Genomic DNA, 111,523 nt, shown 5'->3' with positions numbered 1-111,523 from the left:
CGAGGTCGGGTGTCACCCCCCCAGAGGTGTAGCGACCCTTACCGGGGACAAACTTTCGATTTGCACCCCCCACCCCCTCAAGTTTTTCTCTATATATTTTGCTATATTTTACCTTGGTGTCACCCCCCTAATTGGTGTCACCCGGTGCGATCCGCACCCCGCACCCCCCCCCCCTCGCTACGCCTCTGCCTATCATTACTATGTTGTTGTTTCTGGGAGCTGTGATACACAGTTATGCCTACAAGTTAGAGGTAGTCAATAACATACAACACATGAGCCAGACACGAGAACTTGTCTCACACCAGTTATTCCCACCCTAGACTAGAACTCATTTCCTCCGGCACTTATCCAACTTGAAATAGTTCTGGGTTTTGTTTGAATCATGTTATACATTATCTATTCTGTCTTTCAATCCAATTCCTTCTGGTGTAACGGCGAACGTTTTAATGATCTGACACATTTCAATATTTCAATCCAAGTCTATTTTTATGTATTGTTCTCTTAAGTTTAAATGTGGTGTTCAACTTTTTTATGTAACCATCAAAACACAGTTCTGAAACCATTATGGTTTTTTTCTTACAAATCTTTGTTTATAATTTCACTCGAGTGATAATTTATTTATAAGTTTCTCAATATTTTAATATGTGATATTAAGTATAGCAATGTTTTGTTTAAAGTTAAAAGCAATCAAGTATGAATTAAAAAAGACATTGATTAAATTGATTTGTAGGTGTTTTTTTTTTTACAAAGGGTTTTCTTCTTCGTTCTTAATTGTGAGTGTTGGAAGGGATCGAGCCTTATCTGCCAGAGGGTTTGAACTCGAGACTTTTTTCGAATTTATCAACCATGAGCTTTTGCCGACTCGACCACGCCTCCATCACAAAAGGATACGTGTCAACTGGTTATGCGCTATTGAGGCCATTGACTCCGATTTCAGTCTGCTTTTCTTTTTAGATTTGCTTCCATAGCCTTTGTCCAACCAAGAACAAACTACAAGGCAGCAGTTGTTTGATTGTGGAGTTGTCCCCAGCTAACGAGCCTCCTCTGCCCGAGCTTGCATATTTGAAGTTAGATATTTAAAATAAAATTGGAAGAGGGGGTGCTGGTTTTATCCCTATATCAACGCTAGATTAAATATTTGTTTTACTGTATAGAAGTGGGTTGAGTGCATGTAGTGGCGTCACCAGGTTAAATGCCCCCAGTGTGGTAACTGAGGGTGGTACTCCCTCCCCCCCCCACGCCATTCAAACCATGTTGCATTTACGATTGTTGTCGCGCCATCGATTGTGTTATTTTTGCTAGATAAAAACTTGTGACAGTAATTTATTAAATTTAATTTTGTGTCGCCCTCTTCATAAGATGCCACCCTGATCATCTAAGCCATTCCAAAGGTGACAGCTAGGCTATGATAGTACCACCCTGTTAAGATAATCTAAATCTAAGGGGACAGCTAGGCTATGATAGGATAATAGGCTATTTATAAAAAAAAAGCTGTAACAAGATAACTATTTTAAATATTTTTACTTTCAACAAGTATATTATATCATACTCTACTACATACGCTACATAACATTTACTCAACACATATCCAATAGCACACATACGGCCTAGATACACGCACACAATCACATACACTTTTAACTAAATGCATATATCCCCTCAGGCTTTCTTTTAGACAATGTCCAGAAAGGGGGGCGGGGTTGATTGTAAGAATTGTTACATTTAATTTTTTTTCTATTGCATCCGGGTTGGGGGTGAATTTGCCCCCCCCCCCTTTTTTTTCCACACCACCAGAGAAATCCCCGAAGGAAACACTCACCACAATTCATTGCTAGCACACACGTCCAAAGATACCCCCCACTCTGGTTATCTAACCGCCACACACCCACTACAACTAACAGCCAAACAAAACCACCACTTTCAAAACCAGAATGATATTTTTCGACACAATCAAATACAGCGCTCACACAAAGACTGTTCAATGTCGACGTCGGCGTTTTTCTCGTCGGCGAATTTCCTGGCCAGGGAGAGGAAAACTTGCTCGAGCGTCGTTTGGTGCATGGAGTAGTCGGAGATGAGAGAGGCGAACTTGGCTGCCTCGAGAACAGCGAACACGCTGTACAGCGCCACCTCGTCCGTTGGAAACCGGAAGTAAACATAGCCTTGGTGTTCGTCCACCAGCTACACAGAGAAAAGTGAAAGCCGGTTTGTTAAACTACCCGGAAAAAAAAATGAAATCCGAAGGTAAGATACGCGAAAAAAATGAATGAAACCATTTGTTCAACTACATGGAAATATATGGAACCCTTTGTTAAGGTAAAGGGAAAAACAACTAAAAACCCATTGATAAATTACACACAAATTGGAACCGTGCTCAAAATAGTCTTCAAACGGAAATAGAGTTAAGCACCACTTCCGGTTACCGGAAATCGTTCAAAAGCTGAAACAAAACTACAAATTTGATATAACACCTATGCATGAAGTTTCGTCAACATATCTGAAACAGTACTCAAGTTATCGTGTCCACAGATAAACAGACGAACACACAGACAGACACACAAACAATCAAACAACATTGCAAATACTTAGTTTTTTTTCGACTCAGGGAGATGTAAAGCGTCGATTTTTTTCACACAATCACATTACTTTCTCTACACTTCGTATAGAAAAAGTAACAAGTACAGAGTTTCTTCCAGAGAAAAAAGTCTGGAAGAAACACTGAACAAGTAGATCTGGACACCGTTTTTACCTCAATACCGGGTAAACGTTGCTCTAGGAACTCAACAACGGGCGGGACGGGACCGAAGCTGCCGTTGTCCAGCTTGGCGAGTTGAATGGTCAGGGAGTAGCTCTTGCCGAATTTATTCTTCAAGTCCTGTGAGCTGCCTATACACTGGAACTTTCCTTTGATCATGATGGCTAGACGTGTACACAGCGTGTCGCATTCTTCCATACTGCAACAACACAATGTTGATATAGGAAATAATAAATGTTCCACAGAGAGCTCAGTGTTGAAGTATTTAGTAGTTTTTTTAATGCCGGGTATTCATTAAAGCTGGATAGACTTAACAGTGGAAATAAATTAGGATGGAAACAAAATTCAAAGAATTTTAGAGTTCAAACTCAAACGTTGTTTTAAACTTGGTAAATTTAGATTGAAATTGTGAATAAAGCATTCTGCCCTTTTTTTGTGATTAAAGCATTCAGCACATTTTGTGAATAAAGCATACTGCACTCCAGCTATTGGTGAGAGAGGGGAGTACTGTAGTTCCTGGCCCTCACTGTTAGAGTGCTGTACTTTAGCACCTGCACCTGTAATAGAGATGCTTTTTAACACCTAAGCCTACCTGTTATAGTGCTCTAGAACCTGAACTTACCTGTAAGAGAGCTGCACTTTATCCCATAAATCTACCTATTATAGTGCTGTACTTTAGCACCTGCACCCATTTGTAAGAAAGCTGTAATTTAGCACCTGCACTTACCTGTAAGAGAGCTGTCATTTAGCACCTGCACCTACCTGTAAGAGAGATGTCATTTAGCACCTGCACCTACCTGTAAGAGAGATGTCATTTAGCACCTGCACCTACCTGTAAGAGAGATGTCATTTAGCACCTGCACCTACCTGTGAGTGGAGAGCAGCACCGTAGCACCAGCCGTCCTGACCTCAGACAGGATGTTCCACAAATGTCGCCTCGACTTGGGGTCCACACCACGTGACGGCTCGTCCAATAGGATCAGCTTGGGGTTCCCCACCAGAGCAACCGCCACACTGAGTTTGCGCTTGGTGCCGCCGCTGAAGAGAAACGTCCAAATAATCATTTAATAAATTAATTTATTGCTCCATACACGTTTTCTTGTTGTGTAGCAATAAGAATTTATTAACTGGTGTTTATATTTAGTAAAGTTCTCTTTCGAACCTGATGGCCCATGGGGCAATTAGAGTTCACCTGTTTCTGTGACGCCGGCTTATATAGAGGAAATATTAGTTAGTGTTGTCAGCACTATGCCCAGCCACCATTACTTTACTTAATGTGTGTTAGTACCCATCATAGCTGGCTGGACCCGGGGCGGTCTAAGGATGTGAACGAGGATTTGAACTCGAGACTTTCGCGTTAGAAGTCGTATTCTCTATCATTCCTCTACCGCCCCTGATGTTTATATTTAGTAATAAGTAATGAAACTGTTTGCTTTTTGTGACGGAATTTTGTGCCTATGAATCACGATGGTGGGGGGGGGGGTTGTCAGATAATGTGAAGACGCAATTTCGCATTTTAAAAAAGTAATATAAAAAACTCAATTCTAGCATTTGTATCGCGTTTTTGTGCTTTTTGAAATTGTTATAACAATTAATGTACATATTCAATGTAATTTTAGAAAGAAACACAAACTCCAATTTTGCGCGTGATACTTTCAGCTACCATCTATGAATATCAGAGAATGGGAAGTTAAAAATCGTCAAAAAATTTGACTTTGTTTATAAATGACCCCTAATACTTAATTGTGTTGGAGATCCCCTTCATTTTACAATTAAGAACGACGAAAAAGAAAGAGGGAAAAAAAAGAATAGAATGGGAAACTCAAATGTAGCCAATTACCCTTAAATTTACAGTAGTAAAAATCATAATGGCCAGCTTTAAGAATTAGTCCCCCAACCCTATTCCGGTAAACGGAAATGTAACTGTATCTCTAATTACCTGTAGACGCGGACCAGTTTGTCGGCGTACGGCTGCAGGAGAAACATGTCGATCAGGTGGTTGACATGGCCGGCCAGGTACTCGGTCCTGATCCCTCGGATACGTGAGAACATGGTCAAGGTCTCACGTGCGGTCAGCTCTTCAATCAGTGGGTCAGCTTGCGGACAGTAGCCAATGGTGTCTCGTAGCTGGGGAGTTATAGATTGGGTTTTGTCAAGGGTAATGTAGTCAGTAAATGTAATGTCCAGAGACAATAGCTATAAATGTAATGTCCAGAGACAGTAGCCAATGGTGTCTCGTAGCTGGCGAGTTATAGTTTGGGTTTCGTCAAGGGTAATGTAGCCAATAAAGTAATGTCCAAAGACATTAACCAAAAAGTGTTTTGTCCTTGGACAATAGTACGTTACTGTAATGTCTATGGTCAATAGCCGGTAAGCATGGTCAATAACAGGTAAAGTTAATGTCTATGAGCAGTCGCAGGTAAAGGTAATATCCATGAGCAGTACCAGGTAAAGATAATGTCTATAGACAATAGCCAATAAGTGTAATGTCCAGAGACAGTAGCTACTAAGGGTTGACTGATACGGCCAATGTCCAGAAACAATTGCAACCTAACTACTGTTGCAAGATGTGTACATCAAAGTACATATAGAACGGTATACAGGTACACAGTTTCTTTCAGGCATCTCTTCGCCCCACCCCCTCCCATCGAAAAACGTCTACTCCCCCCCCCTGAACTAAATAGAATGTATACTTTTACTAGTGCCCGCCCCTCTCCCTCTTCCCCCCCCCCCCCTCCAAAAAATTGTTTTGTCCCCCTCCCCGTCGTAAATTTTACCAGCGTACCATCCAGCCACCTCAAGGCATCGCAAGACTCACATTGTCGAAGTCGTTTCTCAGGTCGATGCCATTGTAGATGACGGTGCCGCCGGAGATGGGCACGTGACCGACGATCATCTCCATGGTAACGGTTTTCCCCGCGTCGTTGATGCCCAGCAGACCGAAGCACTCCCTCTGCGACACCCCGCAGCAGATGTGGTCGACCGCGATACGTTCGCCGAAACGTTTCGTCAGATTCATCAGTACAAGTGCGTCTGAGGAAGTCAAGCTTGTTTAGTGAAGGTTTTCGTAAAGTACTCAGGGTTTCTTTCAGACATTTGTTGACAGGGGTGGAGGGAGCACCTAAAAATGTCGGTACCGATAAAGATAGCAATGATCGCGGTATCGATAACAACGATAACGATAACAACGGTAGCGATAACGATAACAACGGTAACGATAACGATTACAATAACCATAACGATAACAACGATAACGATAACAACGATAACGATAACAACGATAAAGATAACAACGGTAACGATAACGAGGACACTTAAAATTTTCAGGGTTTGGGCCAATATTGGTTAGAGGCAATATATTAAGGACTGAAGGAGAAATGGGAAATAAGTAAATTCATACTTTTCCCTTTACGATGGCATACTAGTTGTTCAGTCGTATATCGAAGTATTAATTTCTGAGATGTATAGCTAGGTGATCATATCCAAAGCGTACACAGAGGTATTCGTTTTTCTGGCTTAGATGTGACCAAATCAAAAACGTTTAACGAGGTATTCGTTTCTGGGAGGGTAACGATCCTTGACGGTCATTTGGGCAGTTGAAGTAGAGTTCATCTGTTTCTGTGACCGATCTTATGAAAGGATAGTAAGGTCAGCACTATGCTCAGCCGTCTATACTCTCCATAACGAGTTGGGTACTATTCAGAGCTGGGTGGACTCAGGGACGTGCTATGATTCTAGCCAGGGCACCAAACTCCAGACCACTGGTTTAGCAGTCTAACACTCTACCATTCGACCACGCCATCCCACATTATCTTAAATTAACACCTGCATTTTGGATATTCACAGCTCCTATCAAAATAAGAACTTTACTGTATCAGTTTAAAGAATATTTATTAAATTCTACTGACTTGAACCCAGAAACGAACCCGAGACTCTCGGGTTAGCAGTCTAGCTCTCTGCCTCTAGGCCTCGTAGATGTGTCAATATCTAAAGCGTATAGCGAAGTTTGAGCATATAGCGAGGTGTGAGCGTATAGCGAGGTGTGAGCGTATAGCGAAGTGTGTGAGCGTATAGAGAAGTGTGAGCGTATAGCGAAGTGTGTGAGCGTATAGCGAAGTGTGAGCGTATAGCGAAGTGAGAGCGTATAGCGATGTGTGAGCGTATAGCGATGTGTGAGCGTATAGCGAAGGGTGAGCGTACAGCGAGGTGTGAGCGTATAGCGAAGTACGTGAGCGTATAGCGAAGTGTGAGCGTATAGCGAAAATGTGAGCGTATAGCGAAAATGTGAGCGTATAGCGAGGTGTGAGCGTATAGCGAAGTGTGAGCGTATAGCGAAAATGTGAGCGTATAGCGAGGTGTGAGCGTATAGCGAAGTGTGAGCGTATAGCGAAGTGTGAGCGTAGTCACCTGTCTTCTCCAGCCCCTCCGTGTTGATGCGCTTCTTCTCCATGGCAACATCCGGGCTCTCGTACTGTCGCCAGTCATAAGCGTTGCTGGACATCTCACAGTTACTGGGGGTGGAATAGAGGGGGGGGGGGTATGGTACAAAAAATATGTACATGGGTAAAACACAGGAGTCATTGAGACAATGACAGGGGCAAGAACTTGTTATGGGTCACTGGGCTTTTAAAAAATGCACAGACAGACAGACACACAACATAACATATATATATATATATATATATATATATATATATATATATATATATATATATATATATATATATATATATATATATATATATATATATATATATATATATATATATATATATATATATATATATATATATATAATATATATATATATATATATATATATATATATATATATATATATATATATATATATATATATATATATATATATATGTGTGTGTGTGTGTGTGTGTGTGTGTTGTGTTGTTGTGTGCGTGCGTGCGTGTGTGTGTATGTATGTGTGTGTATGTGTAGCTAGAATTAGTTATTAAAACATAAAGCTATCGCTAGCCTTTAAAACAAAAAGCTACAGTAGGCTACCAAAACATGATGCGATAGTTAGCTATTAAGCAGCGCCGGCGCCAGGTTATTTAGCGCCCGAGGCAAAGCGTACTAAAACGCCCCCTTCCACACAAATTAATTACTAAAACATACGTATAAGAAAACAATTAATTAAAAGTGACATATTAATAATTAATTCATCATCAATTACATACACGTTATAAGTAGACATCAAAATCAAATTTGACTTGCCTTCTTCGTCGAAAAAGTTTGTACTAATTCTTTCAATTCCAGTTTGCAAGCGTAATCACATTCTATTGAAATTGTTGCTAAGTCCTCCCCCCCCCCTCCACCTTAGAAACTTTAAAGTGCTCCCCCCCTCCCGGAAGAAATAAGTCTGGAAAAAAACATTTAAAAACCCTACAATTTTTGTGGTATTGGGCTCTCTACAGACCTCCCAAACTTGACTGTCTTTAGTTAAAATTGTAAAATGTCTAGATCTATATTGTGTGATTATGTAATGATTGTTTTTGTTTTGGAAAAATATAAGTTTACAAATGTTATAGGTTCCAGCCTATAATTGTTATATATGAATCCTTTAGGAGAGGGTGAAAAATGTGGACAAGACACTTGATTAATTAAATGATTAATATGTGACTAAGACGATTTTAGACGCATTTGTTGTATTTGTATGTCTACTAACATTAAGTATTGCAATATACAACGGCTGCTGATGTATTTGTTTTTCAACTTGATAATGCAAGAAAACCTTCCAAACTATTTTGTTTAGAACTTCTGCTCTATATAGTTTTTACAATAGCAAATAATAACTTAAAGTTATATTTATAAGTAAGCGATCAACCTAAGGTGCAAGAATTTGAAATTAATGTAAACTTAAGAAACGAATTATCTCCCATTTTAAAATCCAAACACCAAAATTTTATTCAAGGGAAATAACTGTCACAAGAGAAGCTAAATCAACCAAGTGTAACTAAGACATGCTTGAAAAAGACAATAAAACGTTCTAAATTTCATTACGTAATAATTATAACAAATCTTTTTAATACCTATGTAATTTTGTCAATAGAGTATATTTTACGAATTGACTACTTAACAGCAGATTTAGTTTGAAAGTCTAAACACGGTAGCTTTATTATAACATACTTCTAGTCAATTTTAATGACATTCATTAAATTGCGTTTAACTTTTATTCCAGTGCTGTAATATTTTGGATTATAACAAGTACATTATACCTTTTAATGTACATTTACACAAAAGAATTGTATCTTTGGAAAGTGTTGATCCTTTTTGTTGCATTTTGATATTTAAAAAAAACTTAAAATTATGTAAAATGTCAATGTATTTTTATTTGTGATAATAAAATTCTCTATAGAATCTTTTTCTTTTTAAAGCAGTGTTCTACTAAAAAGTAACCAATTTTAAATAGCAATAATTGTTTTCAACTTTGCAAAATTTCAGATCACTTGAATAAACACTTATTATTCTTTAAAAAAAAAAAAAAAAAAAAAAAAAAAAAAAAAAAAAAAAATAACAAGTACGTTATACCCCTACAACACCCTTTCAACTAGTCAACTTAAGTTGTTTCCCTACATAGAAAATGCTTCACTGTCCCATTGACCCTCTCTGAAAAATTTCCTTTCCTCTCCCCACCCAGACTTCTGACACTTTCATTTGACCTTCACCCCTTTTACTGTCATCCTTTGCAATTTTTTTTTATAATCAAATACATGACATCATGTAAATATTCATTATGTACATTTGCAAAACCTTTCGTTTTCATTTGGTGTTCAAAATTATGTTAAAAAATTTGATGTTGATGTACTTGTTTTAATTGCAAATAAAAGTATTTAAAAAAAAAAAAATAACAAATACATTATAGACGTTTTGTATAAGACATACAATTGTATTATATGTATATACTCTTATGCAAACCTACTCTTGCTTCCAACCCATGGGAAGGGAAAGCAGCAAGAGAGGAACAATATTAAACGCCAGTCGGCAAAAAAAATATATATATATATATATAAAATATGTTAAAAAATTTGATGTTGATGTACTTGTTTTAATTGCAAATAAAAGTATTTAAAAAAAAAAGTACAGTTGGATGAAACTCGTGATGAAAAGTGCATTAACTCAGGGGTCGGCAACCTGCGGCTCGCGAGCCGCATGCGGCTATTTTGATGTTAAGATGCGGCTCTTCGGCTCCATGCACACATTTTAATAACTTTTTTATTTTATTTTCAAAACTAAAAATATTGTTTTGCAACACTCGGTAATAAATTCTAAAATCATAAACATAAACATTAAACATTCGCTATTCTATTCAAATATTTAGGTACTCCCTATTTTCAATGTACTTCCTATTAAACTGTTCATCCCGAATTGAAACATTCAACTTCATGGTGGATATCACAAAGAAAATAAACGAGCTAAATGTAAAACTGTACGGAAAGGAAAACTCAGCCCATGCCTTGCCCGAAAAGTGGATTTATCTAAAAAATTACTTTTTTTTTGTTGAAGACACGGAGAGTGGTAAATTACTTGATTTCGAAAAATCTGAAAAACAAATCTAGAAACCAATGCAACTATTAGCATGAATTGCTTCAGCATTACAACAAACAAAACGAAGGATAGATTCACTGAGAGATTTGAGCAATTCAAAACAAATGCAAGTACTCTGACGTTCATAGTAGACTCTCTCAACACAAAAACAAATGAGATTAACTTTGAGCTATTTGGAATTGATGCTGGTTCGCTTCAAATGCAATTGCTGGATTCGAAAACGTATCATTTATAGAGCGAAAAATTCACAGAACTCACGAGCAAGTAAAAATAGTTGAAGGTCCAGTAAAACATGCACGTTACGTTGCACAACTGGACAGCTGTAAAAGAAAATCGCGAGTTGAGCTAAAATACTATAATATGTTTTGTGCGAAACATGTGTATTTTTTAAAAATATGAATAAATATTATTTCATATTTAAAACTATAATATATATATATATATATATATATATATATATATATATATATATATATATATATATATATATATATATATATATATATATATACCTAATCCTAAATATTGAAAAAAAATGTTAGTGGCTCTTTAAAAACTGATAAATTTTGTAAATTGCATCTTTTGGCTCTTCCGTCTCAAAAGGTTGCCGACCCCTGCATTAACTACATCAGACAGTTGAGTTCTGATAAAGTTGCTTGGAGCTTCAACAAATTACTTCAGACTCGTTTACTCAATGTTATGTATGATGCTAATTTGATCAATGATTCAGATTTTACCTTAGTTCTGCAGTACTTGGAGGGCTTAAAGGGAAAGGCCAGAGAAAAAACAGTTGAAGATGCACAAAAATTTTTTAATGATGACAAGCAAGATAATAAAGAAACATCATGTGACAAAGAGGACAGAGCAAAGCAAATTCTTCAGATTTTAAGTTGACAATAAATTCACCACCTTGTTAAAGATTTTAAATGTAAAAACTAAACTGGAAAAAAATGTACATTAAAAAACAATAGGTAGGAAAAGTGGTTCCAAAAGTGGTTCCACTTTGTGTTGCCAGAAAGCACATTTTTGAACCAAAATTGAATATTTTATAACATTTGTGAAATAAGTGCAAAGTCACTTCCGGTTTTACTAAGGCTAAAAATATTTAAACACAAAATTACTAATAATATAATAGTAATTTACAAAACATTTTTATTTTAATTTGGATTAGTATAGTCAGGGTGTTGTGGTGAAAGGGGATGTTATATTATTTAATATAAATAAACTACTAGGCTATTTTCCATTGTAATATTAAGTAAAGCGTAATTAATATCAACATTTAATATAGGCCTAATCAATCTAGATCGACCTCTAACTATGGGGTCATCTATTAACGATGTCACAACGATGCCAGACCTCCCCCTTTCCCAAAAAAGTAAACCTAAGCCAACCCCCCCCCCCCCGCTATTTTGTTTTTAAAGCAGCGATTTTCATAAAATATTTAGACCTATGGGCTTTTCCAACATTCAATGTAGGCCTATTGATGAATTATTTTATAACAATTTATAAAACAACTTTTAATAATGCAAATAAGGGCTTAAATTCAGTTTCTTAACGTGAGTGTTTGTTGAACATGGAAAAGTGTCATCTTACTTTCTGAACCCCCTCCCGCTTGACCAGAGGCGTAGCGACCCTTGCCGGCGCCAAACCTTTAGATTTGCACCCCCCTCAAGATTTCGATTTGCACCCCCCCCCCCCTCTCAAGATCTCAAGATTTCGATTTGCACCCCCCCCCCTCAAACTTACTATTCTACTATGTATATATGATACCACATACAATGGCTTACAAACAAATGTTTGATGTTAATTGTTTTAGTTGAAAATAAAGGTATTAAATAATAATTTTGGATAAATAAAATCAAATACGTGAACTGTTTAAGACATTGCCATAAATATTGATTAAATGTAAAAAATATAATTTGAAAAAAAAAGTTTACGGTTAGTTATAAATTCCAACCTATATAATATTATATATTAATACTTTAAGAGTGGTAATATAGATTCCTAAAAAACTAAAGATTTTTCAGTTAGAGAACGCTTACCTTTCTATGTAGTGTGTTCCGTCCTGAATTGAAATCATCTAACTTACGATAAACTCGACTACTCGATAGACTACCTCATTCACAACCTATATACCTAAACATAACTAGACTCGATGCTCCAGAACTAGGACACCAACACGTTTAACTTCACCAAGCTCTACAAGCGATACTCCCAATCAACAAAGATTTAACTGGACCTACTACTGCACGATAACAATCATCACACTCCGATACTACCGAGCTCCAGAACTACGATACCTCATCAGCTACATTCTCATTTCTCTATTACCAATCAGATTCCACTAGACCTACAACTACACAACAGCCAAATAAATAAACCGGGAGTGATCTCCCCTACTTTCTCGAATATTCTTATATAACTTGGAATATAGACATGATTTTTAATTACTTAAACTTTTAAACATAGAATAGAATCTCATAGAAAAAAGAATTGCGCACCAAGCGAACGCCAAAACAAAATGTGCATAATAGTGCGCAATATTATTAGTAATTTATAAATTTACATGCATTTTTTGAGAAATCGGAAATAGCGTAAATTAGTACTTCTGGTCAACGGAAATTACTCAAAATTTGACAGAAGGTAGAAATATTGATCTTTTACTTACATGTGAAATTTCATTTATCTATCTGAAATAGTACTCAAATTATAGCCTTTTAGGGGTCGGCGTGGTCGAGTCGGTAAAGCTCATGGTTGCTAAACCGAAAAGTCTCGAGTTCGGACCCTCTGGCAGATGAGGCTCGTTAGCTGGGGACAGCCACTCTTCTAGGAGTGACAACTCCAAAATTAAACAACTGCTGCCTTGTAGTTTGTTCTTGGTTGGACAAAGGCTATGGAAGCAAATCCAAAAAGAAAAGCAGGCTAAAATCGGAGTCAATGGCCTCAATGGCGCATAACCAGTTGACACGTAACGCTTAATTGTGTTGGAGGCGTGTTCGAGTCGGCAAAAAGCTCATGGTTGATAAATTCGAACAAAGTCTCGAGTTCAAACCCACTGGCAGATAAATCTCGATCCCCTTCAACACTAATAATTAAGAACGAAGAAGAAGAAGAAGATAGCCTTTTGAAAAATTCAAAGTAGAAAAAGTACCACTTCCGGTTATCGGAAATCGCTCAAAAGTTGATACGAATCTACGATTTTGATAAAATACTTATATATGAAATTTCATCAACCTAGCTGTAACGGTACTCAAGTTATCGTGTTTACACACAGACAGACAGACAGACACACACACACACACACACACACACAGACACACAGACATGCGGACAAGATTGCAAAATTATGTTTTTCCGTATCAGTGAGGTGTAAAACGTCGAGATTTGTAAAAATCTCGATTTTCATTTGAACGATTACAAGACTTTCTATATACTTCGTATATACGAGAAAGTAAAAATACAACACTTTAACACTTCGATACTTTATACCTACGAAGCCATATCAACAACAGCCTTTCGCCGTTACTCCCAAATCTAAACGATTCATCAAAACTTACCAAACAAGAAGAGCCAGACGTTTTCCCGAAAGACACTAGCCCAAATGCCGTTTGTCCGAAGGCCGATTTCCCGAACGAACACTTGCCCGAATGCGACAAATGCCCGAATGCCACTTGCCCGAAGGCTGTTTGCTCGAAAGATGTTAATATTAGAGAATAAATAATATTACCAAATAGACATTCTTAATCAATTGAAGTTTTTGATCATAAACACAATTCTATGCATAAAACCAAAGTTGTTTATATTTTTAAAATTCAGCTTTAATTAACTTTTTTAACCGAGAAATAGCTGTAAAAAATCGTTACTCTTTATTAAATGTAATGTGATGTTCGCGCGGTGACTTTATATTCTTTTGATGAATGTTTTGAACCCCTTGTTTAGCCGACGTGTTGCGGTGGCTATACAGCGCTTATGACATGGTGTGGGCGGCGCGGCGTCTGGCAACAATGAACTGAGGGGCGTTTGTTTGATTTATCTTGTTATGCTTAACTTGTGTGGTAACTATTTCACAACAGAACTAAGCGCGGTCTAGGCGGCGAATTTAAAAACTAAAGGTAGTCACATAATAAGGTTGATCTCCATTTAATTCACCTTGTTTAGACAAAGTTGAAGCGATTACTTAATAAACAAAGCAAAATTCATTTTAAAATCCTGAGATAAATGCATCGTTCATAGAAGGAAGAGAAAGTATGTTTCTACACTTTATATAGCAAATACACATTAATGAAAAAAGCCTGAGGGGTAATATAGAGCATTTTTATCTTTTTGAGTAAATATGTTTTGTTTATCAACAGTCCATTCGGGCATTTGTCGCATTCGGGCAAGTGTCCATTCGGGCATTTGTGCCATTCGGGCATTTGTCCCATTCAAGCATCTGTCGCATTCGGGCATTTGTCCCATACGGGCATTTGTCGCATTCGGGCAAGTGTCCATTCGGGAAATCGGCCTTCTGGCAAACGGCATTCGGGCATGTGTCCGTTCGGGCATTTGTCGCAATCGGTTAAGTGTCTATTCGGGCATTTGTCCCATTCGGGCAAGTGTCCATTCGGGCATTTGTCGCATTCGTGCAAGTGTCCATTCGGGCATTTGTCGCATTCGGGCAAGTGTCCATTCGGGCATTTGTCGCATTCGGGCAAGTGTCCATTCGGGCATTTGTCGCATTCGGGCAAGTGTCCATTCGGGCATTTGTCGCATTCGGGCAAGTGTCCATTCGGGCATTTGTCGCATTCGGGCAAGTGTTCATTCGGGAAATCGGCCTTCGGGCAAACGGCATTCGGGCAAGTGTCTTTCGGAATTTGTCGTAGACCCCCAAACAAGTACAATACTTTGAACACCCCGTCATTACAAAACTTTATACACCAGAACAGATTTCTAATTCAAAGTCAGAGAAAACGAGTCTTACAAGCCCTATTAAAAACCAAAATTGCACGTGTTTTTGGAACGCCTCGTCATGCGCTGGAGCGATCACTAAGTCAACATTAAAATTAGATAACCAATTAGATAACCGTTTGAAATGTTCGAAATGTAAATTACGGACTTATTTAATCGTTTTCTACATCAATTATGTGACACCAAAATAAAAAGGTAAACTGAGTGGTAAAAAGGGAGGTGGGGATGTATTTTCACCATCGCGAATAAATATAGCCCCTTATAGGCCTATTTTGTGGGTGGGGGACGCAAAATTGATAGTTCGTACTGGGCGCCGAAATAGATCGCTACTCCTTTGTATATTACCATCCATAGTTTATAAAAGATAATCAAAGTTTTTAATTATTAAGTACTTGTTTGTTAATAGAGATTAAACCTTTTTGCGCCCCCCAAGGGAGGGCGCCCTAGGCGACCGCCTAGTTCGCCTTATTGCTAGCGCCGGCCCTGCAATTAAGACAGCTACAGTTAAGAAACCATGAAGCTATCGTTACTTGTTAAAACATAAAGCTACTGTTAGCTATTAAGATATGAAGCTATAGTTAACTATTAAAACATAAAGCTATAGCTAGCTATTAAAACATCTATAGTTAGATATTATAAAATGAATATGATGGACTAACCAATTTTTAATTTTCTACGATCTAGAGATATTATATCCAAACACAGCACACAACAAAATAAAATTTAAAAAACTATACGCACTAGCTTAACAATCAGAGTTTCTTCCAGGCATCTCTTCCTCCCGAAAAATTCTACCGCCCCCCCCCCCCCCCCCCCCCCTCCGAACGAAATGAAATTTATATAATTTATATAGAAAATATATACTTTTAACAGTGTCCCCCCCCCCCCCCCCCCCCGAAGAAAGTCTATCGCCCAACCGAAAATTTCAAGTGCCCCCCCCCCCCCCCCGGAGAAAAAAGTCTGGAAGAAACACTGTTAACAGTGAAGAAGATAAAAAAAAATCCCCTACCACTTGCATAGGTTGAGGAGGCAGAGGATAAAAAAACAAGCGAACCCCTGTAAAACCATAGAGATGACAAACTCCCCAATGGCTGGTTGGTACAAGCTCATGTAGTCAGGGACAAAAGCGTTGCAGAAACCTTGGGAGTCATCACACTTTCCTGGTGAATTATGGACAACGGTGTAATATGGCAAGAAATACAGGACCAGACAGCTTATATTATGCACGATTGCACATTTTGTTTTAACGAATAGGTATACATTTTTACAATTTATAAAAGTCAAGAAGTATTTTTTGCATATAGTAATACGTAATGATGCTTTTAGACATGCGATCTGTTTCTTTGCTTGTATATATAGGCTAAGTATGTCTAGTCTTCTGTCCTCAATTTCAGACACTTCTTAGGGATTTGGGAGGCACTTAAATCTTTCGGGGGAGTAAGCAATATTTCCCAGGGGGTGGGCAGACACTGATAACAGTATATACTTTTCATATAAATTTCATTTGGTTCGGGGGGGGGGGGGGGACCCTGACAACGATGTTAGTGTACAGATGTTCAACTGTAACAATCAATGTGTCTACGGATTACTTAAGTTCACTTCTTCTCTCTTCTTCTTAATTATTAGTGTTGGAGGGGATCGAGATTAATCTGCCAGTGGGTTTGAACTCGAGACTTTGTTCGAATTTATCAACCATGAGCTTTTTGCCGACTCGACCACGCTTCCAACACAATTAAGCGTTACGTGTCAACTGGTTATGCGCCATTGAGGACATTGACTCCAATTTCAGCCTGCTTTTCTTTTTGAATTTGCTTCCAACCAAGAACAAACTACAAGGCAGCAGATGTTTGATTTTGGAGTTGTCTCTCCTAGAAGAGTGGCTGTCCCCAGCTAACGAGCCTCATCTGCCCAAGGGTTCGAACTCGAGACTTTTCGGTTTAGCAACCATGAGCTTTACCGACTCGACCACGCCAACCCCTGAAACTGGACAAATACAATGTTATTGTATAGATGCTCTACTGTAACAGTCTACGTATGTTCTACTGCAACAGTCTATGGATGTTCTACCGTAACAGTCTACGGATGTTCTACTATAACAGTCTACGGATGTTCTACTACAACACTCACGCGTGCAGCAAAACCTGGTGGCCGCGGTGCCGGCAGCACAGGTGACATCAAAACATGTCTGGGACAGCAGGAAGTTCTTGTACAAGGACAGCATGGACAGCATCAGGTGGTAGCCGGGGCACGGGACGACCCAGTCACCCCCCAGGTCCTCTTGGCTGTTGAAGCCGTTCATGCTCAGTACTTTGTAGATAACATACAAGCCTGGGATAGAATAGGGATTTACGTTCATGTTCAGTACTTTGTAGATAACAAAGAAGCCTGCGATAGAATAGGGATTTACATTCATGCTCAGTACTTTGTAGATAACATAGAAACCTGGGATGGAATAGGGATTTACGTTCATGCTCAGTACTTTGTAGATAACATAGAAACCTGGGATGGAATAGGGATTCACATTCATGCTCAGTAATTTGTTGATAACATAGAACCCTGCGGTGGGATAGGGATTTACGTTCATGCTCAGTACTTTGTAGATAACATAGAAGCCTGGGATGGAATAGGGATTTACGTTCATGCTCAGTACTTTGTATACAACATAGAAGCCTGGGATAGAAGAGGGAATCACATTCATGCTCAGTACTTGTAGATAACATAGAAGCCTGCGATGGAATAGGGATTCACACTCATGTACAGGACGGTGTAGATATAGAACCCTGAGATAAAATAGGTTTAAAAATGGCGAAGTAATGAAACCATTCATGCTCAGTACATTGTAGAGATAATTGAAACTGAGATAGACTGGCTTTACAATCATGCATAGGACCAGTGTTTCTTCCAGGCATCTACCGCCCCCCCCCCCCCGAACAAAATGGAATTTATTCTACCGCCTCCCCCCCCCCCCCGAACTTTATATAGAAAATATATACTTTTAACAGTGTCCGCCCCCTCCCCCTGAAATTTTAGTCCACCCCCCCCCCCCCAGAAAATTTCAAGTCCCCCCCCCCCCCAGTAGAAAAAAAATCTGGAAGAAACACTGCATATGACGGTGTACATAACATAGAACGTAGCACGCCCACCGCTAAATATATTGTCCGTAAAATGACTAATGCGAATGACTTCTTAAATTAAACGATACATTTTTATATCGCTCATGCGTGTCTTTATCTATGGGGTAAGTGAGATGGAATGCACCTGTTTCTGCGACCTCGGCATATAAAGTGGATAGTGTGGTCAGTACTATGCTCTGTCGCCTTTACTTTTCCTAACGCGAGTCAGGTACCCATAAGTGCTGGGTGGACTCAGGGACGCCGTACGGACTCTAGTCCGGGATCCAAACTCGCGATTTCCGGGTTAGCAGTATCACTTAAATTATAGGGCTTATCGATAAATGTTATACTCGATTCCTAGGCCAGGATCCGAACTCGGGACTTCAGCGTCATCAGTTCCATTTCACTTAAAGACGTATCGATACATGTTTTAACCGATTCCTACCTGGGAAAAAAACGAAGGCCATGACCAACAGCGAACCCGCAGTAGACTTGTTAAAGTAATTCTGCACGATGTAGATTGTGGGGAACAGGGCCCAACCAAAAGCCGCGAAAACCTGAGCCACAATTAGCAGGTGATCGTCTTCGGTGTAGACCTTCAGGCCATAGACCCACAGCAGCAGTAGCAGCAACAGCACGGAGGTCAGGTACAGCATGTAGTCCCACAGCAGGGTCGGTATCCAGTAGCTCAGGAAGTTTAAACCGAATAAAAACTGTAGTTTTCGTGAGCCGGACTAGAAAAAAAAATGTGGTGAATACACTTAAAAATGTTAAAGAGTTAATTAATCAGAGTTTCTTCCAGACATTGCCCCCCCCCTCTCCGCGAAAAACGTCTACCGACCCCCCCCCCCCCCCGACCGTAATGGAATTTATATAGAAAATATATACATTTAACAGCGTCCGATCCCCCGAAGTAAGTCTACCGCCCCCCTCCCCGAAAATTTCAAGTGCCCCCCCCCCCCCCCACACACACCGGAGAAAAAAGTCTGGAAGAAACACTGCAATTAATTGAACGTATGTGTGTTAAAACAAAATATCCACTGTCCTAAGTCTAACGCACAAATATGGGCATTAAAAGTTTTTTCGTTCAATAAACAATCGTGGTATTATCTTTTTAAAAATATTAATGAAGTTCATTGTTGTTTTTAAAATAATAGATTGTAGTTTATCCGGTTAATTTTTTTACTTTGGTTATGCTGATGTTAAACACACTCACACACATGTACACGTACGATACACGAACACGCACACATATATATTAATATATATATATATATATATATATATATATATATATATATATATCAATATATATATTAATATTTATATCAATATACATATATATATATATATATATATATATATATATATATATATATATATATATATATATATATATATATATATATATATATATAATACCTGGTTCTCGTGAATCGGGAAATAGACGAAGAGCCCCATGGTAAAAGAGTAGCCTAGGAGGATGAAGAGGTTGATGGCCAGTAGCTTGATGCCCTCATCGTTGAGAGACTTGTTGGCGTCCTGGGTGGTGATGGGCTGGTAGCCCGTCTGTAGGCTGAAGGTCTGGCCAAGGGAGTGCTGGACCAGCGTGTTCATGGCGTGGTTTACCTGTAGGACAGACACATTGGGGGTGATGTGGTGTATGTGTTGGTGTGTGCTTGTGTGTATCTATGAGCTCGTGTGTGTGTCAATGTGTTCGTGTTTGAGTGCGTGTGTGCGAGTGTGTGTGAGTTCGTGCGTGTGTGTGTGTCTGCTTGTGCTTATTTGTTTCTGCGTGCGCGTTATTGTGTGTGTGTGTTTGTGTGCGTGCGTGCGTGTACTTGTGTGTATCTAAGAGTGCGTGCTTGTTTGTGTTTGAATGGGTTTGGTTTTTTTACTACCCACCTTAATTAAGCAAGTAGTAAAGTACACTTTCGAACCTTGTGGTTTATAAGGTCAGGTGTAGTAGAGTTCACCTGTTTCGGTGACCCCGGCAATATGAAAGGGATAATATGGTCAGCACAATTTTTCCACCCACCTTTACTTTCCCTAACGCGAATCTGGTACCCCTTCGACAAACGGACGAGCCCGTGATCCGAACTCAAGACATTCGGGTTTGAATTCGAATGCTCTGTCATTCCATCACGCACTAAAGCTAAAATAAAACCCATTACATCGAAAATGTAAACATAACCCTATAATGTTGACCTATTACATTTAATATCGCAGACTCCTTGATAGTTCAACCACACACATAAAGTTATACTCTTGACGACAGGCTATACTTATACCCCAGAAAAGATAGTATAACAAAATCTTTCGAAACAAAATGCCCCCCGACAGTGCTTCTTTCAGACATTTTTTTCTCCCGGGGTGGGATGGGGCATTTGAAACTTACGGGGGGGGGGCGCACTTAAATTATTTCCAGGAGTACGGGATTGACGCTGGTTTAAGAACATATTTTCTATATAAAATATTTTTCTTCTATTTCTTTTGGGTGGAGAGCGGTAGACGTGCTACTGTGGGGCGGGGGGGGGGGGGGGTGGATAGCCTGAAAGAACACTGCTAGCACGACCTACAGAGATGGGGCTAGCGTGTGACGTCAGCGAGTTGTAAAGGGCCGTCAATCTAAATCCGTCCGTCGAGTTTTGCACCAGAAGCCCAATAACCACTTTACGATTGTAGAAGTAAAACCCCAGCTCCATCGCTTTCTTCAACATAAGCTCATCGAACTGTTTTTCCTGGGGTAGAATTTCAAAATTAATTTCTGTTGATTAAAATTTCAAAATTAATTAATGTTGAATAAAATTTTTAAATAAATTTCTGTTGATTAAAATTTCAAAATTAATTTTTTAAATTAAAATTTCAAAATTAATTTCTATTGATTAAAGTTTCAAAATTAATTTCTGTTGATTAAAATGTTAAAATTAATTTCTGTTGATTAAAATGTCAAAATAAATGTCTGTTTAATTAAAATTTCAAAATTAATTTCGGTTGATTTCTACCACCACACACATTTTGACGTTATCACAACAAAAAAGATGGTTACCTACGTTATTCGCCGCCAAAATCAGCTTTTCATGTTTGCCAGTGAGTTGCTTAAAGTAAACATCAACAAGGTCAGCATTCTGCTGGTTCAAGGTCAACGTCGACACGGGCACGACGGTCTCGCCGTAGATGGACAGGTCAAAGGTCAACGCCCCGCCGGAGGGTTTGGTGATCTCGGCGGTCATGGGGAAGGCGGCCAACAGCACAGGCAGGAAGAGCTGCAGGAACGTCAACTTTTTGGTGCGGCAGCTGTACAAGATCTTCTTGTACAGCACGGCCTTGACCCGCGACATGAACAGGCTGCTGCCGCTGCAGAGGTCAAAGGGCGGGAAGTCTAAAACGAGGCAAAGGTTGACTTTATTCGTTGACTTAGATAAAATTATGTTTTGTCAGTACATTTCGCAAAAAATTCTGTACCCCCCCCCCCCGATGTGAACTGCAGTTCTCTATCACCCCCTCCTCCCACCTTCCCCTTCCCACACACGTCCTGAGATGCTGATGCTATCAGTTTGACAATGTCGGAAAGAAGAGTTTCATTAAAATAATTTTTTTGCCAAAACGTATGTAAGTTTAATTTTCCTATTTCTACAACTTAAACGGTAAAAATTACATAAATCAAACAATTTTCACGAGAAATTATTTTTCTTCTGAAAACTGTTCTTCGCAGGAATTTTTAGCAATCTCACATGCTAAATAGAAATCTGCATTATGCTATTCAAAGTGCCGAATTTGCAATTACAAATTGAAGATTTATTGGGAAAAAATAAAATAATTCATCATGCAATCTATCTTTAAAAAATAAAAGAAATATAGAATAGTTTCATATTGTATGTTGAAAAAAAAACAAGTTTTTAAAAATAATTTTCGCGAAATTTTAGTGTATTTAATTTCTTGCAAAATAATTTTAATTTTATTCTTTACATTAATGGGTACGGTTCGAGTAAAACTGTAGTTTCGTATCAACTAACAATAGCAGTATTAAAAAATTTGGCCTGATTCTGCTGCCTGAGTACTTACGTTTATTGCCGTCTACGTCAACATCCTGGTCCACGTTCTCTCCCGTCTCCAACTCATGCGACTCCTCGGATCCGACGCTGAAGAAATAAAGTGATTTAATCAGGAGTGTGGACTAGTCAGGGGCGTCTGAGGGATGAATCTAGATGGGGGTTAGGGGGTGGAAAGGGGGGGGGGGGGCTACGGCATTGGATTTTAAATTTAATTTTTTTTTTGTTTTTTAAAGATCAGCACTATCCAACACATTTTCGGGGCTTCGGAAAGCGTTTTCACTCCAAAAAAAATATTTATTCAGAGGTTTGAAATGTAAGATAGATTACTGCTTCCCCCCTCCCCCTCCCCCCAACCCCCCTGGGTTCAACTTACTTAAGAAAAACTTCCTCCATCGTCGTGGCTGTGATGCCCAGCCCAGCATAGCCCAACTCCTGACGGTGCGTGTGTAGGAGCTGAAGCAGCTCAGGGAATTGTGATTTCTCCTCCTCGGGCAGAAGGTAGGACATCTCGTTCTGTAGGTCAGCCTGGAGTTGGGCGGTGCCCGTGTAGGACTTCATCAGCTCCTGTAGGGCCGGGGGGTTGAACGTGGGGGTCTTCACGACGATCAGGTGATACCCGGCCCCTGGGAGATATAAAGAAAGATAGTTTATAAATAGAGCCAAAAAGTTTTGAACTACTAATGAAAAACGGTGGTCTTTAAAAAATTTAGAAGGTTTAAAAAAAAAGCCTCTACTCTTAAGCTACGCTACTGGCACTGTATTTTTTTTACTTTGAGCTCATGTCAAAATTTCATAGAAAGATTTTTAAATTTAAAATATGAAAAAAGAAAAGAATTATTTTCTAAATCTTGGAATTAGTTGATCATGTACAATGATTCCTACCCAGATTTCTAAGCTAAACGGACACAGGGATAAATCTTATAAAGGGGATGATGGTCATCCTTCTACCATCCCAAACTGGGGTTGGTGGGTCATCTCCTAAGGATGGGTCATCATCCAGTAAGGATACAAATAATGGAACCAGACACTCGTCTCACTCCAGTAAAAAAAAAAGAAAGTTCCCTTTTCAAGTAGGGAGGTGAAGTAGAATCCACCTGTTTCAAGGAACTGGGCTTATGAAGGGAACATGTGGTCAGCACTATGCCCAGTCGCCTTTTTTACCCTAACAGATACGGTCTTCTGATTTGAACGCGGATTTGAACTCAAGAATTTCTCCGCCGCTAGGCCACGCCGTTCCTATAAAAAGTATATTTAATGTTTATTATATATTCTATGATGATCCCGACTGTTACAAAATGATCTCAATATAAATGTTTTTTCCTTAACCCCTGCTCCTGTCAACACCGACTATCCCCAACTTATTTAAACCTTTTAAGTAAGCAGTTTGACAACAACCACATTCATCTTTAACCTATTTATTTTATTTTTTTTTGTAAGAATTTACACAGTTAAAACCGTTATTTTTATACAAGTAATGCCAGTCGATATAATATACGTGTTAAACTTACCGTAAGTTTTCTTCAGGAACATCGGACTGCCGCAGCACTTGAAGCTGCCCTTAGCCATGATGGCGATACGGTCTCCTATGGCGTCGGCCTCCTCCATGTTCTGAGTGGAGAGCAGCACGGTCCGGCCGGTCTTGTAGGCTCTCAGGAGATCCCAGATCTGGCGCCGGGAGTGGGGGTCGATGCTGGTGGTGGGCTCGTCTAGAACGATGACCTGGACGAGAGGGAGGTCACGTGACGTAGTGACGTCACGTGACTTAGTAACGTCAAGCTACTTAGTGACGTCAGATGACTTAGTGACGTCAAGTTACTTAGTGACGTGAGATGACCACTGATGTAAGATACCATTATAAGATCACACACGCTAGAGTGACGTGAACTGACCGAGACCAAAGTGACTTAAATGACCAAGAGTGATGGTAAATGACCCACACATAAGTTACGTTAATCGGACGATAGTGACCTTAGATGACCACCATATCGTTGAACCATGAACCTGTAAATGACCAACTACTACAACACGAACCTGTAAATGACTAACTACTACAACATGAACCTGTAAATGACCAACTACTACAACACGAACCTGTAAATGACCAACTACAACACGAACCTGTAAATGACCAACTACTAAAACATTAAGCTGTAAATGACCAACTACAACACGAACCTGTAAATGACCAACTACTAAAACATTAAGCTGTAAATGACCAACTACTACAACACAAACCTGTAAATGACCAACTACAACACGAACCTGTAAATGACCAACTACAACACGAACCTGTAAATGACCAACTACTACAACACGAACCTGTAAATGACCAACTACAACATGAACCTGTAAATGACCAACTACTACAACACGAACCTGTAAATGAGCAACTACAACACGAACCTGTAAATGACCAACTACTACAACACGAACCTGTAAATGACCAACTACAACACGAACCTGTAAATGACCAACTACTAAAACATTAAGCTGTAAATGACCAACTACTACAACACAAACCTGTAAATGACCAACTACATAAATGACCAACTACATAAATGACCAACTACTACAACACGAACCTGTAAACGACCAACTACTACATCACAAACCTGTAAATGACCAACTACTACAACATGAACCTGTAAATGACCAACTACTACAACACGAACCTGTAAATGACCAACTACAACACGAACCTGTAAATGACCAACTACAACACGAACCTGTAAATGACCAACTGCTAAAACATTAAGCTGTAAATGACCAACTACAACAACACAAACCTGTAAATGAAAAACTACATAAATGACCAACTACATAAATGACCAACTACTACAATATGAGCCTGTAAATGACGAACTACTACAACACGAACCTGTAAATGACCAACTACTACATCACAAACCTGTAAATGACCAACTACTAAACCCGAACCTGTAAATGACCAACAACTACAACTTGAACCTGTAAAGGATCAACTACTGCTATACGAACAACGACCAACTACTACAACACGAACCTGTAAATGACCAACTACTACAACACGAACCTGTAAATGACCAACTACATAAATGACCAACAACTACAACACGAACCTGTAAATGACCAACTACATAAATGACCAACAACTACAATACGAACCTGTAAATGACCAACTATAACACGAACCTGTAAATGACCAACTACAACACGAACCTGTAAATGACCAACTATAACACGAACCTGTAAATGACCAACTACATAAATGACCAACAACTACAACACGAACCTGTAAATGACCTACTACAACACGAACCTCTGAACCACCAACTAGCGCTAGAGCTATGGACAACTTCCGTTTGTGCCCACTGGCCAATGTGCTGACCACCTTGTCCGACTTGTCATCGAGGCTTGCCTTTTTCATCAGTTCGTTCAGCTCCTGCTCCACGACATCGCCACCTTTCAACTGGTTTCAACCAGCAAAAAAACTACTCAAGTTATTTTAATATTTTTACGTTTAAAGGAGGGAGTAAAATAAGTATTGTAGGTAGAATTAATTTTTCTTTAAGATTTTTTGTGTGTGGGGGGATTTCAGTTTACATGCACGAGATTATATGTAATAAAAAAAACTTTAGAGAACTTCGATATTTTAAAAATTGTTTAATTTTAGGTAATGCTTCACTTACAGGCGAGTGGAACCAATTATAATCTTTATTTGATGCTGTCTATCACGAATGTTAAATTTAAAGCGATTTTAAAAATAGGTAACACAATAGCTTTGGAAAGAACAGAACAAATATGAAATGAAGAAGGAAGTGATATGCCATACAATACAGAAACCTTTCACAAGATGTTAGAAAACGAAGTTGACCCCAAAATACTTGGCGCAGAGAAATTGAGAAAATGCATACAAATAATTGGAAAGAAGTGGGGGAAAAAAATAACAGTACAGAAAGAATGGAAGAGTTCTGTGGGTGGCGTATGTTTCAGGGGGAGTTGAAAAATGTAAAAAAAAAAATTACAAGAAGAATGCTTTCATTTAACATTTCATAGGGCGAATGAAGAAAATGGGTACAGGACATTACCCCCCAGGGGCGTAGCGAGGGGGGGGGGGGCGGGGGGGGCGGATCGCACCGGGTGACACCATTTAGGGGGGTGACACCAAGGCAAAAAATAGCAAAATATGTAGAGAAAAACTTGAGTGGGGGGTGCAAATCGAAAGTTTGAGGGGGGGGGGGTGCAAATCGAAAGGTTGAGGGGGGGGGGTGCAAATCGAAAACTTGAAAGTTTGTTCCCGGGAAGGGTCGCAACGCCTCTGGGGGGTGACACCATTAAGTGCCGCACCGGGTGACACCCGACCTCGCTACGCCACTGCCCCCCCCCCTTCGTCAATCACCCCCGGACATTTCCCCTCCCCAGACATCCCCCAAGCAATTATCCCCCTGTTATTTACCCATTTTGTCAATTACCCCCCTTCGCCCATTCCGAGTTAGGGATAGGGTTAGGGTTTGATGTAGGTTTAAAGCTGGTGTTAGGATTGTTGTTGGGGTTAGGGTTAACTATAGATTTATGGTTAGGGTCAGGGTTCTTAAATATTGGTTGGGGGGGGGGGGGTAATTAACAGGGAGCGGGGTAATGTCTCCAGGGGGATAATGTCAGAGGGAAAGTCCGGTGATAGGTAAATGACGGGGGAAGGGGGGGGGGGTAATGTCTCCGGGGGGATAATGCCAGGAGGAAAGTACGGTGAGGGGTAAATGACGTGGGTAATGTCCTAGACCAGAATAAAACCCACGTTGGCGTAGAGATACATGTGTTCCCACACAGTGAGGTTGTCGAAGAGCACGTTGTGTTGCAGGCACACCCCCAGGAACTTGCGCACTCTGTAGACCTTGGTGCCGATGTCGTAACCCCTCAGGACAGCAGTACCTGAGCAGGGCCGGGTCACCCCTGGCGAGATATTAAACAGAACATTCCAGAATCTAAATCAACAGACAAACGCTAGCAACATCATTATTTACCTACTTAGCTTTCTTCTGATATACTAATTTTTGTATTCAAACCTATTTTTACAAGCTTTTACAAACTCACTGTCTTTGTCTGTCGTCATTCTGTTTAGATCGAAACGCCCGAGTGAAATTACTGGCACTTCTAACCAACAGATACGGTTCATAGTTGGTACGTGGGTCAAGACATGAAGACAATGCAACATGGCATTAAATTTGACTTAATTGGTTGCCTAATTAATTTTTTATGAATTAACTAAAACTTTGACCTTACCTGTTAAAATATTAAAGAGCGTTGTTTTGCCTGCACCATTGTGGCCCAATATAACTGTAATCTGATCCTCGTATATGTTTAAGGAAACGTTAGCCAGAACCTTATTTTCCCCATAGCTCTGTTGTTAGGAAAAAAACACACCTTTATATCAGGCAGTTTCAAAGGGAAAATGGATAAACGTACTAAATTCTTGATGTAAGCGCTAAACACAAACACTTGAACATCATATACACATGTTAGTTGAGTGAATGAATGAGTATTAACCACAAATAGTGTCATATATATATATATATATATATATATATATATATATATATATATATATATATATATATATATATATGAGCTTCATTAGCTTGGGAAGACAACTCATCTAGGAGGGAAAACGCCAAAATCAAACATCTGCTGCCATGCAGATTGTTATTGATGGTAGCAAATTGTTGCTATGGAGGCAAATCTAGAAAGAAAAGTTAGCTCAAGTCGGAATTAATGAGCCATATAGCGCTAAACATGTTGCCACGTAATACTTAATTGTGTTGGGAGGAAATCCCTACAATATTAAAATTAAGAACGAAGAAAAAGAAGATATACAAGAGTTTCAATTGATTGGTTCAAAGCCCTTAAAATATCGATAGAAATCATGGTCCCATTTATTTTCAATATGTATGTACAAATATGACTTAGTATTTATCCATACATATTTACAAAACATTATCCTAATGATCCCAATGATATTTACAAAACAGTATCCCAATGATCATCCAAAAACATGGTTTGAATCCTCAACATAACCTCCACACCGTGTCCTCACCTTATTTATATTATTGACTTGAATTCCCATCTGCAAGTTAGCTGGTTCAGCCTCAAATTTGGCATCAGTTTCCGGCGTGTTAGCCTCTCCATATGTTTTAGACTCCGACTTTGTCCACAACGAACTCTGAAACCAGATAACCTTTAACCTCTTAGCCACACGTGCTCGATAATTATACGTCATTATAGTGGGGGTGTGAAGAAGAGTGTGATTGTACAAAAAATGAGTGTTTTACTTAGTTACATCAAGTATTTGGTTGTTCGAAAAATCGTGCTTACCCAACTAAAATGTGTGCGTCAAATAAATGATTAATAGAATTGGATCTAACCAGCAGAGATTCTTAAAAACAAACGTCTTCAGATATTTTTCAAAACTTTCATAGTAAAACTATTTTTAAATATCATCTTTCTATTTAAAAAAAAACGTTAATACTTGTTTTAATCATCAAAGAAAATAAGCCTTTATTGTTTATTAATCTAGGAACTTTAGGCTATAAGTACGCTAAATTTAACATGGACATCTTTTTTAATTTTTTGTACATTAACAATTTTTATTTTAGTTTTAGTATTATTACAATATTATCGTTTACTTGTGTGATATATTTCTTTCAACATTCACATATTTACAATATTTATCGACTATTTTAAAAAAAAAACACATCTAACACGGCACAGACGATATGTTAAAAATATATTAGACGGTATTGCTTTCTGTAAGGGGTGGGGGTTAGGGGTTGACCCTGTACCTGAAGAAAGAACAAGGTGCTTAGGTATGCCGCCCCCCCCCGGCTTATCCTGCCTGTACCTGATGAAAACAGGTTGAGCGTGGGTAAGCCGAGCTCCCCCCCCCCTCCCCCGGGATGACCTGCTTAATGTACCTGAAGAAAGAACAAATAAGGTTTGGGTATGCCGAGCTCCCCCGGGTTGACCTGCTCGATGTACATGGCCAGGAGTGAGTACACACTGGCGTCCAGCAGCAGCATGAGTGTGGCCTCCAGTAGGTTGACCGTCACCAGGTTGTCCCCGTGGGAGGAGGCCGTAGACCAGCTGAGGGGTTTCACTGTGGGGGGGGGGGGTAGGAGAACAGAGGTTAAGGTCATTGGGGGTCGATGTGAGTTTACAGTTAAGGCAATAGGAACTAAGATAAGGTTAGGGTTAAGGTGAATGGGATTGGTGTGAGTTAAAAGTTAAGGGTAGAGGAACTGAGATGAGGTTAGGGTAAAGGTCAGTTAGTAAACACATGTTCTACCCGAATTAATACAAAATGTAGAACACCAACTCACTTTATAACAACACCAACTCACTTTGTAACACACCAACTCACTGTATAACACACAAACTCACTTTATAACACTCCAACTCACTGTGTAACACACCTACTCACTGTGCCCGTGTAACACATCAACTCACTGTGTAACACACCAACTCACTATGTAACACACCAACTCACTATGTAACACACCAACTCACTGTGTAACACACCACTCACAGTGTAACATACCAACTCACTGTATAACACACCAACTCACTGTATAACACACCTACTGACTGTGTTCTTGTAACACATCAACTCACTGTGTAACACACCAACGCACTACGTAACACACCAACTCACTATGTAACACACCACTCACTGTGTAACACACTAACTCACTGTATAACACACTAACTCACTGTGTAACACACCACTCGCTGTGTAACACACCAAGACTGTGCCCATGTAACACACCAACTCACTGTGCCCATGTAACACACCAACTCACTGTGCCCATGTAACACATCAACTCACTGTGAGTCTCATGCAGGTAAATGACGTTCGCCCCCACGGCCATGGCGGTGTTGAAGAAGAGACACCAGAACATGAGCGTGCCGTAGCTCATATAGGCCACGCCCACCATGTTGATCGTGTACCACGGCAGGTAGAACAGGACGAAGACGATACCGGAAGTGACCGCTTCAAAAGAGGCTAAAGACAGGAAAGACAAAAGTATTGCCGTGTTCTCCAGGTAAGGTCGTATAGTTATACAAACAGTTAGTGTTAGTATTTTTACATGCTAAAGACAAGTATAAGTTCATTGGCATTTCGGTCCAAGGGCTGCGTCATAAATTTGTTACAGATTCCTATTTTCAAAGTATAATTCTAGAGGGACTTTTATTTTGCTTTAGGTATCTGACTTTTAAGTTCTAACACCTACGATCAAGAAAAATGAAGACAGTGTTACTTTGGCTAATCATTTTAGTAAGAGTAAACACAATATTAAAACTGACTTTTTTTTTATACCGCTGCCCGTTTTTTATTTAATTTTAAAGACCGCATGAACACGGAATGGTGGTTCATACTAGGATTCGGCACTCGAGCACCAGATGGCTGAAACGAGCAGGTATCTTTTATCTATACTCTCCTTCCCTACTGCACACCACGACCCCCAACGCCTCTGAGTCGTTCACCACACTTTTGTCTGCTGAGGAAGACCTTAGGTTGAAACGTCCATTGTACCTGTTATTGTTTTGAATTTGTAGGGATACAAAATACCTGTTTCATTACAAAGTTCTAAATTTGATCATCATCTAGCTTTAACCCTGTTACCTATTTATGTTTTATGTTACATGCACAAGCATTCATGCGGAACTAACACCGTCAGCCGTTGACGTCACTCACTTTTGTTGACGCATGCGCTGACCAGGTAGGAGAAACTCATCATGGCCAGGGCGTAGGCCATGAGAAAGGCGATGAGAAGCGTCACTTCCGTCTGGGTGAGCACGGGCCGCGTCACCAGCGGCATGCACATCAAGGTCGAGGTCAGGACGATGGGGGTGAGGTACTTGAGGAAGAAGGTCAGGAACCAGGAAATCTTGTGAGCTGTGAGATCGAGTCCAACCTGGACCATGGCTATCTGGGGAGAAACGCGAGGCTTGTTAGACGTAGAGGGGTCGGCGTGGTCGAGTGGGTAAAGCTCATGGTTGCTAAAACCGAAAAGTCTCGAGTTCGAACCCTAGGGCAGATGAGGCTCGACAGCTGGGGACAGCAACTACAAAATCAAACAACTGCTGCAGTTTAGTTTGTTCTTGGTTGGGCAAAGACTATGGAAGCAAATCCAAAATGAAAAGCAGGCTGAAATCGGAGTCAATGGCCTCAATAGCGCATAAGTTGACACAGTGTTGGAGGAAATCTCTTCCGAGAATCTCTTCAAACACTAAAAATTAAGAACGCAGAAGAAGAAGTTAGACGTTGAAAGTAACGCTACGGTATCTGATCGTCAACAAGTCGGGTGGAGCAGAGTTGTTCAGTGTTTTTGACTTCGGCACAAGCTTTGTGTTTTAAACTATGTCCAACCACATTTGCTTTCCCCAACATGAGTCAGGTACTCAGAGATGGCTGGTCCGTCGTTTGAGATAAAAAAACAACGAAACTTTGCTTTCCAGTTAGCAAGCGATATCTACCGCCCAATACATAAAATCATATTTATAAAAATGAAAATCATAGTTTTGATGCGAATGTCGAACAGCGCTTGCGATGTGTATTACTGCGACTTGATTTATTATTTAGTTTATTAAAACATGACATCTTACTTAAGTAAAACGTTGAAACGTGATCTGATACTTTAGGGAAAACGTGATCTGTTAATTTATTTAAACGTGATCTGATACTTTATTATCGAAATCGTGATCTATTGATTTATTAAAACATGTTCTTTTATTTTATCATAACCGTGACCTTTCATGTGAGTGAAAATGAGATATGCTATTTACTTACTTACAACGTGATCTGTACTGTTAACGCGACTGTGACGTCACTAACTGTCACCGGTGACCCTGCCCTCACAAACACCAGATTCCCCCCCCCCCCCCCTTACCTTAATGTGTGTGTTCTTCTCAATGATCAAATCCCCTGTATTGATGACGATGCTCATCATGAACATCACCAGAAAGAACACGGACAGGTTCTTCAAGAACTTCCCAAACACCTCCCTTTCGTGGGGCAGCGACGGCAGCCTTTTGGTGAAAATGTTGGTGTCGTTGGGTAAAGCCTTGCCGCCCCAGTAACGAATGAACGCCTCGGCTAACTTCATCTGCATGAAGTGGGTGGTTCTGTACAGGGAGTAGAAGCTTTGCTCATCGGAATCTTTGGGAGAGATAGAAAGAATACATTGAAGCTTGATTCTAAAATCAGAAAATACAAGTTTGGAGACTGTAACAGATTGCACAGGCAGGAACGTGCAATAATTTGATGCAGAGATGTGTGTAAACAGGTGACGTCTTTACAGTGTTCTTTTCAAGCTTCTCTCATGGGGGTTGGGGGGGGGGAGTCCGTTTTGGAGCCGCCGCCTCTACCCACTTCGTCAGTTAAATAGAAAATATCTATTTTACCATAATTATAATTGCCTACCCCCCTCCCTCCACCATCGCGGATCAAACGCCCAAAAGAAACACTGTACCATGAGTGGAGTGACTTTGGCAGCGAAACAAAAATACAGTCAAATATTTATTTTAAAGCAAAAGACAACACAAAAGGGGCGCTATTTTATTTAGAAGACTAGCTACATAGCAACAAAACTGACCAAACTAAAAAAAATTGAATGGTATACACTACTTCAGCAACGATAGCTTAAGATATTTAAAACTTACACAAGTGGTGGTTTTATTGTGACTATATTGAAACGAAGCAGATTCTGTAATATATCTTATGCAGATTGTTAGTTCCCCAAGGTTTAGTGAATATTTATTTAACCGTCTTGTTAGCGGTCGTACGGTCTACTACCTGACCACATTATCCCTTCTTGCGGTAGTTAAGAATTATCATTAATTACAATAACGTAACTTCATAATGATACCAGTTTAAACAAAAAGATATTGCAACTCAAAGAACAACAACTCAAAACAAGTTCCTATATTTTTATTGGCAAAATAATACACGACATGAATTAAAATACTGCTCACGAAATGGGCTACGAGTTTGGGTCTTATTTTGAGCAGTTCACTAGCATAATAAAGAACTGTGTCTGCCACCTCTACCCTGCATGATAAATTGCTAATTACTAATGACTGTTTAAATAAATAGCCGGGGACTGGACAAAATGGAAGGGTATGGTTGAGGCCCTATGTTCCACGGGCAGCAAAGAGGACAAAGTCAAGTCATTGAGAGTTTACTAACCGTTCATCTGTCCAATGTTGAGGCCCTATGTTATACAAGGAGCAAAGAGGACAAAGTCAAGTCATTGAGAGTTTACTAACCGTTCATCTGTCCAATGTTGAGGCCCTATGTTATACAAGGAGCAAAGAGGACAAAGTCAAGACATTGACAGTTTACTAACCGTTCATCTGTCCAATGTTGAGGCCCTATGTTATACAAGGAGCAAAGAGGACAACGTCAAGTCATTGAGAGTTTACTAACCGTTCATCTGTCCAATGTTGAGGCCCTATGTTATACAAGGAGCAAAGAGGACAAAGTCAAGTCATTGAGAGTTTACTAACCGTTCATCTGTCCAATGTTGAGGCCCTATGTTATACAAGGAGCAAAGAGGACAAAGTCAAGTCATTGAGAGTTTACTAACCGTTCATCTGTCCAATGTTGAGGCCCTATGTTATACAAGGAGCAAAGAGGACAAAGTCAAGTCATTGAGAGTTTACTAACCGTTCATCTGTCCAATGTTGAGGCCCTATGTTATACAAGGAGCAAAGAGGACAAAGTCAAGTCATTGAGAGTTTACTAACCGTTCATCTGTCCAATGTTGAGGCCCTATGTTATACAAGGAGCAAAGAGGACAAAGTCAAGTCATTGAGAGTTTACTAACCGTTCATCTGTCCAATGTTGAGGCCCTATGTTATACAAGGAGCAAAGAGGACAAAGTCAAGTCATTGAGAGTTTACTAACCGTTCATCTGTCCAATGTTGAGGCCCTATGTTATACAAGGAGCAAAGAGGACAAAGTCAAGTCATTGAGAGTTTACTAACCGTTCATCTGTCCAATGTTGAGGCCCTATGTTATACAAGGAGCAAAGAGGACAAAGTCAAGTCATTGAGAGTTTACTAACCGTTCATCTGTCCAATGTTGAGGCCCTATGTTATACAAGGAGCAAAGAGGACAAAGTCAAGACATTGACAGTTTACTAACCGTTCATCTGTCCAATGTTGAGGCCCTATGTTATACAAGGAGCAAAGAGGACAAAGTCAAGACATTGACAGTTTACTAACCAGTCATCTGTCCAATGTTGAGGACCTATGTTCCACAAGGAGCAAAGAAAACTAAGTCAAAGTCAAGACAATGACAGTTTACTAACCATTCATCTGTCCAATGTTGAGGCCCTATGTTATACAAGGAGCAAAGAGGACAAAGCCGTGTAATTGACAGTTTACTAACCGTTCATCTGTCCAAGAGCCGTAGGGTCCGGGTTCGAGTACAAGTTATCCAGCTTGACGGGGAGAAAACTCTGAGGCTCACGGAAAATGACTCTGGTGTTTCTCTTGATGACGCAGTCGCTCTGCGAGAGGTCAGGGAAGGAGAGGATTAGCGAGATTAGCAGCGGATTATCGGCTTGGAATTTCAAGGCGTCGTCCTCTGTGGTGAACCCGAAAATGGAATCCGTATTTGATGGGCCATCTGCGAAAGAAAATGTAATATGGAATCCACATTCGCCTGAGTGTAAAACAAAATAAAAAAGTGAATTCATATTTCCCGAATTGTCTGCGGAACAAAATAATAATTAAAATCCTCTTTTGCATCTGTACAGAAAACTTTTTACGGCTCAGAGAAAACATTCTTGTTTTAGCTATTAATTGAACCGAAATTAGAAGCTTTATCTACAGTATAGATCGTTAGGTCTAAAAGTAAAATGGCTTTTGCCGGAGTTTTTTTTCGGGCATCTATTGCTCCGCCCCACCCCCTCGAAGAACATCTACTGCCCCCCGCCCCCCGAACAAAATATAATTTATAAATGAACATTTAGTCCATCCCCAAAAAATTCCAGTGCCCCCCCCCCCCCCCCCCCCCCCCTCGAAGAAAAACTTCTGAAAGAAAAACTGCTTTTGACGTGGGCTTCTTTGTTGAACTTTAAAAACATATAAGCTATCAACAATTAAATCAATAAATTTATAAACCAAAATCACATCATAGTCCGCATATAATGACTTATATCTTATAAGCGACAAACATTCACATCACAAAGTCATAAAGATACCTACTTTCCTTTTCCTCGTCCCGGTTCTTCGTCGACAACATCCGCACAAACTCGTCGGTCCCTGAGCACGACGGCGCGTAAGCCACGCCCATCGTCCGTCTCGTGGCGCACACTTCCTCCGAGCCGTAGCTGATGGCCTCGAGTGCCAGCTCTCGCGAGATGCTCTTGATGTACAGGAAGTACATTGCCAGGAACACGGGCAGCAGCAGCTCCAAGGTGAAGCTGAAGGGGCGCCTCTTCTGGAGGAGCCAGTTCTTCCACAGCAAGAGGCGGAGGTGGCTGGAAGTGGTGCGTTGTCAAAAGCCGTGGGGAGTGGGGCGTGTATGTGGGGGGGCATGTGTGGGGTAGGGCGTGTGTGTGAGGGGGGGCAGAAGGGGTATGTGGGAGAGGAGGGGTGGGGCATGTGTGGGGTAGGGCGTGTGTGTGAGGGGGGGGGGCAGAAGGGGTATGTGGGGGAGGAGGGGTGGGGCATGTGTGGGGTAGGGCGTGTGTGGGGGGTGGGGCAGAAGGGGGTATGTGGGGGAGGAGGGGTGGGGCATGTGTGGGGTAGGGCGTGTGTGTGAGGGGGGGCAGAAGGGGTATGTGGGAGAGGAGGGGTGGGGCATGTGTGGGGTAGGGCGTGTGTGTGAGGGGGGGGGGGCAGAAGGGGTATGTGGGGGAGGAGGGGTGGGGCATGTGTGGGGTAGGGCGTGTGTGGGGGGTGGGGCAGAAGGGGGTATGTGGGGGAGGAGGGGTGGGGCATGTGTGGGGTAGGGCGTGTGTGTGAGAGGGGGCAGAAGGGGTATGTGGGAGAGGAGGGGTGGGGCATGTGTGGGGTAGGGCGTGTGTGTGAGGGGGGGGGGGGGGGCAGAAGGGGTATGTGGGGGAGGAGGGGTGGGGCATGTGTGGGGTAGGGCGTGTGTGGGGGGTGGGGCAGAAGGGGGTATGTGGGGGAGGAGGGGTGGGGCATGTGTGGGGTAGGGCGTGTGTGTGAGGGGGGCAGAAGGGGTATGTGGGAGAGGAGGGGTGGGGCATGTGTGGGGTAGGGCGTGTGTGTGAGGGGGGGGCAGAAGGGGTATGTGGGGGAGGAGGGGTGGGGCATGTGTGGGGTAGGGCGTGTGTGGGGGGTGGGGCAGAAGGGGGTATGTGGGGGAGGAGGGGTGGGGCATGTGTGGGGTAGGGCGTGTGTGTGAGGGGGGGGCAGAAGGGGTATGTGGGGGAGGAGGGGTGGGGCATGTGTGGGATAGGGGCGTGTGTGTGAGGGGGGGGGGTCAGAAGGGGTATGTGGGAGAGGAGGGGTGGGGCATATGTGGGGTAGGGCGTGTGTGTGAGGGGGGGGGCAGAAGGGGGTATGTGGGGGAGGAGGGGTGGAGCATGTGTGGGGTAGGGCGTGTGTGGGGGGGGTGGGGCAGAAGGGGGTATGTGGGGGAGGAGGGGGTGGGGCATGTGTGGGGTAGGGCGTGTGTGGGGGTGGGGCAGAAGGGGGTATGTGGGGGGAGGAGGGGGCGTGTGGGGGGGAAGGGGTGGGAGCTAGGTTCTTTTTAGAAGATTTTGTTTTTAAGTGGGGTTGGAGGGGGGGGGGAAACTTCCGGGGGGAAGGGGCATTAAAAATAAATTTCTAGGTGGGTGGGTGAGTGGGTGGGGAGCAAGGTTTCTTTCAGAAGATTTCTTTATCCCAGATGGAATTGGACTGAAACTTCCAGGGAGGGGAGGGGGTGTCATTTAGAAACAAATTCCAGTGTGGGTGGTGGGGTTGGGGGGGGGGGGTAGGGAAGGTAACTCTTAAAGTGTATATTTTGAATATATTTTTTATAGTTCTTGCAGCCTCTAGACCAGGGGTCTCCAAACTTTTCAGCCCGAGAACGCATTAATTATCAAATATCATTTCGGGGGCCAGTTTCTTCCAGGCATCTTTTTGGGGTGGCTGAGCCCCCCCCCCCTCCCCACCGAAGAACATATACCCCCTCTCCCTACCCTCCCCCCCCCCCCCCCCCCCAACGAAATATAAATTATACAGAAATATATATACATTTCAGCGACTCATCCCATGCAATTGAAAAATGGCGAAACTTGCTTGCGTTTTTCATTATTTGAGTCACAATGTTTTCATCGATGTCTGCAACAAGGCGGGCAATGGTATTTGTACCCAAAGCTACATTTTCAGATCGTATTGAATTTTCTGTGCAAAGCTCCTCAACCACCTCCAACAAACATTTTCCCGTGGACAAAAATATCTCCGCGGGCCGGATGAGAGGACCTTGCGGGCCGCATCCGGCCCGCGGGCCGTAGTTTGGAGACCCCTGCTCTAGACTATTCTCGAAGTATACTTGTAAGAAGGGTATAGTCGCCCTTGATTACTATCAAGCCACTAACATTTGTTTTCAATTTACGAATGGGCGAAGTGGAATTTTTATAGAAAATATATAGATCTACTTTGCACAAAAAAAAAATTAACATCGATTTCTTTCTAAAATATTGACTGAGATCGGTATATTAATACATTTCTATTACAATTTCCTAACAAGTTTTCTAAAATAAAAAATAACAGCAACTTAACTCAAAGAACGAGAGCATTGTTACTAGAGTTATCTTTCCGGAGCACATAACACCCCCTCCCCTTCCAAACACCCCCCCCTTCCAAACACCCCCCCCCCCCCTCCCCCCGAACAAAGACTACCGCCCCGCCCCGGTCGAAATGGAATTTATATAGAAATTATATATACTTTTACTAGTGTCCCCCCCCCCCCCCTCTTAAAAATACCAAGTGTCCTCCTCCGGTGAAAAAAAAGTCTGAAAGAAACACTGAGTGTGTAACGCTTAACACCATTAACTAAGAGAGTAATGTTTTTGAGCTCATGTTTAGATGTAGCGTTAGAACTTAAGCACCAAAACACGTCTACTTGATCGAACTTATATTTAGTAAGCTGGGTATGGAATCTTGGTAGAATAATTTTTAACATCAATACAATTTAGGCTTTAAAATGCTGTATGGAAATATCTAACTACTCAACAGTTTAGATTAATTCACGTGACAAGTATAAAAATATTCTGCATGTTTACCGCCAGAAAAGCATTTTAATTTGAGTACTGTGTCTCGTAGAATTGTGTTGTTTATTTGTATTGTTTATTTTTTTTAATTTTATTTCCGCTTCCTGCGAATATTGCGCACTGTTTAAATAGGTGCGAAGTTTAAATGTACGCGTGTTTTTATGTTGAGCGGGTTATAAGAAGATATATTTAATGGATTTACAGTATAGTTTGTTGTAACAGTCACACACATATCACCATGTAGCAGTCACACATTTAGCACTATGTATCAGTCACACATTTAGCACAATGTAGCAGTCACACATTTAGCACTATGTAGTGTAACAGTCACACATTTAGCACCATGTAGCAGTCACACATTTAGCACTATGTAGCAGTCACACATTTAGCACCATGTAACAGTAACACATTTAGCACTATGTAGTGTAACTGTCACACATTTAGCACTATGTAGCAGTCACACATTTAGCACTATGTAGTGTAACAGTCACACATTTAGCACCATGTAGCAGTCACACATTTAGCACTATGTAGCAGTCACACATTTAGCACCATGTAACAGTCACACATTTAGCACTATGTAGTGTAACAGTCACACATTTAGCACCATGTAGCAGTCACACATTTAGCACCATGTAGCAGTCACACATTTAGCACCATGTAGCAGTCACACATTTAGCACCATGTAGCAGTCACACATTTAGCACCATGTAGTGTAACAGTCACACATTTAGCACTATGTAGCAGTCACACATTTAGCACTATGTAGTAGTCACACATTTAGCACCATGTAGCAGTCACACATTTAGCACCATGTAGCAGTCACACATTTAGCACTATGTAGTGTAACTGTCACACATTTAGCACTATGTAGCAGTCACACATTTAGCACTATGTAGTGTAACAGTCACACATTTAGCACCATGTAGCAGTCACACATTTAGCACTATGTAGCAGTCACACATTTAGCACCATGTAACAGTCACACATTTAGCACTATGTAGTGTAACAGTCACACATTTAGCACCATGTAGCAGTCACACATTTAGCACCATGTAGCAGTCACACATTTAGCACCATGTAGCAGTCACACATTTAGCACCATGTAGCAGTCACACATTTAGCACCATGTAGTGTAACAGTCACACATTTAGCACTATGTAGCAGTCACACATTTAGCACTATGTAGTAGTCACACATTTAGCACCATGTAGCAGTCACACATTTAGCACCATGTAGCAGTCACACATTTAGCACCATGTAGCAGTCACACATTTAGCACCATGTAGCAGTCACACATTTAGCACCATGTAGTGTAACAGTCACACATTTAGCACTATGTAGCAGTCACACATTTAGCACCATGTAGCAGTCACACATTTAGCACCATGTAGCAGTCACACATTTAGCACCATGTAGCAGTCACACATTTAGCACCATGTAGCAGTCACACATTTAGCACCATGTAGTGTAACAGTCACACATTTAGCACTATGTAGCAGTCACACATTTAGCACCATGTAGTGTAACAGTCACACATTTAGCACTATGTAACAGTCACACATTTAGCACCATGTAGTGTAACAGTCACACATTTAGCACTATGTAGCAGTCACACATTTAGCACCATGTAGTGTAACAGTCACACATTTAGCACTATGTAACAGTCACACATTTAGCACCATGTAGTGTAACAGTCACACATTTAGCACTATGTAGCAGTCACACATTTAGCACCATGTAGTGTAACAGTCACACATTTAGCACTATGTAGCAGTCACACATTTAGCACCATGTAGTGTAACAGTCACACATTTAGCACTATGTAGCAGTCACACATTTAGCACCATGTAGTGTAACAGTCACACATTTAGCACTATGTAACAGTCACACATTTAGCACCATGTAGTGTAACAGTCACACATTTAGCACTATGTAGTGTAACAGTCACACATTTAGCACCATGTAGTGTAACAGTCACACATTTAGCACAATGTAGCAGTCACACATTTAGCACCATGTAGCAGTCACACATTTAGCACTATGTAGTGTAACAGTCACACATTTAGCACTATGTAGCAGTCACACATTTAGCACTATGTAGCAGTCACACATTTAGCACCATGTAGCAGTCACACATTTAGCACCATGTAGCAGTCACACATTTAGCACCATGTAGTAGTCACACATTTAGCACCATGTAGCAGTCACACATTTAGCACCATGTAGCAGTCACACATTTAGCACCATGTAGCAGTCACACATTTAGCACCATGTAGCAGTCACACATTTAGCACCATGTAGCAGTCACACATTTAGCACCATGTAGCAGTCACACATTTAGCACCATGTAGCAGTCACACATTTAGCACCATGTAGTGTAACAGTCACACATTTAGCACTATGTAACAGTCACACATTTAGCACCATGTAGTGTAACAGTCACACATTTAGCACTATGTAGTGTAACAGTCACACATTTAGCACCATGTAGTGTAACAGTCACACATTTAGCACTATGTAGTGTAACAGTCACACATTTAGCACCATGTAGTGTAACAGTCACACATTTAGCACAATGTAACAGTCACACATTTAGCACCATGTAGCAGTCACACATTTAGCACCATGTAGCAGTCACACATTTAGCACTATGTAGTGTAACAGTCACACATTTAGCACTATGCAGCAGTCACACATTTAGCACCATGTAGCAGTCACACATTTAGCACCATGTAGCAGTCACACATTTAGCACCATGTAGTGTAACAGTCACACATTTAGCACTATGTAACAGTCACACATTTAGCACCATGTAGTGTAACAGTCACACATTTAGCACTATGTAGTGTAACAGTCACACATTTAGCACAATGTAGCAGTCACACATTTAGCACCATGTAGCAGTCACACATTTAGCACCATGTAGCAGTCACACATTTAGCACCATGTAGCAGTCACACATTTAGCACCATGTAGCAGTCACACATTTAGCACCATGTAGCAGTCACACATTTAGCACCATGTAGCAGTCACACATTTAGCACTATGTAGTGTAACAGTCACACATTTAGCACTATGTAGTGTAACAGTCACACATTTAGCACCATGTAGAAGTCACACATTTAGCAAGGTGTAACAGTCACACATTTAGCACCATGTAACAGTCACACATTTAGCACTATGTAGCAGTCACACATTTAGCACCATGTAACAGTCACACATTTAGCACTATGTAGTGTAACAGTCACACATTTAGCACTATGTAGCAGTCACACATTTAGCACCATGTAGCAGTCACACATTTAGCACCATGTAGTGTAACAGTCACACATTTAGCACCATGTAGCAGTCACACATTTAGCACTATGTAGTGTAACAGTCACACATTTAGCACCATGTAACAGTCACACATTTAGCACTATGTAGCAGTCACACATTTAGCACCATGTAGCTGTCGCACATTTAGCACCATGTAGTGTAACAGTCACACATTTAGCACCATGTAACAGTCACACATTTAGCACTATGTAGCAGTCACACATTTAGCACCATGTAACAGTCACACATTTAGCACCATGTAACAGTCACACATTTAGCACCATGTAGCAGTCACACATTTAGCACCATGTAGTCTAACAGTCACACATTTAGCACTATGTAGCAGTCACACATTTAGCACTATGTAGCAGTCACACATTTAGCACCATGTAGCAGTTACACATTTAGCACCATGTAGTGTAACAGTCACACATTTAGCACTATGTAGCAGTCACACATTTAGCACCATGTAGCAGTCACACATTCAGCACCATGTAGAAGTCACACATTTAGCACCATGTAGCAGTCACATTCAGCACCATGTAGCATTCACACATTTAGCACTACGTAGCAGCTAGCCCAATGTATTAAAAGTACTCTACATACAACTTGGTCAGCTTTGTAAGCCTATAACAAGTAGCAATGCTATAAAACTGTCCACAATCTCACTTCACAGAGAACACAGTAGAGGTAAACTCTACTTCATCTTCTTTATTCTAAGTATTCTCTGAAAGGGTGATTTATCTTTGTAGAATTTATAACCAATGTACAGACATGTTACTGGTAAACAACGTAAAAATAAATTCACTAACAGAGGTAACATAAAAAAGCAACCCAGTTTGAACCACTACACTTTTATTTCATAGTCAATTTGTAGAGTGAATTCTCCACACCTGTGAACGCGATGCTATTTTTGTTCCACAGGATCGGGAATTTCCTTCCCAGGACTCTGTACTGGGACTTCAAAGATGACCTTGACATTAGAGAAGAAAATTATGGGTCGGGTGTGGTTGGCTGGGGTTGTTCGTGGAAGTACTTAATTGTGTTTGTGTGTGTGTGTTTGTTAGTTTGTGGTGTGTGTGTGCGTGCGTGCGCGTGTCTACATCTAAATGTAAGCGTAAGGATACAAATGTGGGTGTATGCATTACAAAAAATGACGATGAAATAGGGGCGAACATGCATAATATTTTACCGGGATCTCTGCATCATAATCACCGCTTCCTCCGCCTACTGAAAAAGGTGGATCTACTGCGATCTCCGGAACCTTCAGGAAACAAGGTTTCAATTAGTAATTACACACTTCATTAAATAAATCGTAAAGTGATTTAAAATATCCAAATTATATAGATGGATAAATATGTTAATTTTCAATATCCAACCATGCAAGTGATACTAGTTGTCCATTCATATATCCATCTATGGATAAAGTCAACCGTTTATATGACTGTCTTTTTGGTCGTTCATCTACATGTCAATTTAATAACTCATCCATCCAAAGATTCATGTATTCATCCATCCATTTATCCATCCAACCATCCGTCCGTCTATCCATCCAAGTATCCATCAATTCGTCCATCCATCCATCCACCCATCCATAAGTCCGTCCGTCCAACCAACCAACCAACCACGTCCGCACCCATCCATCCATCCATTATCCAACCAACCAACCACGACCCACCCCCATTGTAGACTTACATAATCCTCATCGCTGCTTTCCCCTTTCGAACTTTCATTTGAATCATCCCCACTCTCGACGACCTCAAAAGGAACATCATTGCCGTCTCCTGTGGGGTTTTCTCCATTTACGTCACCACTTCCTTCTTCTACTACAAAAACCGGGTCACCTACCCCTACTGGTTCCTGCAAGAAGACAATTGATTTCCATTTATTACGATTTTGGAATTAATTTTAAAATCTATTACGCGTGATTGTATGTAAAATTTATCATAAAAAATAGCTTGAAAACTGCCTAGGCCATAATTATACGCCCTGAGCTAGAATGGGTATGTAGAAAATGGGTGGGGGGGGGGGGGGGGCTGCTGTCCGGAGTGCTTATCGTGTTTTATTCTGATACCGCCGTTAAAGAAACAGATAAACTCTACTTTACTTACACTATGAACGGCTAGAATGAACTCTCCTAGAAACAATGACTAAAGTTGGCCTGAATTTTTTTCTGAATAATTTAAGACTTAAGTAACTAACGATGGCATCAGTGTTTCTTCCAGACTTTTTTCTCCGGGGGGGGGGGGGCGGACACTGTTAAAAGTATATATTTTCTATATAAATTTCATTTCGTTCGGGGGGACGGTAGAATTTTTTCGAAGAAACTCTGGATGGCATCTGTTTTCTTTCAGGCATCATCTTTAGGTAGAGGTTAGGCATTACCCCTGTCATTCCGACCCTCCCCCTAAATCAACCAAGAGAAAAATGTCTGAAAGAAACCCAGGTTGGTATAAGTAAAGTAACGCTTTCCACAAAGTTCCATTTCGTCTACAACAGTTTACACGCGTAAAACAACTTACAGGCGCCTCGCCGCTAGATGGCTCTTCTGAGATGAGCTGAAATTAATTAGAATTTTAATTAATTTTTAATAATTAGCCTGCTCATCATTTTGTTAAATTTAATTAACAAAATCGCTTTATTATTTCTTTGTATGTCTACCTGTTCGGGGGCTTGTATAAAGTAGTAAAGTTTCATTTTGGAGCCTAATGGTCCACTGGGCAAGTGAAGTAGAGTTCACCTGTTTCTGAAACCTAAGCATAATATGGTCAGCACTATGCGCAGCCGACTTTACTTTCCCTAACGTGAGTCAGGTACCTGTCAGAGCTGGGTGGATTTGGAGACTTGCTACTGATTCCCCACCAATATTTTGTGCATTTTAAATTCCTACATATAAAATCTACTCGTCATTATTTTTTGTTGTTGTAATTTTCAGTAAGTATAAGCCTTACAGCTGGATCCTCTCTAGCAACATCGTCTCCACTCCCTACTGGATCGCTTATTACCTGTGGTACCTGTAAAAAATCGTGATTCGTTTTTAAAGGTGAATTTATAATAACTTTAATTGAAATTTAATTACAGTAAGTTACCAGTTAGCTGAAATTATTTGTTCACTAATTGCAAAAGAAAATGAGTAAGTATAAGTATGAAGGGAAGACATGTTTTGACATGGCGTTTTGTGGTGTTTGATTGTCTCAAGTTTTACCCAAGTAAGCCAATTCTTCCACAAGTCTCGAGTTCGAATACGGGTTCAAGTCAGTAGACCGTCCCTGAGTCCACCAAGCACTAATGGTTACCTAGCTCACGTTAGGTCACAGAAACAAGTGAATTCTACTTCACTTGCCCCATAGACTGTCAGGTTTGAAATGGAACGTTACTACTTTTTATTAAAATTAAGCCAATTCTTACATAAAAGAGAATTGATGCTGAACTATCCTAACAAACAAAATGTACAACTTTCGCGTGATTTTGATTTTTTTCAGAAAAAGGATAAGATTGACTATGTATTTGTCCAGATTTGGAGAAAAAAAAGTCGTTTTTTTTTTTAAGAAAATGTGTAAGATGAAATTTTAATTGGTCCAGATTTGGAGAAAACCCCGGTATTTTTTCAGAACAAATCTATGATAAAATTAGAATTGGTCAAGATTTGGCGAAGATGTCTTTTTTTTAGAAAAAGTAGTATAAGATGAATTAGAAATTACCCAGATTTGGGGAAAATGTTTTTCCCCTCAGAAAATGTGTAATAGAAAATTTAAATGTGTCCAGATTTGGAGAAAATATAGGTGTTTTTTTTTAAAGAAAATGTGTTGCTGAAATTAAAATTTGTAAATTTTGGAGATAATTTTTTCCCCCAGAAAATGTGTAAGAGAAAATGTGAATATGACCAGTTTTAGCAAAAATGTATAAAGTTTGAATTTGGGCCTACAAAATTTTCACTGCTCGTTTCCCCGCCCTTAATTACAGCAGGAGCCTCGACAATGTCGTCTTCAAGTGGATCACTGACGATCAGCTGAAATGTCAAGGTTAGAGTTATTCCGCCTGTTTGTCTTTGGTGGTAAAATAAGAACAAAAGCAATTACTAAAGCTAAATTAAACATTCCGAATTTTTTCAATTTCATTCGTCGATTTCTATATTTATCTGTCCATTTATCAGACCATCCACCCATCCTCTTGTAAACTAAAGATAATTTTATTACTGGTTTGTCCTTATCACCACTCTCATGTCCAAATGCGTTAGAAGGGTCTCCCAGAACTTGTGGCGCCTTGAAAAAAAGTTTTAAATTAAATGCTCGTTAAGAGTGATAATAAAACTGTATATGCTATTTTACCATGATAGTTTACATTTTTAACATTGGAGGCCGATTTACAAGTATACTAAAATTTAAATTCCGATATTTTAATACCACTATTTTCATTAGCTATCTGTCTCTCTCTATCTATGTGCATATTATATAGGTCTATATGTGTGTTTATGTTAGTGTATTTGTGAGGGTGTTTTAAAAATGGGTTAATTTTTGTCTATCGTTTTCACATCTTATAGAAATAGTGATGGTTATTTTCAATGACATTTTAAAAAATTATCCCAAATATAACTCAAACTACGGAAAGTTATTCATCAAACTAAATATTTTATTCGAGTTCCACATATGGTGAAGAAAAATGATTTTCGCTGTGTCTAAAGTGTGTGTATTAAAATAAAAGCCCAGTTAGTAAGCCTACCATTTATTATATAGACAGTGATGTACTTGAAATAGGCTTTTATGATACAGAAAAAATTAACAACTCTAAAAATTTGGCCTTTTTTTTTCACGTTTTCCCCCTTACTAAAAATAAACCTATTTACTCCTATGTTGTCCATCTAAATTTAAAAAAAAAACTTTCACAAAAGCCAAATACAAGTAAAAATATTTGGGTATCAATGTTTTAAATTATGTAGGCTATTATCAATTGTATTTATTTTCAATTGTTGTGTTCAATATTTTCGATAGCTTTTATTACACGTATATGTTTTGATTTGTCAAATAACAAAGTAAAGAGATTTGATACATATTGTAGTCTATATTTGTCTAACAATTTATAGAAATAATGTTAGGTAACCTATTTTTTTTTACAGATCTTGACAACAAAACTGAGAAATATTGACATCACTATTTACCAACATTGACCTATTATATAATTAAGTTGGGTGCTGGAGTGTAAATTGCCTACACACACTCATATATATATATATATATATATATATATATATATATATATATATATATATATATATATATATATATATATGCAATGCTTCAAATATTACTTGATTGTCCACTCCACTCTCGTCAGAAGATGCTTGTGACTCTTCGTCAATCAACTGCGGGTGCACATAGTGTAAAAAGAGAAATTATTCAAGAAAAAAAAACAAAAGCAATCGAGATCCGTGTAAAAAAAATCCAGAGTACTCAGATTTCGGTTCTTCCTTTTCGTAAAACACGCCCTGAGTAGAGAATATCCTTAATGTCGAAATTCCTAGCGTCAAATATCCCTAATGGCAGTATCCCTGATGTTTTCACGATTGCATATCCTTTTACTTATTGTCGATTTTTCATTGTATCAAAATCCAAGAAAAATAAAGGTATATAATATATATACTTATATATATAATTGATATAGGCTACCTACCTCGGGTGCAGGAAAAGCATCAGGATTATAACTGGTGCTGCTTATTATGAAGCAAAAAGCTAGGGTTGCAATGCAAGACCTCATCATTTTGTTTCTTTACCAAAATTACGCAAGTACAGTATAGCTATCAGAATAAAGCTTGGGTGACCGTTCTATGGTCGAGCAAAAATGTTTCTCCAGTTATACAGCTGCAAATGTGATCGATTAGTTTCGTTCCTCTCAGCCGTGTACATTGTTAATCGTAATACATTATTCTAATCGCCATATTAAAGTGATTTTCGGATTTGTGCATTGCCGTGTACAACGATTATAAACGGTTGAAATTACTCTCCCCAGAAGAAATCGCAAGCTTTCAACAGCTAAGTAGTCCGCCTACTTTGAACTGGTGCTTAAACTAAACCGTGTTTTCCTGGGGGTTGGTGAGGTGTGAAGAACACATGGTTATTTTTTTCAAGCCATTATAAATGTTCTGTGGGAAAGGAAACAATGGTAATGTTTAAGGGATTAGTTACGTAGCCTATTGCAAGAGTGGGGGTGGGGGGGGGGGGGGGGGGCTATAGTAATTACACATTGCTTAAATTTCCAGATGGCTAAGATATTTTTCTTTTAAATAAAATCCACTTGCGTCATTGAATTATGGAAAAGGGGGGGGGGGTTAAAATATATAAATAAAAACACGATATAAATTTTGATAACAGAAATAAATAAACAAATAAAACTAGTTAGTCCTTTAGAAGAAAAAAAAACGAGAAAGCATCAACACTTAGGTGTCACTCAAGCTTAGATCCCTGCCAATAGATTTTACAGGTGATGTCGCTGCTTATTGATTGGGGGGGGGGGGGGGGGGGGAAATCATCCACAAATGATGTTACGCTAATTTGAAGATTTTTACCTCCCCCTTCCTAGCGTCACAAAAAGCAAGACGAGACAACTCAGCAAACAACCCACTAAAAATGGAGATTTAAAAAAAAATTAAAATCTATTTCTTTCTCAAAAATGACTGATATGGTCATCTGAAACCAGAGCATTGAGAAGTACTTGACTCCATTCCCCCAGCTTATATGGGTACCTCTTTAAGACACCAAGCTCTGATAAGTTCCTCTATAATCCAAGTACTGATGGGTACCTGACTCAAGCCCACCCAGCTTAGATGGTTACCTGTCTCAAGCTTACCCAGCTTTGATGGGTACCTGACTACTATTGTAGAAGTGCAGGATTCTACAATACTTATATTTGACTGAATAGTGCTGACTACAATACTCCCAGAGTTGTAGAGCTCAAAATCTGCCATATGGAAATAAAATATAGGATGAACTATCATAATTAAACAATACAGAAAAGGACCAACTATAAATAAGAAACAACTGCTCAGGATTTTTATTTATTTTAGAATTAAAGTTAAACATATAATTTGAATTTACAACAAAAAAAAAATTGTTCAAAACAAAACAAAGTCTGGCTGGCTTTACGCCAATGAGTAGGACGGATTACCCCCTCAATCAGCAGTACAAAAAATATTAACTGCAGAAAGTTTAGGACGTGCGTATTTTAGAAAAACGTTTACGCTGGGGTTGTTTAACATATGCAGTTAATATATGCATATAATTGAGAGAGATTAGAAGTATTAAAAAAATGTATGTGTGCAACCAACAAACTGTAAAATCATAAACGCATTTGTACATTGATTGGAAGCTTATAGAACGTAGATATATTCAACTGATACTACATTGTGACATTTATATACACACATACATATATGTACATATACACACATATACATATATATATAAATTAAAATATCTAGGCCTATATACATACATATTTATGCCACTATATGTAGGTTAGGTGTGACCAACAAACTTTAATTCTAGTTTTAAAAATATTGAAAGTGAGTTACTCAATGTAGGCCAGGTACTACAACATGCTATCAATGGTGTCAAATTTTACTCCTTAAAATAAACTACTATAAATTATTGTTACACTTACATAAAGCTAAAATTTAAAATATAACTTAATATTGGGAAAAAAAGATAGAATCTAACTGTTCCATTAATACAATCTTAAAAACTAAGGTTATTTTAATACTTTTAGTTTAAAAAGCTGACATTAGCACAAGGAAAAAAAAAACTATAAGTTCTTTACTGAGTATATTACATAACAGAAACTATAGAAAACATATTCAAAGTTGAAAGGGATTTAATTTTATAAACAGGTTAAATAAAACACTACAAGCTTACAAAAAATAGCTTTAGCTTCAGATATGAGCTTTTAGGTCTGTTGCCAGGCAGTATTGTAAATAAAAATAGAAGTCTGTCTTCAAACTTTACTTCTTGTTGCCTCTGTGTCCAAGCTCTGTCCTCAAACTTCACTTTCTGTGTCAAAGGTCTGTCCTCAAACTTCACCTTCTAAGGTCTGTCCTCAAACTTCACGTTCCAAGGTCTGTCCTCAAACTTCACTTTCTAAGGTCTGTCCTCAAACTTCACTTTCCAAGGTCTGTCCTCAAACTTCGCTTTCTAAGGTCTGTCCTCAAACTTCACTTTCTGTGTCAAAGGTCTGTCCTCAAACTTCACTTTCTGTGCCCAAGGTCTGTCCTCAAACTTCACTTTCCAAGGTCTGTCCTCAAACTTCACTTTCTAAGGTCTGTCCTCAAACTTCACTTTCTGTGCCCAAGGTCTGTCCTCAAACTTCACTTTCCAAGGTCTGTCCTCAAACTTCACTTTCTAAGGTCTGTCCTCAAACTTCACTTTCTGTGTCAAAGGTCTGTCCTCAAACTTCACTTTCCAAGGTCTGTCCTCAAATATCACTTTCTGTGCCCAAGGTCTGTCCTCAAACTTCACTTTCTGTGCTGAAGGTCTGTCCTCAAACTTCACTTTCTGTGTCAAAGGTCTGTCCTCAAACTTCACTTTCTGTGCCCAAGGTCTGTCCTCAAACTTCACTTTCCAAGGTCTGTCCTCAAACTTCACTTTCTAAGGTCTGTCCTCAAACTTCACTTTCTGTGTCAAAGGTCTGTCCTCAAACTTCACTCTCTGTGTCAAAGGTCTGTCCTCAAACTTCACTTTCTGTGCCATCTGTATCAGCCACTGATCTTGTAGCCAGGATGTCCAGACTTGGTGACTCCCAAATTACAGAAGTTCTGGGCCGGGCCACTGAGCAGGTCGATGCCCTACGCAGCATTCCTGTACTGGACAGCTGAAACAGCAGCTTGCCCCCAATGTTGACTTGTTTCTGTTCATTGGGGGACTGTAGGGCGGCGAAGGCCAGAAACACTTGCTCTAATGTTGTTGGCTGGATGGAGTAGTGGGTGACGCTGAGGGTTGTCTTGGCGTTGTCCAGCACGGAGATCAGGTCTGGGAGCTTCATCTTTATGTTGGCCACCTCAAACAGGACACAGCCCAGGTGGTCATCTGTCACCTGTACACGAAGATAAAACTTGGGCTTTGTGGGTGTCTGTGGGGAGGGGGAACAGGGCATTACCCCCCCCCCCCACACCCAGTAGGATATTACTTGGGCTTTGTGGGTGTCTGTGGGGAGGGGGAACAGGGCATTACCCCCCCCCCCCCACACCCAGTAGGATATTACTTGGGCTTTGTGGGTGTCTGTGGGGAGGGGGAACAGGGCATTACCCCCCCCCCCACCCAGTAGGACATTACCCCCACCCCCCACCCAGTAGGACATTACCCCCACCCCCTCCCGGACAGGGTTAGGGCTAGGTTTAGGTTACGGGCTATAGCTATGGCTAGGGTAAGGGTTAATGTCAGTGTTAGGGTTATGCTTAAACCAATGTCTAGCATTGGTTTTGGTTTTGTGTTAAGTTTTAGGCTGAGGTGGATGCTTAGGTTTTGGTCTTTTTCTGGGGGTAAGGATTAAGGTAATATATAGGTGTAGAATTCTAGTTAGAGTTAGGATTCTAACTTGGAGGGGGGGGGGGGGGTAATTGACAGGGGGTAAATACGGGGTAAATGTCCGGGAGGGGGGGGGGGTAATGTCCAGTAGCCGTGGGAAGGACAGCACATGTAAAAATCAAATGATTAGAGACATACTTCAAGGTCCCACTCAAAGCTGTCAACATTTTTTTCAATTACAAACACCCCCATGTCTAAGATTCCGTACCCTAAGTGAAGGGCTTGACTGTATAGTGGAACCAAAAGTAAATTAAGAATCCTTTGTTTTTGGCCAGATATTTTGTTTTTTGCCATTGTGAGAAAATTGAACCAACTTAATCTGTTTGCTTTAGCAACAGGTGTCAAGAGGCAGTAAAATTAAAATTGTTTTGGCGAGTTAAAATAATAATAATCTAGATGTACGTACAGATTCAAAATCAATCACCATCTTGGAGAGGTTCTTTATAAATTACAGAGTCCTCTAGAAATTATTGTCTTTGGGGGAGTGATTTTTAATTTACAATGTCTTTGCAATACACCCAGCTTTTCTATTTTCTCTGTTAGAGTAGTTCACATGAAATTTAAGCTACTCAGGCCTATAATGTTCAGAGAAATGAATGAGTGGTTTATTTCATGAGAAAAAAATAAATTTTAGGCCAACATCACATCCAACTTGTTGAAAATTTATTTAACTTTCACACCCAGCAATAAAGTTGTGTTGCTTCACACAATACATTAAACTACAGGTAAAACCTGTATTCTCACCTGTTAGGTGACCAAGTGCAAAAGACGACCTCCTTAACTTTTCCAGTTAAATTGTAAAGTTTAAGTGTACAGTTTAAGATATAGGCCTATAGAACTGTAAATATGTCACCCTGCCTACAAGACAACCCCCAACTAGAGATTTTCCTTGATTAAGTCATCCTATATGCTGGGAAATAAGGCAATTAATCCTTCTACTACTATAGCAAACTAAAACAAAAACTCTCCCACCTTGGCATCAGGAAATAAATTGAGTATGTACTCTATCAACGGACTACTGGGGACAGGGCTGCCATTGTTTTGTATTTTCTGGTGAATGATAAGGGTAAATCCCAGTCTGTATTTAGATTTCAAATGCCTGGGGCTCCCCAAACAGACAAAGTTGCCATTGAACATCATGGCAGTGCGGGTACTCAATGCTTCACATTCTTCCAAACTGAAAAAAAGTTATCAAACTGTAAATGTCATGGGAAATATTTTTATAAAAGTGGTAAATAATATTTTCTGCTGCAGGACTCTTCTTCTTCTTCGTTCTTAATTATAAGTGTTGGAAGGGATCGAGCCTTATCTGCCAGAGGGTTCAAACTCAAGACTTTTTCGAATTTATCAACCATGAGCTTTAGCCAACTCAACCACGCCTCCATCACAATGAAGGATAAGTGTCAACTGGTTATGCACCATTGAGACTCCAATTTCAGCCTGCTTATCTTTTTGGATTTGCTTCCATAGCCTTTGTCCAATCAAGAACAAACTACAAGGCAGCAGTTGTTTGATTTGGAGTTGTCTCTCCTACAAAAGTGGCTGCCTCAGCTAACCAGGGTTCAGACTCGAGACTTTTCGGATTAGCAACCATGAGCTTTACCGACTCGACCACGCCGACCCCAGGACTTAACTAGGAGTCATGCTAATCAGAAACTTAAAAAAATATTCCAGATTCAGATACATGTGATTTATAAATTAAAAAACAACATTTTATGTATATAGATAGGCCTACAGTGAACAGTAATTGATAATGACAGGGAAACTAATTTGTAAAATTTCTTATTAAATGCAAGTATTGATAATTCAATTGAGGTTGGTTTTTTTTTAACACCAGGGAGCAATATTAAAAAAAAACTGAATAAATAAGAAATGAAACAAATAGTTCTTACTTGTTAGTCACCAGTATGACAGTATGATTTAAATTTCTAAATTTGGTCAGGACGCTCCATAGCCTAATTCTAGTGTTGAGGTCTATGCCACACAGTGGTTCATCCAACAGTATCAGGACTGGGTCACCAATCAGAGCTATGCCGATGTTTAGCCTCTGTCTCAGTCCTTGGCTGGTTAAGTAAAACAAGTTGATGCAATTTACAGGTTCAAGTGTACATTGGATATAGTGTATACATTAAAGTTCATGTGGGTGTGGAAGGGGTGGGTGGGGGGTGTATGTGTGATTACAAAGAGCAATACAATTTTAAAAATTACTCATCTAAGTAATATTAAATATAGTTTTGATTGTTCCTCAAATTCATATTTTGCTTCAAATTTTTCATAAAAGTGGATTAAACCTAATTATAATAGGCTTTATATGAATACATTTATATTAAATGTGTTGAATTCTATAAAATTTGGTTACCAGCAGCTAAATTTAAGACAAAGGGTATGTTGAATGGGGTCAGGGTGCTACTTGATTCAAGAGTTAAACAACACCAGGATACAACTCTGGAACCCTCTCAGTCCAGTGACTTGAACTGCCCTGGCTGCCTTATAACCTGTATGGTGCTTACATTCATTTTAAAGAGCACCCTGCACAAGAGATTTGGTGGGCCGCTACTTTCAATGACCAAACCAATCCAGGGTCTGCAACCGTGCAGTAGCCCAACCAGGGGTTCCCAATAACCATATCAAATGAGGCAGATGGAATGGGAAATACTGTCCAATTTTCTCCCTACCAAGGAGTTCAAGCTATATATAACAGGTTAGGGGCTTAGCAGTTTTTGTTGTAATGACATGACAACCAACAGTAATTAAGATGTCCAAGTAATAACAGAGGGAGGACACATGAATGATGTGCAAAAATTTGTTTACCTTGGCAGCAAGATCAGCCAATCAGGAGACACAGAGATGGACATCCATGCAAGAATTAAGAAAACCTTGTATGTCTTTAACATGGTGCGTTCTGAACAGACAACCGCTCTCAACTTTACCACAACAAAAATTAAGTTATTAACCTCAAATGTGAAGGCAGTCTTGTTGAATGGATCTGAAGTATTGAGTCTTCAAGACCAGCACAAACAGAATAGAGACCTTTATAACAACTGTTTTCCACAGATCCTGGGATTGTGGAGGCTGGACAAATTACCTAACACAAAGCTATGGAAAGAGACAATGTGGGAGCCTAAGACAGCACTGATCATAAGAGGTTTGTCAAATAAGGGGCGTCAAAGACATACCATGAGTTGAATGTGTCCGTAGAAGATATATTTGTTTACTAGAATCTAAATCTATATTCAATTTTTTTAATTCTTTTATTTTCAAAATAAAAAAAATACATTAACATCATTTGCATAAATTTCAAACATTAAACAAAACCATAAGATTTTACAACTGTTCATATATCATTAATATCAAAGTCAAAGTGCTGTTTGTTTTTACAATATGTAACCAAATAATAACTAAGTGCTAGTGAAAAACAGTGAAGCCAAATGAAGGGAGGGTCATGGGGTAAACAAACTTTGAATGAGAGAGAAAGGGGCATGGTCGGTGCTACCTATAAGGTGAACTAGGCTGGAAAGTATAACTAACTTTATTTTTTCAATATATAATCCTTATATATTTAAAAAAGTATTATAGCAATAGTTACTCACCCCTATTATAATATAATTTTTTTTAAAGATGTCCCTTTATTTTGGGGATCCAAAATTAAGTATGTAAAACAATATCAAAATCAACAAAAAATTGAAAGCATGTTATCAAAGTTGACTATAAGTATATTGTAATAAATCTACCATGTTTAGACTTTCAAACAAAACCTACAGTTAAGTAGTCGATTCGTAAAATATATTGTTTTGACAAAGTTACATAGCTAATATAAAATATTAGTTATAATTATTACGTAATGAAATTTAAAGCGTTTTATTGTGCTTTTCAAATAGCCGTAGTTAAACTTGATTAATTTAGCTATTCTTGTGAAAGTTATTTCCCTTGAATGAAATTTTGGTATTTAGATATCCAAATGGGAGATAATTTGTTGCTTAACTTTAAATTCATTAAAAAACCTGCAACTTAAGTAGACCCCTTACTTATAAATACAACTTTAAGTAATTATTTTCTATTGTAAAAATTATATAGAGCAGAAGTTCTAAACAAAATAGTTTGGTTAAAAAAACAAATACATCAGTAGCCATTGTAGATTGCAATGCTTATTATTATGAGATAGACGATTTTAGACGCATTTGTTGCACTAAGTGGCAAATTAATTATTTAATTAATGAAGTGTCTTTTTCATATTTTTTACCTTCTCCTAAAGGATTCATATATAACAATTGTAGGCTGGAATCTATAACATGTATAAACTTTTTTTTCAAAAACAAAAAATCGCTACCTACATAATAACACAATTTAGACATTTTACAATTATTATAACCAAAGAAAGTTAAACTTAAAACAGGTAAGCTCCGTTCTGGAACTCACTGTCGGAGGTCTGCAGAGAGACCATCACCACAAAATCTGTTTTTTTTCAGACTTTTTTTTCTTGTGGAGGAGGGGGGGGGGGGGGGGGGGAGAAAGCTATGTAGAGGAGGGTAGAAGCTATGTGGTAAAGTAGACTAATTGACTTAACAACAATTTCAATAGAATGTGATCAAAATAGAGATCAATATAGAGGTGGATCAAGGGAGATAATATTGAATTGGGGGGGGAGAAAGGGTTGTGAGGGTTCAGTGATTTGTGTCATTTTTAAATTTTTTTTTATGTAGTAAATATAGAATATTCCACCAGAAGACAGTATCATAAATGAATAATTTCAATTAAGACACAATTTTTAAACCTATAAATTTGCTGTTCAGTATTCCTAACGTTTTCTTTTATATTAAAATTTAACTTAGCTAATAATCCTAACAACTAAGAAACATAAAAATGACATACACATATAAATAGTTATTAATACTCAAGTTCAATGAAGTAATATGCAATGAGCCACACATTTCTAGTATGTAATGATCAAATCTCGTTTGTTCACGAATTTAGGGAACATACTTTTAGGTTGCCTCCCTTGATTTTATGAAAAAATTTTTTTAAAAAGAGGTTGTAACTAGTCCAAAGGGATTTTCAATGTTAATTCACTTTTTCAACATATCGTTTAGCATGAGTCTAAACATATCAAACATACTGAACTGTGACTTTAAGTTGGGTTGCTGCGATCTAAGAAGAAAGGAATTTAATTTGATATGTGTGTTCAACTACACAAATTAATGCATTTGCTGAAATTTATCAAGTGATTTACTGATACTGGCATTAAACCACACTTCTGTATAAGGTGCTGATAAAATAGCAGTTAGAGTATCATCTATTTCTAGATATCAAATTTATAATTTTGAGTAAATTAGTAATAATGGTGGTGCTACATATCTTGAATGTTAATTTTACTGAGACGAAAGTTTGTCCACACTTAACACATCAGGGTGTGCTGGAAGAAACCTTAAGTATACATTAATCCCCCTCAGCCGTGCGCTGGAAGGTGCCACCATTTATGATACTGCAGAAGCCTCAGATTCCAGCCATGGTAGTTTAGTCTTCAATTATAATGGCCTCTTTATTCCTGGTGTAGGGCGCTCTTTAAAATGAGAGTAGTTGACAAGAGAGAATCCAAGGTGCTCCAGATCATACAGCAGAAGTAGGCCTGCCCCTGATCCCCAGGGCAGGAGGCCTTATCAGCAGACACCATATGCTAAGATAGCCGCCCCCTCCCCTCTGATATTTTAAAAACTTTTTCATGATAGAAACATTTACAGGTGGGCATAGTAATACAACAACTTCCTTAAGTCTTACACCGCGTTTACACTTGCGACATGTATACTTTACATGGTTAGAAAAAAAAACTTCGCAATAAGTGAGTAGGCTCCCCTATTAACTTAGGCTCTATAGCGAAGTTTTTTTTTCTAGAAATGTATAGTATACATGTCGCAAGTGTAAACGCGGTATTATGATGATCTGAGTAGTAATGCTTAAAAGATAAACAGAATTACTTATATACTATAACTAGCCGTCCCGGCCAGGCCCTGCACTGGCCTCTGTGAAAAACCTAACTGTAAAGGACCATGACATGTGTGTTTAGTAATCAGCATATACCCAGCATTGCCCACCCAAACCACAACTAACCAAAACACACACAAAAAAACACACTAACAGCTTGAGTAGCCTAAAGTTTCAGCGGGGTGGCCAAAATTTCATACATAAGATTGAATGCATAGGCATTAGTCAACGTTTGAGATATATGAGCTAATTGTTTATCATAAAGCAGAATAATCTAAGAATTTTTTGTCTAGGCGTTTTCTTAAAAAAGAACTTTTGTTCTACCTAGCCCATGCAGAGAGTGATTATGTATACACAAGGTTTCATCCACTGGAAATGCTATTCCAAAAATTTCTGTTTTATAATAATATAGATGACAGTTTAGGGTAGGTTACTCCCGCTTTATATGAGGTATGTTAAAATAATGTCCATAACAATCATATTTGTAGTTCATCAGTTGTTGATTTTTTTAAGACTACTAACCTCCGAAAGGTCACCTTGACTTTTTCTGAGGCAGCACCAGGTCTAACCCTGTTTTAAGATTACTACTTTCAGGGACGGCGTGGCCAAGCGGTAGAGAGCTAGACTGCTAACCCGAGAGTCTTGGAGTTCGAATCTGGGTTCAAATTAGTGGAACGTCCCTGAGTCCACCCAGCTCTGATGGGTACCTAACTTATGTTAGGGAAAATAAAGGCGTCTGGGCAAAGTACTGACCACACTATGCCTTCATATGCAGAGGTCAATGAATCAGAGGAACTCTACTTCATCTGCCCCATGTGTCTTGGGCAGGAACAGGATTAAGAAGAAGACTTTCAGGTAGGTCAACTTGACTAAAACAGTAAATGGTCTAACCCACAAATTAACTGTTTTGAGATTACTAACCTCAGGTATGCAACCTTGACCCTTGCATACGGCTGTAGCAGTAGAATTTCAATCAAATATCTGACGACAGAGGATAGCCTGTTAATGGATATCCCTCTCAGCCTCGCGTACATCAGAAGAGTTTGTTTGACATTCATGTGTTTCAGCAGGGCGCCTTGCTGGGGACAGTATCCAGTGCAACTGTGGATCTAAACATTTATACAAGATAGCACAGTGCACCTTGCTGGGGGCAGTATCCAGTGCAGCTGTGGATCTAAACATTTATACAAGTTAGCACAGTGCACCTTGATGGGGACAGTATCCAGTGCAACTGTGGATCTAAACATTTATACAAGTTAGCACAGTGCACCTTGCTGGGGCAGTATCCAGTGCAACTGTGGATCTAAACATTTATACAAGCTAGCACAGTGCACCTTGCTGGGGGCAGTATCCAGTGCAACTGTGGATCTTAACATTTATACAAGTTAGCACAGGGCACCTTGCTGGGGGCAGTATCCAGTGCAACTGTGGATCTAAACATTTATACAAGTCAGCAGTTCCTCTTCTTCTTTGTTCTTAATTGTAATGTTGGAAGGGATTTCCTCCAACAAAATTAACTATTTACATATTAAGCTCCATATTTACAGCAGCAATCTTTTGGAAGATATCTCCAAAACTGCAATTATCCAAAGTGATCTGCCACATATAAGTTTAAAAAAACAGCCCATTTGTTAAGTTTTGTTAAAAAAAGTAACCAGTTGTGCACATTGATTTAAACCATTGATGAGGGTATAAATGTTTTGAAAACCCAACATGTAAAGCACCAAACGAAATAGAATTACTACTAGAACTACACATCACCCAACATGAACCTTACAGAATTTCAAACACAAAAACCTTACAGAATTTCAAACACAAAAACCTTACAGAATTTCAAACAAAAGAACCTTACAGAATTTCAAACAAAAGAACCTTACAGAATATCAAACTAAAGAACCATACAGAATGTCAAAAAAGAACCTTACAGAATATCAAACTAAAGAACAGTGTGTCAAAAAACAAGAACCTTACAGAATGTCAATAAAATAAAAACCTTACAGAATGTCAAACAAAAGAACAGTGTGTCAAACAAAAGAACCTTACAGAATGTCAAACAAAAGAACAGTGTGTCAAACAAAAGAACCTTACAGAATGTCAAACAAAAGAACAGTGTGTCAAACAAAAGAACCTTACAGAATGTCAAACAAAAGAACAGTGTGTCAAACAAAAGAACCTTACAGAATGTCAAACAAAAGAACAGTGTGTCAAACAAAAGAACCTTACAGGATGTCAAACAAAAGAACAGTGTGTCAAACAAAAGAACCTTACAGGATGTCAAACAAAAGAACAGTGTGTCAAACAAAAGAACCTTACAGAATGTCAAACAAAAGAACAGTGTGTCAAACAAAAGAACCTTACAGAATGTCAAACAAAAGAACAGTGTGTCAAATAAAAGAACCTTACAGAATGTCAAACAAAAGAACAGTGTGTCAAACAAAAGAACCTTACAGAATGTCAAACAAAAGAACAGTGTGTCAAACAAAAGAACCTTACAGGATGTCAAACAAAAGAACAGTGTGTCAAACAAAAGAACCTTACAGAATGTCAAACAAAAGAACAGTGTGTCAAACAAAAGAACCTTACAGAATGTCAAACAAAAGAACAGTGTGTCAAACAAAAGAACCTTACAGAATGTCAAACAAAAGAACAGTGTGTCAAACAAAAGAACCTTACAGAATGTCAAACAAAAGAACAGTGTGTCAAACAAAAGAACCTTACAGAATGTCAAACAAAAGAACAGTGTGTCAAAAGAACCTTACTGAATGTCAAACAAAAGAGCAGTGTGTCAAATAAAAGAACCTTACAGAATGTCAAACAAAAGAACAGTGTGTCAAACAAAAGAACCTTACAGAATGTCAAACAAAAGAACAGTGTGTCAAACAAAAGAACCTTACAGAATGTCAAACAAAAGAACAGTGTGTCAAACAAAAGAACCTTACAGAACGTCAAACAAAAGAAGAGTGTGTCAAACAAAAGAAGCTTACAGAACGTCAAACAAAAGAACAGTGTGTCAAACAACAAGGAGCTTACAGAGTGTCAAACAACAAGGAGCTTACATAACGCATGCTGTCCAGGATATTGAGCTCATGCAGCAGAGCTGTGCCCTCACTTGGTTCCTCAATCCCCACCAACAGCTTCAGAATACAGGACTTCCCTGCTCCATTTAACCCTACTAGACCCAGGCAATCCTTCTCTGTCACCCCCATGCAGATGTTGTTCAGTGCTACAAAACTGCCATACCTCTTGCTCAGGTTGCACAGGATCAGTGCATCTGTACCAGACAGAGATCAGTGGCAATCAACTTATCATCCACAACAGAAGATGTAAAGATTTGAGAACAGTGCATCTGCACCAAGTATAAATCAGTGTCAATTAACATAAGGGATATATAAATGTAGTAAAGACTACTGAGAGATTAAAGACAAATAGATTGGGAATATTAAAATAAAAACATTCATAAATTAAGGTGACAAATTTTACATAGAGTAAGGTAACAATTGACTACGAAAAGTAAACTAATTAAAGACAGTTAAAATTGTTGAATATAACAATATAGTCTTTTTGTACACTATTTACTGTAATTATCAGATACAAATATTGAATCAAATGTTGCCTGAGGTTAGATAGAAAGGTAGTGAAATTTAATAGTTAGTGATGAGTGGTGACACCTACTTTTGAGTGACAGTAAAGTAAATGTGTGGTGACACCTACCTTTGAGTGACAGTAAGGTGAGTGGTGTGTGGTGACACCTACCTTTGAGTGACAGTAAGGTGAGTGGTGTGTGGTGACACCTACCTTTGAGTGACAGTTAGGTGAGTGGTGTGTGGTGACACCTACCTTTGAGTGACAGTAAGGTGAGTGTGGTGACATCTACCTTTGAGTAACAGTAAGGTGTGTGTGGTGATACCTACCTTTGAGTGACAGTAAGGTGAGTGGTGTGTGGTGACACCTACCTATGAGTGACAGTAAGGTGAGTGGTGTGTGGTGACACCTACCTTTGAGTGACAGTAAGGTGTGTGACGACACCTACCTTTGAGTGACAGTAAGGTGTGTGTGGTGATACCTACCTTTGAGTGACAGTAAGGTGAGCGGTGTGTGGTGACATCTACCTTTGAGTGACAGTAAGGTGTGTGATGTGTCACACCTACCTTTGAGTGACAGTAAGGTGTGTGTGGTGACATCTACCTTTGAGTGACAGTAAGGTGTGTGTGGTGATACCTACCTTTGAGTGGCAGTAAGGTGAGTGGTGTGTCACACCTACCTTTGATTGACAGTAAGGTGAGTGGTGTGTGGTGACACCTACCTTTGAGTGACAGTAAGGTGAGTGGTGTGTGGTGACACCTACCTTTGAGTGACAGTAAGGTGTGTGGTGATACCTACCTTTGAGTGACAGTAAGGTGAGCGGTGTGTGGTGACACCAACCTTTGAGTGACAGTAAGGTGTGTGGTGACACCTACCTTTGAGTGACAGTAAGGTGAGCGGTGTGTGGTGACACCAACCTTTGAGTGACAGTAAGGTGTGTGGTGACACCTACCTTTGAGTGACAGTAAGGTGAGTGGTGTGTGGTGACACCTACCTTTGAGTGACAGTAAGGTGTTTGGTGTGTGGTGACACCTACCTTTGAGTGACAGTAAGGTGTTTGGTGTGTGGTGACACCTACCTTTGAGTGACAGTAAGGTGGTTGGTGTGTGGTGACACCTACCTTTGAGTGACAGTAAGGTGTGTGTGGTGACACCTACCTTTGAGTGACAGTAAGGTGGGTAGTGTGTGGTGACACCTACCTTTGAGTGACAGTAAGGTGAGTGATGTGTGGTGACACCTACCTTTGAGTGACAGTAAGGTGTGTGTGGTGACACCTACCTTTGAGTGACAGTAAGGTGTGTAGTGTGTGGTGACACCTACCTTTGAGTGACAGTAAGGTGGGTAGTGTGTGGTGACACCTACCTTTGAGTGACAGTAAGGTGAGTGATGTGTGGTGACACCTACCTTTGAGTGACAGTAAGGTGTGTGTGGTGACACCTACCTTTGAGTGACAGTAAGGTGTGTAGTGTGTGGTGACACCTACCTTTGAGTGACAGTAAGGTGTGTGTGGTGACACCTACCTTTGAGTGACAGTAAGGTGTGTAGTGTGTGGTGACACCTACCTTTGAGTGACAGTAAGGTGTGTGTGGTGATACCTACCTTTGAGTGACAGTAAGGTGAGAGGTGTGTTGTGACACCAACCTTTGAGTGACAGTAAGGTGAGTGGTGTGTGGTGACACCTACCTTTGAGTGACAGTAAGGTGAGTGGTGTGTGGTGACACCTACCTTTGAGTGACAGTAAGGTGAGTGATGTGTGGTGACACCTGCCTTTGAGTGACAGTAATGTGAGTGGTGTGTGGTGACACCTGCCTTTGAGTGACAGTAAGGTGAGTGATGTGTGGTGACACCTACCTTTGAGTGACAGTAAGGTGTGTGTGGTGACACCTACCTTTGAGTGACAGTAAGGTGAGTGGTGTGTAGTGACACCTACCTTTGAGTGACAGTAAGGTGAGCGGTGTGTGGTGACACCTACCTTTGAGTGACAGTAAGGTGTGTGGTGACACCTACCTTTGAGTGACAGTAAGGTGAGTGGTGTGTGGTGACACCTACCTTTAAGTGACAGTAAGGTGAGCGGTGTGTGGTGACACCTACCTTTGAGTGACAGTAAGGTGTGTGGTGACACCTACCTTTGAGTGACAGTAAGGTGAGTGGTGTGTGGTGACACCTACCTTTGAATGACAGTAAGGTGAGCGGTGTGTGGTGACACCTACCTTTGATTGACAGTAAGGTGAGTGGTGACACCTACCTTTGAGTGACAGTAAGGTGAGTGGTGTGTGGTGACACCTATGTTTGAGTGACAGTAAGGTGAGTGGTGTGTAGTGACACCTACCTTTGAGTGGCAGTAAGGTGAGCGGTGTGTGGTGACACCTACCTTTGAGTGACAGTAAGGTGTGTGGTGACACCTACCTTTGAGTGACAGTAAGGTGAGTGGTGTGTGGTGACACCTACCTTTGAGTGACAGTAAGGTGAGCGGTGTGTGGTGACACCTACCTTTGAGTGACAGTAAGGTGTGTGGTGACACCTACCTTTGAGTGACAGTAAGGTGAGTGGTGTGTGGTGACACCTACCTTTGAGTGACAGTAAGGTGAATGGTGTGTGGTGACACCTACCTTTGAGTGACAGTAAGGTGAGTGGTGTGTGGTGACACCTACCTTTGAGTGACAGTAAGGTGAGTGGTGTGTGGTGACACCTACCTTTGAGTGACAGTAAGGTGAGTTGTGTGTGGTGACACCTACCTTTGAGTGACAGTAAGGTGTGTAGTGACACCTACCTTTGAGTGACTGTAAGGTGAGTGGTGACACCTACCTTTGAGTGACAGTAAGGTGAGTTGTGTGTGGTGACACCTACCTTTGAGTGACAGTAAGGTGTGTAGTGACACCTACCTTTGAGTGACTGTAAGGTGAGTGGTGACACCTACCTTTGAGTGACAGTAAGGTGAGTTGTGTGTGGTGACACCTACCTTTGAGTGACAGTAAGGTGTGTAGTGACACCTACCTTTGAGTGACTGTAAGGTGAGTGATGTGTGGTGACACCTACCTTTGAGTGACAGTAAGGTGTGTGTGGTGACACCTACCTTTGAGTGACAGTAAGGTGGGTAGTGACACCTACCTTTGAGTGACTGTAAGGTGAGTGGTGACACCTACCTTTGAGTGACAGTAAGGTGAGTGATGTGTGGTGACACCTACCTTTGAGTGACAGTAAGGTGAGTGATGTGTGGTGACACCTACCTTTGAGTGACAGTAAGGTGAGTGATGTGTGGTGACACCTACCTTTGAGTGACTGTAAGGTGTGTGGTGACACCTACCTTTGAGTGACAGTAAGGTGAGTTGTGTGTGGTGACACCTACCTTTGAGTGACTGTAAGGTGTGTGGTGACACCTACCTTTGAGTGACAGTAAGGTGAGTGGTGGGTGGTGACACCTACCTTTGAGTGGCAGTAAGGTGAGTGGTGTGTCACACCTACCTTTGATTGACAGTAAGGTGAGTGGTGACACCTACCTTTGAGTGACAGTAAGGTGAGTGGTGTGTCACACCTACCTTTGATTGACAGTAAGGTGAGTGGTGTGTGGTGACACCTACCTTTGAGTGGCTGTAAGGTGAGTGATGTGTGGTGACATCTACCTTTGAGTGACAGTTAGGTGAATGGTGTGTGGTGACACCTACCTTTGATTGACAGTAAGGTGAGTGGTGTGTTTTGGATTCGAGTTTTCTCAGCTGTTACATCTTCCTCTTCATCATTAAAATTCATTGTGTCGCCTTTAGACAGACCATCTTGTTGAGGCATAGAGCCAGCACTGGTTTTATTATTCCTTTAGTTATTAACAAAGGTTATAATCATTGCAGGACATATACCAAGTATGATCCAGTTTAAATGGTATAGTTAAGATACCTAAAGCTTATATACGTAGGCCAATAAGAGAATAATAAATTTGTATTCAAATATAAAAATGTTAAAACTTGTTTCATCAGCTTGTTTAAACACCAGAATTTTTAAGCAATTTGTTAAAACACCAGAATTTTTAAGCAACTTGTTTAAACACCAGATTTGTTTAAGCAACTTGTTTAAACACCAGATTTGTTTGAGCAACTTGTTTTAAGACCTTGTTAAAAGACCAGATTTAATTAACCACCCTATTAAAGAGCACGGGACAGTGGAGCAGTAGAGCGCTAGACTGCCAACCCAAAAGTCTCAAGTTCCGGTCCCCGGCCTGAGGCTGTAGGACGTCCCCGAGTCCACCCAGCTGTTATGGGTACCTGGTTCATGTTAGGGAAAAAAGGCGGCTTGGCATAGTGCTGACCACATTATTCCCCTGTATGATCAGGTCATTGAAATAGATGAACTGTACTTTATTTGCCCATTTATCTTGGGCACAAATGTGAAAAGATAAAAGAGATGTGTTTAAACCTTTAGTTTATAGCCCAGATATTCACAAGAACTCACCATAAATACTTAAACAGCTTTATCTCCATCAGGAAGATAACAAAGAAAAAAGCTATTCCTTGTAGGAAGATGTATGTAAGGTGTGTTCCTATCCCTGGCTTCTCCCAAGCTAGGTAACTCTCCTCATACTTGATGCAATTGCTACTGGGAGACTTGTCACAGAACCCTGATGAATGTTGGAATGTTTTATAGTGGGTTTTTTTCTCTGCCTCAGACAAGTAATTTACAGCATCAGTTTGCTTTGCATGTTCGCTTTAGTATTACAGTTTTCATCATTGGCTTGTGACAACTGATACAGATTTACAATAGTAATATTTCTTTCTTACTTGTAGCCTACTTTCATTCATTTAAGATGGTTTACTTATACATAGATCTATGTTTTATTGTGTTGGGGCTTCAGTTAAGATTTATACATTACTGAGTCTAAAATTATTCCTTCATTTCTTTGTTTTAGTAGCCTACATAGTTTTAAGCTTATTATGCTTCAGGCATTAATTGGGAGCATCTGCAATCAAGTAATATTAATCCCCAGGAATCAATTATCAGCAAATAATGTCCAGGCATAGTTAAACCATGAATGTCCAGATAACAAAATGACCAGTCTACTGACCAGCTCCTGTTATTTGGTAAATCATAATGTAACACGTTGCATTAATATTACCAGCCAAGGGAAATAACCTGACTTATTTGGATGCTGGCCCTGTGAGTAGGTAATGTGTCACATTACATTGTGAGCAATGATTACCAGCTTTCCCATGTCATGTGACCTCTGGGAAGTTTATGACATAACATAATGGCAGCACAACGTAATGTGTGGTGGGATCAAGAATCAGTCTATTCAAGTATTTTTGCTATGGTGTTATATTTTAGTGTAGTATTGGCAAGTGTGTATAAAATATTGTTTCTTTATTTTAGGGCCATAAGTCACGTAATTTACATCAGTCAAGTCATTTAAGTGTTATCCCAATCCCCACTCTAGCAACAAGCTGTCACTTTAAGCAAGACTCCACAGACTCCTAGAGTCACTAGGTTTTATCTGTGCTATCTCTTTCTTTTATATATGTCTTCCATTATAGCCCAACCTTGGCCTCAGATAAAACAACAATTTCATTACGGTAGCGGGGTCGGCGTGGTCGAGTCGGTTAAGCTCATGGTTGCTAAACCGAAAAGTCTCGAGTTTGAACCCTCGGGCAGATGAGGCTCGTTAGCTGGGGACAGCCACACTTCTAGGAGAGACAACTCCAAAATCAAACAACTGCTGCCTTGTAGCTTGTTCTTGGTTGGACAAAGGCTATGGAAGCAAATCCAAAAAGAAAAGCAGGCTGAAATCGGAGTCAATTGCCTCAATGGCGCATAAACGGTTGACACGTAACGCTTAATTGTGTTGGAGGCGTGGTCGAGTCAGCAAAAAGCTCATGGTTGATAAATTCGAACAAAGTCTCGAGTTCAAAACCCACTGGCAAATAAATCTCAATCCCCTTTAACACTAATAATTAAGAACGAAGAAGAAGAAGATTACGGTAGCAATATTACTAGTTAGACTGTCATTCAGTATAATCAGCACTCCACCCTCATACATGTGAAGCTAGTTACCATTCAATCCTAAACCTAAACTTTCATAAGTCTGAAGTTTGTTAACTACAGAAGTTAACCCTAACCTTTACAGCAGAGAGCACAAACGCTCTCATTGTTCATCTCAGTGCAGTATTTGTGGTTGTGGTAGTTGAGGTAGATGTTGGCCATGCAGTTGGCGATGTTGTAGTTGGGAAACAGCAACATGAAGACCTGGTTTAAGATGTTGGCTAGCTGGCTGGGCCCCGAGGGGGTGGCTGATAAGGCGTACACCAAGCTTGTAGTGGTCAGACCTGTCAGAAATATAGTTACTCAAGTCATTAGGAACTTTAACATTGTAATGTGGGACAGAATGGGTCAGTTTGATTGTAGTGGTCAGACCTGTCAGAAATATAGTTACTCAAGTCATTAGGAACTTTGACATTGTAATGTGGGACAGAATGGGGCAGTTTAATTGTAGTGGTCAGACCTGTTAGGAACATAGTTACTCAAGTCATTAGGAACTGACATTGTAATGTGGGACAGAATGGGTCAGTTTAATTGTAGTGGTCAGACCTGTCAGAAATATAGTTACTCAAGTCATTAGGAACTTTAACATTGTAATGTGGGACAGAATGGGTCAGTTTGATTGTAGTGGTCAGACCTGTTAGGAACATAGTTACTCACGTCATTAGGAACTGACATTGTAATGTGGGACAGAATGGGGCAGTTTGATTGTAGTGGTCAGTTTGATTGTAGTGGTCAGACCTGTTAGGAACATAGTTACTCAAGTCAATAGGAACTTTGACATTGTAATGTGGGACAGAATGGGTCAGTTTGATTGTAGTGGTCAGACCTGTTAGGAATGACTCAAGTCAATAGGAACTTTGACATTGTAATGTGGGACAGAATGGGTCAGTTTGATTGTAGTGGTCAGACCTGTTAGGAACATAGTTACTCAAGTCAATAGGAACTTTGACATTGTAATGTGGGACAGAATGGGGCAGTTTGATTGTAGTGGTCAGTTTGATTGTAGTGGTCAGACCTGTTAGGAACATAGTTACTCAAGTCATTAGGAACTTTGACATTGTAATGTGGGACAGAATGGGTCAGTTTAATGGTTGAGAGGGGTATAGAAAGAGGGGTCTTAATCATTGATTTCAAGACTTTGTTTTTTTTTTTTAAATTAATTTTTATTATATGTACACATTGATGTAGAACATTTTTAAGACCTTACTCATAGGTTATAAAAGAAATTAAGCACAAAGGGAAGCACTAAAGATGGTGGAGGGCCGAGAGGAACGGAGGAAGAAGAAAAAGAGACATACAAGTATTAAATTGTCTTTAAAAAGTAACAAACTAATGTGCTAGGTGTAAAGGTAGCAGTATAACTCCTTGTGACAATTAAAAAAATAAACCATAAATACTAACTCAAAATCTGGTTTTTTAAAGAGTGTTCATGCTGTTTAAGCAAGATGGCATGGTCAAAACGGTACATGTTTATATAGCATCAGAAATGTACGCTCAGTCATTTTACCATGTTAAACAGGCTGATTAAGTAATCTCTTGAGATTAATTGTATTATCTCCCCTTTTATTATTGAATATAGTAATCTTTATATTAGTTTTTAGTAATAATTTAATAACTTATGTGTCTGTAAACAAAATTGATGCATTAGAAGGGGAAAAAATTCAGTTATAAGATTTGCCACACCCGACACACAGACATGAAATAAACAGAAGCTTTTAAAAATAGTGAGATTACCTGTCAAAAGACTGGCAGAGGTAATCACAGCTATGCCTGTAGCAGGACATATAAACCAGAACTGCAAGAAGTAGAAAAATGGCAGCGCAGCAAACGCATACAGGGCAAGTACAAAAACAAGCAGCATCCACCTTCCATCAACCAGGAACTCTTCTCTGTGAAACAAGGAAAAGACCACAGGCAGGAGGAAGCAGGGCCCTATGTAGTTGATGATATCACACAAAAATGTGGGGACCCAGAATGTTATTGGTCCAGCTCCACTCAACATCTGCAGGAACTTGGATCCTGTCTTTTGGGGGAATCAAGAAATAAAGAAACTCAGTCGAATAAACATGATAATAATAGAGAAATCAATTCTGTAATAAAAACATATTTGTGGGGCCTATTTTGTTATTTCTTTTTAATTTAACAAAAAAATTTAACTTTCTTAAAAATAAGGTCTGCTAAAAGATTAGACAAGGATAATAATAGATGGGGTAAACTTGACTTGTCAAATATCTATTGAAGCTGGTTGGACTCAGGGGTACCTAAATGTTTGATCCCAACATATTAATATGACTAGGATTTGGATTGACATCTTTTGGTAGGTAGTATTGAAGAAAATATAGATTGGACCAGTTTTTGAACTGCCATCTTTCTGTTAGCCAGTATTGATTTGCATACCCCTGCCTTAAATCATCCACTAATACTGCATGAATAACAATATGCTCCTCTTCAAAAGTAACATTTTAACTTGTAATATCTCAGGTGAGCAACAAACCAACCTTTCTTTCCTTGATAGTAAAATAGATGACCTTGCTGGTCAGCAGGGACATACTGCAGGTGATGAGGAAACCCAGGGTGAAGGCCGAGCCAGTGATGTCGTGGGCGTCATACATCTTCTCACCTGTCAGGATTCTGGGCATGGGGTGGATCCTGGTCGCTATGCTGTAAGATGTGTCTAAGTTGTACTGTAGGAGGGCATTCAAGGCATAGCTGACCTGCAGGACAAAAATGGTTGGTCAAGTGATGGTCAGTTGTGAGTGGGTCACTAGGTAAACAGATGTAACTGGGTTGCTAGGTCACCAGTAATATGTGGGTTACTGATTGTCAGTGGCATCCCTGTGTCAAGTTGTCAGAGGGTCACTAGATCACCAGATGTCAGTGGATCACTAGGTCACCAGTTGTCAGTGGATCACTAGGTCACCAGTTGTCAGTGGATCACTAGGTCACCAGTTGTCAGTGGATCACTAGGTCACCAGTTGTCAGTGGATCACTAGGTCACCAGTTGTCAGTGGATCACTAGGTCACCAGTTGTCAGTGGATCACTAGGTCACCAGTTGTCAGTGGATCACTAGGTCACCAGTTGTCAGTGGATCACTAGGTCACCAGTTGTCAGTGGATCACTAGGTCACCAGTTGTCAGTGGATCACTAGGTCACCAGTTGTCAGTGGATCACTAGGTCACCAGTTGTCAGTGGATCACTAGGTCACCAGTTGTCAGTGGATCACTAGGTCACCAGTTGTCAGTGGATCACTGGGTCACCAGTTGTCAGTGGATCACTAGGTCACCAGTTGTCACTAGACTGATTATTTATGTTATACTGGAGGAGGGAGGGTGTTCAAATCACTAGTTGACCTGTAAGAAAAATTATGGCTTAGTGCATTAGTCAGTTTTTCAGCGTGTCACATGAGTGAATTAATGGACAGAGTGTAAAAACTAGCAGATAAATATAAACACATATAACCAAATAAAAACCTTAACTAATATCTAAAAAGAAAAACCTGCAAAAATCATTACAATATGCAGAATACTAAATTGAAAAACACAATCCTATTCATTTCTTGAAATTTACATAATCAAAAATTATCAGATATGTATCAGCCAAACATATGTTAGGAAAAAAATTATTAGCAAACCATTTTATTAGAAGAAAAACCTGCACAATCAAGCCTTCTAAAAGCTCTAACTGGGATTTTTTCAAACAAGGGAAGTAACTCTTCATTCTATCTTGTTTTTAAAAGAACTGAGTTAAGGAAAATGACAAGCCCAATAGACTGAGCCCAACTTACAGAAACTGCCTCAGCATGGTAAGGAAAACCATTGTACAGAGCAACCACCCCAAAACTGTCAGAGATTTCAGACTGCATCAGCTCCATGCCGATGACAACTTGCTTGTTGAACTCCTGGAACCCCAAATTTCTCATCAGGTGTAACAGGTAGTAGTCCAGTGAGAGTTCCTGAAACAGTTAACATGGGAAATAATCATGGATAACTTAATCAGTTGTCATCATTTATATTACATAATATAATGTATATAAATATATATACATTTAAACTGCACAAACAGAACAAACACTACCACAATGTAGTTTATATTTTTAAAGCCAGTGTTAAAATTGTATACAACATTAAATTTTAGAAAGTTCAGATTTTAATCACTACCCACCATTCTGGTGTTTTATATAATCCCACTCAAGAATAATAAATCCTAGCTATAAGTTAATACTACAGAACACAATAAATATATATTTAAAGCCATCATTAACCAAATATTGACCTCATATACAGTGTATTATGGGACGTAGTGGTCTAGCGGTAGAGAGCTGGACTATTAACCTGTAAGTCTTGAGTTCGAATCCGGGTTCAATTCAGTAGACCATCCCTGAGTCCACCTAACTCTGATGGGTACCTAACTCACATTAGGGAAAGTAAAGATGGCTGAACATAGTGCTGACCAGACTATCTCTCCATATGCAGAGGTCACAGAAACAAGTGAACTTTACTTCACTTGCCCTATAGACCTTCAGGTTTGAAAAAGGAACTTTACTTTTACAGTGTACTCCTCAGATCAGCAGTTAATCCTACACATTGTAAACATTGTCAGCATTATGACCTACACATTATTTATTAAAATCTGACCTCATATACAGTGTACTCCTTAAGTCAGCATTATGACCTACACATTATTTATTAAAATCTGACCTCATATACAGTGTACTCCTTAAGTCAGCATTATGACCTACACATTATTTATTAAAATCTGACCTCATATACAGTGTACTCCTTAAGTCAGCATTATGACCTACACATTATTTATTAAAATCTGACCTCATATACAGTGTACTCCTTAAGTCAGCATTATATCCTACACATTATTTATTAAAATCTGACCTCATATACAGTGTACTCCTTAAGTCAGCATTATATCCTACACATTATTTATTAAAATCTGACCTCATATACAGTGTACTCCTTAAGTCAGCATTATGACCTACACATTATTTATTAAAATCTGACCTCATATACAGTGTACTCCTTAAGTCAGCATTATGACCTACACATTATTTATTAAAATCTGACCTCATATACAGTGTACTCCTTAAGTCAGCATTATGACCTACACATTATTTATTAAAATCTGACCTCATATACAGTGTACTCCTTAAGTCAGCATTATATCCTACACATTATTTATTAAAATCTGACCTCATATACAGTGTACTCCTTAAGTCAGCATTATATCCTACACATTATTTATTAAAATCTGACCTCATATACAGTGTACTCCTTAAGTCAGCATTATGACCTACACATTATTTATTAAAATCTGACCTCATATACAGTGTACTCCTTAAGTCAGCATTATGACCTACACATTATTTATTAAAATCTGACCTCATATACAGTGTACTCCTTAAGTCAGCATTATGACCTACACATTATTTATTAAAATCTGACCTCATATACAGTGTACTCCTTAAGTCAGCATTATATCCTACACATTATTTATTAAAATCTGACCTCATATACAGTGTACTCCTTAAGTCAGCATTATGACCTACACATTATTTATTAAAATCTGACCTCATATACAGTGTACTCCTTAAGTCAGCATTATATCCTACACATTATTTATTAAAATCTAACCTCATATACAGTGTACTCCTTAAGTCAGCATTATGACCTACACATTATTTATTAAAATCTGACCTCATATACAGTGTACTCCTTAAGTCAGCATTATGACCTACACATTATTTATTAAAATCTGACCTCATATACAGTGTACTCCTTAAGTCAGCATTATGACCTACACATTATTTATTAAAATCTGACCTCATATACAGTGTACTCCTTAAGTCAGCATTATATCCTACACATTATTTATTAAAATCTGACCTCATATACAGTGTACTCCTTAAGTCAGCATTATGACCTACACATTATTTATTAAAATCTGACCTCATATACAGTGTACTCCTTAAGTCAGCATTATATCCTACACATTATTTATTAAAATCTAACCTCATATACAGTGTACTCCTTAAGTCAGCATTATGACCTACACATTATTTATTAAAATCTGACCTCATATACAGTGTACTCCTTAAGTCAGCATTATGACCTACACATTATTTATTAAAATCTGACCTCATATACAGTGTACTCCTTAAGTCAGCATTATATCCTACACATTATTTATTAAAATCTGACCTCATATACAGTGTACTCCTTAAGTCAGCATTATATCCTACACATTATTTATTAAAATCTGACCTCATATACAGTGTACTCCTTAAGTCAGCATTATATCCTACACATTATTTATTAAAATCTAACCTCATATACAGTGTACTCCTTAAGTCAGCATTATATCCTACACATTATTTATTAAAATCTGACCTCATATACAGTGTACTCCTTAAGTCAGCATTATATCCTACACATTATTTATTAAAATCTGACCTCATATACAGTGTACTCCTCAACCTTGTGGTCAGCAGTGATCAGCTGTGAGTACAGCTCCTTCATGCGATGACGTTCTGGTGTTGGGTAAACCCCTACAGTAACTGGCACTATAGTTTGCCTGAACATGTCCAGTCTCAGGTCCAGGGGGTGGCTCACTGGGGGGACAGCACTGAAGGTGACCACGGCCAGGCCGAGGATAATGAGAAGAAAGGAGAACAACAGCTGGAGGATGATAATGTCAAAATGGTATCTGATGTAGAGAAGCTTTTTCACAAATAAGGCCCAAACTTTGGATTGTTCCATGTCCGTTAATGTGAATTGGAAAATATCATTTTGAAACGTCACTGAAAAATACAACGTACAGGGCAGATTATAAAAATGTTTTCCCTAGTTTAAATAATACATAAATATATAACATATAGAGTTGTGAGATTTTAAAATCTCATCACACATTTAACAAATGAAATAGTTAATCTATTGGAAACAGCTCCTTGATATTACTTACTCAAGCACAGATACTAGTACTATATTTATTTATGTCATTTTTTTTCAGTGAAATGACTCATCCTGTTTTTTGGATTTTAAAAATTGAAACTTCTTTTACAACGAGCAGTCCAGATGAAATAAAAATTATTTTTTTTCTGAACGAGACGAGTTGGTATTTTCAACACCTATACTATCCCCAAATCAGGTTAGGTACCAATTAAAGCTAGGTGGACTCAAAGATGCCCTAAAGACTCAAACCCAGGAACAAATGAAAAACTACTTACATCTATCCATGTCAAACTCAAAATTGTTGATCAGATCATTTTCTTCATCTTGTTTATCTAGAGCTCTGTATTAGCAGGGGTTGGAAATAAAATTATTTCAAATATTGAAGGAATTTATGCAGTTGTCACCAACACTGGCCTTACACCATCTCAAAGGATAAATTACTAGGAGAGATGCAATCGGAAGCAGCTTCCAAAAGAATTGAAAAAAGATGATGGCGATGGATGGGGTAAAACCTAAGAATGAATCCAGATGACATCACAGGAATGGCGCTAAACTGAATACCTCAATGAAAAAGAAAGCAAGGAAGGCCAAGGGAGCAGGACTGTCATGGGGGACTGCCAGGAAAATTGCCAGTGACCGACAACCTGACAAAATTTGCAGGAGCTTTATGCGTGCCCCATGTGTCTTGGGCACAAAAAAGGAAAAGATGATATAGTTGCTACTGTAAATCAAATAATCAGGACACTTCTTTAGTAACCTACAACTTAGCAATGTGAGCTATACATTTTTACTGAAAAAATTACAGCTTTGTTGATGGATAGATGATGTTTGCCACAGACGAAAGAAAAATATAGTGGAGTGGAAGAAAGTTATGAAACAGGCCAAAGGGTTGTAGTACCACAGGGATGGATGGATAAATTACTGCTTTGTTGATGGATAGATGATGTTTGCCACAGACAAAAGAAAAATATAGTGGAGTGGAAGAAAGTTATGAAACAGGCCAAAGGGTTGTAGTACCACAGGGATGGATGGATAAATTACTGCTTTGTTGATGGATAGATGATGTTTGCCACAGACAAAAGAAAAATGTAGTCGAGTGGAAGAAAGTTATGAAACAGGCCAAAGGGTTGTAGTACCACAGGGATGGATGGATAAATTACAGCTTTGTTGATGGATAGATGATGTTTGCCACAGACAAAAGAAAAATGTAGTCGAGTGGAAGAAAGTTATGAAACAGGCCAAAGGGTTGCAGTACCACAGGGATGGATGGATAATATACAGCTTTGACTTACCTCCAGTAAATTTCTTGAACTGAAGCAGGAGCAGTTTTAAAGTTCCTAATTTCTAGACTCTTTCTATTTTTGTCCAGATCACTGAAGAGGGCTTCGTAGTGGGTGTTGGCGGTGGTGGGGAGGAGATAGACAGCTTCTCTTTTGGCTGTCTTCAGTAGCACTGCTGTACTCACATAGCTCTTGACCAGAGAGGTCAGCACTGATACATCACAGCGGGAATTTTTGGAAAAACTCAGCGTGTACCCAGCACCTGTCACAACAAAGTCTTAACATTCACATAACCATGGCTAACATTCACATAACAATGTCTAATATTCTCATAACCATAAAGAATATTCACATAACCATTCAGAATATTCACATGATCAAGTCTTACATTCACACAACTAATAATATTCACATAACCAAGTATAACATTCAAAGTTTAAATAACTAACAGCCAAGATTATAGAATATTATATAATTTTATTTTATGCCAGTGACTGTTAGGGTTAGGATCTAGATCTGTCTAATTTAATGTACGAGATCTTGATCAGAATTGGGGTGTTGGTATCAATACAAGCAAAACGTATCCTTAACAAATTCATCAGCCATAGTAAGTACCCAAAGATATTGTAAAAAAAAAAGAACTGCAATAGACAGAATTATAAAGTAAACAACTATATTCCTAAAAATATTTAAAGAGTAAATATTGAAAACAAAAACTTGCCATAAACTGACTTGAGATATGACAGGGTGCCGTAACATTTTAATTTTCCATCGTCCATGATGGCCACTCTGTCAGCCAGGGCGTTGGCCTCATCCATGTAGTGTGTGGTGAGGAGGATCACACGATCTTTACTTGAGGATTTTAGGATGCTCCAGATCTGGCTTTTAATAGCTGGGTCCATGCCTTTAGTTGGTTCATCTAGAACAATAACCTTAGAGGATAAATAAACAGAAAGCTGTTGTTAGCTGATATTTAACAGATACTATGGTAATGTAATCTAAAATAATAACACAACAGTATAAATAACAGCATCTGCTATTAGCCGATATCTAACAAAGTGGTCTACTAGGAAAGGTTCATCTAAGACAAAAACGTTACAGAATAAATTGTAGCAATTGTTGTTATTTTTCTGATAATTAAGTACAAGGTGGTAATTTATCTTGAGTGCCAACTATAAATATAGTTTATTATTTACTTAAGTTGACTTGGACGAAAAATATATTTATGTCCATTTCTTCTGGGTAGATTCAAACTTAATATTACCCCTAAAGCTAAAGATAAATCGAGAAATAAAACATTTTTAAGATTTATGTTTTAAAATTTGCAAATACAAATTAATTGAGATTGTTTTTTTTTACTAAACTTTTACTTACAACCAGGAGTTGAACCTTTGTTTTATTTCAAATTTCTAGGCAAACTACTTTTCTAAAACAAATTTCATTGGCTATTATTTTATCAGAATCACAATTGTATATTACTCTTCAAATCTTAAATTTTATTAAAAAAAAAAAACGGTAACAATTGTAGGCACGAAGGCCTTTGGAAAAAAGTTGTATATGAGAACGGTAAATTAAGACGACGATTTAATTTTATGTTAAAAGAAAATAGGTCTGATAAGTAAGAGGGGGCTGTTTCTTGGAATATTTTATATAAAAAAATTGATTTAGTATATATTATCTTTTTATTTAATGGAAGTATTTTAGTTGTAAAAAAAAAGAATCCAGACTACTAGACAAGCCAGTAACCAGTTTTATAGGCCTTTTTTGTAATGATAGAAGAGGACGCTGCTTAGTTAATACTTTGGGTTGTGGCATTTTTCAATCAGTAAAAAATATGTTATTCAAATTCAACACTCAAAAATTTGTTTACTGCCTATCATTTAAGTCTAAATTATTGAACATATCTTTGTTTTTATTATCATAACAATGTGGTAATGACAAAAAAACTAAAATAAAACATTACTCTTGATCAACTTCACTGTCCCCACCCAAATAACCACACACACTTTTTAGCCTCCAATCAGCAGACACTAAAGCAACCTTTCTCTGTCCCCACCCCCTACCCCCATGAGATGACTACACACACCTTTGAGCCTCCGATGAGTGCAGCAGCTAGAGCAACTTTCCTCTGTGTACCCCATGAGAGATCTTTGACTAGAGTGTCCACCTCATTCTTCAGGTTCATCTCCATGATCATGGACACCACCTCAGGCTTGATCTCCCCACTGGTCAGACCTTTCAGCTAGAAGCAGGAGAAAAGTTGGATTAGACTGACTTGGATCATGGACACCACCTCAGGCTTGATCTCCCCACTGGTCAGACCTTTCAGCTAGAAGCAGGAGAAAAGTTGGATTAGACTGACTTTGATCATGGACACCACCTCAGGTTAGGTCTCCCCACTGGTCAGACCTTTCAGCTAGAAGCAGGAGAAAAGTTGGATTAGACTGAATTTGATCATGGACACCACCTCAGGCTTGATCTCCCCACTGGTCAGACCTTTCAGCTAGAAGCAGGAGAAAAGTTGGATTAGACTGACTTTGATCATGGACACCACTTCAGGCTTGATCTCCCCACTGGTCAGACCTTTCAGCTAGAAGCAGGAGAAAAGTTGGATTAGACTGAAGTTGACCATGGACACCACATCAGGCTTGATCTCCCCACTGGTCAGACCTTTCAGCTAGAAGCAGGAGAAAAGTTGGATTAGACTGACTTTGATCATGGACACCACCTCAGGCTTGATCTCCCCACTGGTCAGACCTTTTAGCTAGAAGCATTAGAAAAGTTGGATTAGACTGACTTTGATCATGGACACCACCTCAGTCTTGATCTCCCCACTGGTCAGACCTTTTAGCTAGAAGCAGGAGAAAAGTTGGATTAGACTGACTTTGATCATGGACACCACCTCAGGCTTAATCTCCCCACTGGTCAGACCTTTCAGCTAGAAGCAGGAGAAAAGTTGAATTAGACTGAAATTGATAGTGGGCATCACTACAACATTGTGATTTAGTTTAGATCAGTTTATTGTACTGAGGACTATGACTATGAATATACTTTTCATATTGGAGCATGATGGACTTGGAGTTCTCCCAACTTTTCAGAAACATTTGTAAATAGTGTTTTTCAGAGTTAATGTTTCAATGAAAAAATCTGAATAAAATAGATCATATCTCAAAAACAGATATTACAGTAAGATGTGTTAGTTAGGAATTACAACCTACGTTCAAAAATATTACCAAGGATTCTGTTTCAGCTGAACAAATAGTGTAATAAAATGTTTTATAACTATAAGATGACTAAAAATTGTAGCTGTATTTTTTTAAATATTAGACCTACACTCTTATAAAAAGAGTAGTGTGTTATTTAGCCAATGCCGAATTTTTTTTTAGACCATGTAAGTTTTTTTAAATTTATGGTAAATAGCTTCCAAAATTTAGATAAGTATTAAAAACAATTAGTTTTTTATTTAAGTAACACATTTTTAAAGTTTTTTTCATATCTATAACAAAAAAATGTAGCTTATGTGAGGAGGGTAAGCACACACACACACACAAAAAAACGTTACCTTAGAGAAAAACTCCATGTGTTCAAACACTGTAAGGTACTGGAACAAAATGTTTTCCTCCAGACAAACCCCTATCACATGCTGTTCATGGTCAGTCAAGGTTTTAATGTCCTGGTTGTAAACCTGTACACATCCACTGGTGGGGGAAAGGATACCTGAACAGTTTTAAATCAGTTCAACAATCAAGCAATTGTCACGCATTTACATATTAATTATCTTGATACTTAAAATGCAGGTAATTAGTACTTGATAACTTACATCATTGCTTGCAGCACAAACAGTATGCGTTTTTACAAGTATTATTTTTTTTTTTCAATATTAAGTGTATACTATAATTATTTCTGTGATCACATTTTTGAATACTATAAGCATAATCATAGTGTTCTGAAGCTCCAGAACTTGATTCTTGAGTACACGAAGGCTTGATAAAAATCTGTTTTAACTAAGCAAAGATGTATGGCTATGTAAGCAAAGTCAAGTTACCCCTTTGAACCTGGCAGTCTAAGTCAAAATTGAAGTAGAGTTCACCTGTTTCTGTAACCTCTGCATATGAAGGGATAGTGTTTGTTTTTAACAATATGTACAGACATCTTTACTTGAGTCAGGTACCCATCAGAGCTGGGTGTCCATGATTTGAACACAAGACCATGCAATACTGTATATGGCTACTAGATCTTTTAATATTTAATTAATATGTTGATATTTAAATTGTTACTGCTAACTTTACATAAATATATTTATAACAGCAATTAAAATTAATAAAACCTGTTACCAGTTAGTAATGATATCAAAGTTGTCTTCCCTGCACCATTGGGGCCTAACAAAACAGTTATCTGCCCCTCAAATATGTTGAGTAATGGAATTTCAACAACAGTTTCACCTTTCAGAACCTAGAACAGAATCAAACAATATACATTCAGAGTTTGACTAGAAATTTGTAGCTCACTGCTGCATTGCTACAAACTAGTATAACTGAAAGTATTAATTTTAAATGGGTCTGCCTGTGCATAGTAAGGAATTAAATTCTTCTTCGTTATTCTTAATATTTATTTTGGAGGAATCAAACAATAAGACCAATAGAGTGGATGGTGGTGTTTAAATTTGTGGGCTGTCCATTCGATTTTTTTTTTTGAGAAAGGTGTATGTGTTCTGCGTTCTCTGGGGCCATGCCACATAGGGCAAGTTTCACTTGAACCACCTTTTAGTTTTCTAAAATTCCATCAATTGATTGGACTTCCATATATTTAATAAAGCAGTTTCTATTACATATTATAAAAAAAAATGGTGTGGTTTTTAGATAGACAAGGTACTCTTTAGACTTAAAATAGAAATTTTGTTAAAAACTATTTTATGAGTGGAAAATGCTTTAGTCCTGACATGTAGGCCTACACAATTTTTATATCTAATAGTCAAATATTATGTCATTCAATGTACATAAAATATGCAACACAATGGCACATAGTCAGTGAAGAAAGAAAAATAATAGTTTATTTGCACAGTGTTAATGAAATCAGCATAAAAATAACCTATGTACTAGTTTACTCAATATGAAAATTTAAAAATATTAAAAAATTATAAAGGTCTGCAATTGAAAAGTCACAGATTGTCATAATGAGGGAATGTGCATCAATGCATTTTAGAGGTCTGACCTTATATGTGATACCAATAACAGACCTCTGTGCATTTCTTAATATGTGATTTTTTAATAACAAACATCTAAAATACATAATATGTGTTGTATGGTAATTTTGTAGGTTTTTTTAGATCCATTTTTTCATAAATAATAAACTGCATTAAATTTACATTTATTAATAAAACAATTTGAAGAATATAATATCTACATCCAAGATTATATAAAGTTACCTTTCTTAAACTATGCAGTTGAATTGCTGCTTTCAAATTTGGTGCATCATTTTCAAAGAAAGCATTTGCCAGAAAAATGTTTTTATTTACAGCTTTGGAACGAGGATGCACTAGGCGGTCCTGTAAAGAAAGTTTAATTTTATGAAAGGGTTTTAACAATTCAACTATGTGACAACCTTTTGTAACAACTCTCCCCCATAAACAAGTCTGGGAATCAACTAAGTTAATTATGGCCAGGACAATCAATGCTCTTCCCCACTATGAAATAGTATGCAATAAAAATAACTATTCAGTCCGCCCAGTAGGCCTTGTGTCTGAAAATAGAACTTTTAGAAATAGATTTAAATCCTCCACCATAAACAAAATTAAGAATGCAGAAGAAGAAGAAATAGATTTTTTTAAATATAATTAACCATACTTTTGAGGATATCTTAGACAAGTTTAAAATGTAATGCTAGGTAACTAATTCCAACGGCATGTTATAAAGTGGTTGAACGTTAGAGCACTCTACTGATAACCCAAAAGGTTCAAGCTCTGATCTAAGTATGGACTTGATTCTACAGGACATCATTTAGTCCATCCAGCTCTAATGGGCACATGAATCACATTTAAAAAGTAAATGTGGCTGGCATAGTGTTGACCACATCATATAAGGCTATTGAGATGAGGTTATACTTCATCATTCCTAAGGATAATTATATCTGAAAGAAAGGGGAACTTTTAGTTCCAGATGTTGAAAACAAAAAAAATGTGTACATGCAGGGAGTAGAAGATGCAGCTGATCAGGAGGTAGAGAACTGAGCTGGACACCAGGGACAGCATACACTCCAACAAGGTCAGGTGGTTGGTGTCTAAGGGGATGTACACATTGCTCCACACAGCACCATCACCTGGCACAAAATGTATATAATCTCAGCTAAGGCGGCTTGTAACAGGGAAATTACTTGTATATATTGTGTCTCTGATATTATCCAGTTATTCTGTATCAGATATTTTGTAAGAGAAAGTGGGCCTGGAATAATTTATCTCAAATTATTTTCTGATATTTTGTATGGGATATTTTGTCCTTAAGTAACCCTTAGCAGGAATAAATGGAGGGCACTTTAATAGTAGTTGCAGCAGTCTCAGTTTTGATAAAGTATTAGCAGTTTCTTTCAGCTTTTTTATATACATTTATTTTTATTAAAATTGTATTGAATAAAAAAAAATATACTTTGGCAGACTTAAAAGATTTTTTTAAAAACATTTTTATCAGCTATACCAAAAAGAAAAGTGTTGTTAAATATAGGCCTACAGAAGAACAGATATCTCTACAACAGTCTAAATCACCTCTGTCTTCCAGAACGGAGATGATGAAAGCACCCTGAGCCATAGCCGTATTGAAGAACAACAGAGAGATGAGTTTCACATATTTGGCTATCGGCTCCTCCCAATTGCAGAGTGTTACAAAATGCATTAATAAAAATGCAAAGTACAAAACACCAGCCACAACAGCTCCAAAACTGGCTGGGGTAGATGAAAAAAAAAAATGAAATTATAGCACTAATTGTACAGGCAATCATTATATGTAATTGTAAGTACTAATAAATAGTGTTATTTCTAAATTCAAAGAATTTATTTATTTTTAATTATTTTTTTTTATTAATTACTACAGCTAGTGTTGCTATTATTTGAGAAACATTTCTGAACATTTTTACTGAATATTCTTTTTATAAAACACTACTTATAAGAAAAATATATTTAATGAGAAATACAGAAAAATTTCTAAAATAATAGGCCTACATTACAGATGAATGATATATTTAATGATAAATAAAGTCACAGCAATCCTATTTTTTAATTAACCCTCTTAAATCAAAATAATATTCACCACTGGGAGAGAAGGAGCTGATCATAAACACAAAAGCTGTAAATGATGTGGCATACAGCAGCAGGAACACATATAACAGTATGGGGTCAGTAGACTTGAACACAGGGCCAGCAGGGGTCAGGTCAAGGCAAAGGACTAAGGTATACAAGGTCACTGTTGGTACCAGCTGCAGGAAGAACACCACAAACCAGGAGAGCCAGTAGGCAGTGCGGGATAGCCCCATTACTGTAAGCAGAGGCTGGAACAAAAACAAGAACTCTTTAACTTTGTGAGATAATTTTCTGTCACTTTTAAACATCATAGGGTTGATAGGTGGGGTAATATTTATAGAAATATAATAAACCTATATAATATTATTATTAAAAAAACAAACTGTTATTTAATTGATGAAATTGGTAAAAGCTAGAGTACAGATATTTTTTAAACTGAGATAATGAGATAAACAAATGGAATTAAATTGCGGCTTGAAAAAGACACAACAGCACTATTCGAGTCAATAATATTTCTATTAAATACAACTTAGGTCTTAGTGGTGGAAGCCAGCTTACATTTCTAATTTAGGGGTTTTCCTAGAGCTCAGCTGGGCCAGTCAGCTTGGCACTGTACTGCTCTTACAATCCTTTTATATGACCACAGAATCTTGAGTTCACCTGCACTACTGGCCATAACATCTCAACAGCACATTCTAATTTATTTATTTGTCTAAAGCACATATCAGTAAAGGCTTAGTCATATTGTAATAAATAAAATCAAACTGATATTTTTCTTGGAAGCCTACCTTAATTTTGTTCTCTTGTTCTTCAATTAAAATCTGGGTATTCATAATGACATTAAACACAAAGCTTAATGCAATAAATATTGGCAAATAATCTTCAAGTATTTCAAACATAGGGTCATGAATGTGAGGTGGGGTCAGTGTACGTTTAGTCATCACATCAAATGTGATGTTTGTATAATCCTTTCCGCCTTTTGGGTTCTTGAGCAGCCAGTACTTAATGACAGCCTCAGTGAGCAAACTCTGTAGAGTCAGAACTCCACTGGACTTATAATCTGTTCAAGCATGTGAAAATATAAAGAAAAAAGTAAGATACCTCCTTAAACCTAGCGATCCATTGCACAGATGAAGTAGAGTTTGTGTGTTTTTTGACCTTGACATATGAAGGGATGGAGTGGTCAGCATTATGCCCAGCCACCATTAAATGCTGGTTTCTCCTTCAAAAGAAAAGGCAGATGGGCCTAATGATGACCATACATTCCCTTCATAAAGTGTAGACAAAGAGACAGATGAACTCTATTTCCTCTGCACATATTAACTGTTTGTTTTTGAAAGTGTGATATATATGGAAAAACTGCCTAAAACTAACTGTTGTAGATGTGATAGCGTCACTGAAAGTTGTCCATGTATGTTGAGAATCCCTTTAAACAAATACCTGAAGAAACCAGCATTTAAATCCTTAAACCCTAAACTGAACCTATTTAATGGACAACATTGCAGCACAATTTATTCTGTAAATCCAAACTACTACTGTTAAAGAACTAAGAATACTTGCTTGAATGCTCAACACTCCTGGAGGCAACTGATTTGAATAAAGGCCCTGTAAACGATGTCCGCCACACACTGTTACCGATGTTTGGTCGAATGATCAGTTTCATGTCTTTTGGAATGTCACATCTATTTTCAGTAACACCAGAAAATATAATCACACTGTGCAACTCAAGAGGAAATTTTTTCATGTAGCTACTGGCATCATAGGGCGATGAAAAAACCTTTAACACAACTGAAATAAAAATCAGCGATGTCTTTCAGGACAACAGAATGTTTTAAAATTAATAGACCTATGTACCAAAATTCATAAATGCCAACATATTTTTAAATAGAAATGTGATTTTTATTTTTGTGTAAGAGGACTGATATTCTTAGATAAGCCTGACACAGATTGTCAAGTTGATAAGAAATGAAATTGCAACAAGTAGCCTAGCCATAACACTCAATAAAATAGCAATAACTAAGCCAAACAAACCTCATTTTCTAAACCTTTTATTTAGAGGCTGTCCTTGTAACATGTCACATGATTCTATTATCCATATCATTAATATACTTAAGCGACACATTGCAATTTTCCTTTTTAAAACAGCAAATTTGTTTCTACAATTTTAATTTACTTTGCTTTGTAGCAACATTGATCTTCTTCTTCTTCTTCTTGGTTCTTAATTTTAGTGTTGGAGGGGATTCCCTCCAACACAATTAAGTATTCGTGTCAACTGGTTATGCAACACTTACTCTTAGGCCATTGAATCTGATTTCAGCCTCCTTTTCATTTTGGATTTGCTTCCATAGCCTTTGTTCAATCAAGAACAAACTTCAAGGCAGCAGCGGTTTGGTTTTGGAGTTGTCTCTCCTAGAAGAGTGGCTGTCCCCAGCTAACGATCCTCATATGCCAGAGGGTTTAGAGACTAATTGGTTTAGCAACCATGAGCTTTACCAACTCGACCCCGCCACCCTTAACATTAAACAACTTATCAAAACAATCTTTAAAAAGGCAAAATAACTAAAATTTAGTTAAGAAGATCACTTTTTCAAACATAAAAAGGCAATACATAGTTTCTTAACTCTCAACCATTATCTCCTTCAACCCATACCACAATCCCCCCTGGAGTTTCTTCCAGCCATCTATTCAGAGGGACTTCTCCCCCCCCCCCCCCCCCCCCCCCCCGGAGAAAGTCTAAATAGAAAACATATACTTTTACCAGTAGCCGCCCCAGAAAATGTTGACCCCCCCCCCCAATAAATATCAAGTGCCCCCCCCCCCCCCCCCCCCCCTGGAGAAAAAAATGTCTGGAAGAAACACTTCTCCCCTCCTCCCAAAAAAACAACACACAACAGTTCCATTCATAACATTTATTTTTAACTGCAGTTCCCACATTTTAGCATTTGGTCTAAATACTAAATAGTAAATATAATATTCATATTCTAATGATGAGGTTTACCTCCTCCATGTTCCAACTTTCCTTTTATAAAATCCATTATTTTTTCTGTTTCCTGACACCCTGGTGCATAGCCTATTACAATGGAGTGACTTGAAGGCTGAGAAGGGAGTAAGCCTAGCTGCAATCTTTGAAAATCATAAACATCAGGTTTCGCTTTTTCAATAACGGGTGTCATGTGCCGAATAAGAACTAACAAAAATGCAGAGAAAATTGGCAGTCCAAGCTCCAGTATTGTTAGCTCATACCGTCTTTTTTTAATAAGCCAATTTTTCCAGATGAGAAGGGAAAGATGATTTCCGAACTTGCCCATTCGTAGATCTAGATCTAATTCTTTTTTATTTTTTAGACCTGGGAATAGTCAAACACATATATTTAATATATTAAATATTTTTATTAAAAAACGCGTAGGGTTATTAATATATTAAATTATATTATAGACTAGATTTATTAGATCTCGAATATTGACGAGATCTAAATTTACATCTCTAGATTTTTCTATATCTAGGATCTAGATTCTTTTGGGATAAGATTCTAGATCTAGATTAGATCTAAATCTAGAGATATAGATCTAGATCTAGATCTAGATCTACTCTAGTGAGTCTAGACTCTAGCAGTTAGCCTAAGTCCTAACTTCTCTAGAATCTGGCAGTCGAAATAAATATTTAAACTTGCGTCGCAAAAGACTTTCCAATATTAAAAAGGTTGGATCGGAAGGAATATTTTACTTCGACTGGGCCTAGGCCCTACTTGCTGTGTGACATTTTAATTTTAAGGGTCATGGAAAAAAGAAAAGTATGTGTCCATTGATCGCGCCAATAGTGGTTTTTTTATTATTTTTTTATTTTTTTGTTTTTTTTTGTGTGATCTCTACACTCTCCACGCATATGCCACACAGTGCCAAGGTTAAATGTAGTCCTACACACCATTCCCAACGTTGCATTTCTTGCGTGAAGCCATTTCTAGACGTAGGCTACCACCAAGACAGCTAAGGGTTTTAAGTGAATGATCACACAATTCTCTCTCGTGTAGCAGACACATATTAAGATAAACAAATCAGCTCCTGTGATGAATCTAGGAAGGATGGGGAGGGAAAGTCTGGTCGGGTAGGACAGTGAACGATCGCTAACTTTAAAATCCAAAGCTCAGACTCCAGAGCTGACAATTCGCATTAGCTGGGGAAAGCAACCCACCTTAGAGAGAAATCATACAGATTCCCTTGAACAAAGTGTATGGAAGCACATCCAGTGTTTTTTTTTCTCACAGGGGGTGGGTACACTACCTTGGAGCACATCCACCCTTCCCCCCCCCCCTCCCCTCTCGGACGAAATAGAAAAATATAATTTTTACATTACTTCTACAGACACAGTTCGTGTAGTTAACCTTGATACTTTATTATGATAGACAGCATAGACTTGTCTTGTCTCTGGGTCTATCTATCTTTAGTTAACAAACTCCCAGGTACACATCAGCTACACATTGCGGATGACACAGTGAATACTCAAGGGACGCAACCAACATATGCATAATACAAGGGACATAACAATCACTAACAAGACTTAATTTAACAACAATTAATATAAAAATTATATAAGCATTATTAACCAATGTTTACCCTAATTAGACTTTAAGAAAAAAAAAGCAAAACAATGAAAGTCAACATCACACAAAACACTATAATCTTAATACAGAAAGAGAACATATTCTCAACACAGACCCTTACTTTAACATTTTTAGAAAGTATAATAAATTGAATCAACGCAAGATTTAATTGATCAATCTCGCGTAGGTCTATTTGTGATCTTGATTATAAAGCTACTTTATTAAAGTAATAAAGAGATGGACAGTACAGGGCAATTGAGCCTTGGGATGCAAATGATAAAGAAGAAGTTAGGGAGCATCTAAGTAACAATAGAAATTTCTTAAAGCATTGGGACAGTTATGATGTTGACGGAGAAAGACAAAATGAAATGCTTAGAGAAGCAAGGCATAGAGAGGTAGAAGATGCGTTTGGAGTAGATGGCCAAACTGAAGCACACCATACTACTGCAGCATCACAGCAAGTTAACGAAAGCGTAACAGAAACCACCATAGAGGCCGAAGCCACGGAGACAATAGCGATCAGAAATTCCATAGTAACAGGGTCTCAAAAAGATGGGAGTCAAGAAAATTTGGAGTTTGTCGACGAAATAATAAATGATATTCTTCAAGATAACACTAGTTCAGAAAACATAACGAAACCGCTAAAGGAAATTAAAAGCTCACAAAGTATATCAGCAACAAAGGTATCATGTCAACTGTCATATAGTCAAGCAATCAGTTCAAGTAAAAATCAATTACCTACAGTAAAGCCACCTCAAAGGGTCGTGACCAGGGTCCAACGGGATAGCAAACCAGCGGCTGGAAAGTTTGGCGTTAAAAGACCACCACCATCCAGCCCTCCAGAAACAGATGTTCGAAAGAAAACCCCAAATAATTTATGCTAACTCTGGCAACATTGAACATCAGGGGGGCTAGGGACAAACACATTATATAAACAACATAATAAATAAACACAATATTGACATCCTACTTTTACAGGAAACTAACATTTGAACTACAGAAGAAGCAAATACACTAGATGCATAATTAATATCGACAGTCTCAAGCTAAACATCACTCGATCAGCCCTCAAGTAAATTAACATTAGAACAGTCTTCTGTTTCCCAGGTTTTTAAAAGTGCACAACCTGAATGGTAAAAAGAGATACACACCTCACCCCCCCCCCCCCCCACACACACACACACACTTCCCCTCACTAAACCGGACTGGCGGATTTTTCAAGGTAGCGTGCCCTCTTTGCCAAGGGTCAATTTTATGTCATGGAATGATAGATCAGTATGTGTAATGCAGAGACACTTCTCCAACGGTCGTTTCTATTTCTGTCCATGGGTGGCTACAATGTGAACTTTTGACTCCTCAGCTAAGGAAAAAGCACAGTAAACTAAGCAGTCAAGAGAAACCTAGTTTGCACACCTTATTTTTGTCTAGTTCTTATGCCATTTTATTTTTGATGCTGTGTAAAATCTATCAAATAAATAATTATTAGTGATTTAAATGTTTAAAACAATTGAATTAATAAAAAAAATAAAAAGGAAAAAAAAACTAATTGAGGACTGTATAGATATAGATGTTTGAAAGGGAAGAGTGTTTGCTTTTACGTGTCTCATTGTAATAACATAATTCTTCCGATTGCTTAAAATTTGTATCATTTTAATTCTCTGTAATCCCAAATTCATTTCAGCTCTACTTTAAAAAAAACACAAATTTCCACTCCCCCCCCCCCCCCCCTCGTCCCCTCAGCCCACCACGCCGAGAAAAAAAATCCCTTGAATCATCATTTAATTACACATTTGCATTTTCAGTTTCAGGTTGGTTTTTAATTTTAATTTTTTTTATTTATATTTAGACGTTTTGTATTAGATCTATGTATAAGTAAACCATCTTAAATGAATGAAAGCAGGCTACAAGTAAGAAAGAAATATTACTATTGTAAATCTGTATCAGTCAGTCCTCACAAGCCGATGATGAAAACTGTAATACTAAAGCGAACACACAACTGACGCTATAAATTACGTGTCTGAGGCAAAAAAAAAAAAAAAAAAAAAAAAAAAAAAAATTAAAGCTACTTTATTGTCAGTGCTCCTTCAGGGCATCTCATCGGAGTCTCTGCCCCCTCCCCCCCCCCACTACCACCCGAACGAAATTAAATAGATATTCAAAACATATACAAATACCAGTTTGTCGACCTCCCCCCCCCCCCCCCCTTCGAGGAAAAAGTCTGGAGGAAACACGGTTACTGTGGGTCTGTTTAATCTGCGAATGTGCACCTAATAACGTGCACCCTTGAATCTACCAAACTAAGAAAACCTTTCAAAAGTGTCAACACTAACTGCCGTAGAAATGTAAATTACATTTTTTTTTAAAAATATATATATTTTTATGAGATTGTAGCAGAAATGTAAAAGAATCACCGTGTTTATTTCCATATCGATCTCTCAGGAGTTCAAACATTTGCAGGCGGTGATCAAAGGTGCAACAGCTAGTAGCGGTTTATTAAAAAGTTTACATTGTGATTGATTGGGCAAAACCAAAAGCTAGCTGGTCACACGGTATGCCATAGTCTTTTTCCATGGTTCAATCGGTTTGCCATAGTTGTCTGGTCATAGGTCACTCTGTCATCTAATCGGTGCCAAAATGCCCCTCCCACCTCCGAAAATGTCAAGATCCTTCCCGTAGAAAAAAAAAGGCTGAAAGAAACACTGGTTGGGTGACGCCTAATTTAAAAAATCGTTACAATTTACTGGCACAACAATGATTATTCAAGTCAAAAATAAAATAGAGGAGTAACATCAAATCGAAAAAGCAAAACTTTTCTACGAGGTGGGGTGACACTGTCAGTTACCGCACCGGGTGACACCCGACCAAGTTACGCCACTGGTCCGGCGATTGTTGACTGAAAGACGCGTTTGATGTCTACAGAAAGCCCAAAGTGCAGGAAGCTAAGTATTTAAACTTCACCGTCTGTTTTATTGGCTACTCAATTCAATCGAGTTATAGATTGTTCTCAATGCCCCCACTGACACCCCGCCGGTATCAATCGGGAAAAATCAATTTAGATTTGCGTATCAATAGGTAGGAATCAATTATAATTTGTATAAAAGACTTGGCAATGAATATTTTGTTCACTTTGTGTAACTGACGAAGCTTCTTAATTAGTTTATTTCTTAATCATTGTATAGTTATAGATATAGAATCTATTTTGGTTTTCTTGAATTGTTAAGTTACAATTACTGGTGAAATTTAGATTTTCGAAAAAAAATTTAGTAAACTCATACGCTTTTTAAAAATCCACATAAATATTTATGATCATATAATTTTTTTATAGCATCTGAACATTGACAATTATAATTTGTATAAAAGATTTGGCAATGAATATTTTGTTCGCGTTGTGTAACTGACGAAGCTTCTTAATTAGTTTATTTCTTAATCATTGTATAGTTATAGATATAGAATCTATTTTGGTTTTCTTGAATTGTTAAGTTACAATTACTGGTGAAATTTAGATTTTCGAAAAAAAATTTAGTAAACTCATACGCTTTTTAAAAATCCACATAAATATTTATGATCATATAATTTTTTTATAGCATCTGAACATTGACAATTATAATTTGTATAAAAGATTTGGCAATGAATATTTTGTTCGCGTTGTGTAACTGACGAAGCTTCTTAATTAGTTTATTTCTTAATCATTGTATAGTTATAGATATAGAACCTGTTTTGGTTTTCTTGAGTTGTTAAGTTACAATTACTGGTGAAATTTAGATTTTCGAAAGAAATTTTTAGTCAACTCACACGCTTTTTAAAAATCCACAGAATATATATTATCATATAATTCTTTTTTATAGCATCTGAACATTGACAATTATAATTTGTATAAAAGATTTGGCAATGAATATTTTGTTCGCGTTGTGTAACTGACGAAGCTTCTTAATTAGTTTATTTCTTAATCATTGTATAGTTATAGATGTAGAATCTATTTTGTTTTTCTTGAGTTGTAAAGTTACAATTACTCTGAAATTTAGATTTTCGAAATAAATTTTTAGTAAACTCACACTTTTTTTTAAAAAAGTTACATACATATTTATTATCATATACTTTTTTAAAGCATTTGAACATTGACAATAAAAAAAAATGTGTAATAGCTTCTTAAAGCTGGCGTTACTATCCGGCCTACTGATGCACTACTGTATACCCACGTTAGGAGACGATGTATTATACAACGTAGCTCTTTACAAACCGGCTTTCCAATCGTCGGTGTATTTCGAGTGGTATGCTGAGAAGGGAAACGATGGTAAGAAAAAGGCGGTGACCACAAGTGATGCTTGTTGCACGCACACCTTGTACGAGAACAACAGCTGGTGGATGGTGGATCTGTTGGACACTTACGTCATCAGTTCTGTGGTACTGACCAACTTGTGAGTTGTTGACAAATATTCTTTACGTCATCAGTTCTGTGGTTCTGGCCAACTTGTGAGTTGTTGACAAATATTGTTTACGTCATCAGTTCTGTGGTTCTGACCATGACAAATATTGTTTACGTCATCAGTTATGTGGTACCGACCAAGACAAATAGTGTTTACGTCATCAGTTCTGTGGTTCTGACTTACTTGTGAGTTGTTGACAAATATTGTTTTTGTTATGGTTTGTGAGAAGACATTTAAACTATGATTATAACCTTATGTGACTTATATACTTGAAAATGTTGTTTAATTCAAGGTATGAAAAGACGTTTACCTCTGATTACAGTGTGGTTTAAATGGTATATGGTAAAGGTGAAGTAGAGTTCACCTGTCTATTTGACCTCAGCTTATGAAGGGAATAGTGTGGTCAATATTGTGCCCAGCAGCCCTTACTTTCCCTAACGTAAGTTGCCCATCAGAGCTGGGTGGACTCAGAAATGTTCTACTGACTTGGACACGAGTCTTTCGGGTTAGCAGTCTAGCGCTCTACCTCTAGGCCACGTCGTCCCATAAATGGTATAATTGCTATTATATAAATCTACATCTAAGTGAATAGACGATCAGTTGAGTTCTATGCAATTGTAAATGATATAAGGACGGCGTGGTCGGGTAGCAGAACGTGCGACAGCTAAACACGAAAGTTGGATACCGGTGCTTGAATCCTAACGATCCATAAGACAGGTGAAGTAGAGTTAATGTGTTTTTTTGTCCACTGCATTTAAAAAGAGAAAGTGGTCTGCATTATGCACTGTCTCCCCAAATTTCCCTAACGTGAGCCGGGTACTTATTAGAGCTGAGTATACTTAGGGATGTCCTAAGGACTCTAGGCTGGACTGAGATCAGAGCTCGAGACTTTGGTGTTAACAGTCGAGCGCTCTACCCCTCGAGCACACTATATGTTATTATAATCTCTTATGCAGATACATTGTCCTCCACAATTTTCAGAAACGACAACAACGTGACCGCAGCCAGGCTGAAGAATTTCCAGATCGACGTGTTTAACAAAGACCCAAGACTGGCACCAACTTTCCCGTCTGATTCTGGGGACATCTGCTACAGGCAGACGACAGCAGCCACAATCGGCACCTTTACCTGGAACTGTAGCAAGCCTTTGGTCGGTCGCTACGTACGGTTAATCAAGTGAGCTTTGTTTAGTAGCACATAAACAACATATAGTTCTGTAATACTGGCAGTAGTTTCTATGTTGCATGTTATTTGGAGGTTGGGTTAGAATAGGGTAGAATAGATTAGAACTTAGGGGACAGAGCGTGTGTGAGTTGAGTTAACCCCAGGTTGCAGAGGCGTAGCGAGGAGGGGGGGGGTACATATGTCCCCGGGCGCCGACCCTAGGGGGCGCCAAAATGGGTTTGAAAAAAATTAAAAGCTCATTTTAGCTGCAGTTTTGCATTATAAATAAAAAAATTATGTATGGGTGGAGGGGCGCCAAATTGAAAGTTTGTTCCCGGGCGCCGGGAAGGGTTACTACGCCTCTGCCGGGATGTTTGTGTATTGTTATCCCAAGGTCGAATACCAAATGAGCGATTGTTAAGGGGCTTTTTGGTAGTGACAAGCATAGATTGTGTTATGTTGTTTTGTGAATAAAGGTGATATGAATAAAAACGACTTGAACTGTGTAGCCTTTGTAGAGTAGAATAAAAGCACATTCTACATAAAATGTTTTTTTTACAAGGTACAGCTGCAACTATGTGTGCAACTATCGCTTCTGTTTGCAATAATTCATGCGCATAGACATGCCAATAAACATTTACAAACACACATACATACATACAGTGATACAATGACATGGGTGTTGATAGTATGATACGGAAGAGTAGGGTATGACATTTTAGATTGGAGAACTATTGTAATTCAGTATAGGACGTTTAACATTTTTATTTTAACTTTTCCGTGTTCCCTATTTTAAACAGGTACACCAAAGATTATCTCAATTTCTGTGAGCTGGAGGTGATGGCATCACCGAAAACAACACAATCCAGCGATTTTAAAATTTACGACAACCGGAAACTCAACATGACGTCATCACTGGACGTCACCGATTCGAGTTCCGTGTCGTGTGGTTCCCAGTGTCTAGAGAGGCGCTACACGGACGGGTGTGCTGCTTTCAACTGGTTCCCCTCTACACGTCTGTGTCAACTATTGAACGTTGACCCCAGAGATACGAAAATGGAGTCGCATCTCGTGCTGACGCCTGAAGCACAGTTCTATGTTTTGAAATTTTAGGAAGGTTTGTCTAAAGTAATGAGCGGATTTGATGAATAGAACCTGCTATATAAAGTGTTAGAAAAATGTTGAGTCTTAAAATTTTATCTGGCAGTGTACATGCAGAACTAATTTGATACACAGACACACGCACACACGAGCATACAGGCACACACAGCCTAAAACAAACACAAGACCACATAAACGAACACACAGGCACACGCATGTAACACACAGACACACACACACAAACACACAGGCACACACAACCCAATTACACCACAAGGACACAGATGACGCACACACAACCCAATTACAAGCACACATATGACACACACACACGAACACACAGGCACACTCATGTAACCACAGACACACACACAACCCAAATACAAGCACACATATGACGCAAACACACAGTCACACGCAGTTATTATTATTGATTAATAGATTAGTGGCTAAGTAACAATGTGATTTACTGTAATAAAACATTAAAAACTCACCATGTCTATTAATTCTTACCATTAAGTTGAGTGAGCATAAGACGGACTGCAACGGTTGAAGACGCGTCGTATTTATCCATGTAAAGAATAACATCGGTAAAGAGACTGACTTATAAAGCAGGTTTGGATTAAATATTGAATTTTTAACAGGGGTCGACGTAATTTGTACAAACCTAAAATAAAAAGCGTTCAATTATAAAAAAAAAAACTTTAAATCTATTGTTTCAGTAATAATTCATGAAGATATATTATGCATTGGTACTGTTAGTACAATGTCTAATTTAATTTGAAAAACTTGGTTTTTCTGCTTATAGTAAAAATATCTTAAAAATTGAACAATAGACCTATATGAATTGGAAAACTAATTCAATAAAATGCGATAGTTATTGGCATATAGTAAAATTGTACCATTTAGTTTTGTGCTATAATATATTTATTCGTGGCATTTGAAAGACTTTGCTTTTTATATGTGCTTCAGTGGAGGTACTATAACTAGAAATCTATAACCTAGTAGTCGTTTTTGGTTTAAAGTGAAAACAAAACACATATGACAAAGATTTGGAGAAATTAATTTAATCAGCTATGTCTAAAAAAAAGTTCACCTACAGAATAACATTTAGAACGGCGTGGCCTTTGCTTTTTATATGTGCTTCAGTGGAGGTACTATAACTAGAAATCTATAACCTAGTAGTCGTTTTTGGTTTAAAGTGAAAACAAAACACATATGACAAAGATTTGGAGAAATTAATTTAATCAGCTATGTCTAAAAAAAAGTTCACCTACAGAATAACATTTAGAACGGCGTGGCCTAGAGGAAGAGCGATATACTACTAACCCGTAAGTTTCGAGTTCAAATCCGGGTGCACATAAGTAGAACGTACCCGAGTCCACTCAGCTCTGATGGGTACCTAACTCACATTAAGGAAAGTAAAGGCGGCTGGGTATGAGCTGACCACACTACCCCTTCATATACCGAGGTCACAGAAACAGATGAACTCTACTTCCCTCGCCCCATAGGCTGTCAGGTTCGAAAAGGGAACTTGCACGTAATAAATTGTGAATTTTTTTCACCAACTCTGTCACGGTAGTGTATACATTGGAAGTGACACGGGTTTGACGACATGCATTGTCATGAAAAATATGTTCTTGCTGAATTCTAAATAAAGTATAGTATCTTACCTATACTTCTCCTACCCTATCTCTTTCAATCTACCTTTTCAACAAATATAAATATAGCCTATATGTATATATATATATATATATATATATATATATATATATATATATATATATATATATATATATATATATATATATATATATATATATATATATTGGCATGAATAGGTGATGAACAAGGCTGGATTTAAACCTGATAAGGCCTAAGTTAACTCGAGAAAATAGGGCTCTTTATCAAATGCAATGTGTTGATCTACTACAGGAATCCTCAAGAGAAGGGAAGTCTGAAATTATTGTTACAGTGTAGCCTATATAATATTATGGGGTATTTAGATAAATGCCCTTTAAACAAAAACGTACCGGTTATTTCGCTCTTTAAAAAATGGGAATGGGGGTAGGGGGGTATTTTAACCTTATGTAATATTGTATTTCATGTGTTGGAGTTGTGGAATTTAGTGACCTAAGGAAGCAAATCCAGAATAGAAAGCAGCAGGCTTAAATCTTAGTCAACAGGCAAAAAGGCGCAAAAAAATGTTGACACGCAATAGTTAAATGTGCTGGAAAAAATCACGTCCAACATTACGATTTAAGTTTTAAGAAGGAAGAAGAATAAAAAGAATCACAAGATGTGAAATTTTCTCTAAGGAAAAGCTATATAATATAATTTTTGTTAGGTGAGGTTTGAATGTGTTACATTGTGTTATAATAATATGAGAATGTTATATAAAATAATATAAAGGCAATAAGATGTTAACCTGATTTGACAATCCTTCTCTGATGCGGATGAATACATACGGATCTAACGTTGATGTAAGAATATCCGAATATTGTTCTAAAGCCGTAAAAGTGGCCACAATCACCCTAGATCCATTATTTTCTGTGAAGTTACACACCTAACATGTCTCTACAACCCAAATTTCGCACGAATACGACATATTTGAAAAAATATTTTTGTAGTGCAAATATGAGCGCATTTGAAAGCATCGCTCGTAAACCAGGAAATAGTGGCTTTTCAAGATGGGGTTTCAAAGGTAATGTTAGATCTAGGATTCCGATGATCGATAATATTATATAGCTAACAATATACTGTCCTAAAATACTGTGAATTTTTTTTTTTTTTTACATTTTCATCTGATGGCGCGAATACACAGAAGTGTGGGCTAAAATAGCAACACTAAAACATTGATTATGATCGATACATCGATTATGATCGGTATCTACAAATATTTATATTTGTCTATAGATCTAGATTTTAAATATCAGCATTTAGATAATAGATATAGAAACTAAATTTAGTTTTGGTTAATGGACATCAACGAACTATCAACGAACTGACGAGAATCCATCCTTTATTTTTGCTGACATGGATTTAAAAAAAAAGTGTTTTAATCCACTTGGCCTTCATAGCGGCCGTAAAAAAATAAAGCTTGAATAAACAAATTTAAAAGTTTAATATTTTTAAAATGAATGTTATAGAAGTTGCAAAATGGGCAAAACTTGAAGGCATTTTTTGTGTTATTCTTCGTTAATTAAGTATACGTGTCAACTAGTTATGCGCCATTGAGGCCATTGACTCCGATTTCAGCATGCTTTTCTTTTGGATTTGCTCCCATCGCCTTTGTCTAACCAAGAACAAACTACAAGGAAGCAGTTGTTTAATTTTGGAATTGTCTCTCCCAGCCAATGAACCCCATCTGCCCGAGGCTTCGAACTCGTGACTAGTCGGTTTAGCAACCTTGAGCTTTACCGACTCGACCACGACGACCCATTTTTTGTGTTAAAGGGCTACATTTACATATATTTTCATCAAGCTTAAATTATTACCTGAAGTTATACTTACTTAAGACAAGCATTGATTAGGTGTACAGAAACTCCGTGATCGATTTTTCTGAAAAGCCAACTTCCTAGTAATTTGCAGATATAACTTTTTAAATTTTTTTTTTAAAACCACATGGCCTAGTTCTGTCATACTATGGAAATTTCCCGTGAGAAAATGTAAACAACCTAATTTCCGAAAATACTAAAACCATCAAATACGTCCGATATTTCTCAAATTCCATTTAACCTAAAACCTTGTTTTTTTTTTATAATATCGTACATGATTCCCCCCCCCCTCCGGAAATTTTAATTACCTGTTTTTCGTGCACCCCCCTCACCCCAACCCTTCTTTTGGAGAAAAATGTCTGAAAGAAACCATGTTCAACTGAGGAACCATTGTATTCCACAGACATTACAGAGTACTGATGTGGAAGAACTGGATCATCGTCAAACGCGGCCTGCTCGGTGTCTTCTTTGAGCTCGCTCTTCTGCTGGTCTGTGCGGGCATTCTATTTTTAGATCGCTACCAGGACATCGACGAATCGGACGAGCCGATCGTTTACGAAGCGACGAGCATGTTCAAAGGGCTGAGGAAATACGTCGCCTACGTCCCGCGCTGTCCTGAGGTGACCAGACTGATGAGCTTGGTAGCACGTGAGTAGCGTGCGTGTCGTCCAGTATCTGGTAGTAGTCTCATAATAATGGAATCGTCTTGAACAGAGGTGTTAGATTACTTATACGGGTGTCTGATGTCGCTACAGTAATGGAACTTTCTTAAAAAGGGGGAGTTTCTTTCATGCATCTCTCGATGTGAGGGGGGGGGGATTAATTGAAACAGGTCCACCGTCCCCGCCCCTCGGTCAGTTATTCCATTGTAATTATATTGTATCTGCTTGACCACTGACCTACGCTATTCTACCTCGCGCCTATCTTTGATCTATTTTTAAATATTGCATATTTTTGCGTCATCACTGTTTACTATATCTATGGCTAATCAACATGTACGAAATTATCATTTTATGTCAGTAAAGTAGATATAAAAAAACTGATAGGGCGATTGGCATTTACTAATCCTAAGACTTTAATCCTGGTCCTAACAGTGGCCTTAATTCATCCCAGATTCTAATCCTAAACGTGGCCTAGATCTAATCCTAATACGTGCCTTAATTCATTCCTGCTGTAATCCTAAATCCTAACCCTATTTTTACTTCTAGTCCCAACACGGACCTAAATCCATCCCTAATCCTAATCATAGCCCTGACCTTACTTCAATTTCCAACACGGGCCTTAATCCATCCCTAATCCTAATCATAGCCCTGACCTTACTTCACTTCCAACACTGGCCTTAATCCATCCCGGATCCTATTCCCAAATCCAAACAGTAAATAAACCGGGAGTGATCTCCCCTAAACTTTCTCGAATATTCTTATATAAAACAACAGGGGATGGGAACTCGGGATATAGATCTAGTTATGATTTTTAATCCATTTAAATACTTAAACTTTTTAAAATAGAATATAATCTCATAGAAAAAAGTATTGCGCACCAAGCGAACGCCGAATAAAGATGTTCATAGTGGTGCGCAATATTATTAGTACTTTATAAATTTAGATGCGTTTTTGAGAAATCGGAAATAGCGTAAATTAGTACTTCCCGTCAACGAAAATTACTCAAAATTTGACAGTAGGTAGAGAATTAGATCTTCTACTTACATGTGAAATTTCATTTATCTATCTGAAATAGTACTCAAGTTATAGGCTTTTGAAAAATTCAAAGTAGAAAAAGTACCACTTCCGGTTATCGGAAATCGCTCAAAAGTTGATACGGATCTACGATTTTGATAAAATACTTATATATGAAATTTCATCAACCTAGCTGTAACGGTACTCAAGTTATCGTGTTTACACACACACAGACACACACACACACACACACACACACACACACACAGACACACAGACATACGGACAAGATTGCAAAATTATGTTTTTCCGTATCAGTGAGGTGTAAAACGTCGAGATTTGTAAAAATCTCGATTTTTTTTTTTGCACGATTACAATACTTTCTCTATACTTCGTATATACGAGAAAGTAAAAACAGCAGAAAAAAAAAAATCCCTCCTAACAAAACGGTATCACCTTAACAACTTTTTCTGAACGTAACAAAATAAAAAATAACCCCCTCCCCCTCCCCCTCAGTGGACAAGACTCGCACCATTGGGTTCCACTCCGAGGCTGAGGCCATGGACTACTACCGGGAACACGTGGCGGACGTCTCCCACATCATCCTGTTCCCGGATGTGGTACCGACGGACTGCGCCATCTCCAACCACACGCGCATCATCATTCGACCCAAGGCGAACGACACACTGTATCACACGGATCGGAAATTTCCGTTTCGACGCAGGAAGGGGCCGCTACTGGGGCGGAAGTTACAAATGACGGATGACGCCGAAGGTGATACAATAATTTTGCAAAGTTTTTTTTTTTTAAATAATTTTTAAATGTGTTAAACACGCTTAGAAATGAAAACAGCAAAGATTATAGGATATGGGTTTATATTTTTTAAATTATTTGTTGGACTATGAAATGGCGATCTAAATGATTTTTTAAAAATAGAAAAAAAAATGGCGTCAGATATTCAAATGTATCTATTAATCAGAGTTTCTTCCAGGCATCTCTTCGGGGGGCGAAGCCCCCCCCCCCCCCCCCCCCCCCCCCCGAAATTTTTTTTACCGCCCCCCCCCCCCCCCCCCCCCGAACGAAATGAAATTTATATAATTTATATAGAAAATATATACTTTTAACAGTGTCCGCCCCCCCCGAAGAAAGTCTACCGCCCCCCCGAAAATTTCAAGTGCCCCCCCCCCCCTCGGAGAAAAAAGTCTGGAAGAAACACTGCTATTAATTGTGTTGGAAATATTGTGTCAGCTGACGTAGAAGTGTAAGAGATCGGAGGATTAGGGGTGGGGGGGGGGGGGGGGTGGGGGGGTTGTTGAGGATTAGTAGAGGATATGTGGATCACTTACCTTTTACTTACTTTAGATTTATGCATTTTATTTTAGGGGTGTGGGCGAAACTTTGTGACGATATATATTATATGTAGTGGGTTCTTTGTGTGTGTGTGTGTGTGTGTGTGTGTGCGTGTGTGTATGTGTGTGACGATATGGTGGCAGAGGCGTAGCGAGGGGTGCGGGGGTGGGGGATATATGTCCCCGGGTGCCGACCTTAGGGGGCGCCAAAATGGGTTGGAAAATTAAACTGAAAGCTTGAGGGGGGTTGCAAATCAAAATCTTGATGGGGGGGGGGGGGTGCAAATCGAAAATCTTGAGGGGGGGGGGTGTGAAGATCGAAAGTTTGTCCCCGGGCACCGGGAAGGGTCGCTACGCCTCTGTATGGTGGTGTATGTAACTTAACTTCCAAGAAAGCGCTCCAGCTATACCTCTCTACCGGACCTCTGTAACGGCACCTCTCTTTAGGAGTCCGAGTGGTAGGGCGGGTAAACACATGGTTGAAAACCCGAAAGCCCCTAGTTCGAACCCTCGGACAGATCAGACTCAACTGGGGATAGCAGACAACTCGAACTCAAATGGAGTAGAGCCCCTTAAACGATTGGATTACCAATCGGCAGTTCCTGCGACACAGCTGATTCCAAGCTGAACAGGTAGCATGCTGTCTCATGGGGTCCATCAGCTGTGTGGAGAGGAGGGGCTGATACATGAGCAACATCTGGGTTTCTCAACTTAGGAAACTGGAAATCTAAGTTTTTTGCAATCATCCAATCGTCTATTAGACTATAGAGCCGTATTTTTTCTCTCTCGCTGAGCCCGTGCAATCTCTGCAGCCTTTGCTTATCTTTCCGAAATCCATCTAAAAATAGCTTTGGCCGTCCTGCTTCTCTTTTCCCCTGGTGTTTTCAGTCTAACGCTTACCTCGCGATGTTTTCATCGCCTTATTCTCAGGACGTGTCCTGATCCATGCCCTATTTGTGGCCTTTCATATCCAGTGTTTCTTCCAGACTTTTTTCTCCGGGGGGGCACTTAAAATTTTCGGGGGGGGGGGGGCACTGTTAAAAGTATATGTTTTCTATATAAATTTCATTTCGTTCGGGGGGGGGGGGGTGGCGGTAAAAAAAAAATTGGGGGGGGGGGGGGGTCGCCCCCCCCCCCCCCCCACGAAGAGATACCCGGAAGAAACACTGTTCATATCCCTGACTGTGTACATGTTTGGTGAAAATAAGTTAAAAATAGCTTTACGTCGTACATGGACGCCTCTCCCCACTGAAATAGCTATTCATGTATCAAATTTTAACCGATCGTTGCCTACAGAGGTTGGGCCCCTGGAGACATCCCCCTACGAGGAGCACCTCATCTACATGCAGGTGCTCCTGTTCGCGGGGATCGCCCGCCTGAAGCACGCGGACATCCCGCTGAAGCATCTCCTCCTCAAGTCCCTGCCCCACCCAGCCTACTCGGACAACTACAAGCTGATCGAGTCCGTGAGGAAGAAGCTGCCCGCCTCCCTGGTGTTCAGCTTGACCTACAGGGCGTTCTGGTGCCTGAAAAATATAGTTTACGAGAACGAGGAAGGGGTCAAGGTAAAAATAGTTGACTTGTAACGACGGCTTTGAAGCGTATTGAAGACATTGAGACACGTAGCACAAAAAAAAAACAAAAAAAAAAACGTTCAAATTTAAAAATATTTTTATATTGTGTATTTAAGCTTTTGTTAAGATAGTAGAAATCAGGGTTTAGTTTAGTTATTTTGCTCCTGAAGGATAGGGACGTGAGTAATCATGATTATAAGAATGATTAATAATAATCATTAAAAAAGTTTTTAAAAACCCACGTTTTCTGATTGAACTAAAAAGTAGAAAATAAATGCTATAGGCCCTACATCACAATAATGCAAGCGATCACTCTACTATAAGCGATCAAAAACGTGGGGCGCCGAAGTAAAAGTTATATTACTATTGATTAGATAATACTATTGACTTTTATTAGGGAGCTTGTAGAGAGTCAACAGTATTAGAAACTGTAAGAAAATCACGGCGCCCCACGTTTTTGCTCGCTTATAGTAGAGTGATCGCTTGCATTATTGTGATGTAGGGCCTATAGCATTTATTTTCTACTTTTTAGTTCAATCAGAAAACGTGGGTTTTTAAAAACTTTTTTAATGATTATTATTTTCTACTTTTTAGTCTTTGTCTGTTTGTTTGCATTAAAATCTTGCTATCGATTTTATCTTTTCACTTTTTTTGGGTAAACGAAGACAACTCGTAAAAAGACAACTCGTAAAAAGACAACTCGTAAAAAGACAACTCGTAAAAAACACGTTGTTTGAATACGTTACTGACTAGAACACATAGATTTGAACCCGTGTCGAGTGGGATAGCAATCGTGTGCCCAACCACTCGACCATATCGTCTCCCCCAAACTGGCCTACCTCCTGTAAGTTTAAACTCGGTTCAAGCTAAATTCTCTGTCCCTAAGCCTGTGGCGACATGTGATCGTTCGCTTCACTGCGCGCGAGGTACGCGTCGCTGGTTTTTTTTGTAATGGCTAGCAGAGGAGAATTATATATATAGATTATATAGCGGTCTAAAATGCTCAATAAAATGTTTCCATTGATCAATTTAGTAATAATAACAATTGAATATTCAATGGTCATCCAAAAGAAAGCTTCCCTGAAAATTTCAGCGCGCTAGCTAACTGGGAAGTGCCAGAAATTTCGATCGCAAGATTGGATTGGAAAGACAAACAAATAAATAAATAAACACACAGAGAAAGCAAGTTAAAGAAAACGTGGTAAAATACTGCTAACATTGCGTCCCTTAAAAAATTACATTTTATACTTTTTAAAGCCTAAAACTTCTTGCTCAAGAGTTGATTAATATGAAACTATTATGGTAGATTTTTTTAGCAGGACTAATAAATCTGCTAAGCAACAATCCTTCTTCGCTGGATGATAATGATAAGCCTTTTCTACATCATAAAGTGTTTGTTTTTTTTAAAGGATGAAAATTGAATTTTTAAACTTTTCCCTTCATAAAATATGGTTACAGATGTTTCACTATAGCCGAAACCTAATTCTATCCTTAACATTTTACCGCCAGTGCAAGGTAATTATTTTTTTTTTAAAATACGGGTACTAAAATTACAATTAATTACATTGTGGTGTTCAGAATGTAATGTCATTTTATCCCAAGGAAATAACGAAGTTGATGGGTGTCAAGCCGATTGTGTACAACCTATCCTGGATGACAACCGTATTTCTGACAACCCTGCCGTTTGTTGTGATCTTCGCGCTGTTCTTGAACCTTGATCTTGTCTCGGGACCCATTTTGGAACACCCGGATGTGACCTTAGTCATTGTTTATTTACTTCTCTACACCGTGGCCTTTGTGTCGTTTATCTACATGTTTAGCTGTATAACACATTCGTGTAAGTATGGTGGAGGCTTGTGAGGAGGGTGGGGGCCTTAATCGTGGGGTAAATGTAAGCTTTATAACACAAGTTAGATTAGTTGATCGATACATGATTTCCAAATCAGATAGTGCGATAACCAGTGTTTCTTCCAGACTTTTTTCCCCGGGGGGGGGGGGGGCACTTGAAATTTTCGGGGGGGAGGGGGGCGGTAGACTTTCTTCGGGGGGGGGGGGGGGCGGACACTGTTAAAAGTATATATTTTCTATATAAATTATATAAATTTCATTTCGTTCTAGGGGGGGGGGGCGGTAAAAAAAATTCGGGGGTGGGGGATGCCTGGAAGAAACTCTGGCGTTTACCAGAGGAATCAAATCTTGGCATAAACACACGGGTCTATTGGTTGGCAATATGGGTGAAGTGAAATTTTCGAATCTTCATACTTTGACGATCTGACTGGCTTAACAGAACTACTTGAGCCGGCAATGGCCGTATTACTACAAAGGGGGATAATGAGCCTCTTCTGATGGTTGTGAGAGAACTTCTTCTTCTTCTTCGTTCTTAATTTTTAGTGATGGGAGGGATCGAGTCTTATCTGACAGAGGGTTTGAACCCGAGAATTTTTTCGAATTTATCAACCATGAGCTTTGCCGACTCGACCATGCTTCCATCACAATTAAGGATTACGTGTCAACTGGTTATGCGCCATTGAGGCCATTGACTCCGATTTCAACCTGCTTTTCTTTTTGGATTTGCTTCCATAGCCTTTGTCCAACCAAGAACAAACTACAAGGCAGCAGTTGTTTGATTTTGGAGTTGTCTCTCCTAGAAGAGTGGCTGTCCCCAGCTAACGAGCCTCATCTGCCCGAGGGAACAATTTAGGACAACTAAGGCTAGATAGCTATGCTGTGGTGTTCAAACCGCATACGTTTTTTTCATGTAGAAAAATGCTAACTGGTATCTTTAAAGACACCAAACTGATTGGCCTGACTCAAGATATGTTGTAGCAGCTCTATAGATAAGACTCTCATGTTTAGTTTTGAGATCTAGGGGACGTTTGTATAAAATGTTTTACAGTTTAAAATAATTTTGACAAATTTCACGGGATCAGAGACAACTGAGCTAAATAGCCTAAAATTTCAATAAACAATATAACATGGCTCTATGAGCAAGAAAGGAAGGGAAGGTCAAGGGAGACGTGGAGGCGCACGGCGGGGAAGCAGCTGGCAGAGGCAGGACTGTCATGGGGGACTAGCAAGAAAATTGCCGGAAACCGACAAAAGCGGAGGTAGCTTTTCGTTGCGGCACCACGTCTGTTGGGCACAAAATGGAAAAGATGATATACAATGAAGCAATTTTTACATATTATATGTATATGTATTTATTTATTTATACATTTAAAAGTAAAATCTTGTTTGTATTGTAGCTCTATCTGGTGCGATGCTCGGGGCGGTTGTGCATATTGTGACGTTCCTCCCGTATTACCACGTGTACAGGAAGATTGAAACCATGCCGAGGGCCAGCTTGTTCGTCTACTCACTCATGTTCAACTGTGCTGTGAGCATAGGCTTCATGGAGATGGCTGAGTGGGAATATTCAGGCAAGTCCTTCATGCCATAGGGCTAATCAGAGTTTTTTCCAGGCATCTCTTCGAAAAAAGTCAACCGCCCCCCCCTCCCCGAACGAAATGGAATTTATATAGAAAATATATACATTTAACAGTGTCCGCCCCCCCCCCCTCGAAGAAAGTCTACCCCCCCCCCCTTCCCCACCCCTAAAATTTCAAGCGCCCCTCCGGAGAAAAAAGTCGGGAAGAAGCACTGGGGCTAATAATGACTTGATTCATGTCATAGGTCATTTAATGACTTGGTTCATGTCATAATTCTAATAATGACTCCGCTCAAGTCATATGGCTATTAATGACTTGGCTCAAGTCATAGGGCTAATAGTGACTTGGTTTATCTCATAGGCCCTTTAATGACTTGGTTCAAGTCAAAGTCAGAACTAAGGCACATATAGCAACACTAACCTTGACACTTTATTTTTTAGCTGAACGAAGTCGGCTCTTGCTAATACAATAATTGTCCTACTCCTAATTATTCCACCCTAATTGATAAAAAGCTGGCAATTTGGCATAGAACAACACTCACACTAAAGAACTCACTTCTAATTTCAAATTCGCAACGATATAAAGTAAACTCTCAAGCGTCGCAAGGCGAGTGTGGGGGTGCGGTCCGCACCGGGTGACATAATTTAGGGTGTGACACAAACATTGTTTTAAAAGACCGAAAAGTTTGCAATAGTGTTATATTTTTTACGATTTTTATCACCCCCTCCCCTCCGTCACACATTGTCACAAAAAGCCAGAGCCCCCAAAAATTACTTCACACCTCAGCCTACAATCCCCCTCAAAATCGCAGTAGAATGTTTCTAAAAACATTGATATTTTTTTCCAAAATCTAGACTTAAAATACTCTATGTTGACAGAGTTTAGTCAAGATTTTGGAAAAAAAAAACAGAGTATTTTAGTCCGTTTCTATTACAATTTATTAAAACAGTTTTCTAAATCGCGAAATAAAGGCTAAAATTCGTTTTCTTACATTGCTTTTTTATAATGTAGAAGTGTGACGTAAAGCCATCTGACCCCCTTCCCCCTCATCACACACCGTCACAAAATTAAGGACCCCCCCTACCCCTACAAGTGTGACGTGATTTATGGACTACCCCCCCCCCCCCCCCACCTAGTGATGCCACTGACTAAATTATCAGTTTCTTGTTTCTCAGAAAAATCATAGCACTATTGTAACTATTTTAAGTAGGCCTAACTATTTCGTTTCTTTACATCAATCCATGCATCAATCCATGCATAAATAACCTAAATCTTGCATCCTGCTAACTTATTTGATTTGACCAACAATTTTATATCCTTGCCATTCCTAAAATTATTGCCTGGTTTATGTATAAGCTATGTCATTTTTAAAGTTCTATGAAACAAAAGTTTCAATTGAAACATAAGAGCGGTGTTTTCAAGGGAGATCATCAAATGGAGTCATATAGCTCAACGGTATTTTCATGGGAGAGCATTAAATTGAGTTATGTAGCTAAACAGTATTTACAGGGGACAGTATCAAATGGAGTCATAAATTACAACTAAACGGTATTTTCAGGGGAGAGCATCAAATGGAGTCATATAGCTCAACCCCGGGTGAAAAAAGATGCGATGAGTGTCCTTGACGTCATGTGCATGCTGGCTGTAGACTCTCTCATCTACGTGCTGGTTGGCCTGTATTTTGAGAACATCAGTCCCGGTAAACTTGGAGTCGCCAAGTCTTACTATTTCTTCTTAACGGTTAGTTCAAGTTAGCGGCAGATATCTAGCAAAGAAAGGGAAGATCTAAGGTATCGTTTGTGTTCAAGGCTGTCATTGGTTCTTCTTATCTACTTGCTCAATTGACTGTTTTTTGAAAACATCAGTCCCGGTAAACTTGGAGTCGCCAAGTCTTACTATTTCTTCTTAACGGTTAGTTCAAGATAGTTGTAGATATCTTATTACTATTTAGCCGAGCTGCTCTCTTGAAAGGACTGTCATTGGTCCTACTCTATGTACACTTGTTAGTGAAATTTGGATAGGAAATGAAACAAAATAATTACATACTGTTCCAATGAATAGTTTTTGTTGTAGAATGGGCCTCTTAATTTATTTTTAGAATGAAATAAATTAATTTTCTTGAATAGATGAAACTTGTAAAAATAGGTAGTTTTATTTTCATAAGTTATCATAAGTCTATATATGTATGTAAATAGCCTGTAAGTCTCGGGTTCCAAATAAAACAATAAATGGATAGGTATTGACGTTTGATGTCTTAAAATGTTTGAAGAGATAGCTAACTTGTTGTACTACCCGATTGCGTAAAAAAAGAAAAGAAAAAAAAAAAATTCGAAAAAAAAATTAAGACGTTGTCGAAAAAAATGTATTTTCTATTAGTAAAGTAATAATACATTGAGTCACGTGACCGTACTCATCCTAGCCCTCCTATTGGTTTGGACATCTGAGGACCCGAGAGCCGTACTTAGTCCCTGAGAGTTCGGACTTCGAGCCTCCTCTACCTGGTCAAGACTCTGGCATTAGCATCAGAAACATCGTTAAGGTACCTTCGTTAACATAGGTTTAGATCTCGTTCATGTTGTATGTGGGTGTTTTTTTAATTTTTGTTTCAAACCTCGTGCAAGGGTAAATTCTATTTCCTTTTTCAACCATTCAGTGGCGTAGCCAGGAATTGGTCATGGGAGGGGTTCAAACATTTTTCCATGTGTATAAAATTATATATATATATATATATATATATATATATATATATATATATATATTATATATATATATATATATATATGAGTGTGAGTCAATGCTAGGGGTTATAACCCCCTCCCCCTAACCCCCCTTGTATACGTCACTGCAACCAGTTATAATGTATTTTTGGTTCACCAGCATTAGAAATCAATAGCGCGAGTTGATTCAGATAAACGTTTATTTAAGGGTATATAGTGTTAAAGGGTTAGGCTGCAAAGAAAGAAAAACACTTAATTAATAAGCTTATTTATTTATTTATTTGTTTATATAAAAGTTACAGCACTTTTTTGGAGAATAATGTGTATGTATCAAGGATTCTTCTGAAAATAACAATATGGTTACCATGGCATCGGTGGCCATCTTGGAAAAAAAAAGCTTTTTTTTTTACTAATAACCAGCTGGTTCATTTTTACTTTCTCGTATATACGAAGTATAGAGAAAGTATTGTAATCGTGCAAAAAAATCTCTTGAAATTTTAACAATTTTCACCGTATTACACCTCAGTCCTTCATCACATCCGAAGTATAGAGGACTTATTTTGATCGGGCAAAAATTATCAATCCAGATTTATCAAAATTAAGAGGTTTTATGCGTAATCCATTCTGAAAAAACTGGGCTTTGCAATCCTGTCCGTATGTCTGTGTGTCTGTCTGTGTGTCTGTCTGTCTGTCCGTGTGTAAACACGATAACTTGAGTACCGTTACAGCTAGGTTGATGAAATTTCATATATAAGTATTTTATCAAAATCGTAGATCCGTGTCAACTTTTGAGCACTTTCCGATAACCGGAAGTGGTACTTTTTCTACTTTAAATTTTTTAAAAGCCTATAGCTTGAGTACTATTTCAGATAGATAAATAAAATTTTACATGTGAGTAAAAGATCTAATTTTCTACCTTCTGTCAAATTTTGAGTAATTTCCGATGACCGGAAGTAGTAATTTACGCTACTTCCGATTTCTCAAAAAACTAATGTAAATTTTTAAAGTACTAATAATATTGCGCACTATTATGCACTTTTTTATTTAGCGTTCACTTGGAGTGCAACTCTTTTGTCTACGAGACTTTATTCTATTTTTAAAACTTTAAGTATTTAAAATGGATTAAAAATCATGTCTATAGCCCGAGTTCCCATCCCCTGTTGTTTTATATAAGAATATACGAGAAAGTTTAGGGGAGATCACTCCCGGTTTATTTGTAATCAGAAAACATTCTAGAAATATATTTTTTACTATTTGTACTCGGTAATAACGAGCATAATATTTGTACTCGGTAATAACGAGCATAATATTTGTACTATGTAATAACGAGCATAATATTTGTATTCGGTAATAACAACCATAATATTTGTACTGTGTAATAACGAGCATACTATTTGTACTCGGTAATAACGAGCATAATATTTGTACTCGGTTATAACGAGTATACTATTTGTACTCGGTAATAAAGAGCATGATATTTGTACTCTGTAATAACGAGCATACCATATGTACCCAGAAATTTGGAACAAAAACAGTACTTGCGGGAGTACAGTGTGAAATCTACGAGGATAACATCACAGTATTGCTGGGTGAAAACGGTGCAGGGAAATCTACACTGATCTATCTGTTGGCAGGTAAGGGAACTTGTGCCTGATGACTAGTATTATGATGATTGAAGTATTCCTGACTATTAATTTCTAATAACACTCTTGGTGACTTATTCTCGCAAACTTATTCCTACCTTTATTTATCTCTAATATGTTACTAACAACAAATCTGTTCATAATACATTCCTGAAACTAATTGATGATAATTTATTATATGTTATTCTGTACCTTTTTCATCATACCGGTAATACCTGACAGTATATTCCGTGACAACATATCTCTATCAACCTATTCACCTTGTAAAGGAACACCAGTCAACGAATACCCTTCAAAACTTCACAAGCCGACACATTTTAAAAACACTTTCAACAAACCTCAACATAAGAGTCGGTTAAAGCAACACTTTAAAAAGTTTCGCAATAAATCATCACAAGAACATTTAACTGGATTCATGATCAATACTGGCTATTGGCATTACTGTTTACCTTTCTTTCTTCCTGGAATGTTTCATCTCACCTACAAGTCAGTGTGGCAGATGGGTGAGAGCGGGGGAGGCGGTCATCCTAGGCGCCGACCCTAGGGAGCTCAAAACCGGGATAGAAAAAAAAATAAAATAAAAGGCTCATGCTGAGCTGCATTACGGAATTATACAGACTGCTACTTTGCTTCACATACTGATTGAACTGTTTCTACATTGATTATGCAACACCAAAATACAAATTGGGGAAAGCGCTAATTCGCCAACTTGAATGGCTATATAGAAATGAGGGGGGGGGGGGGAGAACTAATTACAATGCTGTTTAAATCTTTCTTTCATGAAGGTTTCATCCCACCCACCAGCGGCACGGCGCTAGTTGACGGGTGTGACATTGTGAGCAACATCTCAGGGGCCAGAAACAGTTTCGCCCATCTGTCCTCAACACAATATCTTGTTTAACTCCCCTCACCGTCAAGGAACAGCTTATGTTCTTTGCCAAGGTAACAACGGTACAATGTGTGTGTGTGTGTGGGGGGGGGGGGAATTATATATAGTGGGAGCCGGACGTTTTCCCGAAAGACACTTGCCGGAATGCGACAAATACCCGAATGGACACTTTTGTCTCATTCGGGCTAGTGTCCATCCGGGCACTTGTCGTATTCGGGCAAGTGTCCATTCGGGAATTTGTCTTAGGCCATATTTGGTTACACAAAGGAATGGGAGGGAGGGAGTAATATTGTCTTAGAAGGTGAGAACGGCACATATTAGGTGAAATCGTATGTTGTTTCGTAAGGGGGGGGGGGAGATCGGAGCGGGAGTAATGTCGTCTAGGAAGATAGAATGGGTGACTCCTTGTATTTTGAATTAGTCGGTAGTTGTAGAGTGGAGAATGGGACGGCGTGGCCTAGCGGTTGACTGCTAACTTGGAAATTTGTAGTTCGAATCCGGGTTCAAGTCAGTAGCATGTACCTGCGTCCACCCAGCTCTGATAAGTATCTTACTCATATGCCGAGGTCACAGGAATAGGTGTACTCTATTTTACTTGCCCTGTGTGCCGCCATGTTTGAAAGAGAACTTTACTTTTTTTTTTTTATTAATAAGAGTTGAAAAAGTAGTTGGTTACAATTAGGGTAGGGTTCACTGTATAGTAGTAGTGTTTGGTACCAGGGACCTGGGTAGCTCAATATTTTTTAAAACTATTTTCGTATAGAGT

General features: G+C 38.7%; 4 protein-coding genes across 5 annotated transcripts; 1 reads left to right on the top strand and 3 right to left on the bottom strand.

Annotated features, from left to right (window-relative positions):
* Positions 1–1,950: 1,950 nt before the first annotated feature.
* On the bottom strand, positions 1,951–35,862 carry LOC131958540 (phospholipid-transporting ATPase ABCA3). The gene is made up of 26 exons (XM_059323626.1): positions 35,682–35,862; positions 34,861–35,100; positions 32,357–32,625; positions 31,162–31,396; positions 30,292–30,468; positions 29,381–29,562; positions 28,504–28,629; positions 27,693–27,810; positions 27,208–27,362; positions 25,732–25,881; positions 23,942–24,152; positions 22,807–23,056; positions 22,444–22,520; positions 21,432–21,760; positions 20,958–21,119; positions 19,801–20,007; positions 18,824–19,112; positions 17,708–17,935; positions 17,393–17,593; positions 16,320–16,425; positions 7,163–7,266; positions 5,574–5,788; positions 4,695–4,882; positions 3,623–3,793; positions 2,750–2,954; positions 1,951–2,181 (listed from the first exon to the last, which is right to left on the bottom strand). Exons 1-26 carry the CDS (start codon positions 35,860–35,862, stop codon positions 1,951–1,953), a joined length of 5,007 nt encoding a protein of 1,668 aa, XP_059179609.1.
* Positions 35,863–42,867: 7,005 nt separating this feature from the next.
* LOC131958554 (uncharacterized) lies at positions 42,868–47,787 on the bottom strand. Of its 2 annotated transcripts, XM_059323640.1 has the most exons (9): positions 47,693–47,787; positions 47,331–47,384; positions 46,222–46,287; positions 45,951–46,034; positions 44,977–45,039; positions 44,548–44,583; positions 43,721–43,885; positions 43,218–43,289; positions 42,868–42,998 (listed from the first exon to the last, which is right to left on the bottom strand). In XM_059323640.1, the coding sequence occupies exons 1-9, from the start codon at positions 47,777–47,779 to the stop codon at positions 42,933–42,935; spliced, it is 693 nt and encodes a 230-aa protein (XP_059179623.1). In that variant the 5' UTR covers positions 47,780–47,787; the 3' UTR covers positions 42,868–42,932. The 2 variants fall into 2 exon arrangements, with proteins under 2 accessions (XP_059179623.1, XP_059179624.1); XM_059323641.1 differs by lacking the exon at positions 44,548–44,583.
* A 2,802-nt stretch (positions 47,788–50,589) lies between these two features.
* On the bottom strand, positions 50,590–85,972 carry LOC131958539 (phospholipid-transporting ATPase ABCA3). The gene is made up of 29 exons (XM_059323625.1): positions 85,697–85,972; positions 84,259–84,486; positions 83,487–83,758; positions 82,709–82,946; positions 82,168–82,344; positions 81,595–81,728; positions 80,839–80,958; positions 79,748–79,865; positions 78,976–79,130; positions 77,500–77,655; positions 76,135–76,345; positions 75,426–75,675; positions 74,409–74,473; positions 73,636–73,982; positions 70,959–71,126; positions 69,672–69,887; positions 68,908–69,196; positions 68,083–68,188; positions 67,847–67,911; positions 67,565–67,633; positions 67,251–67,457; positions 65,593–65,797; positions 64,815–64,960; positions 60,627–60,841; positions 58,711–58,744; positions 58,492–58,645; positions 53,487–53,657; positions 52,567–52,771; positions 50,590–51,103 (listed from the first exon to the last, which is right to left on the bottom strand). The coding sequence occupies exons 1-29, from the start codon at positions 85,869–85,871 to the stop codon at positions 50,738–50,740; spliced, it is 5,262 nt and encodes a 1,753-aa protein (XP_059179608.1). The 5' UTR covers positions 85,872–85,972; the 3' UTR covers positions 50,590–50,737.
* A 5,499-nt stretch (positions 85,973–91,471) lies between these two features.
* On the top strand, positions 91,472–93,996 carry LOC131958538 (fucolectin-6-like). The gene is made up of 3 exons (XM_059323623.1): positions 91,472–91,710; positions 92,701–92,895; positions 93,684–93,996. The coding sequence occupies exons 1-3, from the start codon at positions 91,472–91,474 to the stop codon at positions 93,994–93,996; spliced, it is 747 nt and encodes a 248-aa protein (XP_059179606.1).
* Positions 93,997–111,523: the final 17,527 nt, after the last annotated feature.

The sequence above is a fragment of the Physella acuta genome, unplaced genomic scaffold, assembly GCF_028476545.2.
Source record: "Physella acuta isolate Inbredline_101_S28 unplaced genomic scaffold, ASM2847654v3 ptg001333l, whole genome shotgun sequence".
Taxonomy (NCBI): Eukaryota; Metazoa; Mollusca; class Gastropoda; family Physidae; genus Physella; species Physella acuta.
Note: the sequence above shows the minus strand (reverse complement) of the source record. Positions and strands in the feature narration are given on the sequence as shown.

What these genes read in the sequence shown, in the direction of transcription:
- LOC131958538 (XM_059323623.1), top strand. Translation starts at nt 91,472, where the DNA reads ATGCACTACTGTATACCCACGTTAGGAGACGATGTATTATACAACGTA. An exon ending in TCTGTGGTACTGACCAACTT is followed by an intron (nt 91,711 to 92,700) that starts GTGAGTTGTTGA and finishes CACAATTTTCAG; the next exon opens with AAACGACAACAACGTGACCG. An exon ending in CGCTACGTACGGTTAATCAA is followed by an intron (nt 92,896 to 93,683) that starts GTGAGCTTTGTT and finishes TATTTTAAACAG; the next exon opens with GTACACCAAAGATTATCTCA.
- LOC131958540 (XM_059323626.1), bottom strand. Translation starts at nt 35,862, where the DNA reads ATGTACTTCCTGTACATCAAGAGCATCTCGCGAGAGCTGGCACTCGAG. An exon ending in GGCTCTTGGACAGATGAACG is followed by an intron (nt 32,626 to 34,860) that starts GTTAGTAAACTG and finishes TCTCTCCCAAAG; the next exon opens with ATTCCGATGAGCAAAGCTTC. An exon ending in TCCCGATTCACGAGAACCAG is followed by an intron (nt 19,113 to 19,800) that starts GTATTATATATA and finishes TTTTTTTTCTAG; the next exon opens with TCCGGCTCACGAAAACTACA.
- LOC131958554 (XM_059323640.1), bottom strand. Translation starts at nt 47,779, where the DNA reads ATGATGAGGTCTTGCATTGCAACCCTAGCTTTTTGCTTCATAATAAGC. An exon ending in AGAGTGGAGTGGACAATCAA is followed by an intron (nt 46,288 to 47,330) that starts GTAATATTTGAA and finishes CTTTTTTTCAAG; the next exon opens with GCGCCACAAGTTCTGGGAGA. An exon ending in TTGCTAGAGAGGATCCAGCT is followed by an intron (nt 44,584 to 44,976) that starts GTAAGGCTTATA and finishes AATTAATTTCAG; the next exon opens with CTCATCTCAGAAGAGCCATC.
- LOC131958539 (XM_059323625.1), bottom strand. Translation starts at nt 85,871, where the DNA reads ATGACACCCGTTATTGAAAAAGCGAAACCTGATGTTTATGATTTTCAA. An exon ending in AACTGCATAGTTTAAGAAAG is followed by an intron (nt 79,866 to 80,838) that starts GTAACTTTATAT and finishes ATTCTGTTCTAG; the next exon opens with GTTCTGAAAGGTGAAACTGT. An exon ending in AGTAACTATGTTCCTAACAG is followed by an intron (nt 67,912 to 68,082) that starts GTCTGACCACTA and finishes TGTTCCTAACAG; the next exon opens with GTCTGACCACTACAATCAAA.